The sequence below is a fragment of the Pongo pygmaeus genome, chromosome 8, assembly GCF_028885625.2.
Source record: "Pongo pygmaeus isolate AG05252 chromosome 8, NHGRI_mPonPyg2-v2.0_pri, whole genome shotgun sequence".
Taxonomy (NCBI): domain Eukaryota; kingdom Metazoa; phylum Chordata; class Mammalia; order Primates; family Hominidae; genus Pongo; species Pongo pygmaeus.
The window spans coordinates 50,250,271-50,394,449 of NC_072381.2; the positions used below are offsets into that span (position 1 = coordinate 50,250,271).

At 43.8% G+C, this 144,179-nt stretch overlaps 3 protein-coding genes and 2 pseudogenes across 27 annotated transcripts; 3 read left to right on the plus strand and 2 right to left on the minus strand.

Annotated features, from left to right (window-relative positions):
* Positions 1-7,612: 7,612 nt before the first annotated feature.
* On the minus strand, positions 7,613-21,938 carry LOC129045016 (sodium/hydrogen exchanger 3-like; annotated as a pseudogene).
* A 4,892-nt stretch (positions 21,939-26,830) lies between these two features.
* Positions 26,831-90,749, minus strand: LOC129006839 (WASH complex subunit 2). 25 transcript variants are annotated; one of them, XM_063669832.1, is made up of 31 exons: positions 90,598-90,749; positions 90,289-90,501; positions 88,881-89,045; positions 81,028-81,090; positions 78,840-79,013; positions 75,586-75,679; positions 74,166-74,227; positions 72,856-72,903; positions 69,336-69,446; positions 68,709-68,796; positions 68,010-68,081; positions 66,858-66,976; positions 66,327-66,384; positions 65,050-65,109; positions 64,479-64,658; positions 62,492-62,619; positions 60,216-60,302; positions 56,140-56,241; positions 53,818-53,949; positions 50,011-50,153; positions 46,315-46,417; positions 42,266-42,418; positions 40,552-40,734; positions 35,069-35,197; positions 34,861-34,941; positions 34,143-34,265; positions 33,099-33,161; positions 32,526-32,738; positions 30,278-30,898; positions 29,234-29,411; positions 26,831-27,531 (listed from the first exon to the last, which is right to left on the minus strand). In XM_063669832.1, the coding sequence occupies exons 2-31, from the start codon at positions 90,499-90,501 to the stop codon at positions 27,392-27,394; spliced, it is 4,086 nt and encodes a 1,361-aa protein (XP_063525902.1). In that variant the 5' UTR covers positions 90,598-90,749; the 3' UTR covers positions 26,831-27,391. The 25 variants fall into 25 exon arrangements, with proteins under 25 accessions (XP_063525902.1, XP_054293002.2, XP_054292994.1 ...); XM_054437027.2 differs by having other exon boundaries at positions 50,011-50,180; XM_054437019.2 differs by having other exon boundaries at positions 90,379-90,501; positions 90,598-90,728.
* A 1,061-nt stretch (positions 90,750-91,810) lies between these two features.
* LOC129045017 (RNA guanine-N7 methyltransferase-activating subunit-like protein) lies at positions 91,811-92,219 on the plus strand. Its single transcript, XM_054503312.2, is given in 1 exon segment — positions 91,811-92,219. A coding segment is annotated over 1 exon segment (345 nt). The 5' UTR covers positions 91,811-91,874.
* A 1,069-nt stretch (positions 92,220-93,288) lies between these two features.
* On the plus strand, positions 93,289-113,285 carry LOC129045018 (WASH complex subunit 2A-like). Its single transcript, XM_054503313.1, is given in 13 exon segments — positions 93,289-93,294; positions 95,459-95,569; positions 96,114-96,198; positions 96,822-96,893; positions 97,933-98,051; positions 98,525-98,582; positions 99,809-99,868; positions 100,260-100,439; positions 103,993-104,120; positions 106,294-106,380; positions 110,368-110,469; positions 112,658-112,789; positions 113,163-113,285. Coding segments are annotated over 13 exon segments (1,263 nt in total).
* Positions 113,286-133,560: 20,275 nt separating this feature from the next.
* LOC129045019 (sodium/hydrogen exchanger 3-like) lies at positions 133,561-138,533 on the plus strand (annotated as a pseudogene).
* The last annotated feature ends 5,646 nt before the right edge of the window (positions 138,534-144,179 follow it).

Sequence of the window (144,179 nt, forward strand, 5' to 3'; positions counted from 1 at the left end):
GTTTGGCAGTGGCCACATCTTTCTACTGATGGCTGCAGCTCCTGATGATCCTCCTCTGCAGCCACAGCTCTCTTTGGGATCTGTGGACACCTTTCCTGTCCCTCTAGACCCAGGGAGATAACAGCTCCCACTCTTGCTGGTCCAGGGCATTCCTCATCTCTTATTGGTTCCCTTAACTCTGTCCACACTTCTGTGAACAGCCCCTTTCCTCAAGTACCCATTCGAATATGTCCTCTGGCTTCCACCAGGAGCCTGACTGATACCCACAGGTGGGTGAATGCTGGCGTGCTGCTGGGCCCCTCTTCCTCTGGTGACTGGCCAGCCAAGTCTCCAGGAGTCTCGTTAGGTGGGCAGGCGGTGGGCACAGCACAAACTGTGAGCTCAAATCCACAGAACAAAAGTGGGAGAAGACACTGGCAGGATGGAGTGCCACAAAACTCTTGGCATTCGTGACATCTGTCCTTTAAATCACGCAAGGCATCATCATGCTTCAGACATGAGACAGCCTAAGTATTTAAGTATTTCAAATAAACAAGTTGTTTTTCAGAACTGGTAATTGCTAAGTTGGCAAATTGCTATTGGAAACATTGGCTCTCCTTGACTCAATGATTCAGCCAGCTAGTCCCTTGCCAAACTAGTTTGTTGGGCAAATTCCACCTTGAGAATTTATCTGCTCCTGTCAAAGCCAGATTCTCCCTGCTTGAGGGGAGGCTGGACTTGACCTTCTGACTCAGGATATTTTGACTTGGGTCCCTAGGTCCAAGGGCGTCCCTCTTGGGCCCATTGTGGGCTGGACCTCTTCCATGATGGGGTGGTGGAGGGCAGGCCCCACCTGATTCACCCTTGACCTCATCCAGGCAGGTGAAGTTCCCTGCAGGAGTCACCTGAGCCCAGTCCCTCAGATTAGGATCCATTATGGTAAGGAGGATTTTGGGCTGTCTCAGGTTCTTTGGCTAGAAAGGGGTCCCGCTCTTAGGGGTCTGCCCCAGAGGTGGGGCACAGAGGGCCTGCTGGGGCCCATGGCCTGGGCTGGGTGGACGGGGATCTGGTCACAGCAGCAGCTAGAAGGCCAAGTGGGAAGGCACCAGGGCCTGGGGCCCATGTCTGGTCCTGGGCCTCCCCAGGCCTCTTGCCTTCTGCCCAGCAGGCATTTGGGATCTGTGTCTGGACCCAGAAGGCCATGGTGTGTTGTCATTGGAATCACAGTGCTCACACCAAGGCAGTGCATTAAAGCAGGGCAGGGTCTCATGGGCAGGGGACCAGTGGAGGGGGTGGGGGGAAGGGCAGTTGTCCCCAGAGGCTGTGGTGGGCCTGGCTCTGGGCTGGGCAGTGGGCCAGTGTCCTGCTGTGTGGCTGAGCTCTGACAACAGGCTGTCTGGGGCTGGTGAGCTCCTGAGAGAGGGGACTGGTGCAGAGTACCCTAGGGTGGGAGCTCATGAGGAGGGAGTCCGTGGGGTCTGGAAGCCATTCTAGAGCAGGCAGATGACACTTGTCAGGGGAACAGGCATAGAGAGGACCCCTGTGGGGGTGCGGGACATGGAGCCTCAAAAGAAACAGGGAAGGGGCTTTGACAGATCCAGGGAGCATCCCTGAGGTTTCTTAGCTCAATTCCAACCAGCCATGTCCCAGGTGTCCCTCCCCCAGCACCCAACCCTCTGCAGTGCCAGCTTAATGCCCTGGGCAAAACATCCTGGACTCTGGCTGTTACAAGAGGAGGACAGGGTCATCTGGACCCGCCTGAACTCCAGGCCCCCCACTTTCACAGCCCCTTCTGGGTCCACAGGTTCATACGTATATAAATGAAAAATGTGCAAGAATCATATTATTGTATTCTTTTTCATAAAGAGGACCCCTCTAAATTGTTGAAGCCCCGATTAACCCCTGCCCAAAGGAGATAGCAATGGCATGTGTGGGGCCGTGGCCTTGAGACCCAGAGGTCCTGCTGCCCATGGTACCCACTGCCCACCCTGGGGGGACTGGCCATAGCCCTGGAGCCCCCAAACACCATGCAGGAATGCAAGAGGGTCTCAGCTCCCGAGTCCCAGGCTGGAAGGGCCTACAGTCCAGTAAACTAATCAGGCCCCGACACACCCCGGAGAGCACCTCCGGAGCCTGCATTGGGGAGAGGGCCTCAGACCCCTGCCCCAGGCCTGCACCCCAGAAGTAGGAGCATGGGAAGACCTCTCCTTGGCTCCTGGCCAACGGAAGTTCCCCAGCCCTCTGGCTCCAAGGCAGCCTCATGTCCCAGTCACTCCTTGGCCCACCACACTGGTTGGTCAGAGCTCACTGCCAAACCGCACCTCCCAGCACCTCAGTGATGAGTGGAGGGAACAGGTGTTTACCAGGAGCTTGCATGCTTTGTCTCAGGGACGATTAGGGACACAGCCAGGAAGACACGCTATCCCCAGTTCACAGATGAGGAAACGGAGGCTCAGGTTGGGCTGGTGACTAAGGGAAGCAGCATGTGGCAGGTGGCTTGAGGCATGTCTGTCCATCATGAGTAACTAGGGAGCAGCCCTGCCACTCCTCACGTGATGTGCCAGGAGCCAGGGAAGCTGCTTTCTAGGCGATTCTAGCTGGAGCCAGAAGCATCTCCCTGAGTGGTGGTGGAGGCCTCTGTCTACTCCTCCAGGACTGCCAGGGGATAGGAGGGCACCGCTGGCCTCACAGAGCCTCTTGGGTGAGTGAGCATCAGCTGAGTGGCGCCAGGTGACTATGCTTCTGCTCAGTGCTGTGCCCCGCTCTGCCTCGGTCAAGGCACCACCCTGAACACCCCCCCCCGTCCCATGGAGGCCACAAACTGCTCTGCAGCGCCAGGGTCTCCAGGAATGAGGAGGGCAGTCACCCTCACTCCACTTGTGTTTGTGACCCAAAGGACTGCCCAGGTCTCCAGGCCCATAGAACCCCCAAACCCCTGACTGGGCCACACTGGGGACCTTGAGCAGCAGACTTGGAATCCTAGGTCTTGTCTCCGGGTACATATCAGTGCCCAGGCTTGGGAAGCTTGAGTCTCAGGGGTGCTGGCACTCAGGCCCCCTGCCTCAAGGAAGGGGCATGTCCAGATCTCTCCTGTCTAGCCTCAGCCCTGCTCCCTGCCCCTATCCTTCACAGGGTCCCTAGGACAGGGTTACAGAAGTTTCATGCTGTCAGGGGACGCTGCCACCCCAGTGCCAGGGTGGTTCCGCCCAGCCCCTTCCTGCTGCCGCCCTCGCTGACTCACCTGTCCAGCCTCCTACTGGGCTGGGGCAAGGACTTGTTGCCCCAGAGCCTAGACGGGCACCAGAGGCAGCTATAAAAGCGTGTTGGGCCAGTCCTCAGCATCCTAGTTGGCCACCGTCTGCTGCCACATGGTGCTGGGAGGCCTGGGAAAGCTGGCTGCCGAGGGCCTGGCCCACCGCACTGAGAAGGCCACTGAGGGAGCCAGTGAGGACCCGGGGCTCCTTTCTACCTGGGCTGGAGGGATCTGGGGCAGACTGGGTCCGTTGGAGGTGGATGTTAGTAGGCAGGCGAGGACCTGCGGGGAGGCCTTGGCCCCTCAGGAACCCTGGAACCCTGGCTTCCAGCCCCACTAGGTCAGCACGGAGTTGAGGGGTGCAGAGCTGGGGAGGTCTCCTGGGAACAGGGCGTGAGTCCCGGTGCTGGGTGAACACTGGCAGCTTGGACCCTTCCCTCTGGAAATCTGGGGAGCCTTTCTTATCAAAACATCCTATTCTGAATAACCTATGCAGGAAAAGGAAGATGGATTTTTATTTTTACCATGACTTTAAAGCTTCAAAGATTTCTTAAGAAATCACCAAATCTGATCTGTTCAAAGTCAAAAAGGACATTTTCAATTTCATCCAAGTCCCCTAAAGCATGTTTATTTTCATTTTTATTTTTATTTTTATTTGAGACAGAGTCTTTCTGTGTCCCCCAAGCTGGAGTGTACTGGTGCGATCTCAGCTCACTCTAACCTCTGCCTCCTGGGTTCAAGTGATTCTTGTGCCTCAGCCTCCCGAGTGGCTGGGATTACAGGTGCCCACCACCATGCCCAGCTAATTTTTGTATTTTAAGCAGAGACGGGCTTTCGCCATGTTGGCCAGGCTGGTCTCAAACTCCTGACCTCAAGTGATCCGTTCCTCTTGGCCTCCCAAAGTGCTGGGACGACAGGCGTGAGCCACTGCACCCGGACCCGAAACAAAAAAATTGTTTTGTATTCAGAGGTCAGCAGCTGTGTGTGGAGAGGCCCAGCCAGGCCCCACCCATGGATCATTGTGTGAAAAACAGTCTTGCCTGAGTCTGTGTCCTCATTCTAAATGGCAGCAGACGTGTATTTTCTTTTTGACTCTGCAGCTGGTGTGGACCACCTGCTTTAACCTTTCACTAGCCTCTGAGTTTTCGATTCCTGTTGGGAGAAAAGCTGAGTGTTGGGAGAACAGTAGGCCTGCTCTGAGCCCTCTCCCTGGACTCGGGGGGCAGCGGGCCTGCCCTAAGCCCTCACCCTGGACTCGGGGTCAGTGGGCCTGCTCTGAGCCCTCATCCTGGACTCAGGGGCAGCGGGCCTGCTCTAAGCCCTCACCTTGAACATTCGAGATTTAAGAAAGTTTACCACCAACAGATTCTGTTGAAAACAACTGCTTAAGAAGTCCTCCTGCAAGAAATGACATGAATCCAGAGGAAGAAGCAGTGTGAAAAAAGTAACACTTCCCTAAGTAATCAGCCAATGCTATTATTACCTATTTAGTCTTAAATAGACTAAAGTATTGATTGCCATGGATGCTTAAAATAACAATTTAGAATTAGAATTCTGGATTATATCAACAGGAGAGTTGGGGAAAAGGAAAACAGCGGGAGGAAGTGAACATTCTTTATCTTGTTTGGGAAGAGTCTATATGTACTGTTTACCTTTAGATTTTGTTAGGCAACATTATATATGGATATACAAAATTAAGAGTATTAGAAAAATAGCGATGAAATGTATAAATTTCAAACCAGTAAAGGAAATAAGATGGAACAAAGAAATTTCAATCAACCCAACAGAAAGCAAGAACAGGGACAAAAAGAGAAACAGCATAATCAATAGAAAACACAAAAATAGGCTGAGCGTGGTGGCTCACACCTATAATCCCAGCACTTTGGGAGGCCGAGGAGGGTGGATCACTTGAGGTCAGGAGTTCAAGACCAGCCTGGCCAACATGGTGAAACAATGTCTCTACTAAAAGTACAAAAATTAGCCGGGCTTCATGGTGGGCACCTGTAATCCCAGCTACTTTGGCGGCTGCGGCAGGAGAATGACTTGAACTTGGGAGTCAGAGGTTGCAGTGAGCCAAGATCATGCCATTGTACTCCAGCCTGGGTGACAGGGCAAGGCTCTGTCTCAACAAAACAAAACAAAACTAAAAAACCCCACAAAGATAATAAAGTCCAAACAAATGAGTGTTCATAATAAAAGGGCAATAAGAAAAAAAATCAAATGAATAGCAAATAGGCAATTCATATGAAAATACTATTCAAGGAAATTAAAATTGCTAAGAAAGAAAAAATGCTCGATCTCACCATTTATCAAGGAAATACAAATAAAAGGGCATTGAGATGCTATTTTTACTGATTAGATTGGCAAGTATTTTTAACTTTGATAACAAATGTTAGCCAGAGTTGGGCAAACGGGTACCCTCATGTCCCACCAGAGGGAGTGCATATTAGTGCAGTCAATTTGGAGGGCATCTGACATATCTATTAAAACCAAAACATTTGCATGTGTGTGCAAGAAAGTATAGTCAAGATTATCTTAGCAGCATTGCTGGTAGCAATGAGATATTGGCAATTATCTAAAGGTCCATCAATGGGAGAATAACTACATGAACAATTGTATGTTCCTATCACAGAATACTCTGCAGCAGTTAAAAACAGTAACTTAGAATCATTTCTTTCTTTTTTCATTTTCTTCTTCCTTCCTTTCTCTCGCTCTCTCTCTTTCTTTGAGACAGAGTCTTGCTCTGTCTCCCAGGCTGGAGTGCAGTGGTACGATCTCGGTTCACTGCAACCTCTGCCTGGTAAGTTCAAGTGATTCTCCTGCCTCAGCCTTCCAAGTAGCTGGGATTGCAGGTGCCCACCACCATGCCTGGCTACTTCCTGTATTTTTAGTAGAGATGGGATTTTACCATGTTGGCCAGGCTGGTCTCGAACTTCTGACCTCAGGTGATCCACCCGCTTTGGCCTCCCAAAGTGCTGGGATTACAAGTGTGAGCCCTTGCACCCCGCCAGATTCATTTCTTATAGTACGAGTAGACTTACTGTGACTATTTAAAAATTTTCAGAAGGAAAGGAACAGAAACATTTTATATGTGTAAAACCACATAAGACAACACTACCGTCTTTTCACAAAGCCCTTTCCCCTTCCCGCTTGCCCTCTTCTTTCCTCTATCCTGCTTGCCACCCTCTTTTTGCCCTCCATCTACCCGAAAACTATTTTCACCATCGTCCTTTTCCCAATCCTCTTTCCTTCCTCCCTCTTGCCACCCTCTTTTCTCCTCCCACTTGCCACCTTCTTTTCCTCCCTCCATCCACCCAAAAGCTTTTTACCCACTGTTTTTCTTTCTGCACCGTCTTTCTTTTCTGCCCTCCGTCTTTTCGCAAAACCTTCTCTCCCTCCCGCTCGCCACCCTCTCTTTCCTTCTCCCACTTGTCACCCTCCTTTCTCCCTCCAGCTACCCAAAAACATTTTCCCCCACGGTCTTTTTAGAAAACCTTGTCTCCCTTACTCACCACTCTCTTTTGACCCCTGCTGCTCACCACCCTCTTTTTCCGCCACTCCCAACCCTCTCCCACATGCCACCCTTTTTTCACCCTCCATCTACCCCAAAACTATTTTTCCATCGTTTTCCCAACCCTCTTTCCCACCTCCTGCTTATCACCTTTTCCCCCTCCATCTACCCAAAAACTTTTCCCCCACTCTTTTCCCCACAGTCTTTTATGCCTCCTGCTGGCCACCCTCTTTTCCTGCTCCATCTACCCAAAAACTTTTCTCCCCACTGTCTTTTCTCCCCACTGTCTTTTCACAAAACATTATCTCCCTCTTGCTCACCGCGTTTTTCCCCCTTTACCACTCTCTCTTTACTCCTCCCACTTGCAACCCTCCAGGGCCAGGCCCTGAGTCCTGGCACTCTGGACTCACCCCACCTTCCGCAGGGAGAGGTGCAGCGCTGGGAGGGGCCTGGAGTCTTGCCTGGGGCATTACTTTTGCAAATTCATTTTGCGCGGGCCTCGGTTGGTTTCCCTGGCAGCGATTCCAATGGAAGCCACCTTCTAGCCGGCATTTCCGGCCCGGCAGGTGTCACAGCGGGGTCTCTCCTGCCCCAGGACGTGCGCAGTGCTTGGCACAACGGCGGCAGCGATGCCAGCTTCAGCAGCGCAGTATGGCCACTCAGGCCCAGGCCCCGGCCTGGGTTCGCGGCTTCGCGGGTTCGCGTTTAGTGCGGCTCTGCTGGAGTAGGCGCAGAGCTTTGGGAGTTCTGAACCCCTAGGCGCGGGTCGGGCGGGGGCGCCCAGGAGCTTCTCGGAGGCCGCAGTGGGCGGCCCATGGGGACAAGCGTCCGGTCAGGAGCATGTCAGAGCCGGTGTCACATGGCGTGCACTAGGGGAAGGCAGCCTGGGGTCGCTCCTTGGGGCCATCTGCCTGCAGGAATGGGTCCACCGACTTGTAGCTGAGCTGCAAGGGCGTCAGGCAGCGGAAAGTGCCAGGAGAGTGGGGGATCTGCACGCAGGCCCTCTGTGAGGGCACCACCATCTCCCCAGGAGACAGCCAGGGTGGCACTCTGGCGATGAGGCTGGGGTCCCAGTACTCGCCCGGACACCACCCCCTCCCTTGTCTCCTCAGCATCATAGTTGGGGGCCTCCTTCGTGTCTGAAATTTGCAAGTCTTTCTCCTGAATGGTGAAAATGTGCACGGGGCTCTACCTGGGCAGCTTCCTATTGGGGATGCTGCTGTTTTACCGCTTCTGGGCGCTCTTTGGCTTGTACAGCTTGGCTGCCTTCTTGTTCTGGTTGATCCTGAGCTTGGTCAACTTGAAGGACTCCAGGTGCTTCCTCATGGACCTGTCGAAGATTTCCTGGTCCTGCTTCTTGTCCTCAGTTGGTGTGGCTGTAGCGATGCCTGTACTCCTTCCCGGGCTTGCACAGGTACTGCTGCAGCGTGTGGTGCGCGACCGGGTCCTCCCCATACGGAATGCTCTGCCACGCTGCTCCAGGGACTGAACGTCCAGACAGATGGCACTGATGTTCTCCCTCAGAAGGTAGGAGACAGAGGCCGCCGTGGTGGACGATCATGGCATGAAGTCCATGTTGACGACCTTATCAGTACTTGGGGAGCTGATGACGGCCACGGACCTTAGGCACTCTCCCTTGGTGGCTTAGCTGATGACATCCTTCAGGTTCAGCTCATGGAAGACATTGAGGATCTCATCTCAAGACTTCTGGGTTAGCCTTCTCATGAGAACTCCACTGAGGAACTTCCTGTCAAAGTGGGACCACGTCTCTCTGAGATAATTGTTCCTGATATGCCTGGATATGTCCTTGATGGCCAAGAGGATGTGGTTGAAAACATGGTGGTGCAGCTTCTCATGGAGCTTGGGCTCCTGGTGCTCACTCCTCTTCACCTTCAGCCACTGCACCAGGGGCTTGATGGTCAGGCCCCGGAAAATGATTGTGAAGAAGATGATGACAGTGGTGCTGACAAACAGGTTCTTCTCCTTGACCTTGTTTCTGTCCAGAAGCACGACCAGGATGAAGGCCATGGCCCCATGCAGGCCTCTACAGGACATGACCACCTGGTCTATGATCTCCAGCTGCATCAACTCATAGCAATACAGGAGCCAGGACTGGATGACACCATGGCTCGGTACCTGAAGGTGAAGGCCAGTGCAGGAGGATGAAAGCCAAGTTCCACGTCCAGATGAGCAAGTTGATGGTCGAGATGCCCAGGGATATGAAGATGGTATAGGCGCCACTGGCCAGCATCTTCACGGTGTAGTGCATGGTGGTGGCCGACTGCTCCAAGATGTTGGCCTTCATGTACTTATGACAGCAGATGCCACAGAAGATGATGGCCAGGATGGCCGACAGCAACAACTTCTCAGATGTCCTACAGACAGGTAGGAGATGAAGAACACGAAACCAGGCTGGATGATGTGCACATGCTTGGTGAAGTGGGTCACCAGTGACAGCAGGAAGGCAAAGACCACCCCACAGTCATGCCCCCCAGGCTCACCACAAAGGACACTACACCTTTGGCATGGTCCACGCTGGTCACGTTGTCATCACCCAGTGTCATAAAAGATTGAAACACATTGTACAGAGTCATTCAGTAGCAACTCCCTGAAGATGATGATGAACAGGACCTCATTGACATGAATCTCCTCAAACCCAACCAGGATGGCTGCTGGGTCCACAGTGGTGATCAGGCTGCCGAACAGGAGGAAGTCCAGCAGCCCTATCTGCAGGTTGCCCATGAGCCTGCTAAGGGAGATGCCATAGAGGGACAGGATGGTGGTTGCTGCATTGCACATGGTGCTGATGACCTGGTACAGCAGGATGGTGCCCAGGTTGCCAAAGAAGAGCCTGTTGGGCATGAAGTAGCCGGCATCTAGCTTGATGGGGGGACGTCAGCATGAAGTCGCTATGTGGTCGGCCACCCAGATGATGCTGCCCATCACCAGGCCCAGGACGATGAGCAGGGTGCTCTCAGGGACCACAGTGGTGACCTTGTGGGACAGGTAGAACCAACCTTGGCCAGTCTGACCACAAGGATGCAGATCGCAATCATGTACTGGTCCTTGACATTCAAAGGCGGCCACGTGGGAGCCCCAACTCACATCATGCACACTACTGTGCTCCTCCTCGACACCCCCTCACTCATAGCCACCCCAGCACCAGCGCCACTGCCATCAGCAGCCTCCGGCAGCAACATCAGTGATGCGTCTCCGTGCCAGCCTGGGACACACATGTTGTGGGGAGTCCCAGCTGTGCTCGTCTGATGCACCGTGTCTGGGTATCATGGGTATTGTCTGTGGGATGGGCCCTAGAGTTCAGCTGTCATCTCTTCATTTTGTTTGTTTGTTTGTTTGTTTGTTTTTTGATGGAGTTTCACTCTTTGTTGCCTTGGCTAGAGGGCAGTGGTGCGATCTCGACTCACTGCAACCTCCGCCTCCTAGGTTCAAGGCATTCTCCTGTCTCAGCCTCCCAAGTAGCTGGGATTACAGGTGACTGACACCACGCCCAGCTGATTTTTGTATTTTTAGTGCAGACAGGGTTTCACCATGTTGGCCAGGCTGGTCTCGAACTCCTGACCTCAGGTGATCTGCCCGCCTCGGCCTCCCAAAGTGTTGGGATTACAGGCTTTTTGTCTTTTAAGCTTTGCCAAGATAAATGCCTTCTGTTTGAAAAGGATGATTTTCAAGAGGGCCAGAACCTCCTTTCCGGTTCTAAAGGAAGCTTGGGCCAGGGCCCCTTGAGCTTAGGGGAAGGCATGAGTGTGAAAGTGATGGGAGCAGGTGGTTTTCATAGCTGGATGATGTAGAATGCATCGTGGAAGGGTGGCTGCAAGTGGCTTTGCTTAGCATGGCCACCTGGAAGGAGGCTTAGGGTCTTCCAAGTGGCCAGGGCCTTGAGGGGATTAACCCAGCCTCTTGGTTCCAGTTATGTATGTGTTCTTGAGTCAAATGAGCCAGGGTCTATATCCACGGTGATTCCAGCATCATGGCCAAGCCTGAGTCCTCCTCTGTCTGCAGAGGGATGACATAGAGGCCATGCCAGGGATTTCTGTCCCCGCATCACACAGCCGATGTCATGACCTTGAAGTGAACAGTAAGCCCGCTGATGAAGGGGTCTGTGGGGAACCTGGACTATGAAAAGAGGTAGGGCACTGGGTCAGCCACGCATCCCCTGGGTCCCTTCATTCCCCTTGGCACAGGGAAGTTCCTCTCCTGGGGAGGAGAGGCTTGCACCCTGCCCCTGCTTCTGCCCGCTACTCTGCCTGGTTGTTATGGCCACTTGGCTCAGCCTCCCTTGCAGCTGTGGCCTCATGGGAAACTCAAAGTCTCAGGAGGATCCAGAAACCAAGACTCTTGGGACATGGAATTTGGCAATGCCCTGGTCAAAACCATCCAGAGGGAGAAATCTTTACAAAGATCTCCTAAGACTGCAAATGGCAAAATGTTTCCCAGTCTCCAGCATCCCTTTCTCAGCACTCAAGGGAAGACGAGAGGTGTTAGTATCTGATCCAGCGCTGCATCTCCTGTGAAATCTTGTGATTTATAAGATCCAGCAAAGGCTTTAGTCAGGCTAGGAAGAAATTCTGAAACAGGGGATTCCCTGCTGCAATGCCTGTATTCCAGCACAATTAGGAAAGACTTCAGGAAGAACAAAGGAAGCCATGGTGCAAAGGTGTGGCTGACCCAAACATTTCAGCTTGAAGAGTCTTGGCTGCTGGTGGGAACGAGAAGCAATGGTGTTGTCTGCTCCAAGTCCACATGTAATCGATCTATCTACATATATATGTACATTTTTTGCTTTTTTAAAGAACCTTTTAGGATAATTTTTTTTTTTTTTTTTTTTTGAGACAGAATCTCGCTCTGACACCCAGGCTGGAGTGCAGTGGCGTGATCTTGGCTCACTGCAAGCTCCGCCTGCTAGGTTCACACCCTTCTTCTGCCTCAGCCTCCCAAGTAGCTGGGACTACAGGCGCCCCCACCACACCCGGCTAATTTTTTGTATTTTTAGTAGAGACGGGGTTTCACCATGTTAGCCAGGATGGTCTCGATCTCCTGACTTTGTGATCTACCCGCCTCTGCCTCCCAAGGTGCTCCGATTACAGGCGTGAGCCACCGCACCTGGCTGAAACAAATTTTAACCTAAAGATACACAGAACTCAGGTACCGTCAGCATGCTCTAATGGCCATCAGCCTATCCCTTCTCCCCTGTAATATTATGCTGAAGCAACATGCAGACATTATATGATTTCATCTGTAAATATTTTAATACGTATCTCTAAAAAAAAAAGGGACTCTTTTCAAGAAACATAACCAGAACATTGTTATCGTGTTCTGTTTAATATGAAGCCTTAGGCCTTGGAGTGATGAATAGTGTTCTCTAAGCTGGTCACTTCCTTTGCAGGGTTTACCCTCTGTGCTCAGTGCTGGTCAGTGGGTAGGACAGTTGGTCGAGGCTGAGCACATTAATTCAGCTCCAGTCAGACCCTGCTGTTTATCTCAATCTCTCTCTCACTTTTGAGACAGGGTCTTGCTCTGTCACCCAGACTGGAGTGCAACGGTGTGATTCCTGCTCACTGCAACCTCTGCCTCCCAGGCTTAAGCGATTCTCCCACCTCAGCCTCCCAAGTAGCTGGGACCACAAGTGCACGCCACCACACCCAGCTAATTTTTGTATGTTTTGTAGAGACAGGGTTTCACCATGTTACCTAGGCTGGTGTCTGTGTCTCTCTCTCTAACGTTTTATTTTCATTTAATTTTTATTTTTTATAGAGACAAGGTCTTGCTTTGTTGCCGAGGCTGGTCTTGAACTCCTGGCTTCCAGTGATCCTCCCACCTTGACCTCCTAGACTCAAGAGTTTCTAATCAGGAGACACTCATGGAAGAACAGGGTAGGCCTCCTGGGGATGCTCTGGGACTGGAGCCTTGCCTCAGCCTCTTTATTTTAAACCTTGGTCTAAAGTCTTCTGTGACCTCCCGGCTGAGTTCAGATTACACAAGCCTCAAATCCCTTTGTAGCATTTAGAAAACTGTAGTCACAGAATTCTGTGCCTAGCTGTATACCTACCGTCTTGCCCTTGAGAACTAAGTGCCTTGAAGACAAGGGTCCTGTCTTGCTCAGATCTTATCCCCAATACCTGCCACAGCTTGTAGCACATAGTAGGTGCTCAGATCAGCTTTCTGAAATGAAGCAGAGAAGTCAGGGCACTTGGGTTCATTCACTAGATTTTTTTGTTTTGTTTTGAGACTGAGTCTTGCTCTGTTGCCCAGGCTGGAATGCAGTGACGTGATCTCTGCTCACTGCAAGCTCCACCTCCTGGGTTCACGCCATTCTCCTGCCTCAGCCTCCTGAGTAGCTGGGACTACAGGCACCTGCCACCGTGCCTGGCTAATTTTTTTTTTTTTTTTTTTGGCATTTTTAGTAGAGACAGGTTTTCACCATATTAGCCAGGATGGTCTCCATCTCTTGACTTCGTGATCCACCTGTCTTGGCCTCCCAAAGTGCTGGATTACAGACATAAGCCACCGCGACTGGCCCATTCACCAGATATTTACTGAGCACCCACCCTGTGCCAGCCACTGTACTAGAATCAAGGAAGACAGCAGTGGTAGAAAAGGAGAGGAAAATCCTTATCTTCTCAGAGCTTACATTCTGCTGGAAGACAACGGATGGGCAAGGAGATGGATGAATATGTGCTATGGGACCAAGCCTTTGCTCCACCCTCACCTTGCTGGATAACCTGGGGTATCTCACTCCACCTCAGTGAGCCACAGTTTTCCATTTCTGTCAAATAAGGAAGAAGGGCAAGATGGTCTCCTTAGAATTCAAGACGTTCCCAGAGGGTCTGCAGGGATTTCTCAAACATTGAATTGTCTTACATCCAATGTCAATGTTTTAAGCATACTGAGGACCCTGTTTGTTGCTTGGACAGGGTTGTGTGGGCAGGAAATTCGATGCTCATGTTTCAGGAAAACCACTGGATCCAATGATTGCCAAGCCCCACCCCAGCTCAGATCAGCTAATCAGGGACCCCATGCTTCTGCATTATCTTTTTTCTGTTTGTAAAACAGGCACATCCTGGGTGCTTCAATATTGAGTTCCAGCTGAATCAGCCCTTCCAAAGTCACTGCCCAGGGTATGGAGCATCCCTAGCTCTGGGCTGTGAACCCTTGTCTATCCTTGTTACTCTCACCAGAACCTAAGGCTCAATGGAAGATAAATAGCAGGGGTCAGAAATTTGAGGGTTTGCATGTGGGGAAACCCAAGGGCTCCAGCATCACTTGGAGGACAAGAAATAAATGGAGATAAGTGGGGGTCTTTGTCTGGGCTGGTGCAGGAGCACTTCTTGTTTTCACAGACAGCCCTCATTCCTGCACAGCTATGATCCTCATTGCTTAGCTGGGTATCCCAATGTTAGAAAAGATCACCAAAGAGCTGGGTAATGGGGTTCTGGGGTCAGGCTGGACTTGCCTCCAATCTCAGCCCTACTGTGTGGAGCAGTGGAACCCTCATATGCTGCTGGTGGGCAACCAATTTACAGAGACAAGTTTGGCAGTTTCTTGTGTAACTTACCATTATCATGTGACCCAGCAACTCCACTCCTAGGGATCTACCCAAGAGAAATGAAAACATATTCTCACACAAAAACTAATACACACATTTTCATAACAACATTATTCATAATAGCTCAAGACTGGAAACAACTCAAATGTGCACCAGCTGAAGAATGGGTATGTAGACGTTTGTGGTCCATCCATGCAACAGAACTTTATTTGTCAATAGACAGGGATGAAGCAACAATGGACATTACCACATGGAGGAACCTCAGAAGCATTACATCATGTGAAAGAAGCCCACCATAAAAGGCCACAGAGTATATGATTTCACTTAGAGGGAATGTGCAGAAAAAGGCACATCTGTACAGTCAGAAAGCAGATTGGTGGTTGCCTAGCACTGGGGGTGGGAATGGAAAATTGACTGCAAACAGGCAAGAGAAATGTTTTCAGGGTGATAGAAATGTTCTAAAACTGGCTTGTGATGATGGTTGCCCAAATCTATAGATTCACTGATCTAACTGTACATTTATTGTGAGCAAATTTTATGGTGTGTAAATTATACCTCAGTAAAGCTGCTGAAATATGCAAAATAAAACCCAAAACTCACCCCTTGATTCTTCCTAGCTGTGCAGGCTGGGACAATCAACACCAGTTCCCTGAGCCTCAGTTTATCTATGTGTAAGATGGGCGTGTAGTAATGGAACCTCGCGATGAGCATGCCAGGAGGATTCATCTAACAGAAAATACATGGAAAGACTTTTGCTGGGAACCCAGCACCTGCACAGGGCCCTCAATTATGTGGGTTGTTGGTGTCATTTCCATGGAACCAAAGAGACTATAGCCACAGATCTCCTCCTTGCTGACATCTGGTGGGGCTGGTGTTGGCTTTGTTCACTGAGCATTTCCAGCGCTCGGCATTCACTGTGCACTTTAAACATTCTCTAAGCATCATGGACAAGTGAACAAAACAGAGCCCCTCTACAGGTGTCCAGCACCCTTTGGGGAATCAGAGAAGAAAACTGGTGTTTGCAACCCTGTGTGATGGGCACATGTGCTGTAGGATCCCAGGGAGAAACAAACTGGCTAAAATGGGCATGTGAGGGGCTCCTCAGAGGCGGCTACACTTCTGTCCTTGCGTGAACCCTGCTGAGCCTGATTCTGGAACAGATCAGGACAGGAAGAGCTTTCAAAGAGTTTCTGTTTCAATATTCTTTTCACTGCTGAGGAAACTGAGGCTGAGAAAGGGGTAGGAACTGGCTCAGGGTCTGTGGTGGGAGTGGGATTTGAATGCTGTCTGACCTTGAAACCTGTGTTAGTATGAATCCTCCCAGAAGCAGGCACCAAGTTAGGATGAGATCAGCAGAGATTTATTGGGGGATGCACCTATGCAGGTTAAGAGAGGGGCCAGGAGTGATCAGGGAGAACCTTCAGACTGCCATGTGAGAGGTGAGAGGGGGAAGGAAGGAAGGTAGGGCAGGAGGAGTCCGCAACACAGCACAGCTCTAGGAACATTTGGCCATATCAGTTGGGAGTCTCTGGTGGACTGTTGACTGTTAGAGGATTCCCTTGTCCTGCAGGAACAGGTGGCACTAGTACCCTGGCATGCTCGGTTCTGGCTGGGAGCAACCTGTAGGAAGTGTGGCCTCCGGTGCCCAGGCTGGAGTGCAGTGGTGCAATCATGGCTTACCGCAGCCTTGACCTCTTGGGCTGAAATGGTTCTTCCACCTCAGCATCCCGGGTAGCTGGGACCACAGGCATGTGTAACCATGCCCAGCTAATCTTTTGATTTCTTGTTGAAGGTCTTGTTGTGTTACCAAGGCTGGACTCAAACTCCTGGGCTCAAGCAATCCACCCACCTCGGCATCCCAAAATTCTGGGATTACAGATGTGAGCCACTGGGCCCAACCAGTTGGTTGTATTTCTATTGGATAGTGCTGGTCTAACACAGGTTTTCTCAGCCTCAGCACTGTTGACATTTGGGGCTGAATCATTCTTTGTGTTGAGGGTGGTCTTGTGTATTCTACAGTGTTCAGAAGCCTCCCTGGCCTCCAGCTACTAGACGTCAGTAGCACCTAGTTAATCCTCAAGGCATGGCAACCCAAAGTTTCTCCAGACATCGACAGAGTCACCCCACTTGAGAACAGAGCACATGTTGTGTAGCCACAAGAGCCTATGGCTTACCACATGCCAAGCACTGGTATTAAGGACAGGGTGTTAGGGATACAAACAGGGAATGAAAAGTCCTGCCTATGTGGCACTTACTTTAGTGGGAAGTAGAGACAATGAATAAGTAAATATACATTGTCCCTGGCAACACGTGCTGTGGTAAACAGTGAAACAGGAAAGGGGACAAGGAGCACAGGGTGGTATGTGCTAGCAGGCCTCCTGTTGTGTGTATTTCATCAGGGAGGCCTCACAGAGAAATTGAAGAGGGAGGAAACAAGCTGGATTCTGAGAACAGTGTTCGAAAAAGTGGCAGGGGCCAGTGCAAAGACCCAGAGGTGCACATCACTGAAAACAAGGGGGAGATCTCTATGTAGTGACACGAAAAGACGATTAATCAGTGAAAAATTTGTAAATGGGGGCCTTGAACTTAAACTAGGACAAATGATACACATCTTTCTGGTGAGGTGGGTAAACCTTTTTAAAAATAGCTTTATTGAGGGCCAGGTGAAGTGGCTCATATCTGTAATCCTAGCACTTTGGGAAGCTGAGGTATTTGAATCACCTGAGGTCAGGAGTTAGAGACTAGCCTGGCCAACATGGCAAAACCCTGTCTCTACCAAAAAATACAAAAATTATTTGGGCATGGTGATGCGTGCCTGTAGTCCCAGCTACTCGGGAGGCTGAGGCAGGAGAATCGCTTGAGTCCAGAAGGCAGAGGTTGCAGTAAGCCAACATCACGCCACTACACTCCAACCTGGGTGACAGAGCAAGACTCCATCTCAAAAAAAGAAAAAAAAATGCTTTGTTGAAATATAATTCACATGCCATAAAAGTCAACTCATTTAAAGCCTAAAATTCACTGGTTTTTCTTATGTACACAGAGTTGTGCAACCATCACATTTGCTTTAGAAAATTTTCATTACCTCTAAAAGGAACCCCATACCCTGTAACCATTACTCCCAAATTCCCCCAGTCCCCCACTCAACCCTAGGCAACCACTAATCTACTTTCTATCTCCAAATTGGTCTATTCTGGACATCACATAAATAGAATCATATATGATTTTTTGTGACTGGCTTCTTTCACTTAGCATCATGTTTTCAAAGTTCATCATGTTCTAGGATATATAAGGACTTCACTTCTTTTTATTGCTGAATAATAGTCCCTTGTAGCAATATACCTCATGTTGTTTATCCATCCATCAGTTGATGAGCATTTGAGTTGTTTCCAATTTTGGGCTGTTACATATAATGCTAAGATGAACATTCAACTGCAAGTTTTTGTGTAAACATATATTTTCCTTTCTCTTTGAAGTAGCTTTGCTGGGTTATGTGGTAACTCTTATGTTTAGCAATTTGTGGAACTACCAAACTATTTTCTAAATGGTGTGGATCATTTTACAGTCCCATCAACAATGAATGAGGGTGCCAATTTCTCCACACCCTTGCCAATGCTTCTTTCTGTCTTTTTGATTAAAACTATCCTAGTGGGTGTGAAGTAGTATCTCATTGTGGTGGTGATTTCCATTTCTTTAAAAACTAATGATATTGAGCATCATTTTAATGTGATTATTGGCCATTTGCATACATTCTTTGGAGAAATGCCTATTCACATATTTTGTCTATTTTTAATTGGATTTTTTATTGAGTTGTACGAGTTTTTTTATTACATATTCTAGATAAAAACACTAACGCATATATAAATGGCAAATATTTTCTCTCAGTTTGTGGGTTGTCTTCTAACTTTCTTGATGGCATCTTTTGAGACACAAAAGTTTTTAATTTTGGTAAAGTCTAATCTGGCTATTTTTCTTTTGTCGTACTTCAAAAGCTTGGCCTATCCCAAGTAGTAAAGTTTGACTTATATATTTTTCTAAGAATTGTATAGTTTTAGCTCTTATATTTAGCTGTACTGTCCAATTTCAATTTAGTTTTGTGTATGGTGTGAGGTAGGGTCTAACTTTATTCTTTTGAATGTGGATAAACAGTTGTTCCAGTATCATTTGTCAGAAAAACCATTCTTTCCCAATTGAATTGTCTTGGATCCTTGTTAAAAATCCATTTTTTGTAAATGTGAAGGTTTATTTCCAGACTCTTTATGCTAGTGATCTACCTATGCCAGTACCACCCTATCTTAATTACTGCAGCTTTGTAGTTAGTTCTGAAATTAGGAAGTGTGAGTCCTCCAATTTGTTCTTCTCTTTTCAGATTGTTGGCTATTCTGAACTCCTTGAATTGCCATATGAATTTTAAGTATGCCCATTTTGCAAAAATGTTAGCTGGGATTTTGACAGGGATTGTATTAAGTCTGTAGATTTGGAGAGTATTGCAATCTTAATACTAAGACTTCTAATTCATAAATATGTACTATTTTTCAGTTTATATCTAATTTACCTCAACAATGTTTTACAATTTTTAGAGTACAAGTTTTGTTCTCTTTTGTTAAATTTATTCCTAAGTATTTTATTCCTTTAAATGCTATTATAAATGGAATCACTGTCTTAATTTCAGATTGCTCATTGCTAGTGTATAGAAACACAACTGATTTTAATATATTGATCTTGTACACTGCCACTGTGCTGAACTATTTAGTTCATTTAGTTATTTAGATCTTCCTAAACATCGTCTATATAAAAGCTTTATATACAAGATCATGTCATTTACAAGTAGAGTTTTACTTCTCCCTTTCTAATAATCTATATGCCCTTTTATTCCCTCCCCCACTTTTTTTTTTGAGAGAGTGTCGCACCATTGCCCAGGCTGGAGTACAATGGTGCAATCTCGGCTCACTGTAACCTCCACCTGCTGGGTTCAAGCGATTCTCCTGCCTCAGCCTCCCAAGTGGCTGGGATTACAGGCATCCACCACCACGCCAGGCAAATTTTTGTATTTTTAGTAGAGACGGGGTTTCACCAAGTTGGCCAGGCTGGTCTCGAACTCCTGACCTCAGGTGATCCACCCGCCTCGGCCTCCCAAGTGCTGGGATTACACGCGTGAGCCACCATGCCCTTATTTCCCTTTCTTGCCTAATTGCCCTGCTCTAGAACCTTCAGTAGAAGATTGAATAAATGTGGTGAGACTGGGCATCCTTGTCTTATTCCTGATTGTAGAAGGAAACCATTAGGTATAATGTTAACCATGGGGTTTTTATAGATAACCATTATCAGGTTGAGGAGCTTTCCTTCTATTCCTATTTTAGTGGGGTTTCTTTTTAATCATGAAGGGGTGTGAATTTTGTCAAATGCTTTTTTCAGTGTCTATTGAAATCATCATGTGGTTTTCTTTCCTCTTTTATTCACATATTACATTAATTTTTGTGTGTCAAATCAACCTTGCATTACTGGGGTAAATCCCATTTGGACATGGTATGTAACCTTTACATATGTTGATGGATTTGGTCTGGAAGTATTTCCTCAGGATCTCTGTGTCTATAATCATAAGAGATGACCTGTAGTTTTCTTTATGTCTGTCTGGATTTGGTATCAGGGTAATATTGGCCTTACAGGATGAGTTGGGAAGTGTTTCTGACTTGGGTAAATTTTTAAATGTATTTCAGGATAGGTAAAGCCTCAGAGTGGGAGAAGGATATCAGTGAGTAAATCTAGGTGAACAGAAAGTGAACACTATGAAAGTGCAAGAGTCAGAGAAATGTACCATAAGTTTTTTACATTTTTTTCTACCAAAGGATATGAGATATCACTGAACTCACTACAATATAAGCATGTTGAAAGAAGCAGTTATTTTTAAAGATTGTGGTTTTGTTAGTAATCTCCACTCCATAAGCATGCTATTCCAGAGGCATCTGAAATCCAATGTACTCAAAAATTATAATTTTTCCCACAAATCTCCTGCTTTCCTGTAGTCTCCATCTTGGTAAAGAGATGCCTTTCATGCCATCACTCAAAATGATCTGTCAATCATTTTGGATTTTCCCCCAACCCCATGACACCTAGAAATGACCAATTCTAGACAATATGACTTCTTAATATTGGTTTTTGTTTGTTTGTTTTTGAAACGGAGTCTCGCTTTGTCACCCAGGCTGGAGTGCAGTGGCGCAATCTCGGCTCACTGCAACCTCCACCTCCCGGGTTCAAGCGATTCTCCTGCCTTAGCCTCCTGAGTAGCTGGGACTACAGGCATGCACTACCATGCCTGGCTACTTTTTGTATTTTTAGTCCAGATGGGGATTTCACCATATTGGCCAGGCTGGTCTTGAACTCCTGACCTTGTGATCTGCCCACCTTGGCCCCCCAAAGTGCTGGGATTACAGGCATGAGCCACTGTGCCCAGCCTCTTAATATTGTTTAAATCTATCACCCACTCCATCTACACTGATTAGGACTTAATTTAGGGCTTCATTAGCTCTCAACTGAGCAATTTTCATGGCCTAGTTTTGATCCTCGATTCTTGCCTTTCACTCTTTCAACCCATCTCTCCATGATGCTAGTTTTTTTCAACTTTGAAAAAAGTTTAAGAAAACTAGATTAGGGTATCATATTTTTACATTATTCCGCAATGATGTTTAAGCAAGGGGAGAAGTCACACAAAGTTCTAAAATAATTTTATGTTCGACTCTAGAATGCATTGCAATGAAACCTCACCAATGAAGGAACTAAATGAGAGAAATGAACTAAGTTAGTCTAAACATGAAAAATTTCCTTTTTGAATAGATTTCTTTTTTGATCAGCAGAACTCAGCAGAAATTACAATGTTCCTATATGCCCCTCACTCCCACAGCCTTCTCCTATCACAACCTGCACCAGAGTGGTACATTTGTTACAACTGATGAACCCCACAGTGACACATCATTTTCACACATAAACTGAAGTTTGTAATTTACATTAGGGTTCACTCTTGATGGATCTGAACTAATGCTTAATGACGTGTATTCACCATTACAGTACCACACAGAATACATACACTGTGCTACAAATCCTCTGTGCTTTGCCCATTCATTCCTCTCTCCCCTCAGATCCTGGAAAACACTACACTTTTTACCATCTCCATAGTTTTACCTTTTCCAGAAAGTAATTCGGGATTTTATAGTATATTGCCTTTTCAGATTGGCTTCTTCCACTTAATAACACACATTTAAGGTTCTTCCGTGTCTTTTCATGGGTTGATATAGCTCATTTCTTTTTTGGTGCTGAATAACAGTCCATTGGCTGGGTATAGTAGAGTTTATTTATACATTCATCTACTGAAGGACATCTTGGTTGCTTCCAAGTTTTGGCAATTATGAAAAAAGCTTCCATACACATCTGTATGCAGGTTTTTGTGTGAACATGTTTTCAACTCACTTGGGCAAATTCCAAGGAGCATAATTGCTGGATCATACAGTAAGAATATGTAAGAAGTTGCCAAACAATCTTCCAAAGTACCATTTTGTATTCCCACTGGCAGTGAATGAGAGTTCCTCTTGCTCCCCGTCTTCCCCAGCTTTGGTGTTGTCAGTGTTTTGGATTTCAGCCATTGTTAACAGTCATGTAATAGTACGTCACTGTTGTTTTAATTTGCATTTCCCTAATGACACATAATGTGGAGCACAGTTATCTTTTGAAAACATAGAGCTGATCATGTTATTTCTTGTCTCAAGGTTCTATAATGACTTCTCCCTGTCTATAGAATAAAATTCAGACTCCTTAGAAATGCTCCCAAGATTATGCATCTCACATTCTGGCCCCATTTTACTCATCTACAACCTCACCTCATCTTGCAACATCTCTGGTACTTCTAACCTCTAAACATCTGCATCTGCAGCTTCAGAACACATCAGCTTCTATATTGTTGCTCCTGCTCTGCTCTACTTACTGTCATGTGCACACATGGTTACCTGACAAGCACCTAATCACCTTTCAACATTCAGCTCCAATATCAACTATTCCACAAAGTTTTTATACCTACCCCCTTTACACTACTACCTACATCATATATTGCACCCATAACAATTTCTTTATTTTATTTTTATTATTTTTTTGAGACAGAGTCTCACTCTGTCGCCCAGGCTGGAGTGCAGTGGCACAATCTCGACTCACTGCAAGCTCCGCCTTCCGGGCTCATGCCATTCTCCTGCCTCGACCTCCCGAATAGCTGGGACTACAGGAACCTGCCACCACGCCTGGCTAATTTTTTATATTTTTAATAGAGACAGGGCTTCACTGTGTTAGCCAGGATGGTCTCGATCTCCTGACCTCGTGATCCACCTGCCTCGGCCTCCCAAAGTGCTGGGATTACAGGCATGAGCCACCGCACCTGGTCCCTTACAATTTCATTTTTTACTAAACTGAAGGGAGCACATCTGATCTCTATCACCTAGCACAGTGTTTTGCACATATTGGTACTCATTAAAGCTTTGTTCAAGGAAAGAACAGATATTTTAGTCTTTCAGTTGATCCTCAGAACAAACCTGTGCTATAGGTAAGGTATTCTCCAAGTTTTAGACATTAATAAATATTTGGTTATCCTCTGTGTTAGCTGTTTGTGTTGCTATAAAGGAATACCTGACACTGGGCAATTTATAAACAAAAGAGGTTTATTTTGGCTCATGGTTCTGTAGACTGTACAAGGGGTATAATGCTGTTATCTGCTTCTGGTGAGGGCCTCAGGAAGTTTACAATCATGGTAGGAGAGGAGCCATCATGTTACATGGTGAGAGAACAAGAGAGAGAGAGAGGAAGGAGGTGCAAGGCTGTTTTTTGTTTTCTTTTTGTTTGTTTGTTTGTTTTTTTTTTAGACAGAGTCTTGCTCTGTCGCCCAGGCTGGAATGCAGTGGCACGATCTCAGCTCACTGCAACCTCTGCCTCCTGGGTTCAAGCAATTCTCTTGCCTCAGCCTCCCGAGTAGCTGGGACTACAGATGCGTGCCACCACACCTGGCTAATTTTTGTATTTTTAGTAGAGATGGGGTTTCTAGATGTTGGCCAGGATGGTCCCCATCTCCTGACCTCGTGATCCACCAGCCTCCGCCTCCCAAAGTGCTGAGATTACAGGCGTGAGCCACGGTGCCCGGCGCCCAGGTTCTTTTAAACCAGATCTCATGTGAACTCAGAGTAAGAACTCATTCATTACCACAAGGACAACATCAAGACATTCATGAGGATCCACCCCCATGATCCAAACACCTCCCACTAGGCCCACCTCCAACACTGAGGGTCACATTTTAATATGAGATTTGGAGGGGACAAAATATCCAAGCCATATCATGCTCTAAAAGTTTGTTTAGAGGGATGTTGGCTTCTCACAAGAATCCCATTCTGATTCACTCCAAATGAAGTCTACCAACGTTTATCCAACTCATAACATACATGCACATACAGGAATCTGCTATAACATGAGTTTTTATTACACTAATAGGAAAGATCATTAATTCGGGAATCTGAATTGCATTGTACAGACTTCTAGTGATCCTAAAGGGAGGGCATTACAGAAAGGAAAGCTGTTTCTTGTAGCACAGCTTGTTTGAGTGTTGTTGCACCATATTTCAAAATGAGGGGTATTACAGTAATACAAGGTACCAGGCTAATAATACTGCTGGTGATAGTGGTAAAGGGTCATTGCTCTTAAATAAAAGCTAAATTTAAAAGCTGCATTGCTTATATATGACTTTGTATGGAGCTCTCTAACCTTAACCCCCTTTCTTTCACTCAAACAACTGCTTTCATAATCTTGGATAACATGAATTCTTAAAAACATACTTACGCTACATCAAATAAGACTGTCCTATAGAGTTGCCAGCATGTGTATCCCTGAAGCCAACAGTACTCCTACCTACACAGGTGCAGCTCTAGCAACAGAAGTCAGGTGTCAGGATTGCAAAATGAACATGACAGAAATAAAGACATGAGTGACTATGACTGCCCAAGGAATCTGGAGTGTTTCCTTCACCACAGTGTTCTTCCATAGTGAGACCCTGAAAATAAAGGCTGGAGGAGGGTAGAAGATAACAAACAGATTTGCAAGTCCTTCACCTATAATGAGAATGGATAATTCAACTATATGCCAGAAGAAAAAGCACAACCCCATTCAGCATTAATTGTGCTGGAACTTCCACTGTAAGTCTGGGTCCAGTCAATGGGGTAATTTCCAATATCCCAAAAGAACCAAGGTTGATAACCAAAGGTGAAAATGTTTCCCTCTAGAAGATAGTTATGCTTCTCCTCAGGAGTAGAAATCACTGTAGCAGAGGACAAAATGAGGCCATGAAATCTGGTTAAGCCAGACTGGATGCCTAGAGGGTAGCTGAGGAGCAAATGGAAGCTGCAGCAGGACAAAGACCCAGCCAGTACTAAAAGCTGGGTCCATGAACAGCTTCTTGAAATGGTGTGTGGTCATGCTTAGCTGAGCATACTGTGGGACTCATGATCTTGGAAAATGAAGGGGCAATGAAGACTTAAAGATGGGATGGAAAATGATGCAAGAACAGCTAAAAAAAAAAAAAAAAAAAAGGAAGAAAATAGAAAGGGAAGAGGAAACAAAGAAAACAGAAAGAAGCTGGCCATTGTGGCTCATGCCTGTAATTCCAGCAATTCAGGAGGCCTAGGTGGGAGAATCACTTGAGGTAAGGTTGAGACCAGCCTGGGCAACAGACCCTTGTGTCTACAAAAAATTTTTTTAAAAAATTAGCTGGGCATGATGGCACACACCTGTAGTCCCAGCCATTCAGGAGGCTAAGGTGGGAGGATCACTGGAGCCCTGGAGTTCAAAGGCACAGCAAGCTATGATTATGCCACCGCACCCCAGCCTGGGCAACACAACCAGACCCTGTCTTAAAAAAAAAAAAAAAAAAATGGGAGCAGGTAGAGAAAAAAGTATTTCCATAATTCTTTACAATTAAAAAATATATCTAGCTCTTAAGAGTAATGACACCAAAAAGATTTCTAAATCAATTCCCAAAGCATTTATCTCATCTCTTCTGAAAAAGTTCTAACAACACAACTCCAAAGATAAAATGGAAGGTACACAAGGCAATAGCGCTGAATACGTAATTTCAGTAACTCAGAATTTGCTCCATCCTCTGCTCTAAAAAAGCTTTGCCACAGAAGGGCAGTTACCTTTGAAACTTTTTCCCCAACATAAAGATATCCAGAATGTGAAGCTACCATTAAAAATGTTGACATAGGCTGGGAGCAGTGGCTCACGCCTGTTAATCCCAGCAACTTGGGAGGCCAAGGTGGGCAGATGACGAGGTCAGGAGATCGAGACCATCCTGGCTAACATGGTGAAAACTTGTCTACTAAAAATACAAAAAATTAGCCGGGAGTGCTGGTGGGTGCCTGTAGTCCCAGCTACTCGGGAGGCTGAGGCAGGAGAATGGCATGAACCCGGGAGGCGGAGGTTGCAGTGAGCCGGGATCACACCACTGCACTCCAGCCTGGGTGACAGAGCCAGACTCCATTTCAAAAAAAAAAATTGTTGACATAGATCTTCATTCACTGATATGTGAAAACATCCCTAAAGTTCTAAATACGAGCTACAGAATCACATCAACAGTCTAATATGTCTGTAGCCTAAACGCTAGTTGGCAGTTGATCTGCAAGCGGGATTAGGAAATATTTCAGAGCCAGCATCTCCTTGCACCATCCAGGTACCTACACACTTGAGGCCACCAAGTCACCTGCGCAGCCCTTGCTCCTCCAAGACCAACCAGGGCTCCCCAGACCCACAGGCCTGAATCTGAAGGACAGCAGTCTGCCTGACAACAGTGACTCGGAGATCTCAACCTAAGGACAGAAGGAAGATGCATAAAATGAATAGGGGAAAGGAGTGGCCAACTAGCAAGTGCCCTTATCTGTCATCACGTCACTCTCATAGCAGACCTGGGCAAATGGTTGACCTGTGGAAGCTGTACAAAACGTTTGACTCTGGGTATGAGTAATTCCCCTTCCGATCTTACAGTGCCCAAAGAAGAAGTAAGTAGCTCCAGGATCGCTGAGACCAACCTGGGCGGTCTACAGGACTGTGCTGTGGTGACAGGCTGCATAGTCAGCAGCAAGACGACAGAGCACCAAAAAACACAGATTAGAATGGGGTCAGCCATCCAGGTAGCTAGTGGCTACTGCCTTTGTCGATACAGATAAAGAACATTTTCATTCCTGCGGAGTTCTATGGGGCAGTGCTGCTCTAGAGGCTGACATTTCCATCCTCAGCACTTCCCCCGGCTATTACCTAGGTTCATTCTGCTGTTTCCACAAGACAAGGATGGAAAAGGATGCCTTAGAGCAATGGTCAGCAAACTGTTTATATAAAGGGGCAGATAGAAAACATCTGAGGCTCTGTGAGCCATCCAGCCTCTGTCATAATCACTCAACTCTTACATTGGAGGTAGGGTGAGAGCAGCAATAGACAGTAAGTAAATAAATGAATGTGGTTGTGTTCCAATAAAATTTTATTAACAAAATATGACAGTGGGGGGGCCATAGTTTGCCAAACTTTGCCTTGGAGGACATGCAGAGGCACCCTCAGAATTCAGTGAAAACCTGCTCCCATATTGCTAAGACTCACGAAGTATAATCTCTCATCTTCTTTCTCTTTCCCCTGCCCAGGCCCTAAGTTAGGGTTCCCATCCATATAACAAAGACTTCTGGATAGGTGGCATTTGCTATCTCTGAGATTCCCTGCCTACCCATAAAAGCCACAGAGATTTCTTCTTTTACACACCGTGAAGCATATTATGGCCCCAGCAAGGCTAACTAAATCAAACTGTGGTTTAAAAACAAAACAAACCAACCACTGTGAAATATTTATTTTTGTTTTGTAGTATTAAGCATGATTAAACCAGTGCAGAAAAATACTAAGTACATTGGGTAAAAGATGAGCTAGCTGTTCTAGTATTTGCTTTTTGTAATCCAGTTAAGACCATGAGCATATACAACATCATCACTAACTCAACAATGTAGCTGCAGGGTAACATGTGGATACCCTGTGTGCTCTACTGGCCTCCAAAGGCATTCAGGGGATCATCAAAGATGTTGGACACCTTGTGTTCAAATCTTGGTTCAGGTGCGGCCTGTGCAGATCGGCTTTTTGGTTTGGCTGTCTTAGCCTGGATACCAGAGGAGAAGATGTCATCTTTAGAAAGAAAAAAGAAGAACAGTTGCTGAAGAGGGGTGGGGAAAGGTACTTTTAAGACACATGCAAGGAAACCACCAAAGACCCAGCTCTGGTAACAGCATGGAGTACCCTAAAACACTAACCTAGAACTCAAGCCTCTTAGATTCTGGTTCTGTGTTTGTTACTTATTAAGTTTTATGATCACACACAGGTTTCTCTTGGAGCACAATTTCTTCAGCTACAAAAGTGTATGTATGTGCGTGTGCAGGACAGAAAAATGGGAAGGGTAACTTGATCTCCAAACCAGCCCATGCCCCTACCATCAGGGACAATGGACTTATTTAGATATTCTTTTCATTCTGGGTTTTAAAAGAGCAATAAAAATATGCAAAGGGAAATCCAACATAGGACCCACCTGTTTTCTTTCAGAATAAATGCACTGATTTGAGGCATCTCGATGTAAGACTGTAAGCCTCCGTCACTGCATTCATTTAGTGTTTCACTGACTCAAAAGCTTGTCTTATCTAATTATGGTACTTACCCAGTAATGTTACTGCTAGGGTTTTATCCAACCATGATTTTAGCATGTATACATAAAGTTAGGTGTACACAAATGGTAAAGACCACAGCATTATTTGTAATAAAGAAAACAGAAACAATCGAGATTGCCGTCAACAGGCTAATGGCTAAATACAAAGAAATTGTGCACACCACTGAAAACAAGGAAGGAGATCTCTATGTACTGACATGAAAAGACATTAAGTAACTAAAAGAGCAGAATAGGTAAATATATTCTTACTTTTTAAAAAGGTGGGTATATATTGATGTGTACACAAACATATATTAATATCACTGTGTCTGAAAGGATACACACCAAACTGTTACTATTACCTCTAGGGGTTATTCACTTTTTACATTTTCTGAATTGCATGAATCTATTACAATAAGCATGTATTACTTTTTTTGTATTTAAAATAATGAATGAGTTCCCTTCTGCGCTCCATGTGGCGGGAAGCAGGGGAGACAGAGCACACGGCTTGCTGGAGGCACAGAGCCACTGTGTGACTCTGCAGCACCAGCTGTCTCCCAGTTAGTATCAAGGTCTAGATTGACGGTGGAGTAGGAAATGTGTATGTGGCCTCAGCCCACAGGATTTATCAAAAGTCCAATATTTAGGGTTCTCGGGCATTTGCCTTGTCTACTAATAAAACAGAAGTTGTGCCATATAAGGAAGACAAGCTTTTTTCCAAACACCAAAGACCTCAGTGAGATGCAACGCCTGAGGTAGGGCCTACACCCAGGTCTAGACTTGCTCTCTTCTCGCTCAGAACCATGGACACTCCCTGTCCATCTGGAGCTCTGACTCAACCAACCATATCATACCCAAGGCAGTCCCCGGTCATTTCTGATCAAACCTCCTTTCATAACATCAGGATGTGTCACAGATGATTGGTGAGATGCACTGAGATCAAAGTTAAATTATACTTAAACGTCAAACTCTGGGTGCCTTCAAATTCTTTGATGACTATCATAGGAAAGAGTTACTTCACTAAAATAATTAGTCCATCTCTTACCTATCTTCAGCCTAACTCAGGATTACACTGAAGTGGACCCGCTGGGGTGCATTTTCCAGAAAAGGGCCAAGCAAAGGTAGCGGGAAAAATACCAAGTGACGGAAAGGTAAGAATTCTCTAGGTCAGATGTAGAAAACCAAACTTACCCATATCATCATCAAATATAGACTTGGCTTCCACTTTCTTTTTGGACTTTTCTTTTGGTTTTACAGTTAAGTCAGCAAAGATATCAATGTTATCATCAAATAAATTAGATTCCAATGTTTTCTCCTTCTCTCTGGTTTTCTGAGAGGGTTTAATTGCTTCTGTAGCAAATATATCATCCTTGTTAAGCCAAAAATACATACAAAACAATGTTAAATCAATTTTTCTTTTTAAACTCAAACACGTCAACAAGCTATGGAAATGCAATTGGCCAGGGTGTGTGGAACAGCCTCGAGACTGCCCCCTCTGCCTGGGATGCACTACCCTAGATCTCTGCACAGCTTGGCCCGCCCATCTCACCCCGGCTCAAATGCCGGCACTGCAGTGACACCTTCTCTACCAGTCCTGCCTAAAGGAGCACCTCCCACCCCTACCCACCACTCTGCCCCAGGTTATTTTCTTCATGACACTTAGTACTATTTGAAAACATCTTAATTATCCATTGCCCTGTTTGTATTTGATTATCTTCCCAGAGAGCTCTGAGGAGCCTAGCACTTCTCTGAGTTCACCTCGTGCCTGCAGTCCCCAGGTGCTCAATAAACATCTGCTGAGCAAATGCCACTGAAAGTCTTATTGCCTGCATGCACTACATTGTCAGCTCCAGCTAGGGCCAATGTCCCCAGAACCAGAGGTTAAACTCCCAAGCTGGACCAGTGGAGCTGTATGCCATGTCACCGAGTGGCATGCCCGGGAAGCTGATTACAACAATATTCTATAAAAATTAAAAAACTGTAAAAACTAGAGAAACCAAGACCTGTATCAATGATCATGGCCAGCCAAGAAATACATCCTACATGCAACAAAACAAAAAACCACTTCTGAATCAACGTTAGACTTATTAATAAAAGAACCTAATTATAATTACTAAGCAAGTGGCTATGGGGTATGCATGCAACAAGCTAAACATAATCTATGGCTCAAATAAGCCAATCAGATACCTTCCTTAACTTTGAGAACAGACACAAAAACGTGTTAAGTCCTATTACCTCAAAAATATCTTGTGTTGTTGATATGACATCCTGCTGACTATTGGATTTTGTCTCATTCTTCTTGACTTTCTGATCTGTAAAGAGGTCATCCTCATCTTCCAGGAGAGGAAAGGGATTTGTTTTCTTTGCTGGTTTTGGTTTAGCAGACTGAAAGAGATCATCATCACTGCTGGCCTCGCCTAGAGCAGGAAACATGGGGCTCTTTGCTTTACCACCCACTGGTGGGTTGGCAAGATTCTCTGCTATCTTTGCCTTGGGTTTTGTTCTCTCCACGGACTGAGATCCGGTGCCCGTGGAAAAGATGTCCCCAGAATCAAAAAGGTCAGCCTCCCCTCTGGAATGACCCAGAGACTTTGCAAAGGGGCTTCTGTCCACTCCAGGCACAGGACCACCTTCCCAAGGTGCAGCGGCAGCTGCCAGGGCCTCCTCAGTGCTGTCTTCTCCACTGGCTGCTCTAAGCTGTGGCCGATGGCCATTTGGGGAAATGGTGCCATCAGCCCACTGTGCAATGGGTCCTCTGGGGACACTCATGTCCTCAGCCTCGCTGGACTCCTGTGCAGCCAGCCGCCTAGCTGCACGGGTCTGCGGTCTACGCTTCCCTCTCATCTTGACACGGCTCTGCAACGGCAAAAAAACACACATTGATCTGATGATAAAATAAAGTGTTCAAAGCTACCATGGCAAATAATCAGTGACTCAAAGTATTGTAAGGTTATCTGGTCTACTTCAATGAAGATATTATCTAAGAACATAGAAGAGGTTATTTCTTAATGATTTCCAAGGAAGGAGTTTAATAGCTCCTAGTACTCCAAGACTAAGTCATTCTTAATCCTTTAGAGTTCTCCATTTTTTAATCTTTTCAGGGCAGTTTCAGTTCAGTTTCACATAAAAAGCTTCATCTGTTGCTGGAAACCTGGAAAGTAGGCATGTTGGCTCTCTGTGTCTCACAACCCCTCCCTTGGCCCCTACTCTACCCTCAATAGAAACGTGGGTATCTTTCAAAACAAGAAAGAATCAGGGAATTCTGGTATTAACCTTTGTTAGGGGGCTAGTCTAAATTCAGGCTCCAGGAGCGGGGAGAAACATGACACAATAAAGAGAGGTAATAATCTAAGGTGCTGTTTTCTTCAAGTCAATAAACATTGAATTCAAATGTTAAATATTCCACATAAGAAATATGGCTTAGAAATCAGAACTTTTCATATAATCTCAAAACATGAATCACTTAGTAGCAATGATGCAGTATTTATGATATTTTCCAAAATATACAATCAAGTAGAATTTTGAGAAGCTACAATCTACTTTGGGCAAAGTATGATTGTGTTGTCAACTTCAGGGGAATGTCACAATTTTAGTTGCCAATTTAAACTTAATTAAAAAAAAAGCCAATGAAAATTGTCGTTAAAGGCAGGCTGTTTAGTTTTGCACAAGGAAACAGGTTTGGAAACATTTGAAATGAATCTATTTGCCAGGGTAGGTCATTCTGTGTCCTGTCGCTTACTTGGAGATCAGCTAAAGCTTTCTAGAGAAGGGAGACTGGATAGAAACAAGAAACCCAACTAAAATGAAAGGAAAACTTCAAAGGGTTCACAGTCCATTGAGGAGATCCCATGAAAGTGTCGCTGCTGTGGGAACTTGGTGCGGGGAGTGCAGGGCACAGTGACCTAAGTGGGGATGTGGAAGCACAGCTGTGGACAGAGAGGAGAATTCCTCGTGAGGAGGCAGCAGGAGCCTTGGGCAGCAGCAGAACAGACCATGTGTGTTCAGGGAGTGGCACCTGATGTGCCTGGAGTCAGGCTGGAAAGTGTGCAGTAACTGGTGAGGAAGCTGCACACATGGGCTGGCACCAATTGTAAAGGGGTTTCATACCAAACCCAGGAGCCCGAATGCTCTCCCTGGAGCAGCAAGGAAGTGCCAGCAGGAGGGGCATGATCTGCTCTGTGGTTAGAAGACCCCCAGGTGGCAGTGCTGGAAACCTGCAGGTGTCAGACACCAGCCAAAGTGGTGAGACGTTACTGTGGCTACTGAGCAGAATGCAAATGTACCAAATGCAGGCCATGGAAAAGCAGGTGCAGGATGAGGGGGGTGCGGGGAGAATGGAGGGGGGAGCGGCTGAAGGAAGGATGAGGCACCCCTTCAAAAGGAAAGTCAAAGACTGCTGTGTATGCAATTGATAAGCTAGAAAGAAGCATATGCATGTTCTGGTTAAAAGAAGACAGCAAGGAAGCAAAGATGGTTTCATCACCTTGTTTGCACTGTGTAAGGTGTCTGCCTGAGCTGGAAGATCAAAACTCACACCGGCCTCCCCACTCCCGGGAAGGACAGGCACACTTTCCAGACCGTGGCTCCTTCTGTGTTCAGATGAAGGAAAAGCCAATTCTGGCAAAACAGGCTTTACTTCAGAGATCTGGGAAGCTGCTATGGGCAGCAAGGCCGCTGGGTTGATCGCTAAATTTGCCTAAAGAAGAAAAATGAAACTCTGTATTTGTTCTTCAACACAGCAGTCTATTATCTTTACTGTGACACATGACAAGATTTGGTGCACATAATGTATAATACGAGAGGAGAAGAGTAACGTAGGAAAATCGCCTGATCTAGTCTCAGAATTAAAACAGAGCGTCTGACACCTATGCCCACCACTGGGCTCAAAGAATAGATGTTAAAGACGCAGCACACAAGAGACAACAACTAGGTGCAGGGGAGGGGAGGTGGGGGAAGATATGAGAAGATGCTTGGCAGCAGCTGACAAAAGTAGGAAACCCAAAAAAGTTTATAGATGCCACAGGGCAGGCAATGAAGATTCCAGTGTTTTAATTACTTGTATCTTCCCGATCCGAGTGGATGGTTCTTTGGTTTTAAATGGAGCGAGACCTGATGAGTCCTGTGTAAAATTACATCCAGTTAAAAATCCATTGGGGAAACAGAAAGACAAGTGTTTCTTATGCCTGTAAATAAATCTGTGATGGAGCAAAACTGCCACTTTCTGTAGCTCTTTAATGGGAAAGGCATTCAAATCTCTCCTGGGGCCTGACGTTTCACTAGCACTACTTCACGTATGCCTCCTCCTCTGTCACGTAAGTGGAAAGTTGTCAGATCAGATATGGAGTCAAGGAATACAAGATGAGTAAGATTCCCAAGAGTCACAGTTTATCGGAGCACCTAAAACTGACCAGCAGGCAAAATTACCATGTTGGTTATCAAATAGAAATTTCAAGGAGCACACAAAAATTCAACCATAGCCCCATGCACTGGCTCTAAAAGCACAAGATCTGAGCCCCAGGAAGGGTCAGTGGTGATGTGCTGGTCCAAGTGCCTCAGGTTTACAGCTCAGGACACTAAGGCTTCAGTGAGACACCCTGGGACACCTGCACATGGAACTGGCACTCGCTCTCCAGTCCTGGGCTGTTCCCAGGAGGAGCTCCACAGCGTTCTGAGAAGACTGCTGCAGAGTACGGCCCAACAGCAATGACCTCGGGAGAGGCAACACTGAGAGCAGGCAAGAAATCAGATGTAATTTATATTTATTTCTATTTTAATTCTATTCCAAGGAAATCCAGAGGGAGAAATAAATTCTTTAGTGGGAAGAAGATTCTTCATCCTACCTTAACTCCACTTCAGAGTCAAATCTGGCATGGCATCAAAAAACACTAACTATTAAAGTATAGATTCACGAAACTCTGGAGTGTGGAGAGAGGAGAGGGGAGATGACTCAGGGGGAGTGCAGTGAAGACAAAGTGGTAGCCCTGGTTGCTGTTTCCTCCTTAATGCAGACAAGTCTGAATAAACTGTGGGTCTGCATAATGGAATTTCTCTGTACTGGGATGCAAACAAGAGCTGAAAATCCTTAAAGAGGATTTCTAACCTGAGGTGTTTCCGGCTTCCATATGCCTTTTTCTTTAATACCTTGAATGGTTTCAGGATGTTTCTGGTTTTTGACAGAGTCAACAGAGTAGTCTTTTTTCACTACTCGCTTTTTCTCTTGTACCTTCAAAAGAAAAAAAATACCAAAAAGCCATCAAATATCTTAGAAATTTTAAGGAAAAATCATAATGCAAAAAACAATCCTGGCTTCTGAGTCTTAAAAATACTTTCTCAAATGAGGGCTGAACCAACTCAAAGGTAGCATTTCAGAAATAGCATTCTGAAGACTGTGGCTGTCACAGGAGTCCTCTCTATGATAAAAAGAAAACAGAGCACTTACAAAAACCTACTGAAAATGACATAGAAAGGCTAAAACTCAGACTCAAAGCTTTGCACCTGAAAGGCACGAATATTTAGTCACCCCAGTGTAGGCAATGGTCTTTCAATCAACCGTTTAAACATCACACAGATGTGTAGTACAGTCAGAGAGCCTGGATTATTAATGTTTTAATGTTAGTATAGGGAACATAAGATGAGGAACAACAGAAACTAAGCATTGCATCCTCCATACACGCTCCCCTCGGCATGTTATTTGCCATTCGTTTAGTAGGAAGCAGCACGACTCTCCTAGGATTTTCCTTAATCATCTAACTGGACGTTAGTTTCCTTTCCCAGAATCTTTCCCACACAACCCAGTATTGAGAACAAAAGGCTGGTACCAAAGGCTGGGACTTGGCAGAGCTGAAAAGATCATCATCTTCATCATCCCCAAACAGGCTCCCAACACTTGGCTCTAACAGCTAGAATAAACAAGACCCAAGTTCAATATCCAAAAGCAAAACAATTTACAAGGAGAACTAGGTGAGCTGTTGAGATGGTACCCAATACAATAACAAGTCATAATGTGGGGAACCATTTGGAACTGACCTTGGTTTTTTTGGTGCCAGCAAAAAGGTCAACATCTGGGTCATTGTCCTTTTGGAGCTTGTGGCTGAAAAGCAGCTCTTCATCCTGGAAGACACCTGTGCTCTTGGGGCGGGCATCAGGATCACGGCCCTGGGAACACGAGGGAAGGTCATGTGTGATTAGAGCTGTAAGAATTTATCTCAAGGAAGTTACACATGTAAAGATGGACACAACAAAGATGTCCCCTGCAGCTGTATTATATTAGCAAAAGGCTGGCCACAGCCTAAAAGCCACTCAGTAGGGGAATGAAACATTGACAAAATGGAATGCTATGGCGCTTCCAAAAATACCAGAAAATATATTTATAAATACAAAGTTTACATATATATATATATATATATATATATATATATATATATATATATGCGCACAAGCTTTAGAGATAATCTTTCCAGGTTATATATATTATATAAACTTTGTATAATATCTAAATTTTTTTATTAGAAAAGCAATCCATTAGTTCCATAATGAGAAACATTTTGAAGATAAAAAACAACTGAATGAATTCTCTACATCTCATTTCCAAAGGGAAGAAGAGACAGCAGCTGACTCAAGCACAAACTACACAGAGTGGTCAAGTATGTATCCCTCACCTGTAAGCACTGCAGACCAAAGACCTGGCAGAGGTGCGACCACAAGCCTTCCCATGCGTGTCCATCACTTCTGCCCTACTTTCAGACTCTGAGTGAGTCCCTTTTTGTTTACTAGATATCTAACATTTAAAAGTTACCATCAACATTACTGGTTTGATAATATAATGCTCCAGACCTGACATTCTAAAATTCATCCCTATTTCTTTATCACAGCCACAGATTAAAACTTAACAAAAAGGCCAGGCGTGGTGGCTCATGCCTGTAATCCCAGCACTTTGGGAGGCCAAGGTGGGCAGATTACCAGAGGCCAGGAGTTCGAGACCAGCCTGGCCAATGTGGTGAAACCCCATCTCTACTAAAAATACAAAGATTAGCCGGGTGTGGTGGCGTGTGCCTGTGGTTCCAGCTACTTGGGAGGCTGAGGTGGAAGAATCCCTGAACCTGGGAGGCGGAGGCTGCAGTGGGCCGAGATCACGCTGCACTCCAGCCTGGGCAACACAGTAGGACTCCATCTCAAAACAAAACAAAACAAAACAAAACAAAAAAACTAATGAAAAACTTACTTCTAACAAAATAAATCACATTAACAATAATTATTATTGTTACATATAAAAATGAGTTTAACACAGCAAGTAAGGTTAAGTATTTCACAACCATGGAAAAATATTACAAAACCATACACAGTAATAGACTGGGAGAAAATATATCAAATTAATCATATTCACTGTGTGCAGCTCTCATTTATAAATAAGCTTATAGTATTGGTATAACAAAAAAATTCATAAAACATTTTTTGTAGAAATAAACATAGACTATTTCTTTGGTTAGATCTATAAAAAGGATTGGCAATCTATGACCTGCCAACCTGGTTTGCATAACATCACCATTGAGATCAAATTCATATACCATAAAATCTACCCATTTACAGTATAAAATGTAATGATTTTTTGCTACAATCTAAGTTTAGAACATTCTCATCACCCCCAAAAGAAACCCCAAACCATTAGCAGTAATTATCCATTCCTGCTCACTGCCACTCCCAGCCCCCAGTAACTACTAATCTACTTTCTGTCTCCATCGATATGCCTATTCTGGACATTTCATATAAATGAAGTCACATAATATGTGGTCTTTCATGACTGGCTTATTTTATTTAGAATGTTTTCAAGGTTCATCCATGTGGCAGCATGTATCAGTACTCTGCCTTTTTTATTACCAAATAATATTCCATTGTATGGATATACTATATTATGTTTAGCCATTGTTTCCATCTTTTGGCTATTATGAATAATGCTGCTGGGAGCAATCATATTCAAGTTTTGTGTGAACATGTTTTTATTTCTCTTGGATATGTACCCAGGAACAAAATTCCTGGATTGTGTGGTAGCTTTATGTTATAAGAATTTGAAGAACAGCAAACTGTTTTCCAAAGTGATTGTACTGTTGCACATTTGCAGCAGCAAGGAATGAGAATTTCCATTTATCCACATCCTTACCAATACTCGTTACTTCCTTTTTTTTTTTTTATTATGGTCCTCTTCCTAGGTATGAAGTGGTATGTCATTGTGGTTTTGGCTTCCCTGACACTGAGCATCTTTCTATATCCTGTTTGGCCATTTGTCTATCTTCTTCAGTAAAATCTCTATTCAGATGTCTGTCTTATCTATTTTTTTTCAGACAGGGTCTCATTCTGTCACTCAGCCTGAGTGCAGTGGTGTGATCACAGCCCACTGCAGCCTTGAACTCCTGGGCTCAAAGGACTCTTCTGCCTCAACTTCCCAAGGAGATAGAACTATAGGAGCATGCAACCAGGCCTGGCTAATTTTTTAAATTTTTTGTAGAGACAGGATCTTGCTATGTTGCCCAGGCTGGTCTTGAACTCCCGGCCTAAAGCAATACTCCCATCCTGGTCTCCCAAAGTGCTGGGATTACAGGCATGAGCCACGACGCCTGGCCTATCCCTTCTGGCCTATCCCTTCTTTCATCTGGGCTATTTATCTTTTTATTATTGACTTATAAGTCTTTTACATATTCTGGATCTAAGTCCTTTACCAAATACATGATTTGTAAATCTTTTCTCCCATTTTGTGGGTGGTCGTTTGACTTTCCAGATGGTGCCCTTTGAAGCATAATGTTTTTCATTTAAATAAAGTCCAATTTAGCTATTTTTGTCACTTGTGCTTTTGGTGTCTTATCTAAGAAGGCTTTGCCTAATCCAAGGTCATGATAATTTACTCACATACTCTCTAGATTCTAGGAGTTGTACAGTTTTAGTTCTTACATTTGGATCTTACACTGGATCTGAGTTTATTTATTAATGGGTCCAACTTCATTCCTTTGCATGCAGATAATCAGCATCCTGGCACATCTGCTGAAGACTATTCTGTCCCCACTGAAATATCTTGGCACCTTAAGCAACTGACTGTAAATGTGAGGGTTTATTTCTAGACTCTCAATTCTACTTCACTGATCTATATATTTTAACCTTATGCCAATACCACCCTGTCTTAAAGTAAGTTTTGAAATCAGAAAGTGTGAGTCTTCTAACTTTGTTCTTCCTTTTCAAGACTGTTGGCTATTCTTGGTCTCTTACACTTCCATAAAAATTTTAGGATCAGCTTGTCTATTTCTGCAAAAAGCAAGCTGGAATTTTGATAGAGATTACAACAAATCAATTTGGGAAGGAAGTATTGCCACCTTACCAATATTAAGGTTTCTGGTCCATAAACAGAGACGTCTTTCCATCGATTTTAGGTCTTTAATTTGTTTCAATGTTTTGTAGATTTTAGTTTACAAGTCTTGTACTTCTTTTGCTAAATTTACTCCTAAGTATTTTACCCTTCTTGGTATTACTATAAAAGAAACTGATATCTTAATTTCACTCATAAGCTAGTAATTGCTTATGAAAGTTACTACTAGTAGGTTGGGTGCAGTGGCTCATGCCTGTAATCCCAGCACTTCGGGAGGCTGAGGCAGGTGGATCACCTGAGGTCAAGAGTTCGAGGTCAGCGTGGCCAACATGGTGAAACCCTGTCTCTACTAAAAATACAAAAATTAGCTGGGCATGGTGGTGGGTGCCTATAATCCCACCTACTCGGGAGGCTGAGGCAGGAGAATCACTTGAACCCAGGAGGCAAAGGTTGCAGTGAGCCGAGATTGTGCCATTGCAATCCAGCCTGGGGGACAAGAGTGAAACTCCATTGCAAACAAAAAAAAGAAAGTTACTAGTAGTAACTTTCAAAAGTTAGTAAATGTTCATTACTAGCTTACAGAACTACAATTGGTTTTCACATATTGATCTTACATCCTTCACTCTTAATGACTTTAGTTATTTCCAATGGATGTTTTTTGCAGATTCCTTAAGACTTTCTATATAAAAGATCATGCCATCTGCAAATACAGATTGCTTCACTTCACTTTTTCCTTTCCAATCTGAATGCCTTTTATTTCATTTTCTCACCTACATGCCCTGCTTAGAATCCCCAGTACAAGGTTGATTAGAATTACCAAGAGTGGACATTGTTGTGTTGTTCATGATGTTAGGGTTGAAAAGAATGCAGTCTTTCACCATTAAGTATGATGTCAGCTGAGGGATTTCATAGATGTCCTTTATCAAGTTCATTAAGCTTCCTCCTATGCCTAATTAATTGAGTGCTTTACCATGAAAAGGTTTGGATTTTATTGAATGCTTTTTCTGCATCTGTTGAGATGATCATGTGCCTTTTAATTCTGTATTTTATTGATACAGTGCATTATATCAACTAATTTTAGATGTTGAACCAACCTTGCATTCCAGGGGTAAATCTCACTTCTCATAATGTGCAATCCTTTTTATATTTTGCTGAATTGGGTTTGGTAGTATTTTTGTTGAGGATTTTGGCCTCTACATTCATAAAGGATATCTGTAGCTTTCTGGTGAGGTCACTGTCCAGTTTTAATATCAGGGTCATACTAACCTCACCGAATGACCATCATCTTTTTTTTTTTTTTTTTTTTTTTTTTGGAGATGGAGTCTCATTCTGTTGCCACGCTGGAGTGCAGTGGTGCGATCTCGGCTCACTACAACCTCCGACTTCCTGGTTCAAGCAATTCTCCTGCCTCAGCCTCCCGAGTAGCTGGGATTACAGGCACACGTCATCACGCCAAGCTATTTTTTGTATTTTTAGTAGAAACAGGGTTTCATTATGTTGGCCAGGATGGTCTCGATCTCTTAACCTTGTGATTCACCCACCTTGGCCTCCTAAAGTGCTGGGATTACAGGTGTGAGCCACCACACCCAGCTGACCATCACCTATTTTTATTAATAAAACTTACTGGAACACAGTCATGCCCATCCATCTTCATGTTTCTTAGGGCTGTTTTCATGCTGCCAATGGCAGAGCTAGGCAGTTATGACAGAGCCCAAATAGGCTGCAAAAGCTAAAATAGATATTATATGGCCCTTTATAGAAATAGTTTGCTGACACCTGATCAGTATGAAAGGTTCATCTACAACACTTTTTCTTAAACTGAATGTTAGAAATACTTAACTGTACAGCTCCAGCCTAACTTCCCTTTCCTGTTGTTTACATCCCACAACTGGCCAAGGGGCAAAGCTTTGCTAGAAGGAACAACAAGGTCTGTAAATCCCAGAAGAGGGGAGTGAAATTCTAATCCCCTATCGTAACACTGCTACTTGAGGTAAGAGTTCCTGATTAAGATTCCCAAATATCTAAATGACTGCAGAGAATCATTAACACGCTACATTGAAGGTTAAGATTCCTTCAGAAACTCACATGACAGAATGACAACCATGAGATGAGAGTCTTTTATCTCATCTAGAGACTTGAACCACTATTGCTTTTCGCTTACCTTTCCTACTTCTTTCTGTGGAGCCTGGATAGTGTTTTGATCTTCCATTTTATCCTCTTCCTCATCAAACAAGCTAAGAACAGTTTTGGTTCTAGGCTTGGTTCCTTTGTCCAATGGGGAGGATGAAGAAAATAAATCAGAATGCTTGACTGCTTCCTGAGCAGATCTAGTCAAAAGTCCTTCCTGAAAATGAAAATAATAGGGGGAGAAAAATAAGTAACACCTGGAAATACAAATCCTATCATGGAGCCTGCCAAGCTCCTCATTAATTCAGTAACTGCCACATTTGCATGACTCAGGGCACAGTGAATCACATCTGTGCCCAAGTAACAAAACACTGAGGTCAATTCTTGATTGGCTGCTCCAAGAGACAGTCTTGTACAATCATCCGTAGCCAAAGATAACTTTTCCTGCAGTTTAAGACCATGGGTCCCTCTCTCCTATCAAGTGATAGGACGGCTATAATCCTGATGCACACTGGTTGCTCATGAACTAGGAAGAACTTCTAAGTGACAAAGATAACTAACACAAGTGCCAATCATTGGGAGTGGACCATGAATTCGTAGCATTTAACTAATACATAAGCCCCAAGGGGTAAATCTAATCAGGAAAATCAGACTCTCAAATTGTAAAAGGCTTACACTGTATAGGCAATTGAAGAAGAATCTCTGAAATAATTCTAAAATGCAGTATTTATTCATTCAACAAGTGGCACATTTCAGGTAAGATACCATTGATTATGAGGTACATCCCGATTTCAGAGTACTCAAACTATTAAAAAAATGCTTCTTTAAAGAAATACATAATTTATAACATAGTGCCTACTGTGTGCAAGGTAATATGCCAAGTACTACAGATATGATGGTGAGCAAAACAAACTGGGCCTAGTCCGCAAGGGGCTTACACTCAGGGAGAGGGCAGTACAGCAACCAGTCAGAGTCAAGTGTGGACCGGGACTGGGATAGGACTGGGGTCCACACACAGCCACTAGGAAGAGAATTTCACACAGGAACACAGGTACAAATGAAATGCTTGTATCACTGTAGCTCCAAGGAGCCTCAGCAGCAAATGCAAATGCAACACTCTTCACACAGGCCCTGGGAGATCTTAGACCTAAGCAGCTGGACACACAGCGTATAAGAAAAGTTAGAGAAAGAAAAGAGGCATATAGAGACTGAAGGCAACCACAAGGCTGGATGCCCAGGTGTGGCCAGCAGCACTACCCACAGACCTCCTACAAGAGATGGCAGACCGTCCAGGACATGAAAGCTAGTGTTTTAGAAAGAGCAGAAATTTCACTCTACTCTGTAATCCTTGCCAATATCATCTAAAAGTAAAAGGATGCTAAACTAAAATCTCCTTAAAACTGACATTTAAATTCAAGTGCAGTTGGGGACCAAAGGAGGACCAAGGGTAACAGGAACACTGCACAGAAGAGAACAAGTTAGAAAGCAAAGATGCCATGACGTGACAGTAACCACACAGACAGGAGCAGGCACACCACAGTGCACACACGTCTTGGAGAAGGGCCGGGAGGAAAGGCCCTGCAGAGGCTTCCTGCACTGTGGGGACACAGACTGCTTGTCTATGTTTTCGAATCTGTCTACAAATGGGCCATTTATTTTCTGTGGTCAAAAAACTTAAGGGGTTGTGTGTGTTTAAAACAACATACGAGAGACAAATGCATTCAAGTATACAAGAGAAAAAAGTCCACCTTTTCTGACTCAGCCACATCAGTTCTCCCAAATTTTAACGACTCCTTGGCACTCTCAACCTTCTTATCCACAGGCTTCACTCCAAGTTGTGCCTCCTTCTCTTCTTCATCGCTGAACAGCAAAGGTGGTGCCTCAGAGACAGTCTCTTTTTTCTACCAAAAGAAGAGTACATGACATCCACAACAATAAAAAAGTGTGTCTGACCAGCATGGCCATATACAGAACAAGCCCAAACCATCCTCTTAGGGCTTTAGCTAAATGTGATCAAGGAAGAGAGGACAGGATAGTGAAGGTAGCACCAAAAGGGAGAAGCAACAAACACCACCACCTGGGACTTGTGGACAGGACACTTCACGCCACCACATCACCTCTATCTGTCTACTTGTGTCTGTCAACCCCCATGCCTCCCTCACTCAGATCCTTACCTCTGCCACCAGACGATTATGAGTCTCTCTCTCTGCCTCGCTCTTCCTATATTTCAACTAGAAGACATCATCCAGAGTTGTCTTGCTAAAACAAAACACCTGCTGGATCAGGTCTTCTCCCAACCCAAACCTGCACTCCTTGCATGAAGCAAATGACACTCAGCAGACACCCCATTCTATCCCTCTACTTATATGCATCTCCTCCTTTCTTTGCTGTTCCTTAAGGTCACTGCAAACTTTCAAACTTCCATGCCACGCTGCCCTCGATGTCTGTAGATGCAAATCCTCCTCATCCTTCAAGCAAGGCCCCCACTCAGATGTCACCCATGGTCTCTGTCCTCTTCAGTTAAGTGTCAGTTGCTTTGTTGAATAAGCATAATATTTATCTCTCTACTTGACCCTTCCTTGACTTTCTTCCTAACTTATATAACAGCTAGCACACATCTGTTTGTCTGTTCATCTGAAAGGACTATACACTATATTTTCATGGCCAGTCCCAGCGTTTTATACCAACTCAGTGTTCAATACAAGTCTGCAAGCACTTCAGCCCATTTCTCGTCTCTTCCTTATCAGGGAGGCAGGGATTTGGGGACTAGGAAACTGAGGTTTGTGACTTTCCTGGAATTCATGGCATCTTTGCAGCAAGTGACTTATCAACAAGTTCTTGAGAAAAAACTAAAGCTCTATTATAGTATAGTATAGATACAAATCATACCATATGACACGAGGAAGTGTGCTTTGAGGCAATGCCTAAATCAAGTTAGGAAGGCATATTTGGGAAACTAAGGAAGGACATTGCTAATCATGATTTTAAAATGTGATGAATGAAGAAAGAAGAGAGCAAGGGGATTTTTAGTTAGGAAGAGATAAGTAAAGTGCAAAACCATTGAACTTGACATAAAAGAATACTGGAAGGCATAAAGAATTTCAGAAAAGATAAGGCAACCCTGAAGTGATTAAAGGAAAAGGCTTTTGCAGAACATCCTGGACTCACTGAAAACTACATAAAAATTCAATGCAGGCCAGGCGCGGTGGCTCACACCTGTAATCCAAGCACTTTGGGAGGCCAAGGTGGGCGGATCACAAGATCAGGAGATCGAGACCATCCTGGCTAACACAGCGAAACCCCGTCTCTACTAAAGAAATACAAAAAATTAGTCGGGCGTGGTGGTGGGCGCCTGTAGTCCCAGCTACTAGGGAGGCTGAGGCAGAATGGCATGAACCCGGGAGGCAGAGCTTGCAGTGAGCCGAGATGCACCACTGCGCTCCAGCCTGGATGACAGAGCAAGACTCCGTCTCAAAAAAAAAAAAAAAAAATTTCAATGCAAATAGTTGATAGGGGAGACAAAAAGAGACTTAAGTATGGCAAATCATATTCTTCCTTCATATATAACTAAGGTCCTTAAACCACAGAAAATGCTACCCAAAGTACCAGTTTTAATCTTCTTGAAGACAAGCTCATCCTTGTCATGAAGTTTACTTCCTGTTTTTTTTTTTTTTTTTTTTTTTTGAGATGGAGTCTCACTCTGTTGCCCAGGCTGGAGTGCACTGGCACAACCTCAGCTCACTGCAAAATCCATCTCTCAGGTTCAAGCGATTCTCCTGCCCCAGCCTCCCTAGTAGCTGGGATCACAGGCATGCACCACCATGCCTGGCTAATTTTTGTATTTTTAATAGAGATGGGGTTCCCCCATGTTGGCCAGGCTGGTCCCAAACTCCTGACCTCAGGTGATCCACCCACCTCAGCCTCCCAAAGTGTTGGGATTACAGGCGTGAGCCACCGCGCCTGGTCAAATTTACTTTCTTGATAGGTGTCAGAAAATAAGGAAAGTCTGAAGAAAAAAAAATTGTCTAAAATGGCTGCATCTTGGCCACATGGGTAATAGAAACCGGGCCTATGAACGAAAGCTGAACCTCACCTGCAAGGCCAGAGTCTGTCAAATATCACACTGACAGGTACCGATTACAACCTGCCTATTGGATGAAGCACAAAGGCAGCACAAAATCAACCATCCCTCTCCTGACCCTGCAACCCCTATGTACTCAATAGGGTAAAAGGCTAATGAGGAAAATATGTTAACCACATATTTACTTTATCTTATACACAATGTCACTGAGCACCAATCTGAATTAAGAAAGTCACCTTTGCTTCACTGCCCCCTTCTCCCATTTTCTATATAACAGAAATGTATAAATGCTGTATCTCGTGTGGCCCACTCTGGGACGCATTCGCAGTTTGTGCAGAGTCTCTTTACTGGGCTAGTAGTTCTCAAGCTTGGCTCAAAACAAAACTCACATCACATTTCTTTAAGTTCTCCTGCCTGTGGTTTAACCTTTTGGTCAACATAGGCTTACAACCAAGTCACAATTAACTTACACTGAAATATCTGTAAACAAGAAATATCTTTTATTTACTGTTGTCTAAAGATGATTATATTTCACAAATAATCAAAAACATGTAGGCTATTCAGCTACTTAAGTTGTGTGTCTTGACCTTTTGTTTTATTTAACAATCATAATTACCACAGGTTGAAAGAAGTTTTACAGCTCCAGAGGCTGCAAAATTCATTAATTTAATTGCTCAGTTATCCTCCAGAGTAGTTTATAATTTACAAAGAAAAATCAATCAGATCTCCTGACTCCTTTAACTGTACAGCCACTGGATGTCTTCAAAGTGGGAGATGTAAGTACAGAGCAGCCAAGGAAAGGCTCAGGAGCCCCACAGAAGCAGCAGCAGGGAGCCTGGGGCCCAGGGTGGGCAGCATGCTGGCCCAGGGCTGAGAGCTTCTGGTATAAGCTGCGCAACTCCATTTAACAGGAAGAGTTTTCTTCCATATCTCCTAGATATTTTTTGTTTGGAGTTTATTTCTAATTCCACAGTAATGCACAAATGCCTTCTTTAAAAAGGCTTTAAAAAGGCATTCAGAGTATGAAGTCCCCCATTCCATACCTTTCCCTGGACATAATCACTGGTAACAATGTGCTGTCGATGCTTTCAGGCCGATTTCCAGGCATTCATGTGTATTTCTTGTTTTGTAAAGTTTAAATTACACCATGTTTACGTGTTTATGCTTTTTTTTTTTTTTTTTTTGGCCTGCAGTATGTTTTTCATCCCAATAAGCTCCACCCTGGGTTTTTTCACCATTGTATAGTATTCCACAGTCTAATTGTACTAGGACCTGCGTGACCATTTCTCCACTGACGGAGTATAACGGCCTCAAGGTTCATGCATTTTGTAGCACATGTGAGAATTTCCTTCCTTTTTACTGATTGGCTAATATAAACCAGGACCAGTGTTAGTACTTGACACACACTCATAAAAGGAATGATTTTGCCTTAACTGGCCTAGTCTAATGTTAGCAGAATTCCATGCCAATGGGGCCCAAGCCTCTTCTGAGACCCAGTTCCTTGTTCCTACACCTGACACTGAATGATGGCTTTGCACGTGTGCTTCTTCTGTAGAATACTATTAATTAGAAGATCTCTTTCTGAAACCAGGCAAATAAGGCCTTCCATAAGACTCAGCCTCCAAGGTTAGGTATGAAGAGCTGATTCGGGGAAGTACCACTACTGATGCAGCATAAACTCAAGGACATTTCCTGGGACTAAGAGATGAAGAATACCGTTGTTGCAGGAGGAACAGATGTGGGAGGAGAGCCAAACAGAGAGCCTCCGCTATCAACATCGTCTTCAAAGAGGAGTGACACTCTCTGGGTCTTCTTTTGGCTACACACAAAAAAAAAGGTCAAATTAAGGAAAAGTGTGATAAAAAAACAAAAACCATAACAACAATATTTCTTCTAGACTGCACCTACAGGAACCCACCTACCACCCAAACACCCAAGCCATTAGTTGACCTTACGCAGTTGAAAGCAAACAGGAAAGACCTTTGAAATAGATGAAATCTGTCTCCAACAAATCACCAGCCTCTGTCCCTCCTGCCTCAGATTGCCCCTTTCCTGTTACTACCCAGTGCAGGTGCATCAGCTGTTACCTCTGCAAGGCACACGATGCCTGAGCCTTCCCAAGCAGAACATTCTCTCTCACTTCCTATAGCACAAAAAGAACCAAAGCAGACATGCCTATTTCCAGAACTGTCAGGAAGACGGTTGCCGAGAGAGATCACAGGGCCAGGATCAGCACTGGGAAATGACCCTGGGCCTGGCTTCTATTTCTTTTTCTTAGTAGCATTAATGAGACATAATTTACATACCATAAAATTCACCTTGTATTTACTTTATTTTTAATATTTATTTTACTTTTTAAGACAGGGTCTCACTCTACTGCCCAGGCTAGAGAGCAATGGCACAATCATATCCCACTGCAGCCTCAAATTCCTGAACTCAAGTGATCCTCCTGCCTTAGCCTCTCAAGTAGCTACGACTACAAGCACACGTCACCATGCCTGGCTAATTTTTTTACTTTTTTGGAGAGGCGAGGTCACTCTATGTTGCTCAGGCTGGTCTCAAACACCTGGCCTCAAGAGATCCTTCCACTTGGCCTCCCAATCAGTTAGGATTACAGGCATGAGCCGTTGCACATGGCCAGATTCACTCTTTTAAAGTGCATACTTCAATGGTTTTTTTAATATACTCATTGAGTTGTGCAATATCACTACAACCTAAATGCACAACATTATCATGACCCCAAAAAGAAACGCCATGCCTATGAGCCATCACTCTCCACTCCCCCTGCCCCACAGGCCCTGGCAACCACTAATCTACTTTCTGTCTGTATGGTTTAGCTATACGTTTCATATAAATGGAACAATACAATATGTGGTTTTCTGTGACCAGCTTCTTTCAAGTAAAACAAAATTTTCTAGGTTCATTCATGTTCTAGATGCATCACTACTTTATTCTTTTTTATTGCTGAAGAATACTCCATTGTATGGTTATACATTTTGTTTATCCAGTCATCAGCTGATGGACATTTGGGTTGTTTACACTTTTGGCTGTTATGACTAAGGCTGCAATAAACACTCATGTACAAGTTTTTATATGAACAACTAATTTCATTTCTCTTATGTATATACATAGGAATGAAACTATTATGTCATATGGTGACTCTATGTTTCACATTTTGAGGAAATGCCACACTACTTTCCAAAGTGACTACACCATTTTACGTTCCCACCAGCAGTGTATGAGGGTTCCAATTCCTCCACATCCTCACCTCAACTTCTTCTTGTGTGTATAAAGCTTCTTTTGAGATCTGATGAAGGTATGAATTATTTTCCATACACAAAACGTGACAGACAACTTCGGGAACAATAGGAGGTAGGATGTATCTGGAGCTGAGAAAGCATTCCTGAAAGCCAGGTATGGTGTGTGGCTGGAACCAGGACCCACAAACAAGATGAGGTTCAGACTGCCAGATTTATGACCTTGTGTGGGGTGGGGGTAGTGGACACTCATGGGAACAAGCTAACCTGGATACAGTGCAGAAAATGCTCAGCTGAGGGTGTTGGGGTATGAAGGTGGAGCCATGTCCACCCTCGACTCCCTATTTCTTCTCTTTCTCATCTGTTTAAAGTTAGGAAAGGCCTTTTTTTTTTTGAGATGGAGTCTCCCTCTGTTGCCCAGGCTGGAGTGCAGTGGCGAGATCTTGGCTCACTGTAACCTCTGCCTCCCGGGTTCAAGCGATTCTCCTGCCTCAGCCTCCCGAGTAGCTGGGATTACAGGTGCGTGCCACCACACCCAGCTCATTTTTGTATTTTTAGTAGAGACGGGGTTTCACCATGTTGGTCAGGCTGTTCTTCAACTCCTAACCTCGTGATCCGCCTGCCTCGGCCTCCCCAAGTGCTGGGATTACAGGCATGAGCCACTGCGCCCAGCCGGGAAGGCTTCTTAAGAAACAAGACTTACACTGAGTTTTGAAAGAAGGTGGCCAGGCAGCATAGGAAGAAGAATGTCCCAGGAGAGAGCAACAAAAATAAAGGAATGTACTATTTCCCTGCACTCACGATGCTAACTGGTAATACCTGAGGGCTCAGAATGTGACAGCTGTTGTGCTCAGCATTTCACATTTAGAGTCCATCTCATCATCCCAACAAACCGATGAGAGAAATGCTGTTTTTATTTTTGTTTAACAAATGAGGAAATTGAGGCATAGGGAAGTTAGGTAACTTGCCCAAGGTTATTCAGACAGGAACTGGCAGAATAAGAATTTAATATCAAGTTTCCAGAGCCTATATTCTAAATCAGAGACCAAAGATCATCCGAGTGTCAAGTTACAGAGGCCTAATGCAGAAATGGTGATGCTTGACAAGATCCGAGTATTTGGAGACAGAAACCTGAGGTACTTCTGAATCTATCAAATGACACTTAACCACACCAAAGCATAGGATTTACATGTCCAATCAGTTACTTCTTTCTGCTAATAACATTCAGGTGAATTTCAAAGTAATCATGTCAGGCTTTCAAAAGGAAAAAAAGTATTTGCAAGGAAGTAATTCTGAACCCATAAGCTAATCTGGCAGCATGTTATACCAACCACAGCCCATGCTCACTCTGAATATCCTACCAGCTTCAGTTCCAGCATTAATGGGGAGAGGCACCTAGGTCAGCTATGGGTTATCAGCCCCTGGCAGGATACTGCACAGCTCTACAGTGAACTTCTACCTAACAGGATGTGTTAAATGCTGAGCAGATTTCTATTCAAATAACAAAATTTTTTTTTCTTTTTGAGATGGAGTCTTGCTCCGTCGCCCAGGCTGGAGTGCAGTGGTGCCATCTCGGCTCACTGCAACCTCCACCTCCCGAGTTCAAGCCATTCTTCTGCCTCAGCCTCCTCAGTAGCTGGGACTACAGGCGTGTGCCACCACACCCGGCTAATTTTTATATTTTTTTAGTAGAGACAGGGTTTCACCATATTGGCCAGGCTGGTTTTGAACTCCTGACATCGTGATCCGCCCGCCTCGGCCTCCCAAAGTGCTGGGATTATAGGCGTGAGCCACCGCGCCTGGCCTAAAATAACTTTTAAGTAATCCTGACCAAACCTGACATACTTTAGAATAGCCCAGAGAAAAATCACAAACAAAAGATACCAAACTATACTCAAATCCCTGACAAACAAAGAAAAAGAATAAGGTTAAAAAATAATGATTGGGGAAGAAATTAGATAAGGATCCACGAAGACAAACATTTCCGGGTACTGAGGGAAAAGACGGTGCCATTGAAAAGCAAAGACATTCTCACTGGCACAATCACTATGTGATCCATGATTAGCAATCACCCAAGGAACTAGCTTGTGCATCAGATTCCTTTTCTTGTTACCAAGGACACGGAGTGAGGGACTCCTTCCAATGACTATCTCACCTGTCCTTGGCAATGGCAAAAAGATCATCTTCTTCGTCTTCCTCAAAGAGACTGGCCTTTTTCACAGCCTTGGCCTCCTGGCTCTGGAGGGTCCCAGAATCCCTGGATTCTCCTTTAGACCTGCTGTCAGATGCTGAGTGGGTCTGTGAAGCAGGAATATTCCATTGGTCCTTAAAACATAAAATATATATTAAAACTCCAGGCCGGGCGCAGTGGCTCATACCTATAATCCCAGCACTTTGGGAGGCCGAGGCAGGCGAATCACGAGATCAGGAGATCGAGACCATCCTTGCTAACATGGTGAAACCCCATCTCTACTAAACATACAAGAAAATTAGCTGGGCGTGGTGGCGGGAGTCTGTAATCCCAGCTATTTGGGAGGCTGAGGCAGGAGAATGGAGTGAACCCAGGAGGCAGAGCTTGCTGCGAACGGAGATCGCGCCACTGCACTCCAGCCTGGGGGACAGAGCGAGACTCTGTCTCAAAAAAAGAAAAAAAAGTCCAATGGCAATTTAGATTATAAAACATGGGGAGTAAAATAAAACTTATATTTGTTAAACTAAGTTATATTTAAACTAAGTATTAAACTTAGTGCATCAGTCTTGAAGAAAGCTCATGCCTAAGACTTTTCTTTGAACTCAAATCTAGACAGCTGGGTTCTCTGACCTCACAGAGCTTCTCATGATTTCCTCCTCCAACACCTGCCACGATTTCTCTTCCCACTGTGGTTCTACACTGTGTTACGACAAGCGACTTGTCTATTTCAGGGAATCAACATTAATTACAGAGGCTATAAGAAGGAAGCCAAATGTAAAAATACCAAGAACTCAAGAACTTCCAACTCCAGAGAAGAATATTTTAATTTTAAAAATCCTAAAGCAGATTGAAAAAAAAAAAAGTGTAAAAACTCACGCAACACATGTGAACAAGACACAATGAAAAACTGCTAGTAATCCTTTTACCACAAGTCTGAATGTGGCCTTTAGAAAGCATTTAAGGAAATTCTACTCGACTATGCTCACACCCCTTCAAATCAAAGAACTCCCAAGCACTTGCATAAGTGCTCTATCTCTGGAGTCTAGAGTCTTGCAAATCAAAGTGGAGTCCACAAGCCAACAGCAGATTATGCAGAATTTCAGTCCCTGCCCCTACTTTCTGAATCAGAGCCTGCATTTCACAGGGTGCCCAGGTGATTTCTTAAACATTAAGGTTTGAGAAGTGCTCCTCAATGTTTAGCAGTGACTAAACGCTGAAATCCACTAGAGAGCATCACAAAACTCCAATGACAAGGCTGTACCCCAACCCGATTAATTCAGAATCTCTGGAGCTGGGATCCACTAACAGCACTCCTTTGGTCTTTTCTCTTTTTTTTTTTTTCCTTTTTTGAGACAGAGTCTTGCTCTGTGGCCCAGGCTGGAGTGCAGTGGCACGGTCTCAGCTCACTGCAACCTCTGCCTCCCGGGTTCAAGTGATTCTCTTGCCTCAGCCTCCTGAGTAGCTGGGATTACAGCCACGCACCACCACGCCCAGATAATTTCTGTATTTTTTAGTAGAGATAGAGTTTTCCCATGTTGGCCAGGCTGGTCTCAAACTCCTAATCTCAGGTGATCCGCCCACCTCGGCCTCCCAGAGTACTGGGATTACAGGCGTGAGCCACCGTGCCCGGCCTGTCAGCACTCTTTTAAGTTCCCCATGGATCCCAGTGAGCGGCCGAAGTTGACAGTCTTTGTTCTAGGACAAGCTTGTCCAACCTGTGGCCCACGGGCCACACACAGCCCAGTGTGGCTTTGAATGCGGCCCACCACAAATCTGTAAACTTTCTTAAAACATTATGGGATTTATGCATGAACCTTTTTTTTTTTTAGTTCGTCAGCTATTGTTAGTGTTAGTGTTAGTGTTAGTGCATTTTATGTGTGACCCAAGACAATTCTTCTTCTTCCAGTGTGGGCCAGGGAAGCCAAAAGACTGGATGCCCCTGTTCTAGAACCTTGGCTATCTTTCCTCTTCGTGTCTTTTTGCTCCAAGCTTTAGCTAATGTTTTTATTTTCCCTGAACCACTATAATACTCTAGTAGGAGCAACTACACTGATGTCTGGCTGTTGCTACAGGGGGAACAACCACTGACAATGTTTAAAAGAAAAAAACTGGATAATCCATCATAAATTCATACATTTGAGTAGAAAACACAAATTATATATGCTTGGGAGTTCCTTGATGTGAAGGCATGAGCACAGCTGGGTGGGAATTCCTTAAACACTTTCTAAAGGTCAGACTCAGACTTTTGTAGTAAAAGGATTACTAGCAGTTTTTCATTGTGTCTTGTTCACATGTGTGTTGCATAAGCTTTTTTTTTGAGACGGAGTTTCACTCGTTGCCCAGGCTGGAGTGCAATGGCGTGATCTTGGTTCACAACAACCTCCATCTCCTGGGTTCAAGTGATTCTCCTGCTTCAGCCTCCTGAGTAATTGGGATTACAGGCATGCACCACCACAACCGGCTAATTTTTTTGTATTTTTAATAGAAACAAGGTTTCTCCATGTTGGTTAGGCTGGTCTCGAACTCCCAACCTCAAGTGATCTGCCTGCCTCAGACTCTCAAAGTGCTGGGATTACAGACGTGAGCCACCATGCCTGGCCACATAAGCTTTTAATACATTTTTTTTGCAATCTGCTTTGGAATTTTTAAATTGCTTTCAATAAGAACATGAACATATCTATGACTTATATCCACTTCACCCCCTCCTAACTTGCCTACAATGTTAAAAAAAAGAGGAATTATTATAACACAGGAAGATGTTTAATACTCAGGATTTTTTATATCATCATATTTAAAGTCTTTTTCTGCACAGCTAAATCTGATTCCCTGCTACTAAATCTGATTGAGTTAGCAACTAAACTAACTGATTTGGTAATATCTATCCAGATCACAAACAGAAATATTGCTAAGACTCCCTCAAAAAGGAGTTTAACCTCAATAGGTAACTCCTCCTAACTATAGTTCTAAATTAATGAAACACAGTAGTCATTTAACAAGATACTAGTATATATGGCCATTGGGGTATACGGGAAATGCTACCTCAAAATATGACACCTTGGCATTTGAGAAAACAGAAGCAGAAAGGTCTCTCTGACCTTTCCCTGGCCCTTCTCCTCTGAAGCAGGACATAGAAGAATCCTCTAACCCTCTCTGGAGTAGGTCATAAGACCTTCATTCCAGTCCTCCCTATTCCCAGAGGAAAGGAGCCTCCTTATTTGTAAAGATGCAGAGAATGATCTGACCACGCAGGCCTTGCTGAGCTCCCCCAGCTTATTCCCATCAGGTCACACCCCTTTCATCTAATCGTGCTTCTCCGACACTGTCTGCTTCTTCATCAGACAGCATAAAATCGACACAGGATTTCCTGTTTCACTTGAGTTTTTCTTTCTGAAGGCTCCTATGTCTGGTAAAACTTATCTTAAGTAAACTTGCACACTTTTCTCTGGTTAATCTGTCATTTGTTCTAGGGGACTTGACCATGAACCTAGCGATGGGTGAGAAATCATTTCTCCCCTAGCCAGCCTAACTCATTTGAAGGAGCATACATTATCGTGTGGGACTCATACTTATTCCTAACCATTTTGAAGAGATTCATCTTTAAATTAATATATTACATTAAATGTCTTCCTTCAGAAAAGACAATCTTGTGAACATCGCCTTTGGTGACTGAACATCACGAGACATAAAACAGGTAGAAAAAGACTTGGGATGGCTTTAACTCTTAAATCCCATGAAATAATCCCCTCTTCTTTAGGAGAAACCTCAGCTCACCTCCTCATCACTGCTGAACAACAGGGCAGATGCTTTCTTTTTGGAGAGCTCGGAGGCTTTTGCTTTCTCTTCTCCCTGAGCTTGTAGAGACAATGTCTGCCTCTTAGCAGCTGTACCCCCAAAAAGATTATCCTAGAAAAGCAAATGGCAGAAAGGCAAGACAACTTTATAATCAGAAAACATAGGATGTCCTCCTATATCAAACTGTTAGGAAGTTAAGTCTCCAGTCAGGTATACAAGTAACACCTCTGGTGGAGAAAAACCACAAAATGCTAGTAAATTCCAAACTACAGCCTTTTCTCACTGCACCCACAGAAGGGAAAGAGATTACCATAGAACTCGAAGGCAGAACAGCTGGGAAGAAGCAGGAGAACAACATGTGAATGAGATCACGAAGTACAAGGAGAAACCGAGCCCCATCCAGTTGCCCTGTGGGCAAGTGCCTCTCTGCTCATTTCAGGGGGTTACAGCCTGCAACAGGCATGGGAGCCCCCGCGGCAGCCAGAAACTCACACTGTCCTCTCCACGAATGAGAAACCAGAACAATGGCTCAAAGGAGAGAACTGGGGGTCTGTCTCCACTCCTTTACAGGTCAGAAAGACATACACCTGGGATGGAGGGAAGGCATGACTTGTGTTTCTCATTAGTTTCAAAGAGATTCTACAAAGTGAAGAAACAGTTTACTAAATAAAATTGCTGGTGTACTAAATTTAATGGCATTTGTAAATTCTTCTGTGGTCAAGCACTCCCCAAGAGTTTTATTTATTAAGGTGCTTTTATTCAGATAAGGGGAACAAAAGCATCAGAGGGCCTGAGTCTGAGTTAGGATGGACAAACTCTTAACAGCAGGTGAACAGCCCTGGAATGTGAAGATGGATGAAGGGAGTGTCTTCCTGGATGAAGTCTCCTTTAAGGAGAGTGCGGTAGTGTAGGACAGGCCAGGAGAATAATGAGCTGGTGTCCATTGGGGATGCTAATGACAGAGCTCACATTCACTATGCACTTACTATGTGCCGGCACTCTGCAAGAGCTTCACACTAGTAGTTACAGCTGCCACAATGACCCTACTCACTGTTAAGCCACATGAGCTTAAGGAAGGTTAAGTTGCTTGCCCCAGGTCCCTGGTTTCCAAGTGGTAGAGCTGGGATATGAACCCAGGGGTCTGATGGCAAAGCCTATGAGCTCACCACTGCCCAGTACTGCATAAGAGTTAAGGTTTGGGTTGTCTTCTCTCTTATTTCTCTTCCCCACTGTGCTCTCTCCAGCCAGAATGGGAAAGAAAGGCAATGGACAGGACATGGCTGTCTTCTCCTTTGTATCTCCACTTGATCCAAAACATTCTTGTAGGTCATTGGGTATACATTGATCCATCATCTAGACTAAAGTACAGCTGACCCTGAATGACACAGGTTTGAGCTGCACAGGTCCACTTCTACACAAATGTTTTCTCAGTAATATGTTGAAAATTTTTTTGGACATTTGCAACAATTTGAAAAATCTTGCAGACAAACCATGTAGCCTAGAAATATCATAAAAAAAATAAGGAAATGCTAGATATGTCAGGAATACAAAAATACATAAATAGACACTATACTATTTATATGTTAATCACCTGTTTATGTTATCCATGAGGCTTCTGGTTAACAGTAAGCTGTTAGTAGGTAAGTTTTTGGGAAGTTAAGAAATTATATATGGATTTTTCACTGCAATGTGGAAGTCAAAATAACCTCCACACTGTTAAAGGGTCAATTGTATTTCTCAAAGGCAGATTTCTAAAAATAAAACCTGTAGGTTTCACTCCATAAGAACTGTGTCTAGAGGCCGGGCACGGCGGCTCATACCTGTAATCCTAGCACTTAGGGAGGCCGAGGCAAGCAGATCACCTGAGATCAGGAGTTCAAGGCTAGCCTGGCCAACATGGTGAAACCCTGTCTCTACTAACAATACAAAAATTCACCGGGCATGGTGGTGTGTACCTGTAGTCCCAGCTACTTGGGAGGTCGAGGCAGGAGAATCACCTGAACCTGGTTGCAGTGAGCCAAGATCGTACCACTGCACTCCAGCCTGGGTGACAGAGAAAGTCTCCAACTCAAAAAAAAAAATCCTGCATCAAGAATCTAACGTCTTCTCCATTGCACAGCTAGGAAAATATAAGGAAGAAGTCACTGAAATAAAAACAAATATTTTTGTGATATAAACTTCAGGTAGCCTGACTGCTTCTCTACCACCTTTTGCTAGTATATGAGCCTCTGGGTAGAAAGTTACATCAACAACCGTTTTCTCCTAATCTAAATTATCTAGTGTTACAATAACAATGTTTACCTCTTCATCTTCATCTTCAAACAGGGAAACCGACGTGGGGAGCTTGCCAGGCAGCAGAGGCGCACCTTTTAACTTACTCGCACTTTGAGAAGAAAACAAATCCTGTTGGATTGAAATTAAAGTTGCTGGTTAACAGGAATATCAGTTTTTAAAATATCAGGTCAGTATAAAACACAAGTGACTCAGACATGACAGCTGCCATGTGTCTAGGCTTCTTTCCTTAGAGGGAAGGTGGCTCAGACAGAGTCCTTAATGGGATAGGCCTCAGGGTCTGTGTAGGGTGTGTGCAGTGGCACTAAGGAGGAGGAGAGCTACAGGATCTGGTGGCCTCGCAGAGCCCAGGGGCTTCTGTATTCCCACCTTAATGTCAGAAGGCAGGAAGAAGTTTTTGAATCAATTTCCTATACCATGCTAAAAAAATAAATATATAAGCATGGCTTCCCATTACTGTTTGAAGAATCAGAGATTAGGGTCAATAAAGAAACAGGGGCTAGATTCCCAAATTAATGGAGCTACAACTATTTTATTTAGTAACACCCTTCTCTCCTGAGATTATGACTTACTTCTTTTTCTTTCTTTTGAGACGGAGTCTTGCTCTGTTGCCCAGGCTGCAGTGCAGTGGTGCAATCTCGGCTCACTGAAAGCTCTGCCTCCCGGATTCACGCCATTCTCCTGCCTCAGCCTCCTGAGTAGCTGAGACTACAGGCACCTGCCACCCAGCCTGGCTAATTTTTTTGTATTTTTAGTAGAGACAGGGTTTCACCATGTTAGCCAGGATGGTCTCGATCTCTTGACCTTGTGATCTGCCCGCCTCGGCTTCGCCAAGTGCTGGGATTACAGGCTTGAGCCACCACACCCAGTCGACTTATTTGTTTTAAATAAATACAAATTAAACTTGTATTTTTAAATGTCTGCTAGTCTACTTAGCTTAACTATAGGTATACGATGTTGCCAACGAGGATAAGACCCAGTAGATTCTAAAGAAACTTTCAGCCCGGCGCTGTGGCTCATGTCTATAATCCCAACATTTTGGGAGGCTTGGGCAGGCAGATCACCTGAGGTCAGGAGTTCAAGACCAACCTGTATTAATTTTGTAAAAATACAAAATTAGCCAGGCGTGGTGGTGGGTGCCTGTAATCTCAGCTACTCAGGAGGCTGAGGCAGGAGAATTGCTTGAACCCGGAAGGCGGACGTTGCAGTGAGCCGAGATCCCACCACTGCACTCCAGCCTGGGCAAAAAGAGTAAAATTTCATCTCAAAAAAGCTAAAAAATATAAAAATCAAGAAACTTTCAAAATGTTATAAAACTTCAGCTTATCCTGCAAAGAAAGACCTGCAAGTTGAGCTACATGAAGTAGAAACATAAAATGAGACATCTATTCCCTTGGGAAGATAAACTTCACTACACAAGAACCGAACAATTAAACAGGACAAGAACATATTTTCTAAGACCTCTTTGGACAGTTTTTTTTTTAAATTATGGGGTTGCTTCTACTCCTAAATATAGACCTAATGAGTTCACTAAGTGAGATCTCCTCCACACAGTGGTTTTCCCCTGTGCTCCCCGGAGTCCCATGGGTTTATTTAGACAGAAGAGGCCACGTGGGGGATTCCAGGCATCCCGTGACCCTCCTGCATGTTACACAATGGCAAGAGAAAGGGTTCTGCTGTTCTAAGAAAATGAAAGTAAACCAAAGCAAAGAACAAAAACAAATGTCAACATCATAGTTTTGGACCCTTAACTAATACCTTTCTTATTAGTGCAAGAAAATACACTCCATTACCTCAAATATGTTCCCCCAAAATGACTTCACAGGGCAAGCTTCAGCCTCACACTTGAAATATAGAGAAAGGAGTCAGGACGCATTCCTTCGGGTCCAAAGCTTTAACTCTTAGACTGCCTTAGTTTTACTTCTCCTTGCCTCAGAATCCCAACAATATCCAATAAAAACATTCACTCTATGATGACACACATGGGGCAAAGCCTTTGGTAGGGTTTTCACACAAGTCCGAGAGTTCATTTACACTCCCACCATCAAGAAGGGGAGCCTACAGCCCCTCCCCATGAACCTGGATGGGCCATTGTGACCATCTTGAGTAACAGATGAAGCGAAAGGAACACCGTTGACTTCCAAGGCTGGAACACAGAAGGCGACATGGCCTCCATCGGGCTCTCTCTGAGGACTCTCCCCTACAGCCCTGAGCCAACATATAAGAGGCCCGGCTTCCCTGACTACATGCTGGGAGCCACACAGGGCTAGTGAGAGGTGTCCCAGGGGCCCCAGTGCCCAGGCACCAGACATATGAATAAGGTGATCCTCAGCCCAGCCACCTTCAGACACAAGAGACCCTCAGTGACAATGGCCTAGCTAAGCCCAGTGAACCTCTCGAACTGTAAGACAACAAAACTATGGGTGTTATAAACCACTAGGTTTTGGAGTTACTTGTTTCATAGCAACAAATAACCAGAACACCTCGTAAGTCACTGAAATTGCTTACATTTGGTTTTCTTTCTAGTCAACAATTACTGGATGGCTTACAACATGCCAAGCACTGGTATTAAGGACAGGGTGTTAGGGATACAAACAGGGAATAAAAAGTCCTGTCCTCGTGGCATGTACTTTAGTGGGAAGTAGAGACAATGAATAAATACATTGTCCCTGGCAACACATGCTGTGGTAAACAGTGAAATAGGAAAGAGAACCAGGAGCACAGGGTGGTATGTGCTAGCAGGCTTCCTGTTGTGTGTATTTCATCAGGGAGGCCTCACAGAGAAATCGAAGAGTGAGGAAGCAAGCTGGATTCTGGGAACAGCATTTCTCAAAGTGGCAGGGTCCGGTGCAAAGACCCCGAAGTGCAGCTGTGGGTGACACACGGGATCCATGACATGAGGATAAGATGGTAGAGACCCCATCATGCTGTTTCTCAGGGGTCAGGGTTGTGACTTGACTGGACTGTGGTTAATTCCCATGTTTTGTACACTCGCCTTCAGTGAAATAATAGCCTCAAAGGTATTCTTTACGTCAAGGGCAATCAACTCTTACTTCCAAAGGGTTCCATGTTCATCCTTGCTGTGAGTGCAAAGCCCAACCATGAGAGCCTAACCTAGAGCCCACAGCTTCTTGAAATACATGTAAGTTTCTGCCATGTCCACATATTTTTCTGTAAAAGGGGCTTATTATTTCCCATTACATTCTCACACAGTTCTGTGATCTCCTAAAAGGCTAACTTAAAATTGGATCTAAGACAACCTAGGCCTGAGAGACTCAGGAAAAGCAGTGAAATTCTGAGGGGTGGTTCTAAGGTGCCTGGAGGGACCAAAGCAACCTATGAACCAGGGTCCCACAGGCTGTTAGTGGTCTCAGTCTTGACAAGACAGATGGCTATGCCAGAACCCATCTGCTACAGTATTAAGCCACGGTCTAGTTAGTGAGAATGTGAATAAAGGAAGTAGCATGGTGACCTCCACTCTGGTGCAAGCTCCTCATCACATCATGAGCCCATTAAGAGTTTAAAATCTGAGCATCCTAAAGAGAGAGTATTTTCATCCCAGGAAATGTAAATACAGTCCAACCCAAAAGTGAAAAGTATTGTAAACATATTGCTTTCTAAAGACCCTGTGCTCTCAAGAGATTATTTTTTATTCATTTATTTATTCTGAGACGAAGTCTCACTCTGTCACCCAGGCTGGAGTGCAATGGTGTGATCTCGGTTCATTGCAACTTCTGCCTCCCGGGTTCAAGTGAATCTCCTATCTCAGCCTCCTGAGTAACTGGGATTACAGGCTCGCACCACCATGCCCAGCTAATTTTTGTATTTTTAATAGAGACAGGGTTTCATCATGTTGGCCAGCCTGGTCTCGAACTCCTGACCTCAGGTATCCGCCTGCCTTGGCCTACCAAAGTGCTGGGATTACAGGCATGAACCACCGCTCCTGGCCTCTAGAGACAATTTTTAAAGAACTGGAGTACTTAACAAAAAGTCTTATAACTCTATTGAGAAAAACCTGATTCAGAAATAGTTTCTATGTCATATCCATAGACCAATACCCACAACTAAGCAAAAGAATTCCATACCTCAGAGTCCTCCTCATCTGAAAATAAGCCTTTTTGAGTCTTTGTTTCTGACGAGGGCTTGAGATTTTTGCTGGAAGGTAAGCTAACCTTTGTGGGAGGGCAGAAAAAAAGAAAAAGAAAAATTAAGCATTAACACATAAGATACCCAGAAAACAGGGTTTTACTCAATCAACCATTTAGAAAACGCACGGAGTCTCTGCTGTGATAGGCAACAAACTAAGGGGGCTGTTAAGAGAACAGCAAGACAAACAGAGGACACTTCTGGTGTATCAGGGAGCAGGACACACTGCCTGGGTCAATGGGTGCACAGATGGGACATATGCAAGGAGAGACAGCCTGGAAAGACAGGCTGCCTGACGGGCCTGACAGGTTCTGAATGCTGGGCCTTAGGTGGTCGGCAGGAGAAAGTCAGGGTTTCACAGCCAGGACATGACATGATGAGACAAACTGTAGAAAGAGGAGGGACCAGCTGTGCAGGACAGCAGTGAAAGGTCAAGCAGTCAGAAGGGCTTAAAGACTGCGGGGGACACACGCACTGGCCAAATGCAGGTCAATCTGAGCATCAAAAAGAATGATGGTCTGGCCAACATGGGGAAACCCCGTCTCCACAAAAAATACAAAAATTAGCAGGGCATGGTGGCGCACGCATATAGTCCCAGCTACTTGGTAGGCTGAGGCTGGAGAATCACTTGAACCCAGGAGGTTGAGGCTGCAGTGAGCTGTGATTGCACCACTACACTCCAGCCTGGGCAATAGAGCAAGACCCTGTCTCACAAAAAAAAAAAAAAAAAAAAAAAAGCAGAAGAATGATGGTAATGGATTATCATCTACACTGAAGAATGAATCCATGATCCCAAAGCAATACTAAAAATCGGGGAAGGAGAGGGAGAGAAAGAACTTCATTCAGAAGAATGCCAAATAATAAGAAATACAGAATTAAAAAAATAGTGGTTTATGCCCATTAACAGATTAACTGAGTCAAGAAAAGATCATCAGTGGATTTTCAAAACACCAAGTAAAAGGCTGGGAGAGAACAGGTATTCACACTGTGTTCAACTATCACTTTAGAGATCAACTTAGCAATGGCAAAAGAGAACAGGGTACCTTTCCAATGAAGCAGTGTGGTGGGCACCCTAACAACCAAGTGACAAACGTGTCTGAATGAGGCAGACGGTGGACGTGATGTGTCTTGGGAGGTGATCCAATGAGAAGTGCACAACCCTGCCTGCTTCTATTCTTGCCAAAAGTGCTGACTCTGAATCTATTCATAGGAAAATAATCAAGCAAATGCACGAGACACATTCTACAAGACAAGTGGCTGGACATTAAAAAAAAAAAAAAAAAAAAAGATGTGTGAGGTGTTGCTCTAGATTAAGGAGACCAAAGAGACAGGACAACCAAATGCAATGCAGACACACTGCCCGAATCCTGGATTTCTTAGAACAAAAAAAAATCAAAATACACAAAGATACTATAAAGCAGGGGTCCCCAACCCTGGGCTGCAGACCAGTCCATGGCCTGTTAGGAGCCGGGCCGCACAGCAGGAGGTGAGGTGAGCAGCAAGCATTACTGCCTGAGCCCCTCCTCCTGTCAGATCAGCGGCAGCATCAGATTCTCATAGGAGGGCAAACAAACCCTATTGTGAACTGTACATGCGAGGGATCTAGGTTGCAAGTTGCACTCTCCTTACGTCCCTAATGCCAAAAAGGTTGGGCATCACTGCTGTAAATGGCATTTTGGGGACAAGAGAGGAAATTACAATATAAACTATATGCGAGATAATTTTAAATCTGTATTCTATTTGTTGGGGTGATTTTACAAAGACATTCTGGGGCAACTGGAGCAATTCTAACACAAACTAGATATTAGATTCTACTATAGAATTACTGTTGGTCTCACAGCTGTTGATAATGGCATTGTGCTTATACGGAAGTCTTTTCAAGAGAGGCTTAATGAAATATTTAGGGGTAGAATGTCACAATGACTACATGGAAACAGTTCCATGCAGCAAACAGTTCAAACAACTTACATGCAAATAGTTCAGGAAAAAAATAGGTATGTAACAAGGTTTACATCCATAAAGTGTTTGCCAAAACCCTAAGAACTGATCAATCTGGGTGGTAGTTATTTGGGTGTTCACTGCAATGTTCTTTCCACTTTCTGTTTGAAGTTCTTCAATATGAACGTGAAAGGAAACAATACTTCCCTCTGGGTTCCGGATGAATTATTAAAATGCTGCAGATCAATGCTCCTGCGTTGTCTTCCCTCCTGCTCACCTTTTTTTCTGCTCTTGCTTTATTTTCATCTGTCTGACTCACAGTGGCTTCTGGCAATGTTACAGCTTTTTCTTTGAACAGATCTCCTTCATCGTCACCAAAGATATCGGCAGTGGATTGGACTTTGCCTTTAAAAAATACCAAGGCATAAAATGACACTAACGTCAAACATCCTATCACAAAATTCACAGATTAAAAAATTCTTCCCTCCCGAAGAATAAACATAAAAAGTTATGTTGTTTCTTGATTAAAGAAATAATAAGTGGAACTATACTCTTCCCTTGCAATTTTTCAAAGAGCATAGTAGCAGTTCAGTTGAAAGACAGAACAGATAGTTTATCCACGTGGCTGACATGCTTATCCAAGCAGCCAACTCCTGTGCTTAGAGTAGCTTGGACTGGCTTACAAGGTGAAGAGAGATCTAGAGGAAGAAAGATCATTTAAGAGGGCCACCAAGTCAATCATCTAAGGAATCTGAGAAATGAAGGCTTGGCTCCTGCTTTAAAAAAAATCAAACTGTACAAAAGCAGATAAAAGCAAATAATGAAATCCCCTCATAATTCCACCAGTCTACTCAAACAAGATGAACACTGGGAACAGTTCAGCATACATGCTTCTAATTCCCCCAAAGGATGTACTAATGAATTAACACTAGTTATTTACAAATAAGGCTATAAATAAGAAGATAATTTGAACAATATGTCTTACCATTTGTGTTTTCCACTCAATGTACCTATAAAATCTTCCCAAGTCAATAAGCGTAGACCCCTTTCTTTTTAACAGTCACAGAATATTCCACTGAATAGAAGGGCCATAGCTTACTCTACTGATAAGTATTTGGGTGGTTTAAAACCTTTCATCACGATAAGCACTGCTGTACCGAATGGGGCATGTGTTGCTGAAATGAGGTCACTGACTCATGAATGTCCGAAGAGACTAGGAGTTGTCAAAGAAAGCAGCATCAATTTACTAGTGATTCTAAATCAGTTCTCAAAGATATCCACTAAGTAAGAGCCCTGTGGAGCTACAAAAAGCACTACTACCTTCATTCACTGTCATCTTCACCGAGACCTGCGTGCATTCTACATCCGTTTGCACTCTTTCTAGATTAACTAGGCTATCGTTTTCCCTCACACTTCGGCTTCCATCCTTACTTCCTACACCTAACACTGGAAAAGGAGAGTGAGTCCAGACAGCCGGCTTCTAAATGCATTCTGGTTTCACCCATTCCTATGCCATCTTTTTTTATTTTTTCAAGTTGCTGAAAATCATGTGCACCTTAGGAATCTACCTTTCTTTTCTGGAAGAGCAGTCAATGGATCTAAGTCTTGCTATTCCAAGTGTGATCTACAGACCATGAAGCTTGCTGGAAATGTAAATTCTCAGGCTCCACCCTGGACCTACTGAATCGGAATCTTCATTTTGACAAAAGCCCCTGGGAGATTCATCTGCACATTTAAAAACAAATGATTTACAGGAATGACTTCAGGACATAGGACTTACATCTAAGAGGAAAAGAGAGGAGAATGCCAAAGTGGCCAAGGGGATGAAAACTCCATCACCTGAGGAAAGACCAAGGCCACCTGAGCTTTTTGGCAGAGAAACGAGAAGCTGGGAAATAAACGGCCAGCACATAACATGCTGCTCATGTAATTGACTAAGGTTGGCTGGAAGAAAGGATGATTAAAACTTTACAATACCAAAGGTCAGAACTGGAAATTGCAAGCAAAAATTATAGGGAAAAGGATTTCAGCTCTCTATAAGGAAAATAATCATAGTAATTAGCTTACAGAGCAGAAAGGATTGGGTCATAAAACAGACCTCCCAGGCACCACACCTATGTACGTACAGACACAACTCAATGACAGGAATGCTGCAGAAGGGATTCTGGTACTGTAAGACATACAGAACTAGGTGAGCTTATGTTCTTTTTAGGTAACATTCTTTTTCTGGCTGAAGTCCTAGAAACGGAGGCAGGAATACATACCTGTTTTGGAAGGTTTGCTGTGGGGTGTCGAGAAAAAGTCATCATCATCATCACCATCATCATCATCAAAGAGGCCAGTGGGAGGGGGAAAGTAGGGGCTTTTCCTTGGAGTGGGCTGCTCAGGCTTCTGTGGCTCCTTCAGTGATGGAACGGAGGCAGCACCAAACACATCCGTGTCTCCTGTAGGTGGAAGGACAAGACAGCCACAGCTGTGAGCCAGTGTGGGCCTGTTGAATTTACAGAAAAAAATTATCACCCACCAAAAACTCTTCATTTCAGTTAATCAACAAAATGCATTAACAGGGCCCAATAGCCTCCATCCATTACTGCTACAGAACATCTCACAATGGAGAATCACCAGGTTGCTCAAACACAAAAAAGTCCAAGGCCACTGAGCTCTAGGAGAATAAGAGCTAATATCAGTAAATGAACTCTTTCTATAAGCTGCTCAAAGCCCTTTGAAGCTCGCAGGTATTTCCTCATCTCCAGCCAGGCTTTAGAAGATGATAATTTTGAAATGGAAAAAACAGTATTTGTGTAGTTTTTAGAAAACAAACCTAAGTTATGTTACCTAAAAATACAGAAACAGCTCCTGCTGGGATTTTCTTGCCAGGTTTGGATGATGAAGACTCTAGAATGAGAAAGCAAGGGGTAACCATTTTACAAGGGAAATAACTTTCCTTGCTATTTTCTACCTGAAATACTTGCACTGTATAACACAGCTAGTACCAGACCATTTGAAACCACTTTTTCCTGAACAAGCCATTTTAAAATTCTTTAGTATTTTCTTCTCTACCGATGTCAGGACTTTTTTTTGGGATTGACACAATCTGAGCTGTGACTCCAATGGAAGAGCATGCTGACTGTCATCAAGCCACAGCAGTGGGTCAGCTGGGGGACACCAAGGGTGGTGGTGAGCACAGCTGGCAGAGGCAGGGACAGCATGACCAGGGCTCCCCCAAACAGTTCCAGCTCTACCCATTCCAGTTGGATGAGAATGAACAAGAAAAAAAGAACCGCAAAAACACGTGAGTCATCAATAAAAAAATAAAGACATAAGAGCAAAGGGGGAAACCAAGCAAGTCACTGATGCTAAAACGTGGACAACAGAAAGTAGAGGAGAGCCAGGCTAACAGCCCGCACAGCACGCACAAGGAGCGGCCTCCAAGGCCCAGCTCTGATGCACGTGCCCGGGAGACTCGGCGCTCAGAATCACTAATTCCCAAGTCCCGAGAACTACCACAAACCTATTGAGTAACATTTGTAGGTTAAAAAATATATTTATATTTGTGCTTTTAAAAAACTGCACCAATGGGACAGGTGCAGTGGCTCATGCCTGTATTCCCAGCATTTTGCGAGGCCAAGGTGGATGATCACTTGAAGATAGGAGTTTAAGACCAGCCTGGCCAACTGTCCAACACGGTGAAACCCTGTCTCTACTAAAAATACAAAAAAAAAAAAGCATAGATGATTTTAATGCACACTGGGTTGGGGAATTACTGGTCTCCAACTTATATACAGAATGTTAAAAATATTTCTTTAAATTAAACTTCATTCAATGGAAACCATCCTCAACATTGCTCTAGGGTACTTTTCTTGTCTGACTTTTTATGAGTTCTCTCCTAACAAAGAGGCAAGATTGTGGTATGGGTTTACAGATGGTATTGTTTTTTCCAAGACATGAATTAGTGAAGATGAATTACTTTCAACTGGACCACAGTAAAAACAACAGCTTCCTACTTAACACAGAAACAAGGCTTGGGAACAACCTCAGGGTTCCATCTCCTAGTGAGAAAGACAGTTTTGGAACTCTGCATACGGAGACGCAGCTGACCAGCCCCAGCTTACCCTCCTTAACAGAGGCTCCAGCTTGCCGATCCTGGGGGGCTTCCGTGAAGAGGTCACTCTGGTTGTAATAAGGTATATGACAAAGAATTCAAAAAACCAGGAGAAAGCATAGCTGCATTTGAGGATTTCTAAGGAAAAATAACCTACAAGATTTAAAGCTACATATTTACTACTCTGCCAGAAAATCAGTTGCAAAGTGATAACTATGGCAAAATCAGACCCTAAAATAATTTAGGCCTGTCCAGGAATTAAAAACAAACATGGAAGACAACAGATAAGGCAAGAAACAATCACCTAGTAAATTATTCACATTAACACGTGCACATCTTCTCCTCACCTAACAAAGGATAGAAGGATATGGCATTTCTCACTCTGTGATTCTTAGTTCAAAACGTCCCAAAATATGAAAATAGAAGCAACTTCCAACTGAGAAGCTGTTTTTCCCCCACTAAACAAGCAAAGCCTATTTCTTCCCTGTGGACCCCTGACACAGCTAGCTGCAGGGAGTGTTGCTGGGTGCCATGGACTCACCTCCTCGTCCTCATCATCAAAGAGCCCCTTGCCCTCACTGAACAGGCCGCCTCCAGAGCCAAATGGTGAGAAGTCCTCGTCGGTCAGCTTGGGGGGTGCAAATAAGTTATCCTCTTCATCTAGCAAACAGAAAGCAATGTTTTGCAGGGAGTATTAAAGATGGGTCCGGAACTCAAATTCCCGGGTTAGCATCTGCTGCATCTCCAAACTGGCATGGAGTTTATCTGACACTATTTAACAAAGTGTGAGGCAGGCTGATGAATTTCACACTAAACCCCTGGCACAGTCCACTGACGCCCTCAAAAGGCTCTCTGGACCTCCACTCTTAAGTCTGTCAATGTCTGCGGCAGACAGCATTCATTCTCTAGGCCAGCACCCTGGATCTGGATTTACTCTGAAGCAAGCATTCTGGTCAGACACCACATTCAAGACCCATTCCCCAACCAATCTGGGGGAAGGAAGGGCAGAATAAACAAAGGGACCTGCAAACTGACACAGGGACAAGTCTAATGTAGTGGTCGTGGCTGTTTACAGGAAAAGGCCTGGTGTATCCTTTATTGAAAACAAATGCTAGAGATTCCTAAGTTTCTATACGTCTAAGAATTCTAGAAAGACAAGAAATGATTGCTGTAAAATCTAATAAATCAAATCTCTATAGGAATTTTTACTCCACACCCACATCTCCTCCCAGCACCCCAAAACATGCCTTCTGAGGCTTTTGTTTGTTTTTGAGACGGAGTCTCGCACCATCACCCGGGCTGGAATGCAGTGGCGTGATCAAGGCTCACTGCAACCTCTGCCTCCCGGGTTCAAGTGATTCTCCTGCCTCAGCCTCCCAAGTAGCTGGGACTACAGGCACCCTCCACCACGCCAATCTAATTTTTTGTATTTTTAGTAGAAATGGGGTTTCACTACGTTGGCCAGGCTAGTCTTAAACTCCTGACCTTGTGATCCGCCCGCCTCGGGCTCCCAAAGCGTTGGGATTACAGGTGTGAACCCCCACACCCAGCCCAGAGGCTTTAGAAAAGTAAATGGAGACAGACCCATTTGTCAAAGGGAAAACAGCATGTAAAGCAGTACTTCATGAATTATGTAAGCAACATTCCTGAGTCAAAGGCTCCTAAAATAACAGAATTGAGGGAAAAGGCCCACCGTCTGAAGGAGTTCTCCTTTCCTTCTTCTCTTTGAGTGTCTTCCGAGGTTTTGCTTCTCCTGAGGATAAGGCTTGAACAACAGTTCACAGTTTTAATAGTACTAAGTCCTCCCTCAGTATACACATCCTGGTTCTTTCCACGTCTGTCATCCTCATAACTCACAGCTAAGAGCAAGACATCTGCCTTTCATCATCTCAGCTGCACCAGAGCACTGAACCCCCGGCCCTGCCCACAGTGGGCACTCAAGAATCTTTTTGTAAGGCAGAAGGCTTCTGCTTTTGTACCAGGCTCATGTGCATAACAGGATTGTATTTGTTGAAAGAATTATTATGTTGTCTTTCTACCCTGTTATAACTAGAATACGCTATACAGCACATTCTTATGTGTTCAAAATATAGGAGTAAATATTCAGCCAGGAATTCTTAAGCTGTTGCCCATGGTTCTCTGGAGTTTCCATTAATCCCCTGAAATTATATGTAAAGTGTTATCTACACGTGTACATGTACGTTTTTCTTGTGGGTCCACAGTGTTCAGTTATCTAAAGGAGCCCGTTAACCAAAAAAGGAATAAGCACTACAATTAAGCCTCTTCTGCTGTAGTAATTACTAATAAAAAAGGGAAATCCACCTTTGGTGAAGCCAGCAGAGGGCCCCGCACTATCCCTCCCCTACTCCCCGTCAATGTGGCTGGGGCTCACTTGTCGGCTCCTCGTCCACTCGGCCCACGGCATCCCCCTTGATGCGGGCAGCCAGCTCATCTGCAAACGATGTAGGTCTGTTTCTTTTCTACAGCAGAAGAAATCAAAAGAATCTCTTTTTTGTAACAAACTAGTACACTTCACTTTGGACACCTAATGACATTATGTACACAAAAGCAAAGAAATTGAACTGAGGAGAAAACAGAGTTTAATTAAATGAATTTAAACATATGTACCCTACACAGCTCACCCAGGGAACAGGACTCATAAAATGTTCCTTCAAAGGGAGATGCCATTTCCTTATATTTTTTAATATTTGACTTTAATACTTAAAAATCTAAATAAGAAAATAAGAAAAAGGTGCATGGGTGGAGAGACAGGAGCACTATGGTCTTCAAACTCTGGAACCAGACATATTCTGAATGATCTGACTCATAAAATCATAACATCTGGACAAGAAAGTGGTACTTGTGAGGCAATTTGAGATGCTTGCCATTATTTTCCAAAGTGTAAATGAAATGACAAATATGCAAAAATGAGTGAGGTACAAAGTAAGTCACAATAAAAAAAAAACAAGTCATTGGTTCTAAAACTCTGCCAAGTGATAGCAACTACAGCCTTCCTTACAGGTCTAGTAATTTCTTCAATGTCCTCAATATCTTCCTCCTCCTTCTCAGAGTCAGCGAAAAGGTCACAGCCATCATCATCTTCTTCCTCATCACTCATTTGTGTGGTGTTCTAAGAGTATAAAATAGCAAATTAGAACTACTAGTTATTAAGCTAAAGAAGAGATACTGTCAGCCTTTAGGCTCCTCCTTCAAAAAGGTTAACAGCTTTTTAAAATAATAATCATAATCATGATGCAGTAAGTTATGAAGCAAAAGATGTGCTGGAACAAATAATACACAAAATTTACTTCGAATCTTAAAATATATATATATATATATATATATATATATATGTTTGGTTTTTTTTTTTTTTTGAGATGGAGTCTTGCTCTGTGGCCCAGGCTGGAGTGCATCAGCACGATCTCGGCTCACTGCAACCTCTGCTTGCCCAGTTCATGCTATTCTCCCGCCTCAGCCTCCCGAGTAGCTGGGATTACACACATGCACCACCACACCCGGCTAATTTTTTGTATTTTTAGTAGACATGGGGTTCACCATGTTGTCCAGGCTGGTCTTGAACTCCTGACCTCAGGTGATCCACCCACCTCAGCCTCCCAAACTGCTAGGATTACAGGCGTGAGCCACCAAGCCCGGCCTAAAAATGTATCCTTTATAAGAATGTAACAACAAGAATATAAAAAGCAGAATATTAAAATACCAAAAATGACTATTACTAGAGAAATATTTTTATTTATTTATTTATTTTTGAGAAGAAGTTTCGCTCTTTTTGCCCAGGCTGAAGTGCAATGGGGTGATCTCGGCTCACTGCAACCTCTGCCTCCTAGGTTCAAGCCATTCTCCTGCCTCAGCCCTGTGAGTAGCTGGGATTACAGGCACCCGCCACCACGCCCGGCTAATTTTTATATTTTTGGTAGAGACGGAGTTTCACCATGTTGGCCAGGCTGGTCTCGAACTCCTGACCTCAGGTGATCCAACCACCTCGGCTTCCCAAAGCGCTGGGATTACATTCCCAAAGCACTGGGATTACAGGCGTAAGCCACCGTGCCCAGCCTTTTACTAGAGAAATATAAACATCATCAGCATAGTACTACCTTAGTAAAAATACTGAGTAATAGTTAAAAGGTAAAAGCTGTAACAGCTAGAGAGCCATCCCAGGTAGGTCAAGCAAAAAAGCGCAGAATAACAAATCCAGGATGATACCACGCCCCCTCTGCAAACACTACAGCATTTCTATGGAAACAGATGGGTTTATAAAAGCAAAGAAACAGACTTGGAATGACATGCTCCCAGAGCATGATCCCAGTTAACTCTGAAGAGTATGCAGAGAAGGAAAGGACTGGAAGGCTCAAACTTAGGCTTAACTGTTAAGTTCTAATTTTTCCAAAGGTACACACTACTATGTATAATTAAAAAAAATTGTTTTTCAATGTTTGAATCAACGAACTGTGCCAGGCATGTTACTAAAAGCACTTTATTATCTAATTTAATCCTTACAACTTTGAGTTTAGCTGCAACACACAAAACCAACCTGTTGCATAAGCTAGTGCTTTTACTCACTATACTGTACTGTTTTTGAAAAACTGTTTGTGGCCGGGCGTGGTGGCTCACGCCTGTAATCTCAACACTTTGGGAAGCTGAGGCAGGCGGATCACCTGAGGTCAGGAGTTCAAGACCAGCCTGGCCAACATGGCAATACCCCATCTCCACTAAAAATACAAAAACTAGCTGGGCATGGTGGCGCATGCCTGTAATCCCAGCTACTTGGGAGGCTGAGGCATGAGAATCACTTGAACCCAGGAGGTGGAGATTGTAGTGAACCAAGATCGTGCCACTGCACTCTAGCCTGGGTAACAGAGAGAGACTCCGTTTCCAAAAAAAAAAAAGGAAAGAAAACCTGTTTGCATTTACAGATCTTAATAGGAAATTCCATAGAAACAAATATCCTATGAAGAAAGACTGATCATTAAAATTATAAAGATCAACCACATTTATGAATACAACCAGGAAAATACAGCACCAACCAGAAAGTGTAAAATCCTTCATTTGACAGTTAAACATTTTTGTGAAAAAAATATTTCCCAGTTAAGAAATTTAAATGCAAATTTTTAACTAAAAGAAATTTAAAATAATCACCCCAGTGATGAGATTGTAGGAAAATCTACATGCATAATACTTAATTTAGAATGTCCACCAGACATTAAGAGTTATTAACATAACTCTATACCACCTCATTCTGAAGAAACAGTTCACAGAAGCAAAGGATTTCTATACATGAAAATATTGGCTGGGCGTGGTGGCTCATACCTGTAATCCCAGTACTCTGGGAGGGCGAGGTGGGCGGATTGCCTGAGCTCAAGACCAGCCTGGGAAACATGGGAAGACCCTGACTCCACTAAAAATACAAAAAATTAGCCGGGCATGGTGCCACACACCCATAGTCCCAGCTACTCAGGGAGGCTGAGGCATGAAAATCGTTTGAACCCCGTAGGCGGAGATTACATTGAACTGAGATCAAACCACTGCACTCCAGCCTAGGCAACAGAGCGAGACTCTGTCTCAAAAAAAAGAACAGAAAATATTGAATACATTATTACATCAAAAATACAACTCTAGAAATAAACTCTTTCCCTTATACATTTAGAGACTATGACAGTATCATACTCAGTATGTTTAAAAGTATAGAAGTTTACAATGCAAACTGCAAAGGCTATTTAAAATAAGGAGGCCAGGCATGGTGGCTCACGCCTGTAATCCCAGCACTTTGGGAGGCCAAGGTGGGTGGATTACCTGAGGTCAGGAGTTCGAGACCAGCCTGGCCAACATGGTGAAACCCCACCTCTACTAAAAATACAAAAAAATTAGCTGAGCATGGTGGTGGGCACCTGTAATGCTAGCTACTCGGGAGGCTGAGGCAGAAGAATTCTTTGAACCCAGGAGGCGGAGGTTGCAGTGAGCTGAGATCATGCCACTGCACTCCAGCCTGGACAACAAGAGGAAAACTCCATCTCAAAAAAATAATAATAATAAATAAGGACACATTTATAAAATGTTAACATAAAATGGCAGAAAATGAACGATGCACACTATGAAAAGAATATGCCTTTAGATATTCAAAAATTAAGATAACTGCTAAGACAGTAGGGTAAGAAGTTTTCATCTTGTGAATACTCATTAATGTTACTGCTAGATTGTCTCCAATTTTAAAACAGAAGAGGGACTCATGCAAAGTAGTTCAGTTTAGATAACTGAGTCTTCTTTTAGAGGTTCTATTTTCCAACTGTTTTTCACTTCTTTGAAACTTCTTTGCTTTCTAAGAAAAATAAACTGTAAATCAAAATTGGAAAAAATATATACGAAGGAGGTAGTTAGCCTAAATACATGAAATGCTTAAAGGAAAATAAATTGTATACATGAAAAAATCCTCACTTTGTCATAAATCATTCCAAAGTAATTTTAGTATATATACTACGCTTCAATTAAAAGGTAAAAACAAAGTCATTTCAATACATGAGCCTTACCCGGTTTTGATCATTGTCACTGTGATGGGCAAAATCTTCGTCTGACTCCTTTATGGGGAAGAAAAGGCTTTGTTGTTAAATGGGCTTTACTGAGAAGCACAGAAATGATTGCACGTCTAAGTCTCTGGGGCAGGCTGAATCTATGTCAAGTGGAGAAAAAGCTCTGACACTCAGTCTCTTTGTACTGACTACTGGTCACCTTAAGTATCAAGGTGCAGATAAGCTGGGTAGCTGGCAGTATTGTGAAGGGTTGCTCCAGTTAACATGTAATTTCTGTGGTTCACTTAAATGCCTCTTACAATTTGTTCACATCACCCGCACTTTCAACTCTTGCCTTTGGATTTAAAGTAAGAGTTGCACATTTAACTAACTAAATTACTGAAAGTCAGTTTGTGTTATTTTACATTTTGGACTATACTGTCTCTATTTCCTCTCATTAGGATAACTACTTCATTAGGCCCAAGAAGGGGACATCAATAGTTGCTATGAGCAACTATTGATGAAGTGCCACATCGGTGGCTAAAAGCAAGGGATTCCGCTAATGAGCACTGCTTTTGTTATAGGAAAGTTACTTAAGAAAAGCTCATTTCCTGCTGTCAGGTTTTTCTTTGGAGGACTGGAAGAAAGGCAGGGGAGGGAGAGTGCAGAAAGGGGGACCAACCAGAAGAGAAAAGCACACACACAACACTGTCTCCTTTCGGAAATCTCATACTCGAGGACTCTCCTGCAACATGGCTGTGTCCTTTGCAATAACGAATATCCCATCTAAAGAACAACTACAGATTCAACTGTAGTCAAGGCCCACAGACTCAAACTCTAGACAAGGGAATGAAATTATGCTCTGTGGATATGAAGGCGCTAGCGGCAGCAGCAAAATAGAATGTTAAGTGGTGGCTTTCAGTATATCCTGCTCTAGGTTTTATAGTTTACAAAAGTTCTAAATGTAGATTTTTTTCCTTAGAATTATTCAAAGACAGAATATACCCAAAGACTATATCCCAGGCAGAGATTCCACCAAAACATCTAAGCTGCCCTTCTCAAAAATATATTGGGTGAAAGAGACATTTGGTGGCAAGATGGGAGAGAGGATAATAGTGAAAGAGATTAAAACAGCTTTCCCTATCATTGTACATAAGGCAAAAAGGAAATCTAACCCTTGGGAAAAAAAAAACTCAGAATGTGGCTTCTATCACTGTCAAAAGCTTTATGGAAGCAGATTACGAATTCACAGTTATGCTATTTACTTAGCCTGCTAGGCCCATCTTAAGCTTGCTGCCCACCGTGACCTGGTCATACCAAACAGCCCTTACCTCCTCTTCTTTCTCTTCCTCAGTGTCCACAATACTGCCACGATCACTGCCTACAGAGCCTTCTGTTGAGAAGAGAGATAAGGGTCACCACACCAATATTCACAAGAAAATGTCCTTAGCTCAAAATCACAAACCACCATACAACAGCATCACAGAGATCTTGATAAAACCATCTATACCCACTTACTGGAATTGAAAGTGTCATTATGGTGAGGAATTACGTATTTATATAGTCTTGAAGTATCTCTCCCGCCAAAAATTATTCATTACAAATTAAAAAAAAAACTTGCTTGTACTCTTTAAAGATGTCAAGGTCATAAAAAGCAAAGAAAGGCTGAGAAATGGCATCAGATTAAAAGATAACTGAAGATTTGACAACCAAATGTGGTGGCTGGTCCTGGATTGAGTCCTGGACCAGAGAACAAAAGAGAGAGACTGTAAAGGGTGTCACTGGGACAAACGGCAAAATGTGAACATAGCAGCAGATTGGATAACACCCTTATGTCCAGGAAAATATCCTGGCTTTGTAATTCTACTGTGATTATACAAGAGGTATCCTTGTTCTTAGAAAACACACACAACTGAGGTCAGGCGTTCGAGACCAACCTGCCCCACATGGTAAAACCCCATCTCTACTAAAAATACAAAAATTAGCCAGGCGTGGCGGTGGGCACCTGTAATCCCAGCTACTCAAGAGGCTGAGGTAGGAGAATTGCTTGAACCCAGGAGGCGGAGGTTGCATGAACCCAGGAGGCGGAGGTTGCAGTGAGCCGAGATCGCGTCATTGCATTCCAGCCTGGGTGACCAGAGAGAAACTCTGGCTCAAAAAAATAAAAAAAAAAGAAAGAAAGAAAAAGAGCCGGGCACAGTGGCTCATGCTTGTAATCCCAGCACTTTGGGAGGCCGAGGCGGGCGGATCATGAGGTCAGGAATTCGAGACCAGCCTGGACAATATGGTGAAAGCCTGTCTCTACTAAAAATACAAAAATTGGCCAGGCGTGGTGGTGCACGCCTGTGGTCCCAGCTACTCAGGAGGCTGAGGCAGAAAAATCGCTTAAATCCAGGAGGCGGAGCTTGCAGTGAGCTGAGATCGCACCACTGCACTCCAGCCTGGGCAACAGAGCGAGACTCTGTCTCAAAAAAAGAAAAAGAAAAAGAAAAGAAAAAAAGAAAACACACAGAGAAACATTTAGAAGTAACAGGGCATGAGCATGATGTCTCCCAAATAGGTTCAAGACAAAATATTATGTATATGTAGAGAACAATAAAACAAATGTGGTGAAATGTTAACTGGTAAACCCAGGAGAAGGGTATATGAGAGTTCTTTGAACTATTCTTGAAACTTTAATGTAAAATTTGAAATTATTTTAAAATAAAAAAGAAATGTTAAGGAACAAAATTATTTGGTGAAGAAAAGTACCTTCACTGGACAGCTCTCCAAGACCTACATCTTCTTGTTCCATGAACAGCTTTGACCCAATGAGATATGGTAAAGGACGATCAATGTATAGATCCTGTAAATCACGAAAGGAATAAGCTGTCAAACATTTCAGTTGAAAACAAACTTACATGGGCCACCTGATGGCCTGTTCCATCTGACTATCCCAAACAAGCTACATAACGAAGGTGGAGAATAAGAAACACAGCAGGACTAAAAGTTAAAAAAAAAAAAATTCTTTTTTTCACTGATTTTTTTAAAAGTCAAATCCTAGGTAAAGATGTCAAGGTAAGGCCGAGCACTATGGGTCATGCCTGTAATCCTAGCACTTTGGGAAGCCAAGGCAGGTGGATCACTTGAGGTCAGGAGTTTGAGACCAGCCTGACCAACATGGTGAAACCCCGTCTCTACTAAAAGTACAAAAAAATTAGCGGGACATGGTGGCGGGCAACTGTCATCCTAGCTACTCGGGAGGCTGAGGCAGGAGAATCACTTGAACCCAGGAAACAGGGTTGCAGTGAGCTGAGATTGCACTACTGCACTCCAGCCTGGGCAATAAGAGCGAAACTCCATCTCAAAAAAAAAAAAAAAAAAAAAAAAAGGTGCCAAAGTAAAGCTGTATCACACAGAATCTCCCTCCCCAAGGGCCTAATTAACAAAATTTAACAAAAATGGCAAAAGCCTACCAAAAGTTTATCAGCAGCAAGCAAACAGGGAAAAGGGTACAACCTCCTAGTATAAGGTCCAAGAAGAAGAGGACCAAGGAAAGAAACTGAACATTCTGGTGAGCTGTCCTCTAAAAAGCAGTACTAATGAGACATAATATATATATATATTTTTAATATAAAAATAGATTAGGCCGGGCACAGTGGCTCATGCCTGTAATCCCAACACTTTGGGAGGCTGAGGCAGGTGGATTACTTGAGGTCAGGAGTTTGAGACCAGCCTGGCCAATGTGGTGAAACCCAGTATCTACCGAAAATACAAAAAATTAGCCGGCTGTGGTGGCGCATACCTGTAATCCCATTTACTCAGGAGACTAAGACAGGAGAATCTCTTGAACCCAGGAGGCGGAGGTTGCAGTGAGCCCAACATCACATCACTGCACTCCAGCCTGGGCAACAAGAGCGAAACTCCGTCTCAAAAAAGATAAATAAATAAATTTTTAAAAAAAGATTATAACTCAATAAACAGAAGAACAATACCCCCTAGTGGTTCCACACTGTCGAATTTCGAAAAGTGAAGTTGGTAAAATAAGACCAGATGAGAAAACAGAGTGAGGTGCAGGAGACTGTGGCCCCAACAGCACATGCTGGAGATCTGCCCATGTCAGCCGTCTACTCCTGTCAGTCCCACACCACACACACACATTAAAAATTTAGGGTCGGTCGGTTGCATTGGCTCCCACCTGTAATCCCAGCACTTTTGGGAGGCCGAGGCGGGTGGATCACTTGAGGTCAGGAGTTCAAGACCAGCCTAGTCCCCATGGTGAAACCCCGTCTCTACTAAAAAACACAAAAATTAGCTGGGTGTCATGTTACATGCCTGTAATCCCAGCTACTTGGAAGGCTGAGGCAGGAGAATCGCTTGAACCCAGGAGACAGAAGCTGCAGTGAGCCGAGATTGTGCCACTCCAGCCTGGGCAACAAGAGTGAAACTCTGTCTCAAAAAAAAAAAAAATAATAGGGTCAAGAAAGTGCTCCACCCTCGCACAGCCTCCTACTTCCACTGCTGAAGGAAATGCTGCCCTGTCCCCTGTGAGGCATTGCCCTTTGGCAATGATATCTCTTCCTTGTCAAAGGACTCTGGGGCAGGGGAGAATAATTCTGATGTTTCACACAACAACAGAAAGATTGGGAAGGTTAATGTAAAGGTTCAACGACATCACAGCAACCAATGGAGCATAAGGCAAAGACAGGTGAATTTGGACTAATTCTCACTGACTCAGAAGACATCCCCAAATCCTCCTACAAAAGAAAAGTGTACCTCCACAACTTTCTCTGCAAGGGGAAAAAAAAAGAAAGTGCTGTGTGTCTTGGAAGTATCAAGTGTGGTCCAGGCAATACATTTCCCAGAGGCCACTGCTGACTTTTAAAGGCATACAGTGAAAATCCAAGCAGCAAGTATACCAGTCAGTGCCAAATGATCTGCCTCAATTTGGTGTGACTCAGCAAAGCTCAAACTGGAAGAGAAATCTGCAGCTACAGAATGACTAGAAGAGTTTGGTTCAGGCTGGGTGCGGTGGCTCATGTCTGTAATCCAAGCACTTTGGGAGGCCAAGGCAGGCGGATCTCCTGAGGTCGGGAGTTCGAGACCAGCCTGGCCAACATGGTGACACCCTGTCTATACTAAAAACACAAAAATTAGCTGGGTGTGGTGGTGGGCGCCTGTAATCCCAGCTACTCAGGAGGCTGGGGCAGGAGAATCATTTGTACCCGGGAGGCAGAGGTTGCAGTGAGCCAAGATCACGCCACGCACTCCAGCCTGGAGGACAGAGTGAAACTCCGTCTCAAAAAAACAAAAAAAAAGAGTTTGGTTCTGTGGCATGTTTTAATTCGGAAGGCCTTGTGTGTCACAAGGCCTCTTTCTATAAATCACTGTGGTAACTTTCTGTGTTCACTACCGAGAGACTCTGTGTCACCCCAGTTGTCTCTTTGAACAATGTGGGAGAAAACTGTCAAGCAACCAACACTCACTAGGCTATGAGGGAGCCTGGACATGAATGCTCACAGCAGCTTCATTTGTATTTAATAATTGCCCAAACCGGAAACAATCCAAATGCCTTTCAGTTCTTCTGCAGTCTTCCTTAGCCCAAGCTACATAATTTCAGGTTCCCAACACTCTCTGTTTCTTTTGAGCCTCCCCACCCTTCAAACCCCAATTCAAATATCATCTTTGCCCCAAAGTTCCAGCTGGAAGTCAATTCTCTCTCAGGGCATTTACAATGGTTACTCGTATGAATGTCTCCTCTCTTCCACCAGACTGCAACACACACCTCGAGAGTAGAGGCCATGCTCTGCATCTTTGCACCCCCAACTTGACATGTTGCCTTGCACCTCACAAGTACTCCATCAGTGCTCAGGTAAAGCGAGTCTTTCTGGTGGAGTCAATGTGAGACTACTAAGTGACATACTCACTTCCCAGAGGTTAAGTCCATGACTTACTAATCGTGTGCCCAATTAAAGTAGCCCAAACATAATAGTTGTGCAATAAATATTTAAGTTGAATGTCTTCACCTTTGGTTCAAGGATCAGTTCCACCCGCCCATTAGCATCATCTTCCTCAGAGTCTGAGTTTCCTGCTTTGATATCAAGTTGCTCAAAGGCACTGTCCAATACTTGTAAGCCATAGTTCACAGCCTCCTGGACTTTAGGAATGAGATCTACTTCTTTCTGCTCTCGAGTCTTCTCCTACAAAATAAATACCACGCAGTATGGGTCTCCAATATATTGATACTGCCCCAAGAGAATACTGTGAATGTTCTCTAAAGCCTAGCCTCAAGCTCCAAAAAAACTTATTTAAAAATGTTAACAAAGTCAAATTCTGCTGAATGCCTTGACACAGACTTTGGAGTAAGACTGCAAGTTTTAAATCCCAAGTTTGCCCCTTTCTGGACATGCATCAAACTACCTAAGGTTCCAGAGCTCAAGGGTCATCGTCTACAAAAGCAGAGGTACAACTACTGTGTGGAGAAGTATCCCAACAATGAATGCACGCTGTTTCCCCACTGCTGGAGGGCCTAGACTCTCAGACTCACTATGACTATCCCACGAGCCCTGGTTATCCCTTGGGTAATTTTAGGTGTTAAGACTTACACGGAAGGTCACAGAGGTCTCATTTTTCAATTACAGTTTAAAGAGACAAAAAAAAAAAATACTGGACAATTACAATTATTTTATAAATCTGTTCTACATCAAAAGGGGTCATTTTCATCTTGGTCTATTCTGTGTATACCCTACAACAATGCCGCACTCAAGAAAAAAGGTTTGTTCGTATCACCAACAGGCTGAGAATCTCCCTCAGGTGTCTTCTTCCTGCGACAGCAGCTCTCAATGGCAGTCCCCGCAGACACAAGTGGGCCATTGTGAGACATACCAAAAAATATTTAGTGTCATTTCCCTCTCTCACAAATATTCTAGAAGGAACCAAACCACACAGTGTTGTTCTGAGGGCCAAAGGCAAAAAAAACCATATGAATATTTTAGTCTTTTATCTCAAGTACTGAAGTCTTTCTAACTGAACTTTTTTGTCTTGGTTGTGTATTTTTCTATTTGGATATGCTTGATTCTGAGTTAAATAGCTAATATTGTACTGAGTTTGTGAAAATGTGTATGAAATATATAGCGGTTTTTTAAAATAGTACACTAAATATCTATCACCTTCAAATTAAACCCTGAATTGGTATAACCAGATACTACTGCACTTAAATGGCTAGCAAATCCTTGCGTTCTATTAAAAATAAAATAACTTGCTGGGCACAGTAGCTCACACCTGTAATCCTAGCACTTTGGGAGGCCAAGGCTGGCGGATCACTTGAGGTCAGGAGTTTGAGACGAGCCTGGCCAACATGGCGAAACCCCGTCTCTACAATAAATACAAAAAAATTAGCCAGGCATGGTGGCACATGCCTGTAGTCCCAGCTACTCAGGAAGCTGAGCCAGGAGAATCACTTGCACCCAGGAGGCAGAGGTTGCAGTGAGCCGATATCGTGCCACTGCACTCCAGCCTGGGCGACAGAGTGAGACTCTGTCTCAAAATAAAAAATTTTTTTTAAGTAAAAAATAAAATAACTTCTTTTTTTAAATGCTGGCAACAGGCAGAACTATAGCTGGTTTCGAATACCCTTTTCCTAGTCTAACAGCTTCATCTGTTACAAGTAATAATTGCTGACAAAGCGCCAACCTTTACAGGTGATCCATATTTTCTGAATAAATGAGAACAAATTCAAAGCTACTCCAATAATAAACTTATTCACAGTCCATGTGCCTTCCCAAGTGGAAGAAAAAGAAATCTCTGCTGGAGTGCTAAGAAGTCAGTGTGACCCAGAACCTCTTAGCTATGTTTTGGGCTCTGGTGTGAGATCTCAGGAAGAAGGCTGGTCCATCTGTAACTCAGGAAGCCACAGGAAAAAAATGGCCTCTGGGACCCTCCAAATCTGTAATATGTACTATCTGGCCCTTTACAAAAGAAGTTTGCTGACTTCTACTCTATTCTTATACCAGAATTCAAGGATTTGATCTCTGTATTAGTTAATACACTACATTTCAGAAACAAAGGAAAGAATACCCTCTTGGGCTGCTGTCAGGAGCAGTCCCTCCCTTTCCCACCCCCGCCCACCACCCCCCAGCTCCCACATAACACATTGATCTCCATCACACTTCTCAAAGTCAGAAACTCAGCTGAAGAGTGATTTCATACAAGTACCTGCTCTGTTTTTTCTGCCTCAGCCTTAAGTACTGGCTCCTCCACTTCTTCATCGTATACACGCTAAATATGGAAGCAAACTCAATGTTAAAAGGTCAACACGTCATTGGAAATATATCACAATATAAGAATTAAACACACAGTAACTAAGGACAAAGATGGGGAAGGAAATGGTTATTCAGCAAAGGGCTGAGACCACTACCAGTGGGTGTCTGTGACAGTGGGTCATGGACAAATAGCAAAGAATAGTCCATTCACAAAAAAAAAAAAAAATTTTTAAATACAAATGACTAGGAAACATGATGAAACTTTAACCTTGTTGTAAACCAAGAGTTGCAAAAACAGTAAGATATCAGTTTTCACACCTTTTCATTTACCCTAATAAGGTTGATGGGCAATGATACAGTATTCTCACCCCAGGTTATGGAGAATGTCAACTGGTGTAATTTATTAACTAGGAAACTAGAACTTCAGGATTTTGAAAAAGGAAAATGGTAAAGGCAAAACTTATTTTCATTCAGTTGCTTAAAATGGCTGATAAATTTTTGTTATCCCATTTGTATGAAAGCAGAGAGAAAAATCCACCACTGACTTGCCAGAAAGGCTGGGCACTTGACTGACCCTGACAGCATGGGTAGGCAAGACTCTCTTTTCCAGAAAAGACCCACTGCTCTGCCAAATCACTGTGACTCTTGGTTTTTAAAATCATTTTTATGTTTTAAAAACGACCAAAGTACAACATGCTTGTTATAAAAAGTCAATAAAGGCCAGGTGCAGTGGCTCACGCCTGTCAGCCCAGCACTCTCTGAGACCGAGGCAAGGGGATCACTTGAGCTCAGGAGTTCAAGACCAGCCTGGGTATCATAGTGAGACCTCATCTCTACAAAAAATACAAAAATTAGCCAGGTATGGTGGTGTGCACCTGTAATTCCAGCTACTTGTGGGGCTGAGTCAGGAGGAACTCTTGAACTTGGGAGGTAAAGGCTGCAGTGAGCCCTGATCACACCACTGCACTCCAGCTTGGGTGACAAAGTGAGACCCTATCTCAAAAATAAAATGAAATGAAATTAAAATTGTTTAAAAAGAAAGAAATAAGAAGTCAATATAAATGAACTGATGAAAATCTTCTGGCATTAGACAGTGGCCGTGATTATAAAACTTTGAGTACGCTAAAAACCACCAAACTCTATACTTTTTAAAGGAGTGAATTTTATGGTATGTGAATTCTATCTCAATTTTTAAAATTTTAAGTCAATATAAAGGCACATGTAAAAGAGATGTATTTTAAAATAGTTCCCTCCCCATCCCTAACCTGATCCTTGGAATACCCAATTTAAGCCTGGTGTGTATGCTCGTTTCCTGAGGCTCTGAACACAAATATAAGCAAACACGTGCATATATTTAGAGCTCTCCTACCCTTCCTGCTTATTTATTTATTTATTTAGAGACAGAGTCTAGCTCTGTCACCCAGGCTGGAGTGCAGTGGCAGGATCTTGGCTCACTGCAACCTCCACCTCCCAGGCTCAAATGATTCTCTTGCCTCAGCCTCCCGAGTAGTTGGGATTACAGGCGTGCACCACCACGCCCAGCTAATTTGTTTTTGCCCTTTTTTTTTTTTTTTTTTTTTTGAGATGGAGTCTCACTCTGTTGCCAAGGCTGGAGTGCAGTGGTGCGATCTCAGCTCACTGCAAGCTCTGCCTCCTGGGTTCATGCCATTCTCCTGCCTCAGCCTCCCAAGTAGCTGGGACTACAGGTGCCTGCCACCATGCCCGGCTAATTATTTTTGTATTTTTAGTAGAGATGGGGTTTCACCATATTAACCAGGATGGTCTCGATCTGACCTCGTGCTCCACCCACCTCGGCCTCCCAAAGTGCTGGGATTACAGATGTGAGCCACTGTGCCAGGCCTGCATTTTTTTTTTAGTAGAGATGGGGTTTCACCATGTTGGCCAGGCTGGTCTCAAACTCCTTGACCTCAAGTGATCCGTCGGCCTTGGCCTCCCAAAGTGCTGGGATTACAGGTGTGAGCCATTGTGCCCAGCTGAAACTGATTATTTATTTATTATTTTTATTTATTTATATAACTAGAGAGGGATTTTACCTAAAGAGGCAATAAATAAATCTTAGTCATTCCCAGATTCTATGCACAAATGTGTAAATTCCCTGTCACTAGCAGCGTACTCAAGTGCCCCTTACCCAAACCTCTGCCAGCAATGGCTCCTGTCCACCCATCTTTAAGTATCTGCCAATCTGATCAAACAATGTTGTTTTTAAACGATCATATCCTCTGACCCAAAATTCTACTTCTTCAAATTTAGCTCCAATGAAAATTATCATAAATGCAAACATCAGAATATTCACGGTATCATGATTTCCAGCAGAAAGTCACAAATACCAAATTTATAATTCTATGCAATTCCAATCAAACGCTAATAAAATATTCTGTGGCACAATACAGTAAGATAATCCTGCTGGGGGCAGTGGCTCACGCCTGTAATCCCAGCACTTTAGGAGGCTCATGCCTGATAATCCCAGCACTTTGGGAGGCTCATGCCTGTAACCCCAGCACTTTGGGATCACCTGCGGTCAGGAGTTTGAGACCAGCCTGGCCCACATGGCAAAACCCCATCTTTACTAAAAATATAAAAATTAGCTTGATGTGGTGGCCGGTGCCTGTAATCCCAGCTACTCAGGAGGCTGAGGCAGGAGAATCGCTTAAACTTGGGAGGCAGAGGTTGCAGTGAGCCGAGATTGCACAATTGCACTCCAGCCTGGGCAACAAGACTGAAACTCTATCTCAAAAAAAATAAATAAATAAGTAAAAGATAAACCTCAAATTGACACAGAAAAGTAAAAAGCCAAAGATTGATAACCATGACAATTCTGAATAAAAAGAGATTATGGGGACTTGCCCTAATAAGACATTATAAATCTGCAGTATTTAAGATTATGATACTGGCAGACAGCAGAGAAACAAAACAAACAGCAGAGGGCAGAAACAGACCCACAATTCCATGGAGGCCTGATTTTATTTTCACATAAACACACACAAACATTCATATATAATAGTCAATGAAGAAAAGAACAACTACACAATAAAGCTTATCTATAAGGGATAAAAATGAAATCCCTCTCTAGGTAAAAAGAATAAAAAGTTGACCAGGCATGGTGGCAAACACCTGTGGTCCCAGCCAGCTATTCGGGAGGCTGAGGTGGGAGGATGGCTTGAGCCCAGGAGTCTGAGGCTGCAGTGAGCTGTTTGCACCACTGAACTCCAGCCTGGGCAACAGAGGGAGATCCTGTCTCAAAAACAAAAAAAGAATAAAAAGGCAGAGATACCAAGGAATCCCCACCCAAAATGATTAGAGTTAAGGACAAATATGGGAGGTAGGCACCTTTGAAGCAAATGTGGCAAAATATGAAACCACTGATGCTAGGTGCTACATTTTCTTAACACTTGTGGTTTCTCTCTGGACTTTTCTATTTATTTATGAAACATTTATGAAATTTATGAAACATTTCATAAATAACATTTAATATTGGAAGGTTATTAAATAAATTATGATACGGTTTAAGAACAAAAAAATTAAATTCACAAAAGTCTCAAAGATGGGTTAAATAAGTTCACATTAAGAAAAAAAGTAGGCTGCAAATGTAAATACACACACACACACACACAGTCATCTAGAAAAGGTTAAAGTTAAAAAACAAGAAGAAAAAAATACACTGAAAAGTTCAATGGTTGGTTAATTTGGGGTAGCTGATTTTTTGTAGGTTCAATTATTTATTTTTTTATTTATTTATTTATTTATTTTTTTTTTTTTTTTGAGACAGAGTCTCTCTCTGTCACCCTGGCTGAAGTGCAGTGGCGGAATCTCAGCTCACTGCAAGCTCCACCTCCCGGGTTCACGCCCTTCTCCTGCCTCAGCCTCCCAAGTAGCTGGGACTACAGGCACCTGCCACCATGCCTGCCTAATTTTTTTGTATTTTTTAGTAAAGACAGAGCTTCACCGTGTTAGCCAGGATGGTCTCAATCTCCTGACCTCATGATCCGCCCACCTCGGCCTCCCAAAGTGCTACAGGCGTGAGCCACCACACCCGGCCTACTGTAGGTTCAATTCTTTTAAGCCTGACGTCTACATGGGAAATGGACTTAGAATATATGTGCTAAACGTTGAGAGGCTCCCCTCAAGCTGAGGAAATTTCACACAATTTTTCTTTTTCTTACTTTTCCTAATTGCTCTATAAAGATGAGGGATTACTCTGGTAATTTTCAAAGTCAGGACCCCAAAAAGGTTAAGTAAATCTCAAAAGTGAGACTTTAAGACCTGGCAGCTACCATGGTTACCTATCAGCAGCCTGCAGCTAGAAAGCCAAACATGACATCTAAGAAACCTAAACCCATGGGACCTAAAGCCCATGGGATCTTTTCAGGGTGAGCAGGACTATGCATCCTCAAGTACTTCATATCCAGCAGATAACCAATGCTAACTTCTTTCATCCTCACCTGCTAAACTCACAGCTTCATGTGTTTTGTGATCAATTTACAGTCAGATAGCTATACCCAGGACTGTTAAATATCTTTGGTATTGCTCCTCATCTGGGGAGACAGGGTAAAAGGGGAAAGTGGGGAACTGGGGAAAAAGGGACCAGGGCTGCAGAGTAACAGATTATACACAGCCCTGGTCCCCTTTCATTTATGCGTACTCTCATTCATTCAAATATTCACTGGGTCCCTAAATATCAGGCTTGTGCTGGACCCCTCAAATATATTTGTTGTTAAAAATATGGGGCTTGATTTAGCGGGAGGGTCCAACTCATCGAATCCCATTAATAATTGTAAAATTACAATTATAAGAAGTCTACTAAAGAATGTGATGCTTCAAGTGCTTTTATCCAGGGGGTCTGCCTAGTGCAGAGGGTCCAAGAGGAAGTAATATAATTGAGCAGAGACCTAGAAGACAGACAGATGTCAATCATAGGGTAGAGGCATAGGAAGCAATGTAAGCAAAGGCCCCGTAGCAGCAGAGCATATGGCATCTCCAAGGAATGAGAAGGCTGGAGTATCAAAAGCAAGGGGCATTATGTAAAATAAAGCAGGTCTGGGGGTGAGGGAAAAACCTGTGCAGGAAATCATATGTCAATAAGGCTTTTGGGCTTTACCTCCCTCTCTCTAATTGCTGAGTACTTGACAGTTTCAGCAACTCCATCTGTTTCTTCAATAGAAAAGTAGAAAAGGAGGGAAAAATGACCGAAATTCAGCTTTTATAAATCAACAGGAAGATGATCTGGAAAATTAACCCATTTATGCCTAGTGTCCCATTATTGGAACACTAAACTTGTGGGAGTTATGTATATCCTACTGCTCAAGGTCATTGCCAAGGTCTGGCTTTTCACAAAAAAAAATTCTAACCTTGGGCATAAACAGGTTAATTTGTTTCATTGTGGAATTTTTTTTTTTAATTTTACAAAGCTAAGATTTTGAAACAATTGACTTTAAAAAGAAAAAATCCTCCCTCACCAGTTCATTTAACAAACTAAAGTCATTAACTATGGCACTTGGTATTTCAGGATCCAATTCCTAAATTAACAGATAATTAAGCCTTTAGAATTGTGTTGCCTTCTAATTAGACACTAGAACACTGGCCAATGTTAATTAGTATTTCTTCTCCCTCCGAGTCCCCTCTTGAGCCTTTACTAATGGTACTAATTTCTCTTGCCCTAGAAAGTCCTGACTGTTCTCGCCCTAGAAAGTCCGGATTGTTTCACTAACTTTATAATATAGTTTGCAACTTTGTGGCTGCCTCTGAGGCTGATTAATAAAACCCAGAAACCTATCTGACTTTGAATGTTTCTGATAAATTACCATGAAACCAAATGGCACCATAATTCAAGCTGGAATTGTAATACCTAAGTACTGATGTCAGGGTTTGAAAATAAAACATTAAAAAGCCAGATCGCCGGGTATGGTGGCTCACACCTGTAATCCCAGCACTTTGGGAGGCCAAGGCGGGTGGATCACGAGGTCAGGAGATCGAGATCATCCTGGCTAACTCGGTGAAACCCCGTCTCTTCTAAAAATACAAAAAATTAGCCAGGCGTGGTGGCACGCGCCTGTAGTCCCAGTTACTTGGAAGGCTGAGGCAGGAGAATGGTGTGAACGCGGGAGGCGGAGCTTGCAGTGAGCGGAGATCGCGCCACTGCACTCCAGCCTAGGTGACAGAGCGAGACTCCATCTCAAAAAAAAAAAGAAACTTCCCAAATCCTTTGGGACTCTGGTGCTACAGCACTGACTGCAAAGAAGTGCTGACTACCTGATCCAGCAAGAAAAGTACAGAATGAAAAGAACAGGAGTGCTTAAAAGGACACCAAATTAACTTGATGAAAACATTATGGGGCTGTGCACACCAGAGAAGTTGAGTCTAGAGTCCCTGACTTTTCCAGTGAGATAGTCAGGACCAAGCATGGACATTCTGTGTAAACAATCAGAAAACTACTGATTTTACTTGAATGCTTTTTTTTTTTTTTTTTGAGACGGAGTTTCGCTCTTGTTGCCCAGGCTGGAGTACAACGGCAGGATCTCAGCTCACCGCAACCTCCACCTCCCAGGTTCATGCGATTCTCCTGCCTCAGCCTTCCCAAGTAGCTGGAATTACAGGCATGCGCCACCATGCCCGGCTAATTTTGTATTTTTTTAGTAGAGACAGGGTTTCTCCATGTTGGTCAGGCTGGTCTCCAACTTCCAACCTCAGGTGATCCACCCGCCTCGGCCTTCCAAAGTGCTGGGATTACAGGCGTGAGCCACCACGCCCGGCCGAATACTTGTTATTTTTCAAACTCATAAGTACTCCTTTGCTGTTAAAGGAAATAACTGGCAAAGAGATCTCTAACACCTTTATTAATATCTTTATTTTACACATAGCTCTCCAAAAAAACACAGGAAGTGGCATTTAACTCGAGCTACTAAAAAATGCACAAACACGCTGCACAAGTTGACTACATGGCATTCTCTTAACTATCCTAAATCTTGGGCTTTTTTTATAATTTTGTGATTCTGAAAATTTTATTACTTTATATCTAACAATCTCAGGAGACAGCTTACTTTAATAATCCTTTTTCCACAAATGAATGCTGATATTCAGAAAGTTGGGACACCCTATGAGAAACACAGGTCTGTTACCTAAACTTCCTCTCCATCCTCATCTCTTAAGTCTCCACTCTGCTCCAGCCACACTTACCTCCTTTGTATGCTGGAATTATACTATTTGCCAAGGGAGAGGCTCTATCTAATTTACCTATGTATTCCTACCATCTAGAAGGAACAGTAAAAAGACAAAAATCACACATAGGTTTAAGCTCAGTAATCTGTTTACAGTTGATTCCATATTGTAAGTTCAGCCATCATAAACTTTAGTTGAGAATATTGCAAGCAGACATATATATCCCCTGAATATAATTTATCAGAACATAATGACCCCAATCAACAACTGAAACCATATGCTGGTGTCCAGAGGGTCTAACCAGGTAAACAGCTGTCCTTACAGATCACGCCACAACAAAGGTAGTGTGAGTGCCACACAATTCAGCACAATTGCTGACTACTCTCAAAACTGACAAAAGATGGAAGCACCGAAGTATAAGAAAATTTTATCATTAGACTTTTTTAGAGGTTTGGAAAAAAGGACTTAAAACTTTACAAATAAAAAAGAGGCGTTAATCCCAGAGAAAAAAGCTACAATTACCAAGAACCACACTTCCACCAAAATTTAGGAGGGAACCTAACAGTAAGTTATTTAAAATTACAATATCTCCTACTCCCAAAAAAGGAATTATAATATAACTAAATAACTCACATTCTCAATGAACTGGGTATTAGAGAGCATAAGGAAGTCATTGAAGACATTATGCAGGCGACAATCTGTGGCTTTGGTTTCCCGAATTAGTCCGTCCACTTGTTTCTTGATTTCATGGGTCCTAGAGATAGTTTGCTGTGAGAATTCCTGTAGAAACTGTAGTAGCTATTTTAAAAAATAAACATACAGTAGTATCAATGTTACATGTATCTATTCTGCATGTCACATCAAAAAAGAACCCATTTCCTTTCACCTTTGAGTGTTAGAACGTGAAAGAAATGCTTTTTTTTTTTTTTTCGAGACGGAGTTTCACTCTGTTGCCTGGGCCGGAGTACAGTAGCGCCATCTCGGCTCACTGCACCTCCCGCGTTCAAGCGATTCTCCTGCCTCAGCCTCCAGAGTAACTGGAATTACAGGCGCCCGCCACAACGCCCAACTAACTTTGTGTATTTTTAGTAGAGACAGGATTTCACCATATTGGCCAGGCTGGTCTCAAACTCCTGACCTCGTGATTCGCCCACCTCGGCCTCCCAAAGTGCTAGGATTACAGGTGTGAGCCACCGTGCCCGGCCGGAATGCTGGTTTTGACAAGTGCTAAAACCAAGTGACATTGGAAAACACTAAGAAAGCTCATCAAAAGAGTGGCAGTGAGCTAATGGACACCTATCTCGTTTCTAGAAAAATTTAAAATCCCTTTTTGGCACTGGGTGTGGTGGCTCACGCTTGTAATCCCAGCACTTTGTGAGGCTGAGGCGGGGTTATCGCTAGAGTTCAGGAGTTGCAGACCAGTCTGGGCAACATAGCAAGACCCCCATCTCTACTAAAATTAAATAAATAAACAAATCAGACAGGTGTGGTGGACGCCTATAGTCCCAGCTACTCAGGAGGCTGAGGTGAGAGGATCATCTGAACCCCAGAGGATTCTGTGAGCCAAGATCGAGCCACTTGCACTCCAGCCTGGGCGACAGGGCAAAACCCTGTCTCCTTTTAAAAGTCCTCTTTGGTTGTCAATCTACAGAGATCACAGACCAAGGGTGAGCTAATCAACCACCACTCTTATTCAAAAAATCCTATTCATTTGGGACGCGAACAGTTCTGAGTTTTTGGGCCCCCGATTTGAAGAATCCCATTAAAGGATATCCACATACTGGCTTGTCTCCCACCCCATTTAGTCCAGGTCCCAAAAGGAATCGCCTCCCTAGTGCCCAAGCAATCCCTCAGTGCGGCGGAAACGGATCTCCCCTCCGGATGGAGCTGAGCGCACTGCCAGAAACCCCATGAAGGGAACGTCGCGTCTGGGCCACGGTCAGGGTCTGCCCCTTTCCCTGGTGGCCGGGGACTGCCAGGGTGGCATTCTCGGGGGCTAAACGGGGCGTGTGTTCCTAAGAGGGCAGGCAACGGGACGTGCCAGGTGCAGGGGCAGTCGCGGCCCGGTCCTCCCGCGCGCAGGCCAAGCGTCACCCCTGCCGCTCTCGCGTCCCCGGGGCCCGCCTCTCACGCCCGCGTCGGCCGCCAGCGACCAGCTCTGGCTGCTCCTGCGGATCTCCTCCACCGACCACGGCCGCTCCCACACGGGCTCCGATGCCGGCGCCAGCTCCTGGTCGGGGGTCGTCCGGTTCATCTGCAGCGAAAAAAAAGAGAAGAGAGGCTGAGCCTGAGGGCAGCAAGGACGGCGGCCCCAGCCCAGGCTGGCCCCTCTCCGGCCCGCCGCCCTCACCGTCCCAGCCGCCCGGCTCGGTGGGCTCCGAGGCTGCCAGCACACGCCGAGGACGGCAGAGCCCCGGAAGCCTAGCCCCAGCCAAGGTGCCCGGGGCGTGACCGGCCTCACGTGACCTGATGTCACGTGACGGGGCCCGCACGTGATCCCACCTGCGATGCTGAGGGGAGGAAGCTGCGGAAGTGGACTCGGACTGGAGTTTGGGGTTCTACGCTAGGTTGGGGCGGAGGAAGCTGGAGGAGAGGGGCTGACGCCAGGGAACGCTGCAGAGGAGGGTTGGCCGGGTGGCGCTGCGGCCCAAGGCCCGAGGCAGCGGCACGGGATCGGCCACAGCACCAGCCGCCAGTTCGGCGGGTCTGGAGAGAGGGGACCTCAAGCAGCCAGTGGAGCAACCAGCCTGGGAGCCTTCGACGTAGGAGGGCGAAGGAAAAGGCCTGGCCTGCTGCCTCTTCTTTTGCAGCAAAATCCGCTGCTGTGAAGGCGCTGCTAGGCGGGGGCTCTGTAGATAGAGAATCCCTGATCTGCCGGGGCGTCATCTTGCTCTTTATGACCTGCTTGGCTGCCACTGTGTAGGGCCTGCTTAAACTCCTTTGCTCTCTCAGCATTGCCCTCAAGTTCAAGGACAAGCTTCTCATTATGGCAGGCATAAAACTCTTTATAATTCGTCCTCCACTCTCCCAGCTCAGGGCTCCAGCTGTTGTCTCACACTTCCTTGAAGTTCCCTCTGCTGAGTCGCCCTTGTGCCAGACCAACTTACTTACTAAAATAAAAATCCCAATTTCTTTCCAGTCATGTGTGCCCAAGGGCGAGTCATTTAACTTTTCTGAGCTATCCTCAGTAAAACGAAGCTACATATCTTGCAAGGATTTCATATTAAAGTGATGATATTGTAAAACAGCTGCCACGGTGCTTGGCCTAGGGTGAGCCTTCAACCTAGAACATACCACTGTCCCCATGCACCTTGCTCACACATCCAATCCTGGACTTTTCTTTTGTAGTCACCTCAGTTATCACCTCATTAAATAACCTGATTATCCCAAGTACAGCTTAAGTGACTTAAGTTATTTTCGATGGCTAGCGGAAGGGTCTCCGCTACATTGGAGAGCTGGGGTGGTCTGGAGTTCCATGATGGGGTGGGCCAGAGGCCACCTCTCCTGCGGCCTCTTAGTGTCTCGCCGGCGGGGTTCGGCCCGAGCTAGATAGACACAGCCCTTGGCGGATTTAAACAACCTAAACATTAAACAATACAGCTGCCTCAAATCTTTGGGAATTTCAGAATGACTGACACTGCCAAAGCTGTTCCAAATTTTGAAGAGATGTTTGCTAGTAGATTCACAGAAGATGACAAGGAGTATCAGGAATACTTGAAACGCCCTCCTGAGTCCTCTCCAATTGTTGAGGAATGGAATAGCAGAGCTGGTGGGAACCAAAGAAATAGAGGCAATCGGTTGCAAGATAGCAGACAGTTCAGAGGCAGGGACGGCAGATGGGGGTGGCCAAGTGACAATCGATCCAATTAGTGGCGTGGACAACACAGACAAGAACCTTACTATCCCGACCAATATGGACATTACGGTTACAACCAGCCACCCCCTTACGATAGAAATGTTGGCAGCTTTTAGTAAAAACATTTACTCTGTTATCACGACAAAAGTTTGGGTGTCTTCTGTCGGTCATAGTTGTTTTTTTTGGTTGTTGTTTGCTTGTTTGTTTTTGAGACGGAGTCTCTCTCTGTCGCACAGGCTGGAGTGCAGTGGCGCGATCTCGGCTCACTGCAAGCTCCGCCTCCCGGGTTCACCCCATTCTCCTGCCTCAGCCTCCCGAGTAGCTGGGACTACAGGAGCCCGCCACCACGCCCGGCTAATTTTTTGTATTTTTAATAGAGACGGGGTTTCACCGTGTTAGCCAGGATGGTCTCGATCTCCTGACCTCGTGATCCGCCCGCCTCAGCTTCCCAAAGTTCTGGGATTACAGGCGTGAGCCACTGCGTCCGGCTTGGTCATAGTTTTACATCTGATTTTACAGAATGGATTATTGATTTTTTGTAAGTTGAGACTTTAAAAAAAAAAATAGATCTTACTTGCGAGATGCGATGGTTGCTGGGAATACCTGAAATTGTGGATTATATTGCTTGACTTCTACCTCAGAGTCTTCTTTGTTTCATGACTTAATAGTGCTTTGAGTTTGGTATATTTTTCTTATTTGACCTCTAGGAATTCTTCGTTTTACACAGATATAAAAATTTTAAAATAGAAAATGCTTGCTTTTACTTTGTAAGGTAAGAGAGTATCCATGTGCTTAGATGTGCTCGTTTCTAAAATTCTAGAGGTTAATACAATCAGCTCGTGAATGCCCAGCTATGCTTCTTGTGATAGATTGTACATAACATCAGCAGTTGAAAGGTAAAACAGTTGCTTTTTTTTTCGCTTTTGTTACGTGACTATGGTACTTTGTGATTCCTTACTCTATAGATAATGAGTCGCTCCATATTTATTTGGGTCTCTTTTTAGAGGGAAATCAGTAATAAAGCTGTAAAATAAGGAAGGAAAAAAAGTTGTTTTTGATGTATTTATCCTAAGGTATTACATTGTATTGTAATCATTTAAATATCAGTCTCTCCTTTAATAATAGCTAACATTTATAAAGTGTTCAGTATTTACCACTTTATACATTGTTCATTTAATTCACACAATGACTGTGAGGGAGGGAATATTATTTCCAAATTATAGTTGAGGAAACTGAGGTACAGAAAGGAGAAGTAACTTACTTGTGATTAGGTAACCAGGAAAGAGGCAGACCCGAGAACACACACTGTGAGCCAATGTTACAGTAACCTATAACAGTGTTAACACTAAGTAAGGCTGGGCTGGCATAGTGGCTCACACCTGTAATCCCAGCACTGTGGGAGGCCAAGGTGGTTCGAGACCAGCCTGGGAAACATGGTGAAACCCCATATCTACAAAAAAAAAAAAAAAATTAGCTGGACATGGTGGCATAGATCTGTAGTTCGAGCTACTCAGGAGAATGAGGTGGAATGATCGCTTGAGCCCCTGAGACCAAGGTTGCAGTCAGCCGAGATTGCACCACTGCACTCCAGCCTAGAAGAAGACTAAGACTGCTGTCTGCAAAAACAGTCTTAGTGTCTTAAGGGGACTTCATTTTTAAGTCACCATCTACCAACCTCTTCCACTTCCCCCACATTCATTAAAACACACACACACGCGCGCGCGCTCACACACACACACACATACACACTTCAGAACTTGGAACTTGGTTGGTAAAATTGAGGCAAGCCAATTACCAAACTTGCATTTTATCTAACACCCTCATGGGTAACTTCAGTAGCCACGTACTTAACACCCTTAATCTATGTCCCACACCCTGGAATTTATCACTGAAACATTGTGACTTCAAAATCTGAACTTCTCCTGAATAGAGTAGCCTATTTATTTATTTACTTGTTTGTTTTGAGACAGAGTCTTTCTGTGACGCCCAGGCACGATCTTGGCTCACTGCAACCTCCACCTCCTGAGTTCAAGTGACTCTCGTGCCTCAGCCTCCCAAGTAGCTAGGATTACAGGCGTGTGCCACCATGCCCAGCTAGTTTTTGTATTTTTAGTGGAGACAAGGTTTTGCCATATTGGCCAGGCTGGTCTTAAACTCCGGACTTCAGGTGATCCACCTGCCTCAGCCTCCCAAAGTTCTCCGATTACAGGTGTGAGCCACAATGCCTGGCCACAAACTGTTTTACAAAACAGTACAGTATAGTGAGTAAAAGCACTAGCTTATGCAACAGGTTTGTTTTTGTGCTGCAGCTAACCTCAAAGTTGTAAGGATTAAATTAGATAATAAAGTGCTTTTAGTAACATGCCTGGCACAGTTCGTTGATTCAAACATTGAACAAAATTTTTTTTTTAGTTATACATACTACTGTGTACCTTTGGAAAAATTAGAACTTAACAGATAAGGCTAAGTTTGAGCCTTCCAGTACTTTCCTTCTCTGCATACTCTTCAGAGGTAACTGGGATCATGCTCTGGGAGCATGTCTTTCCAAGTCTTTTTCTTTGCTTTTATAAACACATCTGTTTCCATAGAAATGCTTGTATGTAGAGGGGGTGCGGTATCGTGCTGGATTTGTTATTGGCACTTTTTTGCTTGACCTACCTTGGATGGCTCTCTAATTGTTACAGTTTTTACCTTTTAACTATTACTCAATATTCTTACTAAGGTAAGACTATACTGATTTTGTTTATATTTCTATAGTAATAGGCCAGGCGCGGTGGCTCATGCCTATAATCCCAGCACTTTGGGAAGCCAAGGCAGGTTGATCACCTGAGGTAAAGAGTTTGAGACCAGCCTGGCCAACATGGTGAAATCCAATCTCTACCAAATATAAAAATTAGCCAGGCATGATGGCGGGTGCCTGTAATCCCAGCTACTCAGGAGGCTGAGGCAGGAGAATTGCTAGAACCCAGAAGGCGGAGGTTACAGTGAGGCAAGATCACCCCATTGTGCTGCAGCCTGGGCAACAAGAACGAAACTCCTCAAAAATAAAAAAAGTAAATAAATAAATAAAAATATTTCTCTAGTAACAGACAATTTTGATATTTTAATATTTTGCTTTTTATATTCTTGTGGTTACATTCTTATTAAAGAATGCATTTTTGTTTAGATTCGAAGTAAATCTTGTGTATTATTTGTTCCAGCACATCTTTTGCTTTATAACTTACTGCATCATGATTATGATTATTATTTTAAACAGCTGTTAACCTTTTTGAAGGAGGAGCGTAATGGCTAAGTGGCAGTATCTCTTCTTTAGCTTAATAACTAGTAGTTCTAATTTGCTATTTTATACTCTTAGCACACCACACAAATGAGTGATGAGGAAGAGGATGATGATGGCTGTGACCTTTTTGCTGACTCTGAGAAGGAGGAGAAAGATATGGAGGACATTGAAGAAAATATTAGACCTGTAAGGAAGGCTGTAGTTGCTATCACTTGGCAGGGTTTTAGAACCAATGATTTTTTTTTTTTTTTATTGTGACTTACTTTGTACATCTCTCATTTTTGCATATTTGTCATTTCATTTACACTTTGGAAAATAATGGCAAGCATCTCAAATTGCCTCACAAGTACCACTTTCTTGTCCAGATGTTATGATTTTATGAGTCAGATCATTCAGAATATGTCTGGTTCCAGAGTTTGAAGGCCGTACTGCTCCTGTCTCTCCACCCATGCACTTTTTCTTATTTTCTTATTTAGATTTTTAAGTATTAAAGTCAAGTATTAAAAAAAAATAAGGAAATAAAGAGCATCTCCCTTTGAAGGAACATTTTATGAGTACTATTCCGCGGGTGAGCTGTATAGGGTACATATGTTTAAGTTCATTTAATTAAACTCTGTTTTCTCCTCAGTTCAATTTCTTTGCTCTTGTATACATAATGTTGTTAGGTGTCCAAAGTGAAGTGTACTAGTTTGTTACAAAAAAGAGATTCTTTTGATTTCTCTTGCTTTAGAAAAGCAGACCTACTTCGTTTGCAGGTGAGCTGGCTGCCCGCATCAAGGGGGATGCCGTGGGCCGAGTGGACAAGGAGCCGACAAGTGAGCCCCAGCCTCACTGACGGGGAGTAGGGGAGGGATAGTGCGGGGCCCTCTGCTGGCTTCACCAAAGGTGGATTTCCCTTTTTATTAGTAATTACTACAGCAGAAGAGGCTTAATTGTAGTGCTTATTCCTTTTTTGGTTAACGGGCTCCTTTAGATAACTGAACACTGTGGACCCACAAGAAAAACGTACATGTACACATGTAGATAACACTTTACATGTAATTTCAGGGGATTAATGGAAACTCCAGAGAACCATGGGCAACAGCTTAAGAATTCCTGGCTGAATATTTACTCCTATATTTTGAACACATAAGAATGTGCTGTATAGCGTATTCTAGTTATAACAGGGTAGAAAGACAACATAATAATTCTTTCAACAAATACAATCCTGTTATGCACATGAGCCTGGTACAAAAGCAGAAGCCTTCTGCCTTACAAAGAGACTCTTGAGTGCTTACTGTGGGCAGGGTCGGGGGTCCAGTGCTCTGGTGCAGCTGAGATGAAAGGCAGATGTCTTGCTCTTAGCTGTGAGTTATGAGGATGACAGACGTGGAAAGAACCAGGATGTGTATACTGAGGGAGGACTTAGTACTATTAAAACTGTGAACTGTTGTTCAAGCCTTATCCTCAGGAGAAGCAAAACCTCAGAAGACACTCAAAGAGAAGAAGGAAAGGAAAAGTCCTTTAGACGGTGGGCCTTTTCCCTCAATTCTGTTATTTTAGGAGCCTTTGACTAGGGAATGTTGCTTACATAATTCATGAAGTACTGCTTTACATGCTGTTTTCCCTCTGACAAATGGGTCTGTCTCTATTTACTTTTCTAAAGCCTCTGGGCTGGGCACGGTGGCTCACACCTGTAATCCCAGCACTTTGGGAGGCCGAGGTGGGTGGACCATAAGGTCAGGAGTTTAAGACCAGCCTGGCCAACATAGTGAAACCCCATTTCTACTAAAAATACAAAAAATTAGCTTGGCATGGTGGCAGGTGTCTGTAGTCCCAGCTACTTGGGAGGCTGAGGCAGGAGAATCACTTGAACCCGGGAGGCAGAGGTTGCAGTGAGCCTTGATCACGCCACTGCATTCCAGCTTGGGTGACGGTGCCAGACTCCGACTCAAAAACAAACAAACAAAAGCCTCGGAAGGCATGTTTTGGGGTGCTGGGAGGAGATGTGGGTGTGGAGTAAAAATTCCTATAGAGATTTGATTTATTAGATTTTACAGCAATCATTTCTTGTCTTTCTAGAATTCTTTAGAAATACAGAAACTTAGGGATCTCTAGCATTTGTTTTCAATAAAGGATAAACCAGGCCTTTTCCTATTAAACAGCCATGTCCATTACATTCCACTTGTCCCTGTGTCAGTCTGCAGATCCCTTTGTTTATTCTGCCCTTCCTTCCCCCAGATTGGTTGGGGAATGGGTCTTGAATGTGGCATCTGATCCGAATGCTTGCTTCAGAGTAAATCCAGATCCAGGGTGCTGGCCTAGAGAATGAATGCTGTCTGCCGCAGACATTGACAGACTTGAGAGTGGAGGTCCAGAGAGCCTTCTGAGGGCGTCAGTGGACTGTGCCAGGGGTTTAGTGTGAAATTCATCAGACTGCCTCATACTTTGATAAATAGTGTCAGATAAACTCCATGCCAGTTTGGAGATGCAGCAGATGCCAACCCGGGAATTTGAGTTCCGGACCCATCTTTAATACTCCCTGCAAAACATTGCTTTCTGTTTGCTAGATGAAGAGGATAACTTATTCACACCCCCCAAGCTGACCGACGAGGACTTCTCACCATTTGGCTCTGGAGGTGGCCTGTTCAGTGGGGGCAAGGGGCTCTTTGATGATGAGGACGAGGAGGTGAGTCCATGGCACCCAGCAACACTCACTGCAGCTAGCTGTGTCAGGGGTCCACAGGGAAGAAATAGGCTTTGCTTGTTTAGTGGGGGAAAAACAGCTTCTCAGTTGGAAGTTGCTTCTATTTTCATATTTTGGGACGTTTTGAACTAAGAATCACAGAGTGAGAAATGCCGTATCCTTCTATCCTTTGTTAGGTGAGGAGAAGATGTGCACGTGTTAATGTGAATAATTTACTAGGTGATTGTTTCTTGCCTTATCTGTTGTCTTCCATGTTTGTTTTTAATTCCTGGACAGGCCTAAATTATTTTAGGGTCTGATTTTGCCATAGTTATCACTTTGCAACTGATTTTCTGGCAGAGTAGTAAATATGTAGCTTTAAATCTTGTAGGTTATTTTTCCTTAGAAATCCTCAAATGCAGCTATGCTTTCTCCTGGTTTTTTGAATTCTTTGTCATATACCTTTTTACAACCAGAATGACCTCTTCACGGAAGCCCCACAGGATCAGCAAGCTGGAGCCTCTGTTAAGGAGGGTAAGCTGGGGCTGGTCAGCTGCGTCTCCGTATGCAGAGTTCCAAAACTGTCTTTCTCACTAGGAGATGGAACCCTGAGGTTGTTCCCAAGCCTTGTTTCTGTGTTAAGCAGGAAGCTGTTGTTTTTACTGTGGTCCAGTTGAAAGTAATTCATCTTCACTAATTCATGTCTTGGAAAAAACAATACCATCTGTAAACCCATACCACAGTCTTGCCTCTTTGTTAGGAGAGAACTCATAAAAAGTCAGACAAGAAAAGTACCCTAGAGCAATGTTGAGGGTGGTTTCCATTGAATGAAGTTTAATTTAAAGAAACATTTTTAACATTCTGTATATAAGTTGGAGACCAGTAATTCCCCAACCCAATGTGCATTAAAATCATCTATGCAGTTTTTTTTTTTTTTTTTTTTTGTATTTTTAGTAGAGACAGGGTTTCACCGTGTTGGACAGTTGGCCAGGCTGGTCTTAAACTCCTATCTTCAAGTGATCATCCACCTTGGCCTCGCAAAATGCTGGGAATACAGGCATGAGCCACTGCACCTGTCCCATTGGTGCAGTTTTTTAAAAGCACAAATATAAATATATTTTTTAACCTACAAATGTTACTCAATAGGTTTGTGGTAGTTCTCGGGACTTGGGAATTAGTGATTCTAAGCGCCGAGTCTCCCGGGCACATGCATCAGAGCTGGGCCTTGGAAGCCGCTCCTTGTGCGTGCTGTGCGGGCTGTTAGCCTGGCCCTCCTCTGCTTTCTGCTGTCCATGTTTTGGCATCAGTGACTTGCTTGGTTTCCCCCTTTGCTCTTATGTCTTTATTTTTTTACTGATGACTCACGTTTTTGCGGTTCTTTTTCACTTGTTCATTCTCATCCAACTGGAATGGGTAGAGCTGGAACTGTTTGGGGGAGCCCTGGTCATGCTGTCCCTGCCTCTGCCAGCTGTGCTCACCACCACCCTTGGTGTCCCCCAGCTGACCCACTGCTGTGGCTTGATGACAGTCAGCATGCTCTTCCATTGGAGTCACAGCTCAGATTGTGTCAATCCCAAAAAAAAGTCCTGACATCGGTAGAGAAGAAAATACTAAAGAATTTTAAAATGGCTTGTTCAGGAAAAAGTGGTTTCAAAAGGTCTGGTACTAGCTACGTGTTACATTGCACATATTTCAGGAAGAAAATAGCAAGGAAAGTTATTTCCCTTGTAAAATGGTTACCCCTTGCTTTCTCATTCTAGAGTCTTCATCATCCAAACCTGGCAAGAAAATCCCAGCAGGAGCTGTTTCTGTATTTTTAGGTAACATAACTTAGGTTTGTTTTCTAAAAACTACACAAATACTGCTTTTTCCATTTCAAAATTATCATCTTCTAAAGCCTGGCTGGAGACGAGGAAGTACCTGCGAGCTTCAAACGGCTTTGAGCAGCTTATAGAAAGAGTTCATTTACTGATATTAGCTCTTATTCTCCTAGAGCTCAGTGGCCTCGGACTTTTTTGTGTTTGAGCGACCTGGTGATTCTCCATTGTGAGATGTTCTGTAGCAGTAATGGATGGAGGCTATTGGGCTCTGTTAATGCATTTTGTGGATTAACTGAAATGAAAAGTTTTTGGTGGGTGATAATTTTTTTCTGTAAATTCAACAGGCCCACACTGGCTCACAGCTGTGGCTGTCTTGTCCCTCCACCCACAGGAGACACGGATGTGTTTGGTGCTGCCTCCGTTCCATCACTGAAGGAGCCACAGAAGCCTGAGCAGCCCACTCCAAGGAAAAGCCCCTACGTTCCCCCTCCCACTGGCCTCTTTGGTGATGATGATGGTGATGATGATGATGACTTTTTCTCAACACCCCACAGCAAACCTTCCAAAACAGGTATGTGTTCCTGCCTCTGTTTCTAGGACTTCAGCCAGAAAAAGAATGTTGCCTGAAAAGAAGATAAGCTCACCTAGTTCTGTATCTCTTATAGTACCAGAATCCCTTCTCCAGCATTCCTGTCATTGAGCTGTTTTGTCTGTACTTACATAGGTGTGGTGCCTGGGAGGTCTGTTTTATGACCCAATCCTTTCTGCTCTGTAAGCTAATTACTATGATTATTTTCCTTATAGAGAGCTGAAGTCTTTTTCCCTATAATTTTTGCTTAATTTGTAGTTCTGACCTTTGGAATTATAAAGTTTTAATCATACTTTCTTCCAGCTGACCTTAGTCAATTACATGAGCAGCATTTTGTGTGCTGGCCGTTTATTTCCCAGCTTCTCTTCTCTCTGCCAAAAAGCTCAGGTGGCCTTGGTCTTTCTTCACATGTTGGGGTTTTCATCCGCTTGGCCACCCCTTTCTTTTTGGCGTTCTCCTTTCTTTTCCTCTTAAATGTAAGTTCTGTGTTCCTGAAGTCATTCCTGTAAATCATTTGTTTCTAAATGCGCAGATGAATCTCCCAGAGGCTTTTGTCAAAATGAAGATTCCGATTCAGTAGGTTCAGGGTGGGGCCTGAGAATTTACATTTCCAGCAAGCTTCATGGTCTGTAGTTCACACTTGGAATAGCAAGACTTAGATCCATTGACTGCTCTTCTAGAAAAGAAAGGTAGATCCCTAGATCCCTAAGTTGCACATGATTTTCAGCAACTTGAAAAAATAAAAAAGGAAGATATAGGAATAGATGGAATCAGAATGCATTTAGAAGCAGGCTCTCTGGACTTACTGTCCTTTTCCAGTGTTAGGTGTAGAAAGTAAGGATGGAAGCCGAAGTGCGAGGGAAAACGGTAGCCTAGTTAATCTAGAAAGAGTGCAAATGGATGCAGAATGCACGCAGGTCTGGGTGAAGATGACAGTGAATGAAGGTAGTAGTGCTTTTTGTAGCTCCACAGGGCTCTCACTTAGTGGATATCTTTGAGAACTGATTTAGAATCACTAGTAAATTGATGCTGCTTTCTTTGACAACTCCTAGTCTCTTCGGACATTCTTGAGTCAGTGACCTCATTTCAGCAACACATGCCCCATTCGGTACAGCAGTGCTTACTGTGGTAAAAATATTCATCAGTAGAGTAAGCTATGGCCCTTCTATTCAGTGGAATATTGTGCGACTATTAAAACCAATGGGGTCTACGCTTGTTGACTTGGGAAGGTTTTATAGGTACATTAAGTGGAAAACACAAATGGTAAGACACATTGTTCAAATTACCTTCTTATTTATAGCCTTATTTGTAAATAACTGGTGTTAATTCATTAGTACATCCTTTGGGGGAATTGGAAGCATGTATGCTGAACTGTTTCCAATGTCCATGTTGTTCGAGTAGGCAGGTGGAATTATGAGGGAATTTCATTATTTGCTTTTATCTGCTTTTGTACAGTTTGATTTTTTTTTTTTTTTTTTTTTTTGAGATGGAGTCTTGCTCTGTCACCCAGGGTGGAGTGCAGTGGCGGATCTTGGCTCACTGCAACCTCCGTCTCCTGGGTTCAACCAATTCTCCTGCCTCAGCCTCCCGAGTAGCTGGGATTACAGGCACCCGCCACCACGCCCAGCTAATTTTTGCATTTTTAGTAGAGATGGGGTTTCACCACGTTGGCTAGTGTGGTCTCATACTCCTGACCTCAGGTGATCCACCCGCCTTGGCCTTCCAAAGTGCTGGGATTACAGGCGTGAGCCACTGTGCCCGGCCCAGTTTGATTTTTTTTAAAGCAGGAGCCGAGCCTTCATTTCTCAGATTCCTTAGATGATTGACTTGGTGTTCCTCTTAAGTGATCTTTCTTCCTCTTGATCTCTCTTCACCTTTTAAGTTAGTCCAAGCTTCTCTAACCACAGCAGGAGACTGCTGCTTGGATAAGCATGTCAGCTGCATGGTTAAACTATTTGTTCTGTCTTTCAACTGAGCTGTCGATACACTCTTTGAAAAATTCCAAGGGAAGAGTATAGTTCCACTTACTATTTCTTTATAAGTAACCAAGAAACAACATAACTTTCATATTAATCTTCGGGAGGGAAGAATTTCTTAATCTATGAATTTTGTGGTAGGATTTTTTGTGGTAGGATTTCTGGCCTTATTGTAATTTTATGCCTTGGGGTTTTTTTTTTCTTTTTTTTTTTATTTTATTTTATTATTATTATACTTTAAGTTTTAGGGTACATGTGCACAATGTGCAGGTTAGTTACATATGTATACATGTGCCATGCTGGTGTGCTGCAACCACCAACTCGTCATTTAGCATTAGGTATATCTCCTAATGCTATCCCTTCCCCCTCCCCCCACCCCACAACAGTCCCCAGAGTGTGATGTTCCCCTTCCTGTGTCCATGTGTTCTCATTGTTCAATTCCCACCTATGAGTGAGAACATGCAGTGTTTGGTTTTTTGTCCTTGTGATAGTTTACTGAGAATGATGATTTCCAATTTCATCCATGTCCCTACAAAGGACATGAACTCATCATTTTTTATGGCTGCATAGTATTCCATGGTGTATATGTGCCACATTTTCTTAATCCAGTCTATCATTGTTGGACATTTGGGTTGGTTCCAAGTCTTTGCTATTATGAATAGTGCCGCAATAAACATATGTATGCATGTGTCTTTATAGCAGCATGATTTATAGTCCTTTGGGTATGTACCCAGTAATGGGATGGCTGGGTCAAATGGTATTTCTAGTTCTAGATCCCTGAGGAATCGCCACACTGACTTCCACAATGGTTGAACTAGTTTACAGTCCCACCAACAGTGTAAAAGTGTTCCTATTTCTCCACATCCTCTCCAGCACCTGTTGTTTCCTGACTTTTTAATGATTGCCATTCTAACTGGTATGAGATGGTATCTCGTTGTGGTTTTGATTTGCATTTCTCTGATGGCCAGTGATGGTGAGCATTTTTTCATGTGTCTTTTGGCTGCATAAATGTCTTCTTTTGAGAAGTGTCTGTTCATGTCCTTTGCCCACTTTTTGATGGGTTTTTTGTTTTTTTCTTGTAAATTTGTTTGAGTTCTTTGTAGATTCTGGATATTAGCCCTTTGTCAGATGAGTAGGTTGCGAAAATTTTCTCCCATTTTGTAGGTTGCCTGTTCACTCTGATGGTAGTTTCTTTTGCTGTGCAGAAGCTCTTTAGTTTAATTAGATCCCATTTGTCAATTTTGGCTTTTGTTGCCATTGCTTTTGGTGTTTTAAACATGAAGTCCTTGCCCATGCCTACGTCCTGAATGGTAATGCCTAGGTTTTCTTCTAGGGTTTTTATAGTTTTAGGTCTAACGTTTAAGTCTTTAATCCATCTTGAATTAATTTTTGTATAAAGTGTAAGGAAGGGATTCAGTTTCAGCTTTCTACATATGGCTAGCCAGTTTTCCCAGCACCATTTACTAAATAGGGAATCTTTTCCCCATTGCTTGTTTTTCTCAGGTTTGTCAAAGATCAGATAGTTGTAGATATGCGGCGTTATGCCTTGGTATTTAAAGGCAAAGTCCAATCCACTGCCGATATCTTTGGTGACGAAGAAGGAGATCTGTTCAAAGAAAAAGCCGTAGCATTGCCAGAAGCCACTGTGAGTCATATAGATGAAAATAAAGGAAGAGCAGAAAAAAAGGTGAGCAGGAGGGAAGACTTAACACAGGAGCATTTATCTGCAGCATTTTAATAATTCATCTGGAACCCAGAGGGAAGTATTGTTCCCTTTCACGTTCATACTGAAGAACTTCAAACAGAAAGTGGAAAGAACATTGCAGTGAACACCCAAATAACTACCACCCAGATTGATCAGTTCTTAGGGTTTTGGCAAACACTTTATGGATGTAAACCTTGTTACATACCTATTTTTTTCCTGAACTATTTGCATGTAAGTTGTTTGAACTGTTTGCTGCATGGAACTGTTTCCATGTAGTCATTGTGACATTCTACCCCTAAATATTTCATTAAGCCTCTCTTGAAAAGACTTCCGTATAAGCACAATGCCATTATCAACAGCTGTGAGACCAACAGTAATTCTATAGTAGAATCTAATATCTAGTCTGTGTTAGAATTGCTCCAGTTGCCCCAGAATGTCTTTGTAAAATCACCCCAACAAATAGAATACAGATTTAAAATTATCTCGCATATAGTTTATATTGTAATTTCCTCTCTTGTCCCCAAAATGCCATTTACAGCAGTGATGCCCAACCTTTTTGGCATTAGGGACGTAAGGAGAGTGCAACTTGCAACCTAGATCCCTCGCATGTACAGTTCACTATAGGGTTTGTTTGCCCTCCTATGAGAATCTGATGCTGCCGCTGATCTGACAGGAGGAAGAGCTCAGGCAGTTAATGCTTGCTGCTCACCTCACCTCCTGCTGTGCGGCCCGGCTCCTAACAGGCCATGGACTGGTCTGCAGCCCAGGGTTGGGGACCCCTGCTTTATAGTATCTTTGTGTATTTTGATTTTTTTTGTTTTGTTTTAAGAAACCCAGGATTCAGGCAGTGTGTCTGCCTTGCATTTGGTTGTCCTGTCTCTTTGGTCTCCTTAATCTAGTGCAACACCTCACACATCTTTTTTTTTTTTTCTTTTTAATGTCCAGCCACTTGTCTTGTAGAATGTGTCTCGTGAATTTGCTTGATTATTTTCCTATGAATAGATTCAGGGTCAGCATTTTTGGGAAGAATACAAGCAAGCAGGGTTGTGCACTTCCCATCGGATCACCTCCCAAGACACATCACGTCCACCGTCTGCCTCATTCAGACATGTTTGTCACTTAGTTGTTAGGGTGCCCACCACACTGCTTCATTGGAAAGGTACCCTGTTCTCTTTTGCCATTGCTAAGTTGATCTCTAAAGTGATAGTTGAACACACTGTAAATATCTGTTCTCTCCCAGCCTTTTACTCAGTGTAAATCCACTGATGATCTTTTCCTGAATCAGTTAACCTGTTAGTGGTCATAAACCACTGCTTTTTTAATTCTATATTTCTTATTAGTTGGCATCTTCTGAATAAAGAGTTTCCTCTTCCTCTGCTTCCCTAGTTTTTAGTGTTGCTTTGGGATCATGAATTCCTTCTTCAGTGTAGATGGTAATCCATTACCATCATTCCTCTTCTTCCTTTTTTTCTGAGACAGGGTCTTGCTCTATTGCCCAGGCTGGAGTGTAGTGGTGCAATCACAGCTCACTGCAGCCTCAACCTCCTGGGTTCAAGCGATTCTCCAGCCTCAGCCTACCAAGTAGCTGGGACTATATGTGCGCACCACCATGCCTGCCTAATTTTTGTATTTTTTTGTAGAGACTGGGTTTGACCATATTGGCCAGACCACCATTGTTTTTGATGCTCCTATTGACCTGCATTTGGCCAGTGCGTGTGTCCCCAGCAGTTTTTAAGCCATTCTGACTGCTTGGCCTTTCACTGCTGTCCTGCACAGCTGGTCCCTCCTCTTTCTACAGTTTGTCTCATCATGTCATGTCCTGGCTGTGAAACCCTGACTTTCTCCTGCCGACCACCTAAGGCCCAGCATTCAGAACCTGGTAGGCCTGTCAGGCAGCCTGTCTTTCCAGGCTGTCTCTCCTTGCATATGTCCCATCTTTGCACCCATTGACCCAGGCAGTGTGTCCTGCTCCCTGATACACCAGATGTGTCCTCTGTTTGTCTTGCTGTTCTCTTAACAGCCCCCTCGGCTTGCTGCCTATCACAGCAGAGACTCTGTGCATTTTCTAAATGGTTGATTGAGTAAACTCTCTTTTCTGGGTATCTTATTTGTTAATGCTTAATTTTTCTTTTTCTTTTTTTTTCCCCCAACAAAGGTTACCTTACCTTCCAGCAAAAATCTCAAGCCCTTGTCAGAAACAAACACTCAAAAAGGCTTATTTTAGGATCAGGAGGACTCTGAGGTATGGTATTCTTTTCTTTAGTTGTGGGTATTAGTCTATGGATATGACATAGAAACTATTTCTGAATCAGGTTTTTCTCAGCAGAGTTATAAGACTTTTTGTTAAGTACTCCAGTTCTTTAAAAATTATCTCTAGAGGCCAGGAGCGGTGGTTCACGCCTGTAATCCCAGCACTTTGGGAGGCCAAGGCAGGTGGACACCTGAGGTCAGGAGTTCGAGACCAGGCTGGCCAACATGATGAAACCCTGTCTCTATTAAAAAGACAAAAATTAGTTGGGCATGGTGGTGCGAGCCTGTAATCCCAGTTACTCAGGAGGCTGAGATAGGAGATTCACTTGAACCCGGGAGGCAGAAGTTGCAATGAACCGAGATCACACCATTGCACTCCAGCCTGGGCGACAGAGTGAGACTTCATCTCAGAATAAATAAATGAATAAAAAATAATCTCTTGAGAGCATAGGGTCTTTAGAAAGCAATATGTTTACAATACTTTTCACTTTTGGGTTGGACTGTATTTACATTTCCTGGGATGAAAATATTCTCTTTTTAGGATGCTCAGATTTTAAACTGTTCATAGGCTCATGATGTGATGAGGAGCTTGCACCAGAGTGGAGGTCACCATGCTACTTCCTTTATTCACATTCTCACTAACTAGACCGTGAGCACTAACTAGACAGTTAGCAGATGGGTTCTGGCATAGCCATCTGTCTTGTTGAGACTGAGACCAATAACAGCCTGTGGGACCCTGGTTCACAGGTTGCTTTGGTCCCTCCAGGCACCTTAGAACCACCCCTCAAAATTTCACTGCTTTTCCTGAGTCTCTCAGGCCTAGGTCGTCTTAGATCTAATTTTAAGTTGGCCTTTTAGGAGATCAGAGACCTGTATGAGAAATGTAATGGGAAATAATAAGCCCCTTTTACAGAAAAATATGTGGACATGGCAGAAACTTACATGTATTTCAAGAAGCTGTGGGCTCTAGGTTAGGCTCTCATGGTTGGGCTTTGCACTCACAGCAAGGATGAACATGGAACCCTTTGGAAGTAAAGTATACCTTTGTGGCTATTATTTCATTGAAGGCGAGTGTACAAAACATGAGAATTAACCAAAGTCCAGTCAAGTCACAACCCTGACCCCTGAGAAACAGCATGATGGGGCCTCCACCATCTTATGCTCATGGATCCCATGTGTCACCCATACCTGCACCTCGGGGTCTTTGCACCAGCCCCTGCCACTCTGAGGAATGCTGTTCCCAGAATCCAGCTTGCTTCCTCACTCTTTGACTTCTCTGTGAGGCCTCCCTGACCAAATACACACAGGAGGAAACCTGCTAGCACATACCACCCTGTGCTCCTGGTCCTCTTTCCTATTTCACTGTTTACCACAGCACGTGTTGCCAGGAACAATGTATATTTACTTATTCATTGTCTCTACTTCCCACTAAAGTAAGTTCCATGAGGGCAGGACTTTTTATTCCCTGTTTGTATCCCTAACACCCTCTCCTTCATACCAGTGCTTGGCATGTGGTAACCCATCCAGTAATTGTTGACTAGACAAAAAAACCAAATGTGAGCAATTTCAGTGACTTACGAGGTGTTCTGGTTATTTGTTGCTATGAAACGAGTAACTCCAAAACCTAGTGGTTTATAACACCCATAGTTTTGTTGTCTTACAGTTCGAGAGGTTCACTGGGCTTAGCTAGGCCGTTGTCACTGAGGGTCTCTTGTGTCTGAAGGTGGCTGGGCTGAGGATCACCTTATTCATATGTCTGGTGCCTGGGCACTGGGGCCCCTGGGACACCTCTCACTAGCCCTGTGTGGCTCCCAGCATGTAGTCAGGGAAGCCGGGCCTCTTACATGCTGGCTCAGGGCTGTAGGGGAGAGTCCTCAGAGAGAGCCCGATGGAGGCCATGTCGCCTTCTGTGTTCCAGCCTTGGAAGTCAACGGTGTTCCTTTTGCTTCATCTGTTACTCAAGATGGTCACAATGGCCCATCCAGGTTCATGGGGAGGGGCTGTAGGCTCCCCTTCTTGATGGTGGGAGTGTAAATGAACTCTCGGACTTGTGTGAAAACCCTACCAAAGGCTTTGCCCCATGTGTGTCATCATAGAGTGAATGTTTTTATTGGATATTGTTGGGATTCTGAGGCAAGGAGAAGTAAAACTAAGGCAGTCTAACAGTTAAAGCTTTGGACCCGAAGGAATGCGTCCTGACTCCTTTCTCTATATTTCAAGTGTGAGGCTGAAGCTTGCCCTGTGAAGTCATTTTGGGGGAACATATTTGAGGTAATGGAAGTGTCTTTTTTTGCAGTACCAATAAAAGTATTAGTTAAGGGTCCAAAACTGTGATGTTGACATTTGTTTTTATTCTTTGCTTTGGTTTACTTTCATTTTCTTAGAACAGCAAAACCCTTTCTCTTGCCATTGTGTAACATGCAGGAGGGTCACGGGATGCCTGGAATCCCCCACGTGGCCTCTTCTATCTAAATAAACCCATGGGACTCCGGGGAGCACAGGGGAAAACCACTGTGTGGAGGAGAACTCACTTAGTGAACTCATTAGGTCTATATTTAGGAGTAGACATCAACCCCATGATTAAAAAAAAAAAAAACTGTCAGAAGAGGTCTTAGAAAATATGTTCTTGTCCTATTTAATTGTTCGGCTCTTGTGTATTAATGTTTCTCTTCCCAAGGGATTAGATGTCCCATTTTATGTTTCTACTTGATGTTGCTCAATTTGCAGGCCTTTCTTTGCAGGATAAGCTGATGTTTTATAACATTTTGAAAATTTCTTTACTTTTATATTTTTTACTTTTTTGAGACAAAATTTTACTCTTTTTGCTCAGGCTGGAGTGCAATGGTGGGATCTCGGCTCACTGCAACCTCCGCCTTCCAGGTTCAAGCAATTCTCCTGCCTCAGCCTCCTGAGTAGCTGGGATTACAGGCACCCACTGCCACGCCTGGCTAATTTTGTATTTTTAGTAGAGACAGGGTTTTGTCATGTTGCCCAGGCTGGTCTCGAACTCCTGACCTCAGGTGATCCACCTGCCCCAGCCTCCCAAAATGCTGGGATTATAGGTATGAGCCACGGTGCCAGGCTGAAAGTTTATTCAGAATCTAGCAGGTCTTATCCTGGTTTGCAATGTCATATACTTGTAGTTAAACTAAGTAGACTACCAAACATTTAAAAATAAAAATTTAATTTGTATTTATTTAAAAGAAATAAGTGGGACGAGCGTGGTGGCTCATGCCTGTAATCCCAGCACTTTGGGAGGCAGAGGCGGGTGGATCACGAGGTCAGGAGATCGAGACCATCCTGGCTAACACGGGGAAACCCTGTCTCTACTAAAAATACAAAAAAATTAGCTGGGCGTGGTGGCGGGTGCCTGTAGTCCCAGCTACTTGGGAGGCTGAGGCAGGAGAATGGCGTGAACGCAGGAGGCGGAGCTTGCAGTGAGCCAACATGGCGCCATTGCACTCCAGCCTGGGCGACAGAGCAAGATTCCATCTCAAAAAAGAAAAAAAAAGAAAAAGAAGTAAGTCATAATCTTAGGAGAGAAGGGTATTACTAAATAAAATAGTTGTAGCTCCGTTAATTTGGGAATCTAGCCCGTTTCTTTATTGACCCTAATCTCTGATTCTTTAAACAGTAATGGGAAGCCATGCTTATATATTTATTTTTTTAGCATGGTATAGGAAATTGATTCAAAAACTTTTTCCTGCCTTCTGACATTAAGGTGGGAATACAGAAGCCCCTGGGCTCTGCGAGGCCACCAGATCCTGTAGCTCTCCTCCTCCTTAGCACCACTGCACACACCCTACGCAGACCCTGAGGTCTATCCCTTTAAGGACTCTGTCTGAGCCACCTTCCCTCTAAGGAAAGAAGCCTAGACACATGGCAGCTGTCATGTCTGAGTCACTTGTGTTTTATACTGACCTGATATTTTAAAAACTGATATTCCTGTTAACCAGCAACTTTAATTTCAATCCAACAGGATTTGTTTTCTTCTCAAAGTGCGAGTAAGTTAAAAGGTGTATCTCTGCTGCCTGGCAAGCTCCCCACGTTGGTTTCCCTGTTTGATGATGAAGATGAAGAGGTAAACATTGTTATTGCAACACTAGATAATTTAGATTAGGAGAAAACGGTTGTTGATGTAACTTTCTACCCAGAGGCTCATATGCTAGCAAAAGGTGGTAGGGAAGCAGTCAGGCTACCTGAAGTTTATATCACAAAAATATTTCTGTTTTTATTTCAGTGACTTCTTCCTTATATTTTCCTAGCTGTGCAATGGAGAAGACATTAGATTCTTGACGCAGTTCTTTTTTTTTTTTTTTTTTTGAGTTGGAGTCTTTCTCTGTCACTCAGTCTGGAGTGCAGTGGTGCAATCTCGGCCCACTGCAACCGAGTTCAAGCGATTCTTCTACCTCAACCTCCCAAGTAGCTGGGACTACAGGTGCGTACCACCACTCCTGGCTAATTTTTGTATTGTTAGTAGAGACAGGGTTTCACCATGTTGGCCAGGCTAGTCTTGAACTCCTGATCTCAGGTGATCTGCCTGCCTCGGCCTCCCTAAGTGCTAGGATTACAGGTATGAACCACCGTGCCCGGCCTTTTGACACAGTTCTTATGGAGTGAAACCTACAGGTTTTATTTTTAGAAATCTGCCTTTGAGAAATACAATTGACCCTTTAACGGTGTGGAGGTTATTTTGACTTCCACATTGCAGTGAAAAATCCATATATAACATCTTACTTTCCAAAAACTTATCTACTGATACCTTACTGTTAACCAGAAGCCTCATGGATAACATAAACAGTTGATCAACATATAAATAGTATAGTATCTATTTCTGTATTTTTGTATTCCTGACATATCTAGCATTTCCTTATTTTTTTTTTAATATTTCTAGGCTATGTGGTTTGTCTGCAAGATTTTTCAAATTGTTGCAAATGTCCAAAAAAATTTTCAACATATTACTGAGAAAACATTTGTGTAGAAGTGGACCTGTGCAGTTCAAATCTGTGTCATTCAGGGTCAGCTGTACTTTAGTCTAGAGGATGGATCAATGTTATACCCAATGACCTACAAGAATGTTTTGGATCAAGTGGAGATACAAAGGAGAAGGCAGCCATGTCCTGTCCATTGCCTTTCTGTCCCATCCTGGCTGGAGAGAGCACAGTGGGGAAGAGAAATAAGAGAGAAGACAACCCAAACCTTAACTCTTATGCAGTACTGGGCAGTGGTGAGCTCATAGGCTTTGCCATCAGACCCCTGGGTTCATATCCCAGCTCCACCACTTGCAAACCAGGGACCTGGGGCAAGTAACTTAACCTTCCTTAAGCTCATGTGGCTTAACAGTGAGTAGGGTCATTGTGGCAGCTGTAACTACTAGTGTGAAGCTCTTGCAGAGCGCCGGCACATAGTAAGTGCATAGTGAATGTGAGCTCTGCCATTAGCATCCCCGATGGACATCAGCTCATTATTCTCCTGGCCTGTCCTACACTACCGCACTCTCCTTAAAGGAGACTTCATCCAGGAAGACACTCCCTTCATCCATCTTCACATTCCAGGGCTGTTCACCTGCTGTTAAGAGTTTGTCCATCCTAACTCAGACTCAGGCCCTCTGATGCTTTTGTTCCCCTTATCTGAATAAAAGCACCTTAATAAATAAAACTCTTGGGGAGTGCTTGACCACAGAAGAATTTACAAATCCCATTAAACTTAGTACATCAGGAATTTTATTTAGTAAATATTTCTCCACTTTGTAGAATCTCTTTGAAACTAATGAGAAACACAAGTCATGCCTTCCCTCCATCCCAGGTGTATGTCTTTCTGACTTGTAAAGGAGTGGAGACAGACCCCCAGTTCTCTCCTTTGAGCCATTGTTCTGGTTTCTCATTCGTGGAGAGGACAGTGTGAGTTTCTGGCTGCCGCGGGGGCTCCCATGCCTGTTGCAGGCTGTAACCCCCTGAAGTGAGCAGAGAGGCACTTGCCCACAGGGCAACTGGATGGAGCTCAGTTTCTCCTTGTACTTCGTGATCTCATTCGCATATTGTTTTCCTGCTTCTTCCCAGCTGTTCTGCCTTCGAGTTCTATGGTAATCTCTTTCCCTTCTGTGGGTGCAGTGAGAAAAGGCTGTAGTTTGAGATTTACTAGCATTTTGCGGTTTTTCCCTGCCAGAGTTGTTATTTGCATACCTGACTGGAGACTTACCTCCTACAGGAGGACATCCTATGTTTTCTGATTATAAAGTTGTCTTACCTTTCTGCCATTTGCTTTTCTAGGATAATCTTTTTGGGGGTACAGCTGGTAAGAAGCAGACATTATCTCTGCAAGCTCAGAGACAAGAGAAAGCAAAAGCCTCCGAGCTCTCCAAAAAGAAAGCATCTGCCCTGTTGTTCAGCAGTGATGAGGAGGTGAGCTGAGGTTTCTCCTAAAGAAGAGGGGATTATTTCATGGGATTTAAGAGTTAAAGCCATCCCAAGTATTTTCTTTTTCTACCTGTTTTATATCTCGTGACATTCAGTCACCAAAGGCGATGTTCACAAGATTGTCTTTTCTGAAGGAAGACATTTAATGTAATACATTAATTTAAATATGAATCTCTTCAAAATGGTTAGGAATAAGTATGACTCCCACACGATAGTGTATGCTCCTTCAAATGAGTTAGGCCGGCTAGGGGAGAAATGATTTCTCACCCATCGCTAGGTTCATGGTCAAGTCCCCTAGAACAAATGACAGATTAACCAGAGAAAAGTGTGCAAGTTTACTTAAGATAAGTTTTACCAGACACAGGAGCCTTCAGAAAGGAAGACTCAGAGAAACAGGAAATCCTGTGTCGATTTTATGCTGTCTGATGAAGAAGCAGACAGTTTTGGAGAAGCACGATTAGATGAAAGGGGTGTGACCTGATGGGAATAAGCTGGGGGAGCTCAGCAAGGCCTGCGTGGTCAGATCATTCTCTGCATCTTTACAAATAAGGAGGCTCCTTTCCTCTGGGAATAGGGAGGACTGGAATGAAGGTCTTATGACCTACTCCAGAGAGGGTTAGAGGATTCTTCTATGTCCTGCTTCAGAGGAGAAGGGCCAGGGAAAGGTCAGAGAGACCTTTCTGCTTCTGTTTTCTCAAATGCCAAGGTGTCATATTTTGAGGTAGCATTTCCCGTATTCCCCAATGGCCATATAAACTAGTATCTTGTTAAATGACTACTGTGTTTCATTAATTTAGAACTATAGTTAGGAGGAGTTACCTATTGAGGTTAAACTCCTTTTTGAGGGAGTCTTAGCAATATTTCTGTTTGTGATCTGGATAGATATTACCAAATCAGTTAGTTTAGTTGCTAACTCAATCAGATTTAGTAGCAAGGAATCAGATTTAGCTGTGCAGAAAAAGACTTTAAATATGATGATATAAAAAATCCTGAGTATTAAACATCTTCCTGTGTTATAATAATTCCTCTTTTTTTTAACATTATAGGCAAGTTAGGAGGGGGTGAAGTGGATATAAGTCATAGATATGTTCATGTTCTTATTGAAAGCAATTTAAAAATTCCAAAGCAGATTGCAAAAAAAATGTATTAAAAGCTTATGCAGCCAGGCATGGTGGCTCACGTCTGTAATCCCAGCACTTTGAGAGTCTGAGGCGGGCAGATCACTTGAGGTTGGGAGTTCGAAACCAGCCTTACGTGGAGAAACCCCGTCTCTATTAAAAATACAAAAAATTAGCCGGTTGTGGTGGCGCATGCCTATAATCCCAACTACTCAGGAGGCTGAGGCAGGAGAATCACTGAACCCAGGAGATGGAGGTTGTTGTGAGTCGGGATCGCGCCATTGCACTCCAGCCTGGGCAACGAGTGAAACTCCGTCTCAAAAAAAAAAAAAGAAAAGCTTATGCACCACACATGTGAACAAGACACAATGAAAAACTGCTAGTAATCCTTTTACTACAAAAGTCTGAGTCTGGCCTTTAGAAAGCATTTAAGGAATTCCCACCCAGCTGTGCTCACGTTTCCACATCAAGGAACTCCCAAGCATATATAATTTGTATTTTCTACTCAAATGTATGAATTTATGATGGATTATCCAGTTTTTTTCTTTTAAACATTGTCAGTGGTTGTTCCCCCTGTAGCAACAGCCAGACATCAGTGTAGTTGCTCCTACTAGAGTATTATAGTGGTTCAGGGAAAATAAAAACATTAGCTAAAGCTTGGAGCAAAAAGACACGAAGAAGAAAGATAGCCAAGGTTCTAGAACAGGGGCATCCAGTCTTTTGGCTTCCCTGGCCCACACTGGAAGAAGAAGAATTGTCTTGGGTCACACATAAAATGCACTAACACTAACAATAGCTGACGAACTGAAAAAAAAAAAAAAAAAAAAAAGATTCATGCAAAAATCCCATAATGTTTTAAGAAAGTTTACAGATTTGTGGTGGGTCACATTCAAAGCCATACTGGGCTGTGTGTGGCCCATGGGCCACGGGTTGGACAAGCTCGTCCTAGAACAAAGACTGTCAACTTCGGCCGCTCACTGGGATCCATGGGGAACTTAAAAGAGTGCTGACAGGCCGGGCACAGTGGCTCACGCCTGTAATCCCAGCACTCTGGGAGGCCGAGGTGGGCGGATCACCTGAGATTAGGAGTTTGAGAACAGCCTGGCCAACATGGCGAAATTCCGTCTCTACTAAAAAATACAGAAATTATCTGGGCGTGATGGTGCGTGCCTGTAATCCCAGCTACTCAGGAGGCTGAAGCAGGAGAACCACTGCAACCTGGGAGGCAGAGGTTGCAGTGAGCCGAGACCGCGCCACTGCACTCCAGCCCAGGCCACAGAGTGAGACTCTGTCTCAAAAGAGGAATAAAAAAAAAAGAGAGAGAAAAGACCTAGCGAGTGCTGACAGCAGATCCCAGCTCCAGAGATTCTGAATTAATTGGGTTGGGGTACAGCCTCGTCATTGGAGTTTTGTGATGCTCTCTAGTGGATTTCAGCGTTTAGTCACTGCTAAACATTGAGGAGCACTTCTCAAACCTTAATGTTTAGGAAATCACCTGGGAACCCTGTGAAATGCAGGTTCTGATTCAGAAAGTAGGGGCGGGGCCTGAAATTCTGCATAATCTGCTGCTGGCTTGTGGACTCCACTTTGATTTGCAAGACTCTAGACTCCAGAGATAGAGCACTTATGCAAGTGCTTGGGAGTTCTTTGATTTGAAGGGGTGTGAGCATAGTCGAGTAGAATTTCCTTAAATGCTTTCTAAAGGCCACATTCAGACTTGTGGTAAAAGGATTACTAGCAGTTTTTCATTGTTTCTTGTTCACGTGTGTGTTGCATGAGTTTTTACACTTTTTTTCAATCTGCTTTAGGATTTTTAGAATTAAAATATCATTATTCTCTGGAGTTGGAAGTTTTTGAGTTCTCAGTATTTTTACATTCGGCTTCCTTCTTATAGCCTCTGTAATTAATGTTGATCCCTTAAAATAAACAAGTCGCTTGTCGTAACACAGTGTAGAACCACAGTGGGAAGAGAAATCGTGGCAGGTGTTGGAGGAGGAAATCATGAGAAGCTCTGTGAGGTCAGAGAACCCAGCTGTCTAGATTTTAGTTCAAAGAAAAGTCTTAGGCATGAACTTTCTTCAAGACTGATGCACTAAGTTTAATACTTAGTTTAAATACAACTTAGTTTAGTTTAACAAATATAAGTTTTATTTTACTCCCCATGTTTTATAATCTAAATTGCCATTGGCCTTTTTTTTTTTTTTTTTTTTGAGACAGAGTCTCGCTCTGTCCCCTAGGCTGGAGTGCAGTGGCGTGATCTCCGTTCACTGCACGCTCCACCTGCTGGGTTCACTCCATTCTCCTGCCTCAGCCTCCCAAATAGCTAGGACTACAGGTGCCTGCCACCACGCCTGGCTAATTTTTTTGTATTTTTAGTAGAGATGGGGTTTCACCGTATTAGCCAGGATGGTCTCGATCTCCTGACCTTGTGATCCACATGCCTCGGCCTCCCAAAGTGCTGGGTTTACAGGCGTGAGATACTGCGCCCAGCCTATGGCAACATTTTTAATGGCAGCTTCACATTCTGGATATCTTTATGTTGGGGAAAAAGTTTCAAAGGTAACTGCTCTTCTGTAGCTAAGCTTTTTTAGAGCAGAGGATGGAGCAAATTCTGAGTTACTGAAATTACATATTCAGCACTATTACCTTGTTTAGCTTTAACTTCTATTTCATCTTTATAGTTGTCTTTTCAGAACATTTTCAGAAGAGATGAGAGAAATGCTTTGGGAATTGATTTGGAAATCTTTTTGGTGTCATTACTTTTAATAGCTAGATACATTTTTTAATTGTAAAAAATTCTGGAAATACTTTTTTCTCTACCTGCCCCCATTTTTTTTTTTTTTAAGACAAGGTCTGGTTGTGTTGCCCAGGCTGGGGTGCGGTGGCATAATCATAGCTTGCTGCGCCTTTGAACTCCAGGGCTCCGGTGATCCTCCCACCTTAGCCTCCTGAATGGCTGGGACTACAGGTGTGTGCCATCATTCCCAGCTATTTTTTTTTTTTTAATTTTGTAGAGACAAGGATCTTGCTATGTTGCCCAGGCTGGTCTCAACCTTCTTACTTCAAGTGATTCTCCCACCTTGGCCTCCTGAATTGCTGGGATTACAGGCATGAGCCACCGTGGCCAGCTTTTTTTCTGTTTTGTTTCTTGTTCCCCTTCTGTTTTGTTTTTTTAGCTGTTTTTCCATCCCATCTTTAAGTCTTCATTGCCCCCTCATTTTCCAACATCATGAGTCCCACAGTATGCTCAGCTAAGCATGACCACACACCATTTCAAGAAGCTGTTCATGGACCCAGCTTTTAGTACTGGCTGGGTCTTTGTCCTGCTGCAGCTTCCATTTGCTCCTCAGCTATCCTCTAGGCATCCAGTCTGGCTTAACCAGATTTCATGGCCTCATTTTGTCCTCTGCTACAGTGATTTCTACTCCTGAGGAGAAGCATAACTGTCTTCTAGAGGGAAACATTTTCACTTTTGGTTATCAACCTTGGTTCTTTTGGGATATTGGAAATTACCCCAATGACTGGACCCAGACTTAAGGTGGAAGTTCCAGCACAATTAATGCTGAATGGGGTTGTGCTTTTTCTTCTGGCATATAGTTGAATTATCCATTCTCATTATAGGTGGACTCGCAAATCTGTTTGTTATCTTCTACCCTCCCCTAGCCTATTATTTTCAGGGTCTCACTATGGAAGAACACTGTGGTGAAGGAAACACTCCGAATTCCTTGGGCAGGCATAGTCACTCATGTCTTTATTTCTGTCATGTTCATTTTACAGTCCTGACACCTGACTTCTGTTGCTAGAGCTGCAACTATGTAGGTAGGAGTACTGTTGGCTTTGGGGATACACACACTGGTGACCCTATAGGACACTCTTATTTGATATAGCATAAATATGTTTTTGAGAATTCATGTTATCCAGAATTATAAAAGCAGTTGTTTGAATGAGTGAAAGAAAGGGGGTTAAGGTTAGAGAGCTCCATACAAAGTCATATATAAGCAATGCAGCTTTTAAATTTAGCTTTTATTTAAGAGCAATGACCCTTTACCACTATCACCAGCAGTATTATTAGCCTGGTACCTTGTATTACTCTAATACCCATCATTTTGAAATATGGTGCAACAACACTCAAAAGAGCTATGCTACAAGAAACAACTTTCCTTTCTGTAATGCCCTCCCTTTAGGATCACTAGAAGTCTGTACAATGCAATTCAGATTCTCAAATTAATTATCTTTCCTATTAGTGTTATAAAAACTCATAGCAGATTCCTGTATGTACATGTATGTTATGAGTTGGATAAACATTGGTGGACTTCATTTGGAGTGAATCAGAATGGGATTCCCGTGAGAAGCCAACATCCCTCTAAACAAACTTTTGGAGCATGATATGGCTTGCATGTTTTGTCCCCTCCAAATCTCATGTTAAAATGTGACCCCCAGTGTTGGAGGTGGGCCTAGTGGGAGGTGTTTGGATCATGGGGGTGGATCCTCATGAATGTCTTGGTGCTGTCCTTGTGGTAATGAATGAGTTCTCACTTTGAGTTCACATGAGATCTGGATTAAAAGAACCTGGGGGCCAGGCATGGTGGCTCACGCCTGTAATCTCAGCACTTTGGGAGGCGGAGGCTGGCAAATCACAATGTCAAGAGATGGAGACCATCCTGGCCAACATCTTGAAACCCCATCTTTACTAAAAATACCAAAATTAGCCAGGTGTGGTGGCACATATCTGTAGTCCTAGCTACTCAGGAGGCTGAGGCAGGAGAATCGCTTGAACTCAGGAGACGGATGTTGCAGTGAGCTGAGATCGCATCACTGCACTCCAGCCTGGGTGACAGAGCAAGACTCTGTCTCAAACAAACAAACAAACAAACAAACAAAATAACCTGGCACCTCTTTCCTCTCTCTCTCTTGTTCTCTCACCATGTAACATGCTGGCTCCTCTCCTCCTGCCATGATTGTAAACTTCCTGAGGCCCTCACCAGAAGCAGATACCAGCATTATATTCCTTGTGCAGTCTACAGAACCGTGAGCCAAAATAAACCTTGTTTCTTTATAAATTGCCCAGTCTCAGGTATTCCTTTATAGCAATATGAACAGGCTAACACAGAGGATAACCAAATATTTATTAATGTCTAAAACTTGGAGAATACCTTACCTATAGCACAGGTTTGTTCTGAGGATCAACTGAAAGACTAAAATATTTGTTCTTTCCTTGAACAAAGCTTTAATGAGTACCAATATGTGCAAAACACTGTGCTAGGTGGTAGAGATCAGATGTGCTCCGTTCAGTTTAGTTAAAAATGAAATTGTTAGGGGCCGGGCACAGTGGCTCATACCTGTAATCCCAGCACTTTGGGAGGCCGAGGTGGGCGGATCACGAGGTCAGGAAATCGATACTATTCTGGCTAACACGGTGAAACCCCGTCTCTACTAAAAATATAAAAAATTAGCCACACGTGGTGGCAGGCGCCTGTAGTCCCAGCTACTCGGGAGGCCGAGGCAGGAGAATGGCATGAACCCGGGAGGCGGAGCTTGCAGTGAGTCGAGATCGTGCCACTGCATTCCAGCCTGGGCGACAGAGCGAGACTCCGTCTCAATAAATAAATAAATAATAAAATAAAATAAAATAAAGAAACTGTTATGTGTGCAATATATGATGTACGTAATAGTGTAAAGTGGGTAGGTATAAAAGCTTTGTGGAATAGTTGATATTGGAGCTGAATGTTGAAAGGTGATTAGGTGCTTGTCAGGTAACCATGTGTGCACATGACAGTAAGTAGAGCAGAGCAGGAGCAACAATATAGAAGCTGATGTGTTCTGAAGCTGCAGATGCAGATGATTAGAGGATAGAAGTACCAGAGATGTTGCAAGATGAGGTGAGGTTGTAGATGAGTAAAATGGGGCCAGAATGTGAGATGCATAATCTTGGGAGCATTTCTAAGGAGTCTGAATTTTATTCTATAGACAGGGAGAAGTCATTATAGGACCTTGAGGCAAGAAATAACATGATCAGCTCTACATTTTCAAAAGATAACTGTGCTCCACATTATGTGTCATTAGGGAAATGCAAATTAAAACAACAGTGACGTACTATTACATGACTGTTAACAATGGCTGAAATCCAAAACACTGACAACACCAAAGCTGGGGAAGACGGGGAGCAACAGGAACTCTCATTCACTGCCAGTGGGAATACAAAATGGTACTTTGGAAGATTGTTTGGCAACTTCTTACATATTCTTACTGTATGATCCAGCAATTATGCTCCTTGGAATTTGCCCAAGTGAGTTGAAAACATGTTCACACAAAAACCTGCATACAGATGTGTATGGAAGCTTTTTTCATAATTGCCAAAACTTGGAAGCAACCAAGATGTCCTTCAGTAGATGAATGTATAAATAAACTCTACTATACCCAGCCAATGGACTGTTATTCAGCACCAAAAAGAAATGAGCTATATCAACCCATGAAAAGACAAGGAAGAACCTTAAATGTGTGTTACTAAGTGAAAGAAGCCAATCTGAAAAGGCCGTATACTATAAAATCCTCAATTATGTTCTGGAAAAGGCAAAACTATGGAGACAGTAAAAAGTGTAGTGTTTTCCAGGATCTGAGGGGAGAGAGGAATGAATAGGCAAAGCACAGAGGATTTGTAGCACAGTATATGTATTCTGTGTGGTACTCTAATGGTGAATACACATCATTATGCATTAGTTAAAATCCATCAAGACTGAACCCTAGGGAGGAGCCAAGATGGCCGAATAGGAACAGCTCCCATCTACAGCTCCCAGCATGAGCGACGCAGTAGACGGATGATTTCTGCATTTCCCTCTGAGGTACCGGGTTCATCTCACTAGGGAGTGCCAGACAGTGGGCATAGTTCAGTAGGTGCAGCACACTGTGCGCCAGCTGAAGCAGGGCAAGGCATTGCCTCACTTGGGAAGCACAAGGGATCAGGGAGTTCCCTTTTCTGGTCAACGAAAGGGGTGACAGACGGCACCTGGAAAATCGGGCCACTCCCACCCGAATACTCCGCTTTTCCGACGGGCTTAGGAAACGGCGCACCAGGAGATTATAGCCTGCACCTGGCTCGGAGGGTCCTACGCCCACGGACTCTGGCTGATTGCTAGCACAGCAGTCTGAGATCAAACTGCAAGGCGGCAGCGAGGCTGGGGGAGGGGCGCCCGCCATTGCCCAGGCTGGCTTAGGTAAACAAAGCAGCCGGGAAGCTCGAACTGGGTGGAGCCCACCACAGCTCAAGGAGGCCTGCCTGCCTGCCTCTGTAGGCTCCACCTCTGGCGGCAGGGCACAGACAAACAAAAAGACAGCAGTAACCTCTGCAGACTTAAATGTCCCTGTCTGACAGCTTTGAGGAGAGCAGTGGTTCTCCCAGCATGAAGCTGGAGATCTGAGAACGGGCAGACTGCCTCCTCAAGTGGGTCCCTGACCCCTGACCCCTGAGCAGCCTAACTGGGAGGCCCCCCCAGTAGGGGCAGACTGACACCTCACATGGCCAGGTACTCCTCTGAGACAAAACTTCCAGAGGAACGATCAGACAGCAGCATTCGCAGATCACGAAAATCCGCAGTTCTGCAGACACTGCTGCTAATACCCAGGCAAACAGGGTCTGGAGTGGACCTCTAGCAAACTCCAACAGACCTGCAGCTGAGGGTCCTGTCTGTTAGAAGGAAAACTAACACACAGAAAGGACATCCACACCAAAAACCCATCTGTACATCACCATCATCAAAGACCAAAAGTAGATAAAACCACAAAGATGGGGAAAAAACAGAGCAGAAAAACTGGAAACTCTGAAAAGCAGAGCGCCTCTCCTCCTCCAAAGGAATGCAGTTCCTCACCAGCAATGGAACAAAGCTGGATGGAGAATGATTTTGACGAGTTGAGAGAAGAAGGCTTCAGATGATCAAACTAATCTGACCTACAGGAGGAAATTCAAACCAAAGGCAAAGAAGTTGAAAACTTTGAAAAAAATTTAGATGAATGTATAACTAGAATGACCAATACAGAGAAGTGCTTAAAGGAGCTGATGGAGCTGAAAGCCAAGGCTGGAGAACTACGTGAAGAATGCAGAAGCCTCAGGAGCCGATGCGATCAACTGGAAGAAAGGGTATCAGTGATGGAAGATGAAATGAATGAAATGAAGTGAGAAGGGAAGTTTAGAGAAAAAAGAATAAAAAGAAATGAACAAAGCCTCCAAGAAATATGGGACTATGTGAAAAGACCAAATCTGCATCTGATTGGTGTACCTGAAAGTGACAGGGAGAATGGAACCAAGTTGGAAAACACTCTGCAGGATATTATCCAGGAGAACTTCCCCAATCTAGCAAGGCAGGCCAACATTCAGATTCAGGAAATACAGAGAATGCCACAAAGATACTCTTCGAGAAGAGCAACTCCAAGACACATAATTGTCAGATTCACCAAAGTTGAAATGAAGGAAAAAATGTTAAGGACAGCCAGAGAGAAAGGTCGGGTTACCCACAAAGGGAAGCCCATCAGACTAACAGCGGATCTCTCAGCAGAAACTCTACAAGCCAGAAGAGAGTGGGGGCCAATATTCAACATTCTTAAAGAAAACAATTTTCAACCCAGAATTTCATATCCAGCCAAACTAAGCTTCATAAGTGAAGGAGAAATAAAATACTTTACAGACAAGCAAATGCTGAGAGATTTTGTCACCACCAGGCCTGCCCTAAAAGAGCTCCTGAAGGAAGCACTAGACATGGAAAGGCACAACCAGTACCAGCCGCTGCAAAATCATGCCAAAATGTAAAGACCATCGAGACTAGGAAGAGACTGCATCAACTAACGAGCAAAACAACCAGCTAACATCATAATGACAGGATCAAATTCACACATAACAATATTAACTTTAAATGTAAATGGACTAAATGCTCCAATTAAAAGACACAGACTGGCAAATTGGATAAAGAGTCAAGATCCATCAGTGTGCTGTATTCAGGAAACCCATCTCACATGCAGAGACACACATAGGCTCAAAGTAAAAGGATGGAGGAAGATCTACCAAGCAAATGGAAAACAGAAAAAGGCAGGGGTTGCAATCCTAGTCTCTGATAAAGCAGACTTTAAACAAACAAAGATCAAAAGAGACAAAGAAGGCCATTACATAATGGTAAAGGGATCGATTCAACAAGAAGAGCTAACTATCCTAAATATATATGCACCCAATACAGGAGTATAATAATAATAATAATAAAAAGAGTGAACCCTAATGTAAATTACAAACTTCAATTTATGTATGAAAATGATGTATCACTGTGGGGTTCATCAGTTGTAACAAATGTACCACTCTGGTGCAGGTTTTGATAGGAGAAGGCTGTGGGAGTGAAGGGCATATAGGAACTCTGTAATTTCTGCTCAGTTCTGCTGCTCAAAAAATGAAATCTATTCAAAAAGGAAATTTTTCCTGTTTAGACTAACTTAGTTCATTTCCCTCATTTAGTTCCTTCATTGGTGAGGCTTCATTGCAATGCATTCTAAAGTCAAACATAAAATTATTTTAGAACTTTGTGTGACTTCTCCGCTTGCTTAAACATCATTGTGGAATAATGTAAAAATATGATACCCTAAACTAGTTTTCATAAACATTTTTTCAAAATTGAAATTAAAAAAAACTGGCTTCATGGATAGATGGGTTGAAAGAGTGAAAGGCAAGAATCGAGGATCAAAACTAGGCCATGAAAATTGCTCAGTTGAGAGCTAATGAAGCCCTAAATTAAGTCCTAATCATTGTAGATGGAGTGGGTGACAGATTTAAACAATATTAAGAGGCCGGGCACAGTGGCTCACACCTGTAATCCCAGCACTTTGGGAGGCCGAGACAGGTAGATCACAAGGTCAGGAGTTCGAGACCAGCCTGGCCATTATGGTGAAACCCCGTCTGTACTAAAAATACAAAAATTCGCCAGGCGTGGTGGTGCGTGCCTTTAGTCCCAGCTACTCAGGAAGCTGAGGCAGGAAAATCTCTTGAACCCGGGAGGTGGAGGTTGCAGTGAGCCGAGATCGCACCACTGCACTCCAGCCTGGGTGACAAAGCAAGACTGTGTTTCAAAAACAAACAAACAAAAAACAATATTAAGAAGTCATATTGTCTAGAATTGGTCATTTCTAGGTGTCATGGGGTTGGGGGAAAATCCAAAATGATTGACAGATCATTTTGAGTGATGGCATGAAAGGCATCTCTTTACCAAGATGGGGACTACAGGAAAGCAGGAGATTTGTGGGAAAAATTATAAGTTTTGAGTACATTGGATTTCAGATGCCTCTGGAATATCATGCTCATGGAGTGGAGATTACTAACAAAACCACAATCTTTAAAAATAACTGCTTCTTTAAACATGCTTATATTGTAGTGAGTTCAGTGATATCTTATATCCTTTGGTAGAAAAAATTGTAAAAAATTTATGTATGGCACATTTCTCTGACTCTTGCACTTTCATAGTGTTCACTTTCTGTTCACCTAGGTTTACTTACTGATATCCTTCTCCCACTCTGAGGCTTTACCTATCCTGAAATACATTTAAAAATTTACCCAAGTCAGAAACACTTCCCAACTCATCCTGTAAGGCCAATATTACCCTGACACCAAATCCAACAGACATAAAGAAAACTACAGGTCATCTCTTATGATTATAGACACAGAGATCCTGAGGAAATACTTCCAGACCAAATCCATCAACATTTGTAAAGGATTACATACCATGTACAAATAGGATTTATCCCAGTAATGCAAGATTGATTTGACACACAAAAATTAATGTAATATATGAATAAAAGAGGAAAGAAACCCACATGATTATTTCAATAGACACTGAAAAAAGCATTTGACAAAATTCACACCCCTTCATGATTAAAAAGAAACCCCACCTAAAGTAGGAATAGAAGGGAAGCTCCTCAACCTGAAAATGGTTATCTATAAAAACCCCACGGTTAACATTATACCTAATGGTTTCCTTCAGGAATAAGAGAAGGATGTCCAGTCTCACCGCTTTTATTCAATCTTGTACTGAAGGTTCTAGAGCAGAGCAATTAGGCAAGAAAGGGAAATAAGAAGGGCATGGTGGCTCACGCCTGTAATCTCAGCACTTGGGAGGCCAAAGCAGGTAGATCACCTGAGGTCAGGAGTTCTAGACCAGCCTGGCCAACCTGGTGAAACCCCATCTCTACTAAAAATATACAAATTTGCCTGGCATGGTGGTGGGTGCCTGTAATCCCAGCCACTTGGGAGACTGAGGCAGGAGAATCGCTTGAACCCAGTAGGCAGAGGTTGCAGTGAGCTGAGATTGCTCCATTGTACACAAGCCTGGGCAAGACTGGCACGAGACTCTCTCTCAAAAAAAAAAGGGAGGGGGAATAAAAGAGCATAGAGATTAGAAAGGGAGAAGTAAAGCTCTGTTTGTAAATGACATGATCTTGTATATAATGCTTTCATATAGAAGATCTTTAAGAAGAACTAAATAACTAAATGAACTAAGTAAACAGTTCAGCACAGTTGCAGTGCACAAGATCAATATATTAAAATCAGTTGTGTTTCTATACACTAGTAATGAGCAATATGAAATTAATTAATACAATGATTCCGTTTATAATAGCATTTAAAGGAATAAAATATTTAGGAATAAATTTAACAAAAGAGAACAAAACTTGTACTCTAAAAACTGTAAAACGTTGAAATAAATTAGATATAAAATGAAAAATAGTACATATTTATGGATTAGAAGTCTTAGTATTGAGATTGCAATACTCTCCAAATCTATGGACTTAATACAATCCCTGTCAAAATCCCAGCTAACATTTTTGCAAAATGGGCATACTTAAAATTCATATGGCAATTCAAGGAGCTCAGAATAGCCAACAATCTAAAAAGAGAAGAACAAATTGGAGGACTCACACTTCCTAATTTCAGAACTTACTACAAAGCTGCAGTAATTAAGATAGTGTGGTGCTGGCATAGGTAGATCACTAGCATGAAGAGTCTGGAAATAAACCTTCACATTTACAAAAAATGGATTTTTAACAAGGATCCAAGACAATTCAATTGGGAAAGAATGGTTTTTCTGACAAATGATACTGGAACAACTGTTTATCCACATTCAAAAGAATAAAGTTAGACCCTACCTCTCACCATACACAAAACTAAATTGAAATTGGACAACACACCTAAATATAAGAGCTAAAACTATACAATTCTTTTTTTTTGCAATAATTATATCTTTTATTTATTTATTTTATTTTTTTAATTTATTATTATTATACTTTAAGTTTTAGGGTACATGTGCACAATTCTTAGAAAAAATATATAAGTCAACCTTTACTACTGTGGGTTAGGCCAAGCTTTTGAAGTACGACAAAAGAAAAATGGCCAAATTAGACTTTACCAAAAGTAAAAACTTTTGTGTCTCAAAAGATACCATCAAGAAAGTTAAAAGACAACCTACAAACTGAGAGAAAATATTTGCCATTTATATATCCGTTAGTGTTTTTATCTAGAATATGTAATAAAAAACTCATACAACTCAAAACAAATCCAATTAAAAATAGACAAAATATGTGAATAGGCATTTCTTCAGAGAATGTATGCAAATGGCCAATGATCACATTAAAAAGATGCATGATATCATTAGTTTTTAAAGAAATGGAAATCACAACCACAGTGAGATACTACTTCACACCCACTAGGATAGTTTTAATCAAAAAGACAGAAAGAAGTATTGGCAAGGGTGTGGAGAAATTGGCACCCTCATTCATTGTTGATGGGACTGTAAAATGACCCATACCATTTAGAAAAGTTTGGTAGTGCCACAATTTGCTAAACATAAGAGTTACCACATAACCCAGCAAAGCTACTTCAAAGAGAAAGGAAAACATATGTTTACACAAAAACTTGCAGTTGAATGTTATTCTTAGCATTATACATAACAGCCCAAAATTGGAAACAACTCAGATGCTCATCAACTGATGGATGGATAAACAACATGAGGTATATTGCTACAAGGGACTATTATTCAGCAATAAAAAGGAATGAAGTACTGATATATCCTAGAACATGATGAACTTTGAAAACATTATGCTAAGTGAAAGAAGCCAGTCACAAAAAGTCATATATGAGTCTATTTATGTGAAATGTCATAGACCAATTTGAAGATAGAAAGTAGATTAGTGGTTGCCTAGGGTTGAGGGGGGGACTGGGGGAATTTGGGAGTGATGGTTACAGGGTATGGGGTTCCTTTTAGAGGTGATGAAAATTTTCTAAAGCAAATGTGGTGATGGTTGCACAACTCCATGTACGTAATAAAAACCATTGAATTTTAGACTTTAAATGAGTGACTTTTATGGCACGTGAATTTATTTCAATAAAGCTTTTTTCTTTCTTTTTTTGAGATGGAGTCTTGCTCTGTCACCCAGGTTGGAGTGCAGTGGCGTGATGTCAGCTCATTGCAAGCTCTGCCTTCTGGACTCAAGCGATTCTCCTGCCTCAGCCTTCCAAGTAGCTGGGACTACAGGCACGCATCACCGTGCCCAAATAATTTTCATATTTTTTGGTAGAGACAGGGTTTTGCCATGTTGGCCAGGCTAGTCTCTAACTCCTGACCTCAGGTGATTCAAATACCTCAGCTTCCCAAAGTGCTGGGATTACAGATGTGAGCCACTTCGCCTGGCCCTCAATAAAGCTATTTTTAAAAAGGTTTACCCACCTCACCAGAAAGATGTGTATCATTGTCCTAGTTTAAGTTCAAGGCCCCCATTTACAAATTTTTCACTGATTAATAGTCTTTTCATGTCACTACATAGAGATCTCCTTCCTTGTTTTCAGTGATGTGCACCACTGAGTCTTTGCACTGGCCCCTGCCACTTTTTCGAACACTGGTCTCAGAATCCAGCTTGTTTCCTCCCTCTTCCATTCTCTGTGAGGCCTCCCTGATGAAATACACACAACAGGAGGCCTGCTAGCACATATCACCCTGTGCTCCTGGTCCCCTTTCCTGTTTCACTGTTTACCACAGCATGTGTTGCCAGGGACAATGTATATTTACTTATTCATTGTCTCTACTTGCCACTAAAGTAAGTCCCACATAGGCAGGACTTTTCGTTCCCTGTTTGTATCCCTAACACCCTGTCCTTAATACCAGTGCTTGGCATGTGGTAAGCCATAGGCTCTTGTGGCTACACAACATGTGCTCTGTTCTCAAGTGGGGTGATTCTGTCGATGTCTGGGGAAACTTAGGGTTGCCATGCCTTGAGGATTAACTAGGTGCTACTGACATCTAGTAGCTGGAGGCCAGGGAGGCTTCTGAACACTGCAGAATACACAAGACCACCCTCAACACAAAGAATGATTCAGCCCCAAATGTCAACAGTGCTGAGGCTGAGAAAACCTGTGTTAGACCAGCACTATCCAATAGAAATACAACCAACCGGTCAGGTCTGGTGGCTCACATCTGTAATCCCAGAACTTTCGGATGCTGAGATGGGTGGATTGCTTGAGCCCAGGAGTTTGAGTCCAGCCTTGGTAACACAACAAGACCTTCTATAAGAAATAAAAAAATTAGCTGGGCATGGTTACACATGCCTGTGGTCCCAGCTACATGGGATGCTGAGGTGGAAGGATCAATTGAGCCCAGGAGGTCAAGGCTGCGGCAAGCCATATTGCACCACTGCACTCCAGCCTGGGCACCGAGGCCACACTTCCTACAGGCTGCTCCCAGCTAGAACTGATCATGCCAGGGTACTAGTGCCACCTGTTCCTGCAGGACAAGGGAATCCTCTAACAGTCAAGAGTCCACCAGAGACTCCCAACTGATCTGGTCAAACGTTCCTAGAGCTGTGTTGTGTCTCAGACTCCTCCTGCCCTACCTTCCTTCCTTCCCCCTCTCCCCTCTCACATGGCAGTCTGAAGGTTCTCCCTGATCACTCCTGGCCCCTCCCTTAACCTGCATAGGTGCATCCCCCAATAAATCTCTGCTGATCTCATCCTAACTTGGTGCCTGCTTCTGGGAGGATTCATACTAACACAGGTTTCAAGGTCAGACAGCATTCAAATCCCACTCCCACCACAGACCCTGAGCCAGTTCCTACCCCTTTCTCAGCCTCAGTTTCCTAGCAATGAAAATAATATTGAAACAGAAACTCTTTGAAAGCTCTTCCTGTCCTGATCTGTTCCAGAATCGGGCTCAGCAGGGTTCATGCGAAGACACAAGCATAGCCGCCTCTGAGGAGCCCCTCACATGCCCATTTTAGCCAGCTTGTTTCTCCCTGGGCTCCTACAGCCCCATGTGCCCATCACACAGGGTTGCAAACACCAGTTTTCTTCTCTGATTCCCCAAAGGGTGCTGGACACCTGTAGAGGGGCTCTGTTTTGTTCACTTGTCCATGATGCTTAGAGAATGTTTAAAGTGCACAGTGAATGCCGAGCGCTGGAAATGCTCAGTGAACAAAGCCAACACCAGCCCCACCAGATGTCAGCAAGGAGGAGATCTGTGGCTATAGTCTCTTTGGTTCCATGGAAATGACACCAACAACCCACATAATGAGGGCCCTGTGCAGGTGCCGGGTTCCCAGCAAAAGTCTTTCCATGTATTTTCTGTTAGATGAATCCTCCTGGCATGCTCATCGCGAGGTTCCATTACTACACGCCCATCTTACACATAGATAAACTGAGGCTCAGGGAACTGGTGTTGATTGTCCCAGCCTGCACAGCTAGGAAGAATCAAGGGGTGAGTTTTGGGTTTTATTTTGCATATTTCAGCAGCTTTACTGAGGTATAATTTACACACCATAAAATTTGCTCACAATAAATGTACAGTTAGATCAGTAAATCTAAAGATTTGGGCAACCATCATCACAAGCCAGTTTTAGAACATTTCTATCACCCTGAAAACATTTTTCTTGCCTGTTTGCAGTCAATCTTCCATTCCCACCCCCAGTGCTAGGCAACCACCAATCTGCTTTCTGACTGTACAGATGTGCCTTTTTCTGCACATTCCCTCTAAGTGAAATCATATACTCTGTGGCCTTTTATGGTTGGCTTCTTTCACATGATGTAATGCTTCTGAGGTTCCTCCATGTGGTAATGTCCATTGTGACTTCATCCCTGTCTATTGACAAATAAAGTTCTGTTGCATGGATGGACCACAAACGTCTACATACCCATTCTTCAGCTGGTGCACATTTGAGTTGTTTCCAGTCTTGAGCTATTATGAATAATGTTGTTATGAAAATCTGTGTATTAGTTTTTGTGTGAGAATATGTTTTCATTTCTCTTGGGTAGATCCCTAGGAGTGGAGTTGCTGGGTCACATGATAAGGGTAAGTTACACAAGAAACTGCCAAACTTGTCTCTGTAAATTGGTTGCCCACCAGCAGCATATGAGGGTTCCACTGCTCCACACAGTAGGGCTGAGATTGGAGGCAAGTCCAGCCTGACCCCAGAACCCCGATACCCAACTCGTTGGTGATCTTTTCTTTCTAACATTGGGATACTCAGCTAAGGAATGAGGATCATGGCTGTGCAGGAATGAGGGCTGTCTGTGAAAACAAGAAGTGCTCCTGCACAAGCCCAAAGACCCCCCACTTATCTCCATCAATTTCTTGTCCTCCAAGTGATGCTGGAGCTCCTGGGCATCTCTCTTCCCCACATGCAAACCTCACATTTCTGACCCCTGCCATTTATCTTCCATTGAGCCTTAGGTTCTGGTGAGAGTAACAAGGATAGACAGGGGTTCACAGCCCAGGGCTAGGGATGCCCCATACATATCCTGGGCAGTGACCTTGGAAGGGCTGATTCAGCTGGAACTCAATATTGAAGCACCTAGGATATGCCTGTTTTACAAATAGAAAAAAGATAATGCAGAAGCATGGGGTCCCCGATTAGCTGATCTGAGCTGGGGTGGGACTTGGCAATCATTGGATCCAGTGGTTTTCCTGAAACATGAGCATTGAGTTTACTGCCCACACAACCTTGGGCTTAATTAAGTCCAAGGAACAAACAGGGGCCTCAGTATGCTTAAAGCATTGACACTGGATTGAAGACAATTCAATGTTTGAGAAATCCCTGCAGACCCTCTGGGAATGTCTTGAATTCTAAGGAGACCATCTTGCCCTACTTCCTTATTTGACAGAAATGGAAAACTGTGGCTCACTGAGGTGGAGTGAAATACCCCAGGTCATCCAGCAAGGTGAGGGTGGAGCAAAGGCTTGGTCCCATAGCATATATTCATCCCTCTCCTTGCCCATCCGTTGTCTTCCAGCAGAATGTAAGCTCTGAGAAGATAAGGATTTTCCTCTCCTTTTCTACCACTGCTGTCTTCCTTGATTCTAGCACAGTGGCTGGCACAGGGTGGGTGCTCAGTAAATATCTGGTGAATGGGCCAGGCACGGTGGCTCATGCCTTTAATCCCAGCACTTTGGGAGGCCAAGATAGGTGGATCACGAGGTAAGGAGATTGAGACCACCCTGGCTAACACAGTGAAACCCCATCTCTACTAAAAATACAAAAAAAAATTAGCTGGGAGTGGTGGCGGGTGCCTGTAGTCTCAGCTACTCAGGAGGCTGAGGCAGGAGAATGGCGTGAACCCAGGAGGTGGAGCTTGCAGTGAGCAGAGATCATGTCACTGCACTCCAGCCTGGGTGACAGAGCGAGACTCAGTCTCAAAAAAAAAAAAAAAAAATCTGGAGAATGAACCCAGGTGCCCTGACTTCTCTGCTTCATTTTACAAAGCTGATCTGAGCACCTACTATGTGCTACAAGCTATGGCAGGTATTGGGGATAAGATTTGAGCAAGACAGGACCCTTGTCTTCAAGGCACTTAGTTCTCAAGGGCAAGACGGTAGGTATACAGCTAGGCACAGAATTCTGTGACTACAGTTTTCTAAATGCTACAAAGGGATTTGAGGCTTGTGTAATCTGAACTCAGCTGGGAGGTCACAGAAGACTTTAGACCAAGGTTTAAAATAAAGAGGCTGAGGCAAGGCTCCAGTCCCAGAGCATGCCGAGGAGGCCTACCCTGTTCTTCCATGAGTGTCTCCTGATTAGAAACTCTTGAGTCTAGGAGGTCAAGGTGGGAGGATCACTGGAAGCCAGGAGTTCAAGACCAGCCTCGGCAACAAGGCAAGACCTCATCTCTGTAAAAAATAAAAATTAAAAATAAATAAAAATAAAATGTTAGGGAGAGAGAGAGAGACACAGACACCAGCCTAAGTAACATGGTGCAACCCCGTCTCTACAAAACATAAAAAAATTACCTGTGTGTGGTGGTGTGGCTGAGGTGGGAGAATCGCTTGAGCCTGGGAGGCAGAGGTTGCAGTGAGCAGGAATCACACCGTTGCACTCCAGTCTGGGTGATAGAGCAAGACCCTGTCTCAAAAGTGAGAGAGAGATTGAGATAAACAGCAGGATCTGACTGGAGCTGAATTATTGTGCTCAGCCTAGGACCGACTATCCCACCCACTGACCAGCACTGAGCACAGAGGGTAAACCCTGCAAAGGAAGTGACCAGCTTAGAGAACACTATTCATCATTCCAAGGCCTGATGTTAACCACCCTGAGGCTTCATATTAAACAGAACACAATAACAGTGTTCTGGTTATGTTTCTTGAAAAGAGTCCCTTTTTTTAGAGATACACATTAAAATATTTACAGATGAAATCATATAATGTCTGCATGTTGCTTCAGCATAATATTGCAGGGGAGAAGGGTTAGGCTGATGGTCATTAGAGCATGCTGACAGTACCTGAGTTCTGTGTATCTTTAGGTTAAAATTTGTTTCAGCCAGGCGCGGTGACTCACGCCTGTAATCCGAGCACTTTGGGAGGCAGAGGCGGGTGGATCACGAGGTCAGATCGAGGCCATCCTGGCTAACACGGTGAAACCCCGTCTCTACCAAAAATACAAAAAATTACCCAGGTGTGGTGGCGGGAGCCTGTATTCCTAGCTACTTGGGAGGCTGAGGCAGGAGAATGGTGTGAATCTGGGAGGTGGTGCTTGCAGTGAGCCAAAATCACGCCACTGCACTCCAGCCTGGGCGACAGAGTGAGATTATGTCTCCAAAAAAAAAAAAAAAAAAGTTTCTTTAAAAAAGCAAAAAATGTAAATATATATATATATATACACACACACACACACACACATATATATATATATAGATTACATGTGGAGTTGGAGCAGCCAACACCATTGCTTCTCATTCCCAACAGCAGCCAGGACTCAAGCTGAAATATTTGGGTCAGCCACACCTTGGCACCATGGCTTCATTTTTTCTTCCTGAAGTCTTTCCTAATTGTGCTGGAATACAGGCATTGCAGCAGGGAATCCCGTATTCCAGAGTTTCTTTCTAGCGTGACTAAAGCCTTTGCTGGATCTTATAAATCACAAGATTTCACAGGAGATGCAGCCCTGGATCAGATACTCACTAACACCTCTCGTCTTCCCTTGAGTGCTGAGAAAGGGATGCTGGAGACTGGGAAACATTTTGCCATTTGCAGTCTTAGGAGATCTTTGTAAAGATTTCTCCCTCTGGATGGTTTTGACCAGGGCATTGCCAAATTCCATGTCCCAAGAGTCTTGGTTTCTGGATCCTCCTGAGACTTTGAGTTTCCCATGAGGCCACAGCTGCAAGGGAGGCTGAGCCAAGTGGCCATAACAACCAGGCAGAGTAGCGGGCAGAAGCAGGGGCAGGGTGCAAGCCTCTCCTCCCCAGGAGAGGAACTTCCCTGTGCCAAGGGGAATGAAGGGACCCGGGGATGCGTGGCCGACCCAGTGCCCTACCTCTTTTCATTGTCCAGGTTCCCCACAGACCCCTTCATCAGCGGGCTTACTGTTCACTTCAAGGTCATGACATCAGCTGTGTGATGCGGGGACAGAAATCCCTGGCATGGCCTCTATGTCATCCCTCTGCAGACAGAGGACTCAGGCTTGGCCATGATGCTGCAGTCACCGTGGATATAGACCCTGGCCCATTTGACTCAAGAACACATACATCACTGGAACCAAGAGGCTGGGTTAATCCCCTCAAGGCCCTGGCCACTTGGAAGACCCTAAGCCTCCTTCCAGGTGGCCATGCTAAGCAAACCCACTTGCAGCCACCCTTCCACGATGCGTTCTACATCATCCAGCTATGAAAACCACCTGCTCCCATCACTTTCACACTCATGCCTTCCCCTAAGCTCAAGTGGCCCTGGCCCAAGCTTCCTTTAGAACCGGGAAGGAGGTTCTGGCCCTCTTGAAAATCATCCTTTTCAAACAGAAGGCATTTATCTTGGCAAAGCTTAAAAGACAAAAAGCCTGTAATCCCAACACTGTGGGAGGCTGAGGCGGGCAGATCACCTGAGGTCAGGAGTTCGAGACTAGCCTGGCCAACACGGTGAAACCCTGTCTGCACTAAAAATACAAAAATCAGCTGGGCATGGTGTCAGTCACCTGTAATCCCAGCTACTTGGGAGGCTGAGACAGGAGAATTCCTTGAACCTAGGAGGCGGAGGTTGCAGTGAGCCGAGATCGCACCACTGCCCTCTAGCCAAGGCAACAAAGAGTGAAACTCCATCAAAAAACAAACAAACAAACAAACAAACAAACAAAATGAAGAGATGACAGCTGAACTCTAGGGCCCATCCCACAGACAATACCCAGAAACCTCCTCCCCACAACTCCTACACACCTGCCTTCCAGCAGCCGGGCCTTTTCTCCATGGGATTTGCCTACAAGACTTCTCTCCTGCTTTATCTCAAGTGGATTTGTCAGGAGGGTAATGTCACCATCCCTCCACTAAATTCATCTCAACAACATTTACTGAGTGCCAAGTGTGTCCTGAACATGGCTCAGTGTTCACATGCACTGTCTTGATTTAACCACACATGCTTATCACCTAAGGGAGGAACATTGCAGTATTTCATCAATATAAATACACACATCTTGATTTTTCACATTTTCATGTACCTGAAATTTAGGTGGGTCTTCTAATCACAACTGTGACATGGCTGTCCTGCCTGGTCTCATACAGACTCAGCCACAGCGGTTCATAGCATTGTGACATCAATTAAGATTTGGGCATGGTGATTTCACATGTGGAGTATAGGTGCTATTTTAAATGTCTTCAGAAAGATTCAATTCAATTCAGCTTTGAATTGAAAAGCTAGTGTGCACGCAAGAAGGCTGGGAACAAAGCAGCAGAATGCCTGTGTGATGCTGGCGAGACAGACACATATTCATCCCTGCAGGAAGGTCCACAATCCAGGTTTTCTTGCAAAGCAACAACCAAGTACTTAAAAACTTAAAACAGGACTTAAAAACGGGACTTAAAAACTATCCCAGGCTGGACCCAGTGGCTCACAACTGTAATCCCACAGCTTTTGGAGGCCAAGGCAGGAGGATTACTGAAGCCCAGGAGTTCAATACCAGCCTGGACAACATGGTGAGACCACCATCTCTACAAAAAAAAAAAAAAAAAAACTTGAAAATTACCTGGACATGGTTACCTGTGTCTGTAGTCCCAGCTACCCAGGACGCTGAGGTGGGAGGATCGTTTGAGTCTAGGGGTTCCAGGCTGAAGAAAGCTAGGATTGTGCCATTGCATTCCAGCTTGAGCAACAGTGAGACCCCATCTCAAAAAAACAAAACAAAACATCCCCAGGATGAGTGGACACGCTTGCAAGAAATGCTTCACTTCCTGTGCTCCTCAATCAGGGGCCACCAAATGTTTTGTGCAAAGGGCCAGGTAGGGAATATTTTTGGTTTGTAAGCTATACAGGCTCAGCTGCAACCACTTAACTCTGTCATCAGGGCCTGAAAGCAGTCATAGGATTGTAACTGTGTTCCAACAAAACTTTATTTGCAAAAGCAAGGGAAGGACCACATTTGGCTCATGGGTGATAGTTTGTTGTCCCTTTCTTTTGATGGAACAGAAAACAATGTGTGGAAAAATGAGGGCACTGATGATTTTAAGTCAAAAGTGTTACAGAAGATGAAATTTGAACTAAAAAAAGTTCTAAGAATATCTTATTTCAATGATATTTTATGCATGTGTACTTAAAAAAAGTGATGTATGATTAAAAAACAAAACAAGGGGACTGCCATCAGCAACGGCCCCAAAGGCCGCTGGGCTCCTTGCTGGGTTGTGTGTTCAGCAGCCCCAGCACGGTGCATCAGTTGAGCACAGCTGGGACTCCTCACAACATGTGTGTCCCAGGCTGGCATGGAGACGCAGCACTGATGTTGCTGCCGGGGGCTGCTGATGGCAGTGGCGCTGGTGCTGGGTGGCTGCTACGGGTGAGGGAGTGTCGAGGAGGAGCACAGTAGTGTACATGATGTGAGCCAGGGCTCCCATGTGGCCGCCTTTGAATGGGCCAATGTCCAGGACCAGTACATGATTGCAATCTGCATCCTTGTGGTCAGCCTGGCCAAGTTTGGTTCTACCTGTCCCACAAGGCACCACCATGGTCCCTGAGAGCACCCTTGCTCATCGTCCTGGGCCTGGTGCTGGGCAGCATCATATGGGTGGCCGACCACATAGCGACTTCATGCTGACGTCCCCCATCAAGCTAGATGCCGGCTACTTCATGCCCAACCAGCTCTTCTTTGGCAACCTGGGCACCATCCTGCTGTACCAGGTCATCAGCACCGTGTGCAATGCAGCCACCACCATCCTGTCCCTCTATGGCATCTCCCTTAGCCGGCTCATGGGCAACCTGCAGATAGGGCTGCTGGACTTCCTCCTGTTCGGCAGCCTGATCACCACTGTGGACCCAGCAGCCATCCTGGTTGGGTTTGAGGAGGTTCATGTCAATGAGGTCCTGTTCATCATCATCTTCAGGGAGTTGCTACTGAATGACTCTGTACAATGTGTTTCAATCTTTTATGACACTGGGTGATGACAACGTGACCAGCGTGGACCATGCCAAAGGTGTAGTGTCCTTTGTGGTGAGCCTGGGGGGCATGACTGTGGGGTGGTCTTTGCCTTCCTGCTGTCACTGGTGACCCACTTCACCAAGCATGTGCACATCATCCAGTCTGATTTTGCATTAGTCATCTCCTACCAGTCCGTAGGACGTCTAAGAAGCTGTTGCTGTCGGCCATCCTGGCCATCATCTTCTGTGGCATCTGCTGTCATAAGTACATGAAGGCCAACATCTCAGAGCAGTCGGCCACCACCATGCACTACACCGTGAAGATGCTGGCCAGTGGCACCTATACCATCTTCATATCCCTGAGCATCTCGGCCATGAACCTGCTCATCTGGACGTGGACTATGGCCTTCATCCTCCTGCACTGGCCTTCACCTTCATGTACTGAGCCATGGTGTCATCCAGTCCTGGCTCCTGTATTGCTACGAGTTGATGCAGCTGGAGATCATAGACCAGGTGGTCATGTCCTATAGAGGCCTGCATGGGGCCATGGCCTTCATCCTGGTCATGCTTCTGGACAGAAACAAGGTCAAGGAGAAGAACCTGTTTGTCGGCACCACCTATACAGGCTGTTCTTCACAGTCTTCTTCATCATCTTCTTCACGGTCATTTTCCGGGGCCTGACCATCAAGCCCCTGGTGCAGTGGCTAAAGGTGAAGAGGAGTGAGCACCAGGAGCCCAAGCTCCATGAGAAGCTGCACCACCATGTTTTCAACTACATCCTCTTGGCCATCAAGGACATATCCAGGCATATCAGGAACAATTATCTCAGAGAGACGTGGTCCCACTTTGACAGGAAGTTCCTCAGTGGAGTCCTCATGAGAATGCTGGCCCAGAAGTCTCCATATGGGATCCTCAATGTCTTCCATGAGCTGAACCTGAAGGATGTCATCAGCTAAGCCACCAAGGGAGAGTGCCTAAGGTCCGTGGCCTTCATCAGCTCCCCAAGTACTGATGACGTCGTCAACATGGACTTCACGCCATGATCGTCCACCACAGTGGCCTCTGTCTCTTACCTTCTGAGGGAGAACACCAGTGCCGTCTGTCTGGACGTTCAGTTCTTGGAGCAGCGTGGCAGAGCATTCCGTACAGGGAGGACCCCGTCACGCATCACATGCTGCAGCAGTACCTGTGCAAGCCCGGGAAGGAGTACAGGCATCGCTACAGCCACACCAACTGAGGACAAGAAGCAGGACCGGGAAATCTTCCACAGGTCCATGAGGAAGCACCTGGAGTCCTTCACGTTGAGCAAGCTCGGGATCAAACAGAACAAGAAGGCAGCCAAGCTGTACAAGCCAAAGAGCGCCCAGAAGCGGTAAAACAGCAGCATCCCCAATAGGAAGCTGCCCAGGTAGAGCCCCGTGCACAATTTCACCATTCAGGAGAAAGACTTGCAAATTTCAGACACGAAGGAGGCCCCCAACTATGATGCTGAGGAGACAAGGGAGGGGGTGGTGTCCGGGCGAGTACTGGGACCCCAGCCTCATCGCCAGAGTGCCACCCTGGCTGTCTCCTGGGGAGATGGTGGTGCCCTCACAGAGGGCCTGCGTGCAGATCCCCCACTCTCCTGGCACTTTCCGCTGCCTGACGCCCTTGCAGCTCAGCTACAAGTCGGTGGACCCATTCCTGCAGGCAGATGGCCCCAAGGAGCGACCCCAGGCTGCCTTCCCCTAGTGCACGCCATGTGACACCGGCTCTGACATGCTCCTGACCGGACGCTTGTCCCCATGGGCCGCCCACTGCGGCCTCCGAGAAGCTCCTGGGCGCCCCCACCCGACCCGCGCCTAGGGGTTCAGAACTCCCAAAGCTCTGCGCCTACTCCAGCAGAGCCGCACTAAACGCGAACCCGCGAAGCCGCGAACCCAGGCCGGGGCCTGGGCCTGAGTGGCCATACTGCGCTGCTGAAGCTGGCATCGCTGCCGCCGTTGTGCCAAGCACTGCGCACGTCCTGGGGGCGGGAGAGACGCTGCTGTGACACTAGGCCGGGAAATGCTGGTGTTCCAAGGCTTGAAGCTGGCTTCCACTGGAATCGCTGCCAGGGAAACCGAGGCCCGCACAAAATAAATTTACAAAAGTGAGCCCTAGGCAAGACTCCAGGCCCCTCCCAGCCCTGCGCCTCTCCCTGGTGACGGTGGGGTGAGTCCAGAGTTCCAGGACTCAGGGCCTGACCCTGGAGGGTGGCAAGTGGGAGGAGTAAAGAGAGAGTGGTAAAGGGGGGAGAAAACAGGGGGCGAGCAAGAGGGAGAGAAGGTTTTGTGAAAAGACAGTGGGGAGAAAAGTTTTTGGGTAGATGGAGCGGGAAAAGAGGGTGGCGAGCAGGAGGCATAAAAGACGGTGGGGAAAAGAGTGGGGGAAAAGGATTTGGGTAGATGGAGGGAGAAAAGGTGATAAGCAGGAGGTGGGAAGGAGGGTTAGAAAAACAACGATGGAAAAATAGTTTTGGGGTAGATGGAGGGTGAAAAAAGGGTGGCATGTGGGAGAGGCGTGGGAGTGGGGAAAAAGAGGATGGTGAGCAGGAGCAGGGAGAAGGCTTTGTGAAAAGATGGTGGGGGGGAAAGACAGTGAGGAAAAAATGTTTTTGGGTAGATGGAGAGGGAAAAGAGGGTGGTGAGCAGCAGGGGTCAAAAGAGAGTGGTGAGTAAGGGAGACAAGGTTTTCCGAAAAGACCGTGGGGGAAAATGTTTTTGGGTAGTTGGAGGGGGAAAAGAGGGTGACAAGTGGGAGAAAGAAAAAGAGGGTGGCGAGCGGGAGGGAGAAAAGGTTTTGCGAAAAGACGGAGGGCAGAAAAGAAAGACGGTGCAGAAAGAAAAACAGTGGGTAAAAAGCTTTTGGGTGGATGAAGGGGGGAAAAGAAGGTGGCAAGTGGGAGGAGAAAAGAGGGTGGCAAGAGAGAGGAAGGAAAGAGGATTGGGAAAAAGACGATGGTGAAAATAGTTTTGGGGTAGATGGAGGGCAAAAAGAGGGTGGCAAGCAGAATAGAGGAAAGAAGAGGGCAAGCAGGAAGGGGAAAGGGCTTTGTGAAAAGACGGTAGTATTGTCTTATGTGGTTTTACACATATAAAATATATTTCTGTTCCTTTCCTTCTGAAAATTTTTAAATAGTCACGGTAAGTCTACTAGTACTATAAGAAATGAATCTGGCAGGGCACAAGGGCTCACACTTGTAATCCCAGCACTTTGGGAGGCCAAGGCAGGTGGATCACCTGAGGTCAGAAGTTCGAGACCGGCCTGGCCAACATGGTAAAATCCTGTCTCTACTAAAAATACAACAAGTAGCCAGGCATGGTGGTGGACACCTGCAATCCCAGCTACTTGGAAAGCAGAGGCAGGAGAATTGCTTGAACCTGCCAGGCAGAGATTGCCATGAACCGAGATTGTACCACTGCACTCCAGCCTGGGAGACAGAGCAAGAGTCTGTCTCAAAGAAAGAGGGAGAGAGAGAGAGAAAAAAAAAAGAAAGAAAGAAAGAAAGAAGAAAATGAAGAAAGAAAGAAATGATTCTAAGTTACTGTTTTTAACTGCTGCAGAGTATTCTGTGGTAGGAACATACTATAGTTCATGTAGTTATTCTCCCAATGATGGACCTTTAGATAATTGCCAATATCTCATGGCTACCAGCAATGCTGTTAAGATAATCTTGACTATACTTTCTTGCACAAACATGCAAATGTTTTGGTTTTAATAGATATGTCAGATGGCCCTCCAAATTGACTGCACTAATATGCACTCCCTCTGGTGGGACGTGAGGGTACCCATTTGCCCAACTCTGGCTAACGTTTGTTATCAAAGTTAAAAATACTTGCCAATCTAATCAGTAAAAATAGCATCTCAATGCCCTTTTATTTGTATTTCCTTGATAAATGGTGAGATCGAGCATTTTTTCTTTCTTAGCAATTTTAATTTCCTTGAATAGTATTTTCATATGAATTGCCTATTTGCTATTCATTTGATTTTTTTTCTTGTTGCTCATTTATTATGAACACTCATTTGTTTGGACTTTATTATCTTTGTGTCTTTTTTTTTTTTTTTTTTTTTTTTGTGAGACAGAGCCTCGCCCTGTCACCCACGCTAGAGTACAATGGCATGATCTTGGCTCACTGCAACCTCCGACTCCCGAGTTCAAGTGATTCTCCTGCCTCAGCCTCCAAAGTAGCTGGGATTACAGGTGCCCACCATGAAGCCCGGCTAATTTTTATACTTTTAATAGAGACATTGTTTCACCATGTTGGCCAGGCTGGTCTTGAACTCCTGACCTCAAGTGATCCACCCTCCTCGGCCTCCCAAAGTGCTGGGATTACAGGCATGAGCCACCACGCCTGGCCTATCTTTGTGTTTTTTACTGATTATGCTCTGTTTCTCTTTTTGTCCCCATTCTTGTTTTCTGTTGGGTTGATTGAAATTTCTTTGTTCCATCTTATTTCCACTACTGGTCTTAAATTTATACATTTCATTGCTATGTTTCTAATGGTTACTCTTAATTTTTTATATCCATATATAATGTTGCCTAACAAAATCTAAAGGTAAACAGTACATATAGACTCTTCCCAAACAAGATAAGGAATGTTCACTTCCTCCCACTGTTTTCCTTTTTCCCAACTCTCCTGTTGATATAATCCAGAATTCTAATTCTAAATTGTTATTTTAAGCATCCATGGCAATCAATACTTTAGTCTTAAATAATAGCATTGGCTGATTACTTAGGGAAGTGTTACTTTTTTCACACTGCTTCTTCCTCTGGATTCATGTCATTTCTTGCAGGAGGACTTCTTAAGTAATTGTTTTCAACAGAATCTGTTGGTGGTAAACTTTCTTAAATCTTGAATGTTCAAAAATGCCTTTGGGCCAGGTGCGGTGGCTCACGCCTATAATTCCAGCACTTTGGTAGGCCAAGGTTGTCAGATCACTTGAGCCCAGAAGTTTAAGACCAGCCTGGGCAACATGGGAAAACCCCGTCTCTACGAAAAAACAAAATACATTAGCCAGGCGTGGTGGTAGGTTCTTGTAGTCCCAGCTACTTGGGGGACTGAGATGGAAGGATCGCTTGAGCCAGGGAGGTCAAGGCTGCAGTGAGCCTCGATCATGCCACTGCACTCCAGCCTGGGCAACAGAGCAATACCCTGTCTCAAAAAAGAAAAAAAATGGCTTTGTTTCACTATGCCCTTAAGTGATTGTTGTTTTCCAAAGCTCATTGAAGACATTGCTTCATTGGCCAGTATCCAGTGTTGCTAATGAAATTAATGAGGAAAATCTGATCCTTATTTCTTTGAATTTAAACTTTTTTTTTTTTTTTTTTTTTTTTTTTTTTTTTTTTTTTTTGCTTTGGTAGCTTTTAACATTCTTTTCTCTATTTTCATAGCTTTCTTCACTTCTGGGGAATTTTTAGCTATTAATTAAATACTACTTTCTCCCATTCTCTCTCTGCCTTTGGAATTCCTACTAGACGAAAGCTTGAATGCGGTCACCCAGACTTTCTGGCCCTTAACCTTTTCACCATTTTTTCTTTGTGCTTTAACCTGCAAGACTCCCTCAACTGACTGCTCCATCTTGCTAATGGACACTTCAGTGTGTCTCTGCTGTTACTCAGCCTATCTTTTGAGATTTTTCTTTCAATAACTTGGGCTTTAATTTTTGAGATCTCTAATTGGTTCTTTTTCATAATTGCTTGGTTTTATTTTCCCCTGTTTTGCTGAAGGTATTAAATGTACTTGCTTTAATTGACCTTTGGTTGTAGAGAAGATTTTTCATTTGCTCTATTTGTTATTTCTCTTTCATAGCAGTGCACTTCCTCAGACATCTGGCACTTCTTCAATGCACACTAGTTTTCTGGTTTCCAATTCTTCACCTGAGTCTCAGGATTCTGCAGCATTCCCAGGTGGGTGCAGACTCAGGTTACCTGGGCCTTGGCTTCTCCCATGGCTTCTTAAGAACTTCCTTGTTTCTTTCTGTGATCCCAAGCACTCCCCTTTATGACTTCAAGCCCAATTGTATAGCCAGTAATTTAATTTCTCTATCTGTTCTACCGTTTATAAGGACACAGCATGGAGGGGAGGGCTTTTCAGTTATTTTTCTTGCCCCATCTTAAATCCCTAAATTACACTTAAAAAAATACCACCAAAGCTTTTGTTTTTTATTTAGGAAGAATAGAGTACTCAGACATGAGTTTGGAGTAGGCAGGTGTATGTGTGTATGTGAGCCTATGCAGTTTAAACCTGTTCTGTAATGTATTGCAATAAATGTTTCAGTGTCGGTGCAGTGAACAATTCAACTTCATAATAGGCCAATCTGGAATCTCCCAGAAAAATTTACTTTGGGTGTTAGTGTTTTTTTTTTTTTTTAATCATTAATATCTATAGGAAGACCTAGTAGGAGTGGCTGACAAAGGTTAATAAATCTCATGATAATATGCTTGTTTTTGACGTGAATGTTGTTCCTCAGTCCACCCTAAAATGAAATTCACAGGGTTGGTTTCGATGTCTTCTTCCACGCCTCTCTTTACAATCTGCCATAGGAGTGCAGACCCCCCCCCCCAAATCTGAGGCCTGGATTTAATGCTCAAACAAGACATATGCTGCAGGAAATATCCGCCCTGCCTTAGCTGTAAATCTTGAGTCCTTGTCCATGATATCCTAAAAGGCCACCAGATGGAAACGTGATGCCGTGAAAAGAGATGCACTACCCTTTGTAAACGGGGATTGACCCTGCTGCTCTCTCAAAAGAAATTGTCTATTCAATGTAAAACAAGGTTTTAGAAATTTTTCTTTGTTAATGTAGAATAAAGAGGGCATTATATGAATGCCTATGCATTTCAGCTTTGGAGAGGAATCCTTACATCCATTCTGACAGCATGGAGATAAAAAGTCTCTATAGCCTCTGCAGAGAGATCCTAAGCAGCAAAATCTTGGTGTTGTTATGTACAGAAATGGAGAAGAGTATTAAACCATATTTAAGAATATATATAAAAAAAAAAAGCCTGTCTTTCTATATTCATGTTTTGTTGTCACTTGCTTTCTTTTCTCCCTTCTTGGTCTGTGTGTACCATATCCTCTCTATGTCTTCTCTTTCTTTTTTTTTGAGACGGAGTCTCACTCTGTCACCAAGCTGGAGTGCTATGACATGGTCTCGGCTCACTGCAACCTCCGCCTCCCGGGTTCAAGCAATTCTCCTGCCTCAGCCTCCGAAGTAGCTGGGACTACAGGCATGCACCACTACACCTGGCTAATTTCTGTATTTTTAGTAAAGACAGGGTTTCGCCAGGTTGGCCAGGATGGTCTTGATCTCTTGACCTCGTGATCGGCCTGCCTCAGCCTCCCAAAGTGCTGG

Excerpts from the sequence above, each read along its gene's own strand:
- LOC129006839 (XM_054437027.2), bottom strand. The coding sequence starts at position 90,501 with ATGAACCGGACGACCCCCGACCAGGAGCTGGCGCCGGCATCGGAGCCC. Across the intron at positions 81,091-88,880 it reads ATACCCAGTTCATTGAGAAT|CGTGTATACGATGAAGAAGT; the intron begins GTGAGTTATTTA and ends TTCCATATTTAG. Across the intron at positions 34,942-35,068 it reads CTGGCACCAAAAAAACCAAG|CTGTTAGAGCCAAGTGTTGG; the intron begins GTCAGTTCCAAA and ends TGTTTATTCTAG.